Consider the following 144179-nt stretch of genomic DNA (forward strand, 5'->3'; position numbering starts at 1 on the left):
TCAGGATTCTGTGGTGTAGAATAGCTGGGGGATGCCAGGACAAGCGGCATGGAAAGAGGGATGACCCGGAGGATCACCCCCGCGGTACCCTGCAAAACCAGCTGTTGCTGCACCTTTTGGGGGAGCGGGGGAAAACCTGTTTTGGCAACTGGCCACAGGTGTTTTATGTGCAATGAGATGGGGCACATCAGTGTCGATTGCACCAAGAAGAAAAGATCAACACCCTCTCATGTGAATGAACTGGCAGGGACGCCTGTGCCAGCCATCCTGTGCTTGTAAGGGCCCCAAGGACACCCCCGGGACCATCTACAAGCAGTCCAGGTACGATACCAAGTTGCACTTGGGCTATTAGACTCTGGCTCAGACCTGATTCTCATCCACCCAGTCTTAGTGGGCCCCAAGGATATTATTCCAGGAAAGACTATTACTGTGCGGGGAGTGGTTGGGGTGCATCAAGAGGTGCCCATGGCTCGTGTGCATCTTGATTGGGGATTTGGGAGAGGTATCCGGGATGTTGGGGTGCTGGACAATTTACCTGCTACAGTACTGTTGGGGTGTGATTTGGGGAAAATGCAAACTAAATATGTATCAGAGAGTGAGGTTTTCAGTGATGCAACAGTACAATCTGACCCAGTTTTCCCCCAGGTGACCGCTGCTGACTGACCCAGCATGAGTACAAATGAATGTGATTGTATCAGTGATGTACAAAGTTCTGTTCTAGCAGATAACCCTTTGCAGTTCCACAGGCCGGAGTCTGGTCAGTCAGAAATGGGTCTAATGGTGTACCCTAATGAAAAACTGTGTAATGTACTGTTAACAGATGATATTGCAAATGTACCATCAGGGGTTGGAGTGAATACTGTAGGTAACAATGCCATCCCTGTATTAGCAGTAATGACCTGGAGAGCCACAGCCCAGAGTAACTGTGAGTTAACCCCTGCACCTGTGGAGAGTGTGTCACTAGAGATTCCTCCCCCTCAGCCCCCCTCCTCCTCTCCTGCTGAAGCTGTCAGCACAGAGTCTGGGATAGGGGAGGACAGAAATCCCATTTTGTCTCCTCACCCTGATCAGCTAATGAGAAGTGCTGCTTTCAAAGCAGAACAGCAGACAGACCCCAGTTTGGAAACTGTGAGGGGGAGAATCAGTGAGGCAGGTCTGGAGGGTGAATCAGAGAGAATTTTTATGGAAAATGGACTCTTATATAGAGAAAGGGTCACATTCTGACTGTAAAAATATATAATAGCTAAGGCGCCAGTGCGGGTGCACTGTGTACTATGGCCCTCATTCAGAGCCGTACGCTCTGAGCAGAGCGCACGCTCTGAATGAGGGCCGGGCTCCATTTTCATGGAGCGTCCTCCTGGACGCTCGTATAGCTGTGGGTCACCACCCACAGGCTATACGAGCGTGCTTTGTGATGGCCGCGATGGTCGAGACCATCGCGACCATCGAAATTGCGAGCCGGAGCCTGCGGTTGAGGTTTTCAACCGCAAGCTCCGGAGTGATTTTGGCTCTATCAGAGCCAAAATCACTCCCACTGACATCACTAGTGATGTCAGTGGGCCGGCTTCTGACTGGAGGCGTTCCCGTAGGAACGCCCCCGTCAGGGAGGCACGCCCCCGGCACGCCCACCAAAGGGGGCGTGCTGTCAATCAACATTGACAGCACGCCCCCTTTGATCGGACACAACGAGCGAAGGACTTTCCTTCGCTCGTCGCGTCTGGCGCATGCGCACGACGGAGCTCCCTCCGTCGTGCGCATGCTCAGTCCATAACATCGACCCACTTGCGAGCGGACAGCCGCTCGCGAGTGGGTCTGAATCAGGCCCAATATCTGCTGTATTCAAAAAGCTGCACACCTATCGGGGGTCTGCCAAGCCCCCAACAATCTGAACAATGCACAAAAATAGATAGACGGCGCTATTGTCATGCAGCAGATAAAAATAATGGAAACAATATATATCTTCAATAAGAATGTTTAAAAAAATAGTGATAAACACATATGAATAAATAATCCCAATAGGGATTCCTAAAAAGATGTAATCCTAAAAGACATATGTAAACAAAAATGGACAATAATGCATATAAATAAGTCTGATACAACTGCTGACAGTAACGGAGGCTGCATCTGATATCAGTGCAGCGGCTTGGACTAACAGAGGATCGTGAGTACTGTTGAGCTTTTATTCACACTATTGCTCCAGTACTGTTTGACTATCAGCATTTTCTCCATTTGAAGTCCAGCGCACTTGCACTGGTGTTTACACCAGTGTTGCCATCATTACCAGCTGTGGCTTGCTTGCAACATTGTATCTCTGGGAAATAGTAAACCAGTGACTAATTGTGCATAGCCCCATATCATTGGACCCAGATAGGGGCATTTTTGCACCCCGCATTACAGGGGATCGGAGATCACTCTTCACCATTTGTTTTAATTATATGCATTATTGTTCATTTTTGTTTACATATGTTTTTTAGGATTACATCTTTTTAGGAATCCCTTTTGGGATTATTTATTCATATGTGTTTATCAATGACTGGTTTGCGCATGCGCATTGCGAACCATACGCATGTGCAATTGTGCGTCCATTGATCAGAGCGAGCGTGCGGACTCTTACGAGTGGGTCTGAATCAAACCCTCTGTCAGAGGATGCAGGTGAATCATCTGATTACATCACCGTATCATCCAGCTACCAATGGATTGGCGAACGTTTCAATAGCACCCTGAAACAAATGTTGAGGACTTTTGTGGAGTCCCAGGGAAGAGATTGGGAGAGGTTCCTGCCACACCTCCTCTTTGCATATCGCGAGGTTCCACAGGAATCAACTGGATTCTCACCCTTTGAACTCCTATATGGGCCTCGCAGGTCAGGCCCTCTAGATTTGATCAAGGAAGAGTGGGAAGGTAAGCTGTTCACTCCTGAACAGTCTGTGGTACACTATGTAGTACAGTTCAGGGAGAAGATTCAGTCTTTAATGGGAATGGCACAGAGCAACCTGAAGGCTGCGCAGGCAAAACAAAAACTCTGGTATGACCGCAGCACTAAGGAACGCATATTTGAGGTGGGGGAAAAGGTCCGGGTTCTGATCCCTATGAGGCAGAACAAGCTACAGGCTGCCTGGGAAGGTCCCTACACTGTACTGCAGCACCTCCATGATGTTAATTATGTAATGGAAAAGGGGGATGGACATAAGAGACAGAATATGTACCACATCAATATGCTCAAAAAGTACCATGACAGAGGGACATGTGTGTTAGCTGTGTGTAGCTTGCCTGAGAGTGATCAGGAACCCGACCCCTTACTAGATCTGGCAGCTGCTGCAAAAGAGGGGGGGTCACTGGCAGATGCCCACTACAGTACTGAGCTGTCTGAGATGCAGATAGAACAGCTAGCTAACATCGTACAACTCTTTCAGTCCCATTTCACAGGAAAGCCTGGAAAGACACACTTGGTTACACATCATGTAAACACCGGTAATCAGACCCCCCCTCAGACAGCAAGCATATTGTACTTCCCAAGAAGTGCTGGAGGCAATGAAAAGGGAAATTGAAGAGATGCTGCAGCTAGGGGTGATACAAAGATATCACAGTTTATGGGCTGCCCCAGTGGTACTGGTCCCAAAGAAGTATGGAGGTACAAGATTTTGTGTGGATTACAGGAGGTTAAATGATGTCACTGTATTTGATGCCTATCCCATGCCCAGGATAGATGAACTACTAGATAAGCTTGCCCCGGCACATTACATCACTATCATGGATCTCAGTAGGGGGTACTCGCATATCTGGTCATGCCCTTTGGGATGAAGAATGCCCCTGCATCCTTTCAGCGCCTGGTTAATGACCTACTGGAAAGCCAGGAGGGATATGCAGTTGCCTACCTGGATGACATCGCAGTGTTCAGCCAGACCTGGGAGGAACACCTGATCCATCTGAATAGTGTGTTAGGCCGGATCACTGGGGCAGGTTTGACGATCAGACCCAAGAAGTGCCAGCTTGGCATGGGAGAGGTGCAATATCTAGGGCACCGTGTAGGGGGAGGTACTCTCCGCCCAGAACCAGAAAAAGTGGAGGCTATTGCTGCATGGCCTACCCCTAAGACTAAAAAACAGGTGATGTCCTTTCTAGGAACTGCAGGGTACTACCAAAAATTTGTACCCCACTACAGTACCCTAGCCAAGCCCTTAACAGATTTGACAAAAAAGAAGTTTCCACAGGTGGTCAATTGGAACGAGGACTGTGAGAGGGCCTTCCTAGCCCTAAAGTCTGCTTTAGCTCAGTCCCCTGTGCTGCAGGCCCCAGATTTCAAAAAAGAGGTTCACTGTACAGACTGATGCCTCTAATTATGGTTTAGGTGCTGTGCTCAGTCAGGTCAATGAGCAGGGGGAAGAGCATCCTGTCATTTTCATAAGTAAAAACTGCTGCCCTGTGAAGTGGCCTATGCCACCATTGAAAAAGAGTGTTTGGCGATTGTATGGTCTCTCCAAAAACTGCAGCCATATCTGTATGAGAGAGACTTTACCATTATAACAGACCACAACCCACTCATATGGCTTAATAGAGTATCTGGGGATAATGATAAACTTCTCCGATGGAGCCTTACCCTTCAACAATACACCTTCACCATCCAGCACAGTAAGGGTGCAGAGCACAGCAATGCTGAAGGACTCTCCCAGCAAAGTGAGGAGGCAGTCAGTGGTGCACAGGTAAGGCTGTGACATGTGTCTCAGTCCCATCTGTGCCCATCTTCAGGGGGAGGTGTGGCATTTATCTCAAGAATAATCACCAGGAATGATGTCATGTATATGTATATATATATATATATATATATGGTAAAATTATACTAATCCCAGCGCTCAAACAATAAGACGTTTCTGTTAAGCTAAAGGTAGTTCAGAAAATAGTTCTGCTATGATTCTGGTGTCCCAGTGGCAGCTTTAGTCTTCCCAAGTGGATCCTCGTTGTATGGGTCCCAAAGATTTATTAAAAACAAAAGGTGAAAGACAAGCACCTCATAGCGTATTATATTAACCACAAAGTGCACACATCATACGTATTTAGTATGCGTACCACAAAAATGCTCATCCAGTAGCTCATACAAGAAGATCTTTGTTTCTTGAGTCTTTAGAATAGTTCTCTTACTCCCCAAGTATGGATATGTACCAGGTGAAAAAATATATTCACATAGTGTATTACCATAGATAGTTTATTCACAAACAATAACACATGCTAAAAAATGCATAATTACATCAAAGGAGAACAAAAAAGGCTTATCTGAGAAAGTCACTATGTCGAGCGACAGAGGTCCCCACTTCCTCAACGCGTTTCGTCACTTATACCAATAAGGTTGGACTTCGTCAGGAGGATAGCATTATCAGAGGGATATCATACCACCTTATAAACCCATACTAATTATCCCATGTGCCCATAATGGTCTGTAACCGGATTTCCGATTTCGGGCGCCATTTTAGATACTATTGCGCATGCGTGGGATTCACCGCACATCGCGAGTGTATGCACCAGTGCCCGGTGGCAAACGACTACTTAAACACCATCGCGCATGCACGAGACTCACTGCGCATCGCGAGGTTTCACACAAATGTAGAATCATGGACACCATATTGACCTCCATCGCGCATGCGCGGGAGCCAGCACGCATCGTGAACCCTCCAATGTGAATCTACTAAGCCAAAATGAGTTCTATATAGGAGGCATATACACCCCTATCGTACCCAAGCATGTACCCCACTAACAGCTCGCTAAAGACTCATTATACTGCCGATATAACTCTCATTACTAGAGGGAGAGAAACGGCAGCGGCCATTTTGATGTAGTCTATAAAAATCAATGTGTTGGCGCCATTTTGTCGGAGTGTCTCTTTATACTCACTTCATATAACAGGCATAAGAGACCCAATTTCTATATCAATAATTATAGATCATCACAAAAACATATCAACACACAATACTATATAAAATACATTAAAAATATATTAAAATTATATTTTAAAATGTGCTAAAAAAGATAATATAAAAATCAGCTGCAGATATATATATATATATATATATATATAAAATCAAGAACCTAATAAATAAGTGAATAAATAACAATAAAAATACAGAGAGGGGAAGAATAAAATACAATCATATTACAATATCCCTATAAAAATGGTGCAATCTCATAAGACTCATTCAACCTATATGGTACTAGGGTGTTCAAAGTAAATATCCAAAACATCTCTCTTTGCGATAGTTTTTTCTCTCTATCGCCACCCCTATCAGATAATAGTACTAATTCAATAGCTTTAAATTTCAGCCCTAATGGATCGGCATTATGTTGTTTAGAAAAGTGCTTAGGTATGGAATGATTGTCGACTCTATTTCTAATGCCCCTCACATGCTCTTGTATATGTAATTTGAGGTTCCTTTTGGTTTATCCCACATATTTGAGTTTACAAGGGCATTCTAATACGTAAATCACCCATGTGGTGGTGCAATTCATTAAATGAATGATGTTATATGATATTGTATTATTAAAATTCCATACTTGATGATTCTTATTGTCCGCAAATTTACATATATTACAGTTATTACATTTAAAAAAACCTTTAGTTTTCTGGATCCATAACGTACTATTGTTAACTTTAGGTTTCAAAGTGCTAGGTGCAAGTTGGTTCTTTATATTCCTGGCTTTCCTAAAAGCTATATTAGGTCTCTCCGGTAGAATACCATTAAGTATTGTATCGGTCTTAAGAATATCCCAATGTTTATTCATAATTCTTTTAATATCCTTTTCTTTACTATTAAATTGGGTCACAAACATGATCTTATTGTCAATAGGATCCTTTGATTTATACTGCAAAAGGGTATTTCTATCTAATTCATTTGCTCTGATCTTAGCTTTATTAATAACTTCTTCAGGATATTTCTTCTCCCGAAAACTCTCGGAGAAAATATCAACCTGATTGTTGTAGACATCTGTGGAACTACAATTCCTACGTATCCGACAAAACTGGGAAAATGGTATGTTCGTTTTCCACTTGGTGAGGTGTCCACTATTGAAATGTACATAACTATTCGCATCTACCCCTTTAATATGGTTTCAACTCACAATTCCATTAGTGTCACTTCCAATAACCAAATCCAGATATTCAATCTCCACTTTGCTAAATTTATAAGTGAATGTGAGATTATATTCGTTCACTCTTAATTGGTCCATAAAATTTAGGAATTCATGTTCCGTCCCATTCCATATAATGAGAATGTCATCAATATATCTGGCATATAATATTAATTGGTCTTTAAATAAGTGTTCCCCATATATATATTTTCGTTCCCAGCTTCCCATGTGGAGATTGGCGAAGCTGGGTGCAAATACTGTGCCCATAGCTGTACCTTCTACTTGAATATAAAAAGAATCTAAAAATTTAAAATAGTTATGATGTAAAATAAATTCCATCAAGGAGCATATAAAATTCTTATGTTCCACACTAAGATCCTTATCCTCATCCAGAAATTCTCTACAACTTGAGATCCCTTTCTTGTGTGGAATAGACGTGTACAATGACTGTACTTCTATGGTCACCCAATTGTATGATTTGCTCCACTGGATGTCATGTAAAATTTGTAAAATGGAAGTAGTGTCTTTAACATAAGATTTTAAAACATATACATATTTATTAAGAAATCTTTCCACATATTTAGAACAACCTGAAGTGAGAGAGTCGATACCCGCCACTATAGGGCGGCCAGAGGGGTTCTCTAAATTTTTGTGGACCTTGGGCAGATAATAAAATATGGGGATAACAGGATTATTATTAATTAAAAATTGGTATTCACTATTAGTGACTAAATTATTATGTAGAGCTTCAACTAGTATAGTACGTAGATCATTCACAAAATCCACAGTGGGATCCTTCTCCAATTTCCTATACGATGCTGCATCACTCAGTAATCTTGTGGCTTCCTTAATGTAATCTTCACGATCAAGGAGGACCATGCCGCCCCTCTTGTCCGCTTGTTTAAATACTAGTTGATCATTCTTTTTAAAGTTCTTTAATGCTTGTTTCTCAAAATTAGTCAAATTGGATTTAATTGGTGAATCATCAATCATCTTTTGAATATCCTTCTTGACCAAGTCATAAAATGTTTTAATTTGTGAGCTTCTTGATTCCAAGGGGTAGAATTTAGACGTTGGTTTAAGTCCCGACTTAGACAATTCTTCATAATTCTTCATGATACCTGTGTCTTTTTTCATGAAGTGTCTTTTAAGAGTTAAATTCCTAGTGAATTTGTTCAAGTCAATGAACATTTGAAATTTATCAAGCTTGGTGGTAGGAGCAAATGAGAATCCTTTATTCAATAGTGATATTTCACTGCTGCTTAAAATGTGTTTAGATAGATTAAAAATACCCTGAGCCCTAAATTCCTCATTGGTAGCAACTATTTCAGGGTTCTTCTTTTTAGGTTCCTTCCTTCCTCCTCTAGTTCCTCTTCTTCTCTTATGCATCTTTTCAGCGGTGGGGCTCTTAGGGTTTCTTCTTTGAAAAAATATTTGCTGTACCGCTCCCGAGGGTGTGGAGTAAATATGGGAGTTTGACAGTCACTGTCGTCTTCAGATTCTAACCTATTTAATGTTGAAAATCTATTCTGTGTGCTGATTGATGGTATATGTGATGTCTGTCGTGCTGGTCTATGATTTCTATATTTCGAAAGAATGTGAACCCACTCCTTCATTCTATTGGTGGTTTGAAATTTTTTTGTAATAGGATTCCTGTTATTACGGGTGGCTAATCTTAGTCCGCCCCAATCTTGTATCCTATTTTCAAGATAATCAATCTTATCCCTTCTGAATTTCCTCTCTTTGGTTTGTGTGACCTCTGTTTCCAGTCTTGTCATTTTCTTATTTAACACTGTAAGATTGGATTGAAAATTTTCCTCAGTTTTCTTAAATTCTAAATGACTTTCTTTGACCTTAATCTCTCTCTCTAAAGTCTCTAAATCATTCTTTTTCTCTTTGATGATTAATTGTATAAGTTTAAGTGAACTATCATGTAGGATGTTATCCCATTCCTTTTGGAATTCTTCATTATTAATACCAAATGAGGTTTTTTTTATAATTCTTAAACCAACGTCTAAATTCTACCCCTTGGAATCAAGAAGCTCACAAATTGAAACATTTTATGACTTGGTCAAGAAGGATATTCAAAAGATGAATGATGATTCACCAATTAAATCCAATTTGACTAATTTTGAGAAACAAGCATTAAAGAACTTTAAAAAGAATGATCAACTAGTATTTAAACAAGCGGACAAGGGGGGCGGCATGGTCCTCCTTGATCGTGAAGATTACATTAAGGAAGCCACAAGATTACTGAGTGATGCAGCATCGTATAAGAAATTGGAGAAGGATCCCACTGTGGATTTTGTGGATGATCTACGTACTATACTAGTTGAAGCTCTACATAATAATATAGTCACTAATAGTGAATACCAATTTTTAATTAATAATAATCCTGTTATCCCCATATTTTATTATCTGCCCAAAGTCCACAAAAATTTAGAGAACCCCCCTGGCCGCCCTATAGTGGCGGGTATCGACTCTCTCACTTCAGGTTGTTCTAAATATGTGGAAAGATTTCTTAATAAATATGTATATGTTTTAAAATCTTATGTTAAAGACACTACTTCCATTTTACAAATTTTACATGACATCCAGTGGAGCGAATCATACAATTGCGTGACCATAGACGTACAGTCATTGTACACATCTATTCCACACAAGAAAGGGATCTCAAGTTGTAGAGAATTTCTGGATGAGGATAAGGATCTTAGTGTGGAACATAAGAATTTTATATGCTCCTTGATGGAATTTATTTTACATCATAACTATTTTAAATTTTTAGATTCTTTTTATATTCAAGTAGAAGGTACAGCTATGGGCACAGTATTTGCACCCAGCTTCGCCAATCTCCACATGGGAAGCTGGGAACGAAAATATATATATGGGGAACACTTATTTAAAGACCAATTAATATTATATGCCAGATATATTGATGACATTCTCATTATATGGAATGGGACGGAACATGAATTCCTAAATTTTATGGACCAATTAAGAGTGAACGAATATAATCTCACATTCACTTATAAATTTAGCAAAGTGGAGATTGAATATCTGGATTTGGTTATTGGAAGTGACACTAATGGAATTGTGAGTCGAAACCATATTAAAGGGGTAGATGCGAATAGTTATGTACATTTCAATAGTGGACACCTCACCAAGTGGAAAACGAACATACCATTTTCCCAGTTTTGTCGGATACGTAGGAATTGTAGTTCCACAGATGTCTACAACAATCAGGTTGATATTTTCTCCGAGAGATTTCGGGAGAGGAAATATCCTGAAGAAGTTATTAATAAAGCTAAGATCAGAGCAAATGAATTAGATAGAAATACCCTTTTGCAGTATAAATCAAAGGATCCTATTGACAATAAGATCATGTTTGTGACCCAATTTAATAGTAAAGAAAAGGATATTAAAAGAATTATGAATAAACATTGGGATATTCTTAAGACCGATACAATACTTAATGGTATTCTACCGGAGAGACCTAATATAGCTTTTAGGAAAGCCAGGAATATAAAGAACCAACTTGCACCTAGCACTTTGAAACCTAAAGTTAACAATAGTACGTTATGGATCCAGAAAACTAAAGGTTTTTTTAAATGTAATAACTGTAATATATGTAAATTTGCGGACAATAAGAATCATCAAGTATGGAATTTTAATAATACAATATCATATAACATCATTCATTTAATGAATTGCACCACCACATGGGTGATTTATGTATTAGAATGCCCTTGTCAACTCAAATATGTAGGAAAAACCAAAAGGAACCTCAAATTACGTATACAAGAGCATGTGAGGGGCATTAGAAATAGAGTCGACAATCATTCCATACCTAAGCACTTTTCTAAACAATATAATGCCGATCCATTAGGGCTGAAATTTAAAGCTATAGGGGTGGCGATAGAGAGAAAAAACTATCGCAAAGAGAGATGTTTTGGATATTTACTTTGAACACCCTAGTACCATATAGTTTGAATGAGTCATGGGATAATTAGTATGGGTTTATAAGGTGGTATGATATCCCTCTGATAATGCTATCCTCCTGACGAAGTCCAACCTTATTGGTATAAGTGACGAAACGCGTTGAGGAAGTGGGGACCTCTGTCGCTCGACATAGTGACTTTCTCAGATAAGCCTTTTTTGTTCTCCTTTGAAGTAATTATGCATTTTTTAGCATGTGTTATTGTTTGTGAATAAACTATCTATGGTAATACACTATGTGAATATATTTTTTCACCTGGTACATATCCATACTTGGGGAGTAAGAGAACTATTCTAAAGACTCAAGAAACAAAGATCTTCATGTATGAGCCACTGGATGAGCATTTTTGTGGTACACATACTAAATACGTATGATGTGTGCACTTTGTGGTTAATATAATATGCTATGAGGCGCTTGTCTTTCACCTTTTGTTTTTTATATATATATATATATATATATATATAAATGTGTGTATCAACTATCAACATGGTTTCTAGTCAGTGTCCTGTATTTGCCCTGTAGGAATACAAGGCTTGGAGGAGATTTGTCTTCCTGGAACCAGGCATGTAGATAAGGCAGTCCGAGAGGCTGAGGAGCGCCAGGCTGAGCAAGTGTTCCAGCTGGAGATGGCCAGACTCCACGGACAGAATGCCACCTGTGAACCAGGTAGGAAAAAGCCCCGGCACAATCAATTTCCTGTATTGGAGAAGGATTTCAACCTCAATACATTTCTGAGGGGGTTTGAAAAGACTTACCGACAATTTGCACTGGACCCCAGTGAATGAGCGAGTTATTTAACCCCTGGGCTGAGAGGAAAAGCTTTGGAAGCATTTGCATATCTTCCCCAGGAACTGGATGGTGATTATGCTGTGATTAAAAACCATCTCTTATCTGTACAGGCCATAAAGTTTGGGGAGAGATACATCCTTAATGCAGATGGTCAGACCTGGTCAAGCCAGGTCATGGGATATAAAATCCTATAGGAGGGAGATGACAGGAATGTAGGGTATGTTACCTGCTTATTGGTTTCTAAAGACCCCTCCACACTGTTTCAAGACCCCCTACTTCCTATAGACAATATGGAAGGGTATAGCCGATTTCTTAATGCCCAGTGTATAGCAATGAAAGAGTGAAAAACAGAAAGGTGGGGGCTAGTGCAGCTGTGAGGATATAACTATGCATCTCCCTCAGTGATAATTGTTCTTGTACCCAAGGAGAGTTCTAGACAACTGGCCTGAATACAATACTCCTGTGTATCCTTCACGACTGAGTCTAGATGTAAAGACTCCGGGTTCTTTTTCATTTTAATTCCTTTTATTTTCTGAGTACTTATTTGTGATATTTGTATTGTCCATATTTGTACTACCTTTTTCTGTAATAACCTTGGAAATATTTTTTGGATTAAATATTCTTAATCCAGTGTATTCTCTGTGTTATTGTCAAATTCACGAGCCTGTGAGGTCAAAGCTACTAAGCTATATAAGTGACTGTGCATTTTGAGATTTGAGGGGAGAACCTAATGACTCCCGTTAACTTTATTGGTGGTAGCAGTACCATGTTAGACTAACCGCATGTGCTAAGGTAACCATAAGTCACTGTTGGCTATTCTCAGATTGAGGTATCTGGAGAATCGGCCGGCTGGTCGTGACAGTAGGTGTCCTAAGTGGAACAATAGAAATAATCAAAGCAGTGATCCAATTGAAATTATTAGTATATATTTAATAAAGCAAATTACTTATAATATACATTAGTGACTCACAAAAAATAATAAAATAGATGAATAAAAAGCACAAAAAATGTTCGGTTTCAGACATGCATGTCAAAACTGTAAGCTCTTAAAACTGGAAAAAACACCCTTGTAGGCACAGTAGAATAGTGCACCAAACAGGGTTCAATAAATGGTTAAAGTTTCAGTGTAAAAGTTTTTTTAAATATTACCAGCTGGTAGTATTCTCCAGTGTGGATATGTAAAGTTGTGCATCTGATAGCTAGCAAGGAACCATAGACTGAAGTGGTTATTCTGTGGTGCCTTGGCCAGTATACTGGATACTTATATCCCACATGGACCTGTGGGTCTCCTCTGCTGACTGCTAGTGGCATTATCCCCAATGAATCATGGGTTAACTGGTGTGGAACCAGGTCTTTTTGATGAGGCTCTCTAGGTCCCAGGTTAATGAGGCTCTCCAGGTCCCAGGCAGAAGAAAAAAACTTCTAAAACAAGGACCATTGGCCATCTCCACACTCAGATAGTGCCAAACACAATGATGACAGCTCCACAGTGCTGCAGTAGGTAAGGTGCTAGTGCCAAAGTCAGGGTGTCACACCAACGCGTTTCCCTGCTGGATTGGCAGCTTTTTCAAGGTGACTGAGTACAACTCAATAGAGCTCTTAAATAGTGCTGTTCATCTACATTAATGTGAATCCAACTGTGTTCAATCAATCAATTGAAAAGTGAAATAATACAATGTAAACATACATTTGTAACAAATCCTTTGTTTTTAATACTGTTATTGATTTTAACAATCTATATAGCTTGGAATACAGTATATGTTGGCAGCAGAGAGCTTACATGGTGGCCCTGCTGAAAAGAATACAATTAAGGAGGGAATGCATGGATATAACTGGAAGACAGATGGGGTATATGGCAGTTAGATGATGGCACATGGCATCAGGTAATAGAGGGCTGGAGTAAACATGTAAGTTGGTAACACATACAGTAGGAAATGGATGTGCCAGTTAAGAAGTGGTGTCTGGTGTGAAAGCTATGGAATTGGATATGCCAGATTAGATTTCAGTGACGGATAAGAAGGGATAGCTTGGTGTACTAGCCTGAAGGGGGCAGAGTATGGGCATTATTTATGATGCAGCAGCTTTTGTAAGCTGCTGCTTTCCAGTTGGTTGCAGGCAAAAATTACACACAGCGGTATATTTACTAAAGTGAGAATTTTTAGGAATGGAGATGTTGCCCATAGCAACCAATCAGATTCTACTTAAAATTTAACAAGATACTTCAAGAAGATAATAGCTAGAATCTGATTGGTTACTATGGGCAACATCATTTCTAAAAACTCTCCCTTTAGTGACTGTGGTTGCTGTTTTAAATTTTCACCAGCAAACCGGTGAAATGCAAAAGCTTACATAAAATTATGCTTCATAAATAAAGCCCTGTACTAGCCTGCTTTAGGCTAGTACACCAAGGTATCCCTTCTTATCAGTCACTAAAATCTCATCTCATCATTGTTTTTGTTCCACTGTATGTTATGCATCTTATCGCTTATATCGTGGATGTCTTCATGGGTTTGAGTTTAGGAACATATCCTAGACCTGATTATGAGTCAGATGTAAGTATAATGCAGAGGTAGCTTGCTTTTCAGCATACTACGCTTGCGCCAAATCAGGAAACACACATTGATGGAATTTAGATACCTTTTTCTGACCGATCTTTTACATACAGCATGGGGTGGGTGATAGTTATGATGACTGCAGTGATGGCGGATTCTCATATTGGCATAAAGAAGGAAACAATACATCTGTGTGGCAATACTTCACTATGGGCCTGATTCACTATGTAACGCTATTGCGATTACAGCTGCAAAAATTTGTTAATGAATGCAATTGCAAAGCTAGCACAGAGACGCCCAAAGCCAGCACAGAGACGCCCACTACCACTTTTACACATCATAATACTTTGCAGTTCTGTGTATACATCAAGAACATCAAGTAAAATTGGCCCCTTAAGCACAATTATGGCAGGTCTGACCTTACTCAGAAAATGCTATTCTCATTGCATGCAGTGGGTACACAAGCTACATATGCTGTTGCAGTGGCCAGCACCATATCAGGATGGCAGGTGCCCTGTGCTGTACTGACATCCCTCTCACTCCCCCCTGCCCCCCTCCTCCCCCTGAGTGCATACCTTTTCCTCCAGGAGGTGGGTGGGGGGCACAGATCTACATCGGCATTGCTAGAGTGCTGCGCAGATCTGCAGGAGGTTTTTTCCTGCAGATTTCCAGAGACTGGCAGTCTGTGGCCGCTGACGCTGGAGGATTCCACCATGTGCAGAGGCACCAGCTGCACCACCCTCCCTACGGCTCTGGCAGTGGCTAATTTATACACTCACAAGCAACTGCGTTAAAATGGACAGGCTTGCCTGCATTTATCCAATCATTCCCCCATCACCACCCCCAAATGCTGATGTCCCATCTCTCCATCCCTCCACCTGTGATGGTTCTCTATCTGCATGCGTGATCGCAGAGCAATCATAATACGAACTCATGCAAGTGCACTGCAAAGCATGCGCAGTATGCACCATTGACCGATCTGCATACAATGTTGCAGTTGCCATCCATAATTAATCAGGCACTATGTTTCCATCTCTATATGTTATGAAAATTATCATTGTTACTAAGAGCATCTATTGGAAGTAAGAACAACAGACCATAAACTGAACTATTAAGGGAAGTAACTCTCCTATATTTATACTGATATATCACTACCTCATGTTGAGTGTTCAGCTGTGCGCTGATTTTTGATCACTTCATTTTTATACTGGCATGAAGAAGGAGTCTGCTGCTGATATACAAAAAATAGGCAGAGGATGCATCTGCTTGAGAATCAGGCCCTCTATCTGCAGTTGAAGCATGTTCTCAATCACAATAGGGTAAATGTGGTAATTTTATTATTAACACTGGATACACTTGACAGTAGATATCCATTTATGTATTCAGTATTTACATGTAGGTACTGTAGTACCATGGGATTTTAACTATTCCATTGGGTTTGCATACAAATCTGAAATAGACTGCCTCATATACATTGATCTTCTCAAGGACAAAGCTGGTATTATAATAATACCAAACATGGCACTGACACATTTCTAAGCCTTATTCTGTTTATCCCTGCGCTACTTAAATGCTTTTGTGAGCCTGAAGAGATGAGCTGCTGCCATGCCAGTTGCTCTGAAGGCTAGGTTAAGATAAGAATTCTCCAGTGTGAGAAGCCAATGGGGAGAACAAAGGGTTTGGGTGACAGAACCATCTGATGAGAGAACTGAGGAATGGAGATATTCGAGAGACCCATGTTGTGGAGGATGAGTGAGTCATAGAGTGAAAATGGAGATGACAAAGGGCAGAATTATTGTGGTGATGATGATGATGATTAAGAGGAGGACAGGATAATGATAAAGAGGACTTGTTGATAGGTGGATTATGAGTAAAAGATGCCCTGGACTGAGGTTAAAGAAACTGAGTTTGAACCCTGGTGACTTATCCAAGAGTTAAATGCCATTGATATAATGCACCCATATCACCAAAGAGTTAGATTCCATTGATGTAATGCACAAATATCACTAAAGAGTTAGATTCCATTGATTTAATGCACCCATATCACCAAAGAGTTAGATTCCATTGATGTAATGCACCAATATCACTAAAGAGTTAGATTCCATTGATGTAATGCACCCATATCACCAAAGAGTTAGATTCCATTGATGTAATGCACCAATATCACTAAAGAGTAAGATGCCATTGATATAATAAACCCATATCACCAAATAGTTAGATGCCATTGATATAATGCACCCATTTCACCAAAGAGTTAGATTCCATTGATGTAATGCACCAATATCACTAAAGAGTTAGATTCCATTGATTTAATGCACCCACATCACCAAAGAGTAAGATGCCATTGATATAATGCACCCATATCACCAAAGAGTTAGATTCCATTGATGTAATGCACAAATATCACCAAAGAGTTAGATTCCATTGATATAATGCACCCATATCACCAAAGAGTTAGATTCCATTGATGTAATGCACCAATATCACTAAGGAGTAAGATGCCATTGATATAATACACCCATATCACCAAATAGTTAGATGCCATTGATATAATGCACCCATATCACCAAAGACTTAGATGCCATTGATATAATGCACCATAATGACCAAATAGTTAGATGCCATTATTTTAATGCACCCATATAATCAAAGCGTTAGATGCCATTGATGTAATACACCCATATCACCAAAGAGTTAGATGCCATTGATGTAATGCACCAATATCACTAAAGAGTTTGATGGCATTGATGGAATATACCCATATCACCAAAGAGTTAGATTCCATTGATATAATGCACCAATATCACAAAAGAGATAGATTCAAATGATGTAATACAACAAAGAAATCTTTATATTTCACACTGCCTGACAACTTGTTTCAAATGGGCAGTGTTTAAGACTTTGGAATCTATTAGAGAAAGAGACCTTTTTATGATACTAAACAGACACCAGCAAAATATTATTTAGCCTATAGGGACATAAATCTATGGTGGGTTTTAGTTTTGCATTTACTTTCCTTCTGCCCATGCTGCCGGTCAGCCATGCCATTATTAAGGTAATTTCTTTGGAAATATGTCACTAGCACCATTCTTCTGAAGTAAACTGTAGATATATGGCACTGGTCTTATTTCAGAATATATGGCACATTGCCAGGGACTTTGTGATTTTGCTTTGGTGCTATTTATTTATCTATATATTTATTTATTTATTTTGTAGGTAGTCCATTGAAATCTGCATACAGCCCCCCTCCTACAGTTTTAAAACACCCCTGTCTAGTCTCTGTAATCCATACAGAGGAAGTTTGTTAGTAAGCCACAGGCTGAAAAGATAAGGGTAGTAGCCAACATGCATTCATTTGCGCTGAGTATGCTGATAACAAGTGCTCTAGACATGATAGTATTTTTTAGACTTATGGGAATTCATCTCTGGGTTAAAGATGAAATAGTCATGCTTCCATCTTGAAATATCATGGTCAACAGTGGCAATCAAAAAATAGAGCGATGCAAGATTCAAGCCTGATGCTCTGAGGGTCTCACTACTGTCATCATCTTTCTCACAGTAAAGTACTATAGTAGAGCAATTTAGTTATGGGTAAGCTACATATATTTGTTTTTTCCACCTGTATGCGGAATTAATATTAAATGTGATATATAAATCAGACAGGTTTTATTAAGAGTAAAGACAGTTGATAGGAACATTAAACTAAGATTTGTCTGCCAGTACACACAACTGTGCTCATGCCAAATAAACTACACATACATGGCTGTAAATGAAAAAACACTGGAATAAAAAATCTGAGCTGTGAACAAAATCTGCCTGGGGCTACAGCTCTTATTGCTCAATTTGGCAGTAATGAGATCCTGCACATTACAACCTATTCACAAGAAACTGAAGTCACTTGAGAACAGTGGCATATTATAATAAAGACAGTTTGGGCAACCTTTCCAGGCCCGGGGTAAAAAGGGGGTCTACAGAGACATCACTGAAGCCCTGTGCCCACTACAGAAACCTGTTTCTTATTTTTTTGTATTTATTGAAGCATCATATAAGTAGTACAGAGATAATACAACATTGATACAAAATCAATACAGTGAAAATATAGAATATATAATGGTTGCCACATACAGATAGCAGCTATAACCACAGATATATATACAGCATTCTTGGATCATTCACAAAGAGAAAGAAAAAAATAACATACATTCATAATGATATAATTAAATAAATAAATAATAAACAAAAACAAAGGCCCTCATTCAGAGCCGTACGCTCTGAGCAGAGCGCACGCTCTGAATGAGGGCCGGGCTCCATTTTCATGGAGCGTCCTCCTGGACGCTCGTATAGCTGTGAGTCACCACCCACAGGCTATACGAGCGTGCTTTGTGATGGTCGCGATGGTCGAGACCACCGCGACCATCGAATTTGCGAGCCGGAGCCTGCGGTAGAGGTTTTCAACCGCAAGCTCCGGAGTGATTTTGGCTCTATCAGAGCCAAAATCACTCCCACTGACATCACTAGTGATGTAAGTGGGCCGGCTTCTGATGGGAGGCGTTCCCGTGGGAACGCCCCCGTCAGGGAGGCACGCCCCCGGCACACCCACCAAAGGGGGCGTGCTGTCAATCAACATTGACAGCACACCCCCTTTGATCGGACACAACGAGCAAAGGACTTTCCTTCGCTCATCGCATCTGGCGCATGCGCACGACGGAGCTCCCTCCGTCGTGCGCATGCTCAGTCCATAACATCGACCCACTTGCGAGCGGACAGCCGCTCGCGAGTGGGTCTGAATCAGGCCCAAAGTCTCTCTTCCCCCCATGGAAAACTCCACACCCACCGCCCTTATACAACAATTGAATCAAGATCAACGGGCAGATCATTATCGATTATGTGTAACAGATACCAAGAGGTATTACAGAGACCATGATGAATTTGTCATCTCATTTCACTAGATAGTGTAGAAATATAGCTTTCCCACATATTGAAAAAACGTTCTACTTTATTCTTCAAATCCAGTGCTACTTCTACCCAATCCATGCGAAACAGATAAAAAAAACTTTGATCTAAACAGGGGCAATGATGGGGGAGAAGTGGAAATCCACTCTTGCAAAAATTGCCTTACGGCTAGCCGCACTAATACTTAGGAGCAATCGCCTTTCTCCTTTACTGATCCTAGCAGATAATTAAGTAAATTGTTTCAACATATCTCTTGACCTAAATCCAGAATCACCTAACTAGTGGGCAGAGCCAAAAACAATGAAACAAATCTGCATTATCCTGTCCACATCGATAACATGAGTGAGAGGAGGTATGTCCCATAAGGAAGCTCCTGCGTGGAGATAGATATGCTCAGTGGAAGATATTTAAAAACATTTCAGTATGCATAGCCCATGGTAATGTTTTATGGGAAACCGCAAGCACAGCTATCAAGTCATCAACCATAAGCAAGGGTAATTGTAGCAGCCACTGTACCATCCCTGTAGTAGAAATGGAGTAGTGTATGTCTTCACGAAAAAAGACATAGTAATGGTAGATAGCCTTTTTCAGAACAGAAGGGTGTGACAGTATCGAGTCTAGAGGATTGTTCCAATCCTTGACTGAGAAATGCCTATTCACAGTATGAATATAATGCTTGGCTTGGAGAAAAGCCAGGGGATGTCCAGTTAAAGTAGTGTACCTCTCCACAGCATCTGCATATGATAGTATTTGCTTTGTATCCTTAGCAATTGAACAGCCTATACTAGTAATGCCCCCAATCCACCATAAAGTAAATGGATACCCAGATAGACCTTCTTGGAAATCGAAAATTCAAACCAGCATGTTGCCGAATTAAATGCCATAACCTCCTTGTAGTCCACAATAAGGGGTTGTCTTTTAAATTTGGGGGCACCTCTTGGCCGTGGAGATGTAGGAAAGCAAGCAAACTGCCATCAGCCAGAAAACCTTTTTTAATGGAAGAATTTGCGTAGTTGTCACTGTTGTGAATCCACTCAGATAGGTATCTAAACATGGCTGCCCAATTATATCTTCGTATGTCTGGGAAACCTATTCCACCATTTGCCTTGGTTTGCTGCAGTCGTACTAAGCTAATTTTTGGTCTCTTTTCATGCCAGATGATCTTCCTAAACAATGCATTCAAACTTTGCAGATCTTTGACTGTAATACACAGGGGAAGAGATTGAATAAGGTTCATAAGTCTTGGAAAAGAGACCATTTTAACCAGACTAGATCGTCCCAAATATGACAAAGAAATATCTCTCCAACCCTCCAGCTCATCTGAAATCACCTTCATAATATAAGTGTAGTTTAAAGAATAAAGATTACCCAGGCAGCGGGGCACACAGACCCCAAGATATGTGAAATGATCTCTAGTCCACTTCTGTGGGGAGGCACCTGTCATGAAGGACTGTGCAGGATTTGGTCCCAGACAAAGTGCTATCGATTTCTCGACATTCACGGAGAACCCTGATACAGTCTCAAAGTGCCTCAATATCTGAAAAATAGGGGCTAAAATAGTTGGGTCATCCAAATATAACAAAACATTGTTAGCAAATGCTGTTAATTTAATTTCTTTAGAACCAATTGATATGCCTTTAAATTCTGTACATTTGTCTAATATACAAAATAATTGGTCTATGGCTAGGTTGAACAAAAGTGGCGAAATGGGACAGCCTTGCCTGGTTCCTCTAAGCATTTCTAAAGTAGCACCACAATAACCATTAATCAGTAAAGTAGTCAGTGAGCAACCTGTTTCTTTAGTTTTTTATGTTATTTTTATTAGCTGGCACAAGATGGAGGGGCCTACACTATGCTTTACAGCACAGATATGGACCTGTTACCTAGGGTCCCGCTGCTGACAGTAGGCAACTACCCAGACGGACTGAGCCCCATGTCTATCAGAATATACTGTTAAGTACTATATAGATAGATAGATATTAGCTCATACTTGCCTACAATTGAAAAAGCATTTCAGGGAGATTGTGAAAGCACCACCTATGAGCAGGCAGTAAAGAGGGCGTGTACTGCTACATCTGAGAGGTGTGTCATAACACTGACTTATATCCAAATGTAAATGAGCTTGAAAGCAGTTAGTAAGATCTATTTGTTAAAGAAAACACACTGATTCTCTACAGAAAATGCTTGTAGCCATAGGGATCATTGTGCCTTATAATCAATGAAGGGAAATTATACTAATGATCCCATTTGAATGTATATCTCTGGATTTTTTTATATATTGAAGTTTCATAATGGGGGTAAGGTGAAATGAGGGAGATGTTTTGACTTTTCAGGGAGACAGGTAGATTGCTACTATTTAAGGGTGTCTCCCTGACAATCAGGGAGAGTTGGCAAGTACTGTATGTATTAGCTTATGTACCCAGTTTCACCTGTGTAGACATTAGATATTTTCATTTCCTTCATATCATTTTAACATATCTTATACTGTATGCTTAGTTTATTTTATGCTTCTGGTGTAAAGGAGTGTGTTATTATCAATATTTCTTGCAAACATTTTTAACTGAAATTAAGAGCTAAAAAAACAAAACAGATTTGTACAGAGAATATTCTTGTGGTGAAATTCTGTTAGTCATAAGATCAGAGTCTATTGCCTGTTCCCCTTCATATTACACTGAACCTTCTTCAAGAACTTTTCAACTGCTGCCACCTGGACTGAGGGCAATGTTTCAGAATCCGGATCCCAAAAGATCCCAGATATTGCTGCCATTTTTGTCACTTCATCTGCTGCATTTTTACCCAAGATCAAGGAATCATTCCCTTTGTGCTGTACAGGCACTTTGATGATTGCTACATCATCAGGATGTATCTTACCAAATTCCCAAAGTTTTCTTTAGAACTGAAACATGTGCCAGAGGTTTACTTTGACTGTCCAAGAATCCACACCTCTGCCATGTATCCAGGTGCAGAGAAAAGGAAAAAACTACATATGCTCTGTCACTATATATAGTATGTGGTCCTTGAGTTTGAAGAATTGGTGCTTCCTTTACTGCCTCCAATTTAGCCCTTTGTGCTGACAGGTGGCCTGGTAGTTTAACAAGATTCTGAAGTCCTGTAGTCTCATACAAGACTGCTAAACCTGTCACATATGACCCATCATTGTGTAATCAGGACCCATCAATAAAGATGACTCTGTCATCTGCATATGTGGTCTGTCGGAAAAGGTGGGTATGTTCAGTGAGTGGATGTTGTCCACAGTCATGTTTTGTTCCTGCTGTGTTTAGCAATTGAGACAAAACATATTTGGCTTTGTGGCTTACAGTGAAGTTATGTCCACTCAATTCCATTATCCATCTCCCAAACCTCTGCTGGCAGACTCCAGGGAGTGTGTCCTAAAGTAGAAGGGTCAATGGAGAGTGAAGGGTATGCACCACCAATGGTCTGAAACAGCATAATACCCTAGTAGTTTACTCACAGATTCTACTTGTTGTAATAGGACTGCTTATATAAACTCTTTTCCAGCTTGAGCCTGAATGGCCATTTCACCTTCTGGGTGTGGAGTGCCTAGCACTGGGGCAGAGTAAAGATCTCCTTTCAGGGTAAAAATTGCCACTTACTGTGTTTCTACCCAGTCTTTTAATGAAGGTTCCTCACCTCTTAGCAGTTTATAAAAGGGCTTTGCTTTTGTTGCAAAATCCACTTTGAACTCACTCATGAAGTTTGCAACCCCCAAAAACTTGTGTAAGTCTTACAGAGTCCCAGGCCTGGGAAACTTGACAATCACTTCAATACGGGCAGCCATTATACCTTTTGTCCCATGAGAAATTTTAACCCCTAGGAATATGACCTCTGACCTAGCCAGGTTTGCTTATGTGGGCTCAATTTGAGACCTGCATGCAAAAGGAGGCCAAACAATTCCTGTAGAAGAGTTAAGTTTTCCTCCATAGTTTCTGTATGGAGGAATATATCATCCATGTTTTGCAACAGGCAATATGGTCATGAAAACACACTCAACACTTTTGCTAGTGCCTCATGAAAATATGTGGAACTGCTGTGTAATCCTTGGGAAAATGCACAAAACATGTATTGTGTATCTTGCTCAGGTTATGCAAATTTGTAACAGTAGTTTTTTGTCAATGATATTCAGAAGAAACCATTGGCTACATCAATGGTAGAGAATACTTGGCTTTTGCCATTTATTTTTGCCATTATGTCTAGTGTTTCTGCAACCACTTGTGCCAACATTGCTGTGTACTTATTCTAAACTCTGAGATCTATGGTAAGTCACCAGGTATTTGTCTCTTTCTTTTTAACAGGCCATAGAGGATTATTGCACTTGGAATTCCCCTTTATGACCACCCCCCTTGACTTTTAATCAGTCACAGCTTCTATAACCAATTCCATGGCTTCAGAGGGAAAACAATACTGATGTTGAGGTGGTGGGTCTGGACCTTGTATGTCCATTTGGACATCAACCATCTTTCCACAGTCATTTTGTCCTTGGGCCCTTAGTTTTGGGTATTGGAACACAATTGGTTCAAGGTGTCTATTGTGAGAGATCTCTGGCCATATGTGTACTACCATATTAGCAGTGTCATTAATTGTGTTTATGGGTGGTCCTAGGTGATTTTGCTTTATCACACAGACCTTTGAGTTTCTCAGGCCTCTCCATAACATGCAATTCACTAAATCTAAGATCCACCTATTCTGTGTCATTACATCAGTTCCAATGATGTTATCAGAACCAGAGTAATACCACATTGGGATTTTTAATGTGAGGTCATTGCTGATTTCTAAAGTGACTTTGTCAATTCTATGGGCTCTTACCCCCCCTTGGTGATCAAATCTAATCACCACACACTGAGGGCAGTCTGTCTGTAAACCATGTTCAACATTGGTGATTGAAATTTCTGCTCCAGTGTCAAGCATGAATTTCATTAATTCGTCTTTTATTCTGGCCATTATATGGGATCTCCTTGAGAAATCCAATATGAGATCACATATTGGAGTCAGAACCTTAGGGACCCCTAACCATCAATCTAGTTGCACCAGACTTCCAATAGGGACATCTGTTGTGCGAACTGCTATCGCTGTCTTTTGTACTGTGCAATTGTTCACATGCTCTAGGCATTTCTGTGTTTGTTTTTGTAGAGGTCCCGATGTATGTGGCTGCACATGGGTTGGTTCTTTTACTTGTCCAGTGTGTGTACCCACCAGTGCAATGCATTTTTGCATCTGGTCTATGGTGGCATCTGTATTTGGGTATGTGGGTTAACATAGGTTGGGTCTTCTACCTGTCTGTTATAATAAGACTTCCTTTTAAAACCATTATTATTGCCTAGGTTGTTTACATACTCTCTATGTGTCCCTTGTGGACAATTACATTGTATATGTCCATACTTTAAACATGTCCATACTTTAAACATGCATGGCAACAAACCTTACCCCATTTCTCATGTGGTGGAGCTTTAGGAGTAAGAAATGTTTGCCTGCATGCGTTACCATAAGTTGTATATCGGCCATCTTGTTATCTGCTGTTTACCACAACATGGTCCTTGATTTTCAGTGACCTTTTGTTTTCAATAAATCTTACCTGTATTCTTCTATAACCATCGCTGCATCTGCCGCACTTTAGCGAATTGCTGTGTCAATGTACATAAATCTCTCCACAAACATGTGTATCATGCCTCGTGGGACTTCCATATTGTGATCTTTTGTCACCATACAATACATGTCTTCAAACCTACCATATAGAGACAAAGGCTCATCATGTGTGGTGGGTTTAATTTTAGATATAATATCTGGAGTTACTTCCCAATTACCTGTTGCCTATTTCATGAGAACAGAAAGTCTTTCTTCTTTATCATGAAATTTTTTATTTTTGGGAGTAATCTTCCCAGCTGCAGCATACCTCTGGTTAAGGTGATTGGGTAACCATAATTTAAATAACTTCATGTGATCTTCTGGAGCAACGTTAAAGGAGCAGAGTGTACTGTTTCCGATTCATTGCTGAATCCAAAAACAAGGTCATCAACATATGCATGAACATTAGATCCACTCCCAATGGGTGATGGGGAATAATTTAATGTATGTGCTACAGGGTACCTGGGGTCAGCCACTAGGGGTGTTACACCTTCAGGGGTAAGTATAGTAGTATATTCCATGCTTCTCATCTCACCACCTCTATTTTAAGTTACACAGACTTGTTTTCTAGGCACCATATTAGATAAATCATTTATAGCTTTGTGCATATTTGTTATCATTTGGGTTTTCTTGATTAAATTATTCTTCAACTCTGTAATTAAAGCTTCATTGGATGCTGCTTTATTTTTGAATTAAGCTCTGTATATAGTACTGATATCTCTTTATCAACATCCGCATAATACCATATATACTCGAGTATAAGCCGAGTTTTTCAGCACATTTTTTGTGCTGAAATAGTCCCTCCTTGGCTTATACTCGAGTGATGCTCCAGGACCACAATGAAAAGTACCTGCTTGAGGTGGCTGGTGGTAGCAGTGTGAGATATCCCCGGGGTACACTTCCCTGTCTGATTCCACTGCGCTGGTGACCTGCTCTGCTCTGTATGCTTCAGGGGGAGCAGCGCCCGCAAACCTCCGACCTCCCCTGTGGAGCCATTTGCACTGTCTGCTTCCGGGTGAGCTAGGGGGGGGTTGCGGCACCCGCAAACCCCCCCGTGGACTGTGCGCTAGAGCAGTTAGCGGCGAGGGGTGCTGATGAGAAGCCGAGATACCCTCACTAGTTGCAATGCGAACATCCTGACAGTGGGGTCACTGTTATCCAGAGCAGCATAACTGCTGGTGCCGCTGCTTCTAATGAATGTGCTTCCACTGTAGTGGAAGCCTGGGGTCTCAGCTGAATGTATAAAAGTAAAGTAAAGTAATAAAAAAGGGATGAACATAATAAAGTGCAAAAAATACTAGATGTAACTTTCCCTCAGCTGCTGTTTTAGCTTGGTTGCTGATTGAGCTAAGGTTTTTGTACTTTTAAAGTTATTGTTGATACCATATTGTTTTTTTTTACTCTCTTTTCCACTTACAGAGCTAGTTTACTGTTTTTCTTTGAAATAAATATTCAAAAACATTTAACCTACTGATGCCTCAATTAATATAATTTTATTGTTATCTATTTTTATTTTTGAAATTTACCAGTAGCTGCTGCATTTCCCACCCTAGGCTTATTCTCGATTCAATAAGTTTTCCCAGTTTTTTTAAGTAAAATTAGGTACCTCGGCTTAATTCGGGTCGACTTATACTCGAGTATATACGGTATATCTCTTTTTTAGCAATTGAGATTCAAGCATTACAAATTTGCCTTCCTCTATCAATATTGCTCAAATCTTTCTCTTCTAATTGTGAATCTAGGGTATACACCTTTTTCACATTTTCAACACAACACTGGCAATGAGAACATCTCAACATGTTTTGGTCTCCAGACTGTATCCTCAAATGCAGGCACCAGTTTGGATAACATCTGTAAATGTTTGTGTTTTTTATTTAGCACACTGCACTCATTTATACATAAAGTATCATGTGTAAAAGCCAGATCAAACTGTGTGGCCCATAACATCTCAGCTGAGGTGTATTTTTTGGGACTTACAGGGTTTAATGTACTGTTTTTGCACAATTTCCCAATAGTAAAAAAAATTAATACAGTACTCATCTGTTCCTTTGTAAAACTCATTGTCTGTGTGTAATCTGTGTTATTTTTCACCATGGTAAATCTGACCCCCTTAAGTCACCAAGACATCCAGAAATCCTCTTTAATTTATCTCAATCCAGCAAGTTTCACAAGCTGCTCATGTGATTGTTGAGGGACCGTTCTCTGAACTCCTCCCATCAACTTTCCATCATCCCTGCTCTGTTCTGTATTGGTTCCTGCAGCTATTTCCTTCTGATGTGAATGCTGCTCCGATGCAGGTGATAGCATTTCACGTGTTTCCGGTTTGGTGTAGTCTCCTGCTATTCAGTCAAGTACCCAGTTCTCCTGTCTGCTATAGTTACCTGCTGTTTGTGTAATCTAGGTGGCATGGTCCACATATCTGATATTGTTACCTGCCATTTGTGTCATCTGGGAGGCAAAGACTGCCTCTATGATCTCCGGTATGGATGGCTTCATCTGAGCCTGAGGAGCCCATGCAACTGGGAGCATTTCATCTTCCGGCTGAAGAGAAACCTAGGAGATGTTCATTGGGGTTTTGCCTCTACTGTAGCAGTAAAGGACATTTGGCCCAACTTTTCCCAGTAAAGTCGGGAAACAGCAAGGTCTAGATGAACTAGGGGAGGTACATCTAGGCCTTGCATCCATCTCCCCTGAAAATTCTGTCCTTTACCGCAGTGATCGATTTAGCCAATGATCAAATTTCCATTCCTGCCTTTGTGGATAGCGGTGCTGTGGATAATTTTATGGGCCTTTCTTTTTTAGAATGTTGGGCCTGAATGCTAAGTCCTTATCTAGTCCTGTGTCAGTTATTGGTCTGGATGGTGAAAGTCTTTCTAAAGTTCCAGTTGCCTTTCAGACTCCACCTTTACAATAAGCCATTGGGGCTCTGCATCTGGAAGAGTTGTCTTTCCTCCTTCTCCAATGTCCACTGGCTCCAATTGTTTTCGAATTACCTTGGCTGAATAAGCATAACCCTGTGATCCAATAGCAAACCAGAGAAATTCTTAAGTGCGGATCAGCTTGTTTCTCACAGTGTCTTTCTCGACCAATTTGCATTGCTGCTGCTGTCTAATCTGCATTGTCATCTGTTCCTTCTACTTATAGTGACCTTGCTGAAGTATTTTCAAAGAAGAAAACTGACATTATTCCACCTCATTGATCCTTTCATTGTGCCATAGATCTGTTACTGGGTACAAGGCTTCCCAAGGGCAGGTTATATGCATTGCCCATCCAGGAGGATAAATCCATGCAGGAATATATTCATTCATCCTTCTAAATCAACATTGGGAGCAGGCTTCTTCTTTCTCCAAAAGAAGGATTGATCACTCCAACCCTTCATAAACTTCCGTGCATTGAATAAGATCACCGTCAAGAATGCATTTCCCTTGCCCCTCATCTCCATTCTGTTTGACCAACTGTGGAAAGCTTCCGTCTTTTCTTAAATCGACCTCAGAGGCGCATATAACCTCATTCACATCAAGAAGAGAGATGAGTGGAAGACTGCATTTAACACCCATTCAGGACATTTTGAGTATCTGGTCATGATGTTTGGTCTTTTCAATGCCCCAGCAGTCTTTCAGAATTTCATCAATGAGGTGTTATAGGAGTATCTGGGAGTCTTTGCAGTGGACTATTTTGATGACATCCTCATTTATTCAAAGTCAGTGGAAGAACATCATAAACATGTGAGGTAGGTCTTAAAGAGACTTTTGAATAATAACCTGTATGCCAAGCTTGAGAAGTGCGAGTTTGAGGTTAAAGAGGTCTCCTTCTTAGGCTACATAAAATACTCTCAAGGTTTCTCCATGGATCCTGGCAAGGTGAAGGCTATTTTGGATTGGGAACAACCCACTTCACTGAAGGACATCCAGCGTTTTTTGGGTTTTGCAAACTATTATCACAGTTTCATTAAGCTCTTCTCCTTCATTGTCTCGCCAATCATGGAGTTAACGAAAAAAGGAGCTGAGGTCACAAATTGGTCGTATAGTGCCCTTCTAGCTTTCAACACATTTAAAGTGGCTTTTGTGTCTGCACCTGTCCTTCGGCATCCTAACCCTTAAGTTCCATTTGATGTGGAAGTGGACGCTTTGGAGATTGGAGTGGGCGCTATCCTTTCCCAGAAAGATTTCAAAGATGGCAAGTTTCATCCTTGTGCTTTCTTTTCCCGGAAGTTTGACTTAGAGGGGGCTAATCATATTGTGACAGTTCTCATGGATCATAATAATCTGGCCTATATTGAAACAGCCAAGAGGTTGAATGCAAGGCAGGCTCACTGGGCTTTATTTTTCACCCAGTTTAATTATGTAATCTCCTTTTGACCTGGGTCCCTGAATATAAAGGCAGATGCTTTTTCTCTGGGTTTCTCAATCAATCATCCTCCAGTTATCTCAGAAGAAACCATTATTCCGGCTTCCAGGATTCATTTAGCTCTGACCAGAACCTTGACTGATTCTCTCAAGTCTTGTCAATCTGAGTTTTCCTCTAACACTTTGGAGCTTTTGTCTCGTTCTATTTGGTGGCAGTCTATGTCTCGAGACACTTGTGAGTTTATCTCGGCAAGTGATGTCTGTTCCAGAAATAAGACTCTCCGGACTACTCCTTCAGGTCTGCTGTGTCCTCTGCCTATGCCCTCTAAACTTGGACCCATATTGCTATGGCCTTTGTCATTGACCTTCCTGTATCTTCCCATTGTTCTGTCATCTGGACCATTGTTAACTGGTTTTCCAAAATGGTGCATTTCATTCCCCTAATCAAGTTACCATCAGCTAAAGAATTGTCAGCACTAATTTTACAGCATGTCTTCAGACTCCATGGGCTTCCATTAGATATCATCTGAGAATTGTGGGACTCAATATTTTGCCCAGTTTTGGAGATGTTTCTGTGCTGACTTGGGTATCAATGTGAGTTTTATCTTCGGGCTTTCACCCACAGTCCAACAGACAGACGTAGCAGGCCAATCAGTCCCTGGAACAGTACCTCCACTGTTTTGTTTCTAAGTGTCAAGACAACTGGGTTCCACTTTTGGCCTTTGTGGAATTTGCATATAACTACTCCTGCCATTCTGCTTCCTCCATCTCTCCTTTGTACAGCAATTTTAGGACGCATCTTAGGAGTAATTATTTTGCAACCTTGAATACCGGAACTCCTTCATCCTCATCTGTTTCTAGGCTATGGTCAGTCTGGAGGAAGGTGCACCATTCTCTCCTTCAGGCATCTGGTAGGTACAAGGTGTGGGCTGACAAAGGTTGCAGGCCCAGTAATTTCAAAGTGGGAGTCTTGGTCTGGCTGTCCTCCAGGAACAATATTCTGCGCCAGAGGTCACAGAAGTTGGCCCATTTAGAATCATTGCACAAGTTAATCCTGTGGCCTTTCGACTGAAATTACTGAGTATTCTTAGGATCAACAACACTTTCATTGGTCTCTCCTGAAGCTGGTGTTCTTTTCCTCCAAGTTTTCTCATAGGCGTTCAGTCAGACCTCCACCAGTCCTCATCCAGGGTCGCCAGGAGTTTGTGGTGGAGAAGATACTTGATTCCAGCCTTCAATTCTTAGTCCACTGGAAGGGCTATGGACCAGAGGAGCACTCCTGGCTTCCCATAAGAGTCTTACTTGCTCCTGTCCTGAGGAAGAAGTTTTTCTAAAACTTTCCTGGGAAACCAGTGTTTAGGAGTTCCTTAACCCTTTGTCAAGGGGGAGTTACTGTCACAAGCCACTCATGTTAACATCAGGGGACCATTTGCTGAACTCCTCCCATCACCTGTCCATCATCCCTGCTCTGTTCTGGATTGGTTCCTGCGGCTATTTGCTTCTGGTGTGAACACTGCTCTGATGCCAGTGATAGCGTTTCACATGTTTCTGGTTTGGTGTTGTCTCCTGCTATCCAGTCGAGTACCCAGTTCTCCTGTCTGCTATTGTTACTTGCCATTTGTGTCAGCTACAGGTAGGTGGCATGGTCCACATATCTGCTATTGTTACCTGCCGTTTGTGTCATCTAGGCGGCATGGTCTGCATATCCATGCTCTGCCATTTGTGTCATCCAGGCTACACAGACTGCACTCAGAGTCCAAAGTGCGCAGTTCAGGGTCCAGCTGCTTGTGTCAACCCAGCGGCACAGGCCACACTCCAGCATCCAGCTGCTTGTGTCAACCCGTGGCACAGGCCACACTCCAGCATCCAGCTGCCTGTGTCAACCCAGTAGCACAGGCTGCACTCCATCGTCCAGCTGCTTGTGTCAACTTGGTGGCACAGGTCGCACTCCAGTGTCCTAAGTATGCAAGCCAGCATACCACCACTTGTGTCAACCCGGCAGCACAGGCTGCAAACCAGCATCCTAAGTACGCAATCTTGCATACCACCACCTGTGTCAACCTGGCAGCACAGGTCATTCTTCATACCACCACAGCCTGCCTAGGCTGCTACATGGCCAAAGGCTGCATCTTGTTCTATGGCCCACAGGCCACAGCAAGCCAAGGCTGCTACATGGCCCAAAGACCGCATCTGGTTATACGGCCCACAGGCTACAGCCAGCCAAGGCTGCTACATGGCCCAAAAGCCTCATCTGGTTCTATGGCCCACAGGCCACAGCAAGCCGTGGCTGCTACATGGCCCAAAGGATATATCTCGGCCTATGGCCCACTGTCCACAGTCTGGCAAGGCTTCTACATGGCTCAAAAGCCACATCTTGTTCTACAGCCCAAAGGCTGCATATTGTCCTAAGGCCCACAGGCCTCAAGGCTGCTCCACGGCCACAGCTATCCAAGTGTTCCAACCCTCAAGGCTGTTGCTGGACTACACCAACAAAGGATAGGACCCATTCTTTAACAGCAAGTCTCTACTTCAATATAGCAATACTTCAAAAAACTGCATTCCAGTCCTTAGCATGCAGCAGCTTGTTATCTGTCCAAATTTCTATAAAAGACTTGCAGTAGTAACACACTAGCAGCACATCATTCTGTGTACTTGTAACCTGTCCCTGACTTTTCTACCAAATATTTAGCCTACAGATTAACCCTGATTCACCACAGTATCCTAGTATAAAATTATAATTAAAACAGTAGGGCCCTGGCTCACCGATATAAAGGATGGTTATATCCCCTTTATTTCCTTATAATGTTCCTTGTTCTATAAATCTTTTCCACATAGTGCTTTCACCACATGAAATAACATAAAACACCCACAGAGTTCTCTGTATAATATTAGTTTATCAAAATATGATTAAATACAGTACTAAATACAAATAACTACAAAACTATATATTCAATTACACATATAAGATACAGTTTACACATATATATTTAATGTAAGCAATGTAATATAATGTAAAACAATATAATATAATAATATGATACTTATGTTCTTGGAGATCACAGGTCTGGCTTAGATTATTCTCAGTCTACAGCAGGGTTGGCTGGTATAAACTACTTCGGTTTAAACCAAATGTTGTTTTTTTTTAAAACACTCTATTTTTTATTATGCTGTGACTACAGACACAACACTGTGTCTGTATCCCACATTACTGTTGCTTTTGGTCTTTATCTAAGTAAGCTGAACCAATGCAGTAAATCACACACATTACAAAGATATAGGGAGGATGATCCAGATAAGAGAGGTGCTAAATCTGCCTTATAACAATCTAAGACTTCTCCCCCATCAATCACATAGGGCAGGAAAAAAAACACAGCTAACATTCTCAATCTTAAAGAGTAAACACCAACACATAAAACAGAGAAACACCTCATGGTTTAATCTCCATGTTTAACTTTGGATTTCAATTCAAAACCTTCAGTCCTATTGAGATAAGTGCTAGAAAGAAAGACTTAGGAGCTCATTCAAACCCACTCACTAGATGGGTTCGCTTGCACCCAGTGCATGCAAATCCAGCGCACGCCCAGCAAGGCAGGCAATTGGACGGCAAGGCATTAGCATGCCCATTATGTCTTGCCTTGCGATCAGTTTGTATATGCAGATGCCCACCAACCATTCTTAAGACACCCACTTGCGCACGTCATCTCCTGGAAGTGCATGAAACCATCGGTACAGCGAGCACCATCAGATGTGATTGCAGCACTGAAGGTTGACTATACCCTGTCGCAAGCACTGCGATCACTTCAGTGTGATATACAACCAAGTGACATGTACTATGACGCTGCCTTTTAATTATGCATGCCTCAGAAACAGAGTTGGGACACTTAGGCATGCCTGCATTCACACCTCCACTCCCCTATTTCTAGTGGTCTGTCCCTGTTACCACCAACAAACAGCACTCCTGTCACTAATTCAGGTGGGCTGTCAATGCTGGGCGAGCGAACGCTTCCCGATCTTTTGCAGTGGTTTGAGCATGCACATTATGATGCATATGCATGCGCAGATTGCAAAAAATGGTCAGCTACGAGCGATCGCATCCTAGCGAGCGGGTCTGAATCAGCTCCTTAGTCTCTGTGGTGTCACAAGTATCATCTTATGAATGGTGGACGAGCCAAAAAAAGCGCAATTGAAAAAAGTTAACCCCAATGTATTTCCCATTATTTAACAACTTCTGACTGCTCAAGCATCTTCAGCTAGTGTATATGTTTTTCTTTTTTCAGTTTACAGTAGTTCATTCAAAGCTTCTAAGCAGACTGGGAACTGAAAAGCCCTGTAAACTAGTGTTTTTATTCAAAATGTTTAATGCCAGTGACAGTTCTAATGCTTAAGTCCTTTTTTTGTGTTTGCGTATTTCTCTGAAAAGTGCTTTTACATGTATTAATTATGTTTAGTCTAAAATTGGTTCTATTGAAAGATGTCAAATAAATCATTTCAAACGTGATTGATCAAGGTTTCTAATACATAGCAAGATTATTATTTTTTAATTTAAACATTAATGCAAAAAAACTGGTTTAAACTAAAACAACATGTTTTTTTGTTTTGTTTTTTTAAATGTTTTATTTTCCAACCCTGGTCTACAGTCTCAACACATGTGTCCAGCCCTGTTCCTAACTCTCTCACATAAGATCTTGGCTGTAACCTGACACAGGAAGTGGGGGAAGTAATCTCTATACAAAAGCTGATCTTGATCAAGTGTGTGAAAGTGGCTAGGTCTTTTTATATGTTAAATGGAAACAAGTAAAACTAGTATATATTCACGAAATGACCGATATCTGTGAGTCCTAAATGGTGAATAATAGATTTCTTCTTTAACAGGCCCCCACAAAACAAGCTACCAATGTGCAGCTGACATTGCTAGCGGTGATTGCCACGTGCACAAACTGACTTTACAGAGGCAAGATGTTGTCACCATCATTGTCCAATTCCTAACCCTCATCAGAGTGTACATCACCTTTACACAATATTAATTTGTCCCCTCTGGAATCCACTATCACAGGTGTATCTGTAATTTTTGGATGTAATTGGCATAGAATTTGCAGTTCAATTTGATGGACATCATATATTCCACATTTTGAGGAAATAGCCTCCTACGCCGATCGCTGACAAGGTTCCCGACTGTGCTGAAAACTCTTTATGAGTACACAATGGAGGGTGGGCAGCTCAAGTAAAGCAAAGCCAGTTTGTGCAAGAGCCTCCAAATAGCTTTTTTTCCTGCCAGTAGTCAAACAGACTATCTAACATGCCTATTTGGATTGATACTATTATTAAAAAATGTAAAATAGTCAACAACCATTATTTGAATGGTGACTGTATCATGGTAGGCAATTCTTTTAGACCCAACCAGATGTCAAAACTTGGTTGTGTTGACTCATCTGTATCACCAGTGGGATTTTTGGGAAAGTTTAGTTTTTTCTCGGCAGATGCACTTGCTGGAGAAACTGAAGGAGAAGAAATCGTTGCATCAGATGCCACTTGAGCTGACAATTTGCTTACCAACAGCTCTTTGCATCTCTACAGATCTGTGTATGTTGGGAAGAAAGACACAACATATTACTTAAACCTAGGATACATCATGGTTGCCAAAATGTATTGATCCAATTGTTAGATCATAACAACCCTTGGATCCTGATGAAGAAAATAAAGGACTTGATCTATAAGTCACTCATACTTAGTGGAATAGTTTTATTTCAGTTTATCCTTCAGTTTCTCAAGCTGCTTTTCCAACAGTCTAATTAGGGGAAGTACCTGACTCAAGCTGGCAGTGTCTGAACTCAGGGCCTGATTCAGACCCGGTCACAAGCACTGTGCACTTGCAACTGGGTCGATGGTGGGCCAGTGCACATGCGCACGATGGTGCCGGCTGTCGTGTGCATGCACGTGACACGGATATCGATGGGCAATCTGTCGCTCCGGGTCTTACAACAAAGGGGGTGAGCTGTTGATGTTGAGTGACAGCTCGCCCCCTTTGGTGGGCAGGCCAGGGGAGTGGCTGCCCAAATGGTGGCATTCCCATGTGAATGCCTCTGTTTTGGGGCAACCCATTGACATCGCGAGTGATGTCAGTAGGAGAGATTTCGGCTCTGTTAGAGCTGAAATCTCCCTGGGGCTTGCGGCAATGAGACCCTACCACAAGGGTCTCATCACAAGCCTGATGGTCATGATGGTCTTGACCATCATGACTATCTTCCTGGCCGCTCGCTATAGCTGTGGGTGGTCACCCACAGCTATGCAAGTGGCCAGGAGGCCGTTCTCAAAAAAAAAAAAAGACTGGCCCTGATTCAGAGTGAGTGCTCTGTCAGAGTGTCCAGCTCTGAATCAGGGCCTCGCTTCACAGGTGACTACTTCGAAGGGCTTCAGCACTTTGCATGACACAGAAAGTATTTTCCACTAAAAAGGGTGAAGATCCACCTTGTAACTACCTCTTGCTTTAGCTGGTGACAGGGAAAATTCAACATTTCCTGCAGGTGCTGCAAATGTCTACATGCACATACTGAATGGCGAAACCAGCATAGATGTTATATAGTCAGGGATCCACTGTGCAACTGGGTGACTGCTGTCATACTTGCTCCCTCTTGCAAAGGATTGTTTAACAGTCAATTGTTTTTTAAAGTACTACTAGTAGACTTCCTGGTACCCTTCTGGGATAAAAATCCACTCCCAGCAGCAGCAGCAGCAGCAGCAGCAGCAGGTATAGCGCTCAAATATTATTCTGGGGCAAGGACTGATGTGAATGATTTAAATATTTATGCAATGCCTACCCTCTTTCTCTTCCCTCCTCCCTCATAAGTTTGCTTCTGAATAAAAAAATTCTAATAAATTTACTACTAATCAAAACTTCCCCTCCCTGCATTCAACTACATACATACTCCAAGTCCATCAGGCCTATCCCTGCCTTCAACTACATACATACTCCAACTTCCTCAGGCCTATTGAATATTAAAAAAAAAAAACATTTGTTTCCTGATGTGCCATGTTTGAAGTTGAACTGCAATTTTTACATGTGGTTGATGAATGGCAAAACATGTCCAGAAATGTTTATGGCCACAGACAGCATCTCCTGCATGTCCCTTTAATTAAAAAAAATATTCTGATCAACCAAGTTGATTTTGTGGGCAAAACCTGGGACATATTGTTCAACCATGCTCTCCCCTCCTCCCTCATAAATTTGCTTTGGAATAAAAAAATAATAATTACATTTACTACCAATCAACCCTGTCCCTGCCTTCACCTACATACATGCTCTTTCTTCCTCAGGCTTCTTGATTAATGAAAACATATGTTTCCTTATGTTCCATATTGGAGTTGAACTGCCATGTGTTTGTTGGATGAAAACAAGATTGTGAGCTGTGAGGTGGTCAAAATTGACTGGAAATGAATGGACATTAATTTTATTGAGGTTAATAATACTATAGGAACAAAAATAGCCCAAATTATGTGATTTTAGCTGGGTTTTTTTTATCAATTTTTGAAAAAAAAATACAGATCCAAAACAAGCGAGGGCGTTTTTTGGCAAAACCTAATCCAGATCCAAAACACATACAAGATACAGATGCAAAACCAAAACACGGGGGAGGGGGAGGAGGAAGAGGAGGAAGAGGAAGAGAAAGAGGAAGAGGAGGAAGAGGAAGAGGAGGAAGAGCAGAAGGAGATTTTCTTTTTAAAGTTCTGCCATTTTGAAGTGCTGTAAATTGAGATGGTCAAAGCATTAAGAAATTTTGTATAACAACTAAAAAGAACAGAATCCAGGGAGGCCCTGCTTAATGAGTGGTGGATGCAGAAGCACACGCAGCAGTGTCTATTTGCAGTCACCCACCTGTGACTTTAAGCAAATGGTGCTACAAACTCCTTCCCTTGTGTATATCCATGCAGCAGTATGTGCAGAGTCTGAGATGCTCACTTCCAATTGGTCCATACTTTTAAACCTCCATCGATCCAAACTTGCAGCAGTCCTATGTTAGGTTTCTGTTTCTTTGTCTGACTATGGCCTCCTATGCCTGCAGCTGTGTGTCTGAGAATGCAGATGCTTGCTTTGACATGTACTTGACACTCACATATCATGCCCACTTAACGGACCACCACTATTCCATAATATTTCTGATATTGTCTGTTTCGAATGCAACAGCACCTTTTTGTACACTCTCATTTAAAGCATTCATCGTAGGAGTTTTTAGAACTTTTTGCGAATGCAAATAATCATTCAACTACATATACATTGGCTCAGTCTACCATGGTTCTGTGCAGAATACAGTCCAGCAGCTGACAACTGTAATTATAACAGCTAAGCCATCCTTGCCTACTTTTGAAAAAGCATTTCAGGGAGAATGTGAAAGCAACACCTATGAGGAATTCAGTAAATGGACGTGTACTGCTACATCTGAGAGGCATGTCATAAAATTGTCTTACATCCAAATTTAAATGAGCCCCAAAGCAGTTAGTAAGATCTGTTTGTTGATTAAAACACACTGATAATTTTCAGTAAAATCATGTAGCCATAGGGATATGTTTGGTATCCCGATGAATACATTACTAGCCACCGAATCCTGATACCGGTCAGAATCCCTGCGCTGGCATCATGACTACTGCGACACCAAATTTAAGTAGCTAGGTCGGGGAGAGGTTAATGTTAGGTTTAGGAGTTAGGGTTAGGCACTAGGGGGGTGGTTAGGTCATAAGGGGGGAGGGTTAGGTTTATGTTGCAGTGAGTTGGATATTAGGTTCAGCCACTTGGTGGGGGAGGTTAGGTTCTGGCACCAAATAGGAAGGGTTAGGGTTATGGTAGGAAGAGGGAGAGGGTTAGCATACCGACCAACGAGTGTTGGTATGTTAACCCCGTCAAGATACTGACCACTGAGATTCTGAAAGCCAGCATCCCATACCCAACCCATAGGGATCATTGTGCCATGTAACCAATGTAGGGAAATTATACTAATGATCCAATTTGAATGTATATACTGTAACTCTGTTTTTTTTATATAATAGCTTCAAAATAGGGGCAAAGGTACAATCAGGGAGATTGCTAGACTCTTCAGGGAGTCATGGAGATTACTACTATCTTTGGGAGTTTCCCTGACAATCAGGGAGAGTTGGCAAGTATAAGCTAAGCATATGACCAATTTAGTGATGGCCAAACTACTTACAATAGATTTTCCACTGCGAGGACGATACATTATTTTTAAATGTGATTTGTCAAAATGACAGCTTATATTAAAAAGTAAACACAGTTCATAAGAACATTAAACTAATCATCTGCCAGCACATAAAGTTTATACAGTTGGCAAATGTACATAAATGTAATAAATGAAAAATAATGGAACAGTAAATATGAACTTTATTCAATATCTGCCTGGACGTAAAGTTCCTATTTCTCAATGTAGGCAGTAATGGGAGCCAGTACTATTTAGTACTGTCATTATGAAAGATATATTTAATTACTTGATAATGCACATTCTGTATATTTATTATTTTTTTATATGTATGGTTTTTAAGTATTTGTCTGTGTTAACTTTATATGTATCATGCGTGTTTATACTATAGTATGCTCTATATGTTACAGAAAACAGTGGTCACATCACTTCCGGTGGTGTCCCACGTGGGAGGCATGGAGCATTGGATTGTTGGTATAAATTGTTCCCCAGGTGCATGCATTTAGCTTTTTGTATCTATGGCTATCTATGGCCTATTTAAGTTGTCTTGACAAAGGCTTCTGTGTGAGCCAAAACATTTAATATTTTTCTGTTCTATGTGAATTAATAAATCCTTTTGTAACTTTGGCATGCAAATTTTAGAAGGCTGGTGAGTGCTCTTCTTAAACCCACTGGCAGAAAGACTTGGGTGCAGTACTCATCAACAGGTTTATAGTCTGTGAAGTTACTCACCTCTGACTGTGATTTAAAGGTAATTTGTAACATTGTGATTTACCCCTGATGAAGTTCTGTCATAGGACAAAATGCATGTATTTGATTAAGGCACAGGTTCTCAAACTCGGTACTCAGGACCCCAAACAGTGCATGTTTTCCATGTCTCCTCACAGAATCGCAAGTAAAATAATTAGCTCCACCTGTGGATCTTTTAAAATGTGTCAGTGAGTAATGAGTACACCTGTGCACCTGCGGGGTGACCTGGAAAATGTGATCTGTGTGGGGTCCTGAGGACCGAGTTTGAGAACCTCTGGATTAAGGCCATAACAATTTGGTTCCCACTGTTGAGAGCTCACACTCATAGGGTGCAACAGATGCTGGTGACTTCTTCCTATTAAGGCCTGAACTCAACACCTAAAGTTACAAAATTGATATAATCCTAAGGAACATTAATACTATTTCCAATTAACTTGTCTGCTGACCAATTTCATGGTCTAACCCCTTTTGATGAATTGTTCAAGAAACATCTTGAAGAATTTAAGTTTTTTTTAGAATTTCTTCATTCAGCACCTACAAATTTCATTATTTGAATTTTGAACAGCATGGTTAATATTTTATGGTATAAATGTCAAATATTATAATTAACACCTTTCCTGCTTTCCTACTTAATTGTGTTTTTATGTATTTGGGTCCTACTAACAGGGGACATTTTGAGAGGTGCATCTGTTTCTATTAGGGGTGAGCGGGTTCGGATTTCTGAAATCCGAACCCCCCCGAGCCCCCCCGATCCGAGTCCGATCCGAATCAGGCTCGACTTTTCCCGCCTGACTCGGATCTGAAATCGAGGCAAAACGTCATCATCCCGCCTTCCGAGTCTCGCGGGTTTTGGATCCTATATAAGGTACCCACGTCGGCGCCATTTTCTCACTCGGCTGTGGACAGTGAAGAGGGAGGGTGGGAGTTAGGGCTGTGTAGTGTAGTGTAGTGTAGTGCTGCTGTTGTCCACTACTTCAAAGTCCATAGGGGCTGGCTGTGTTGTGCTGTGCTGCTGTTGTTAATAGGGGCTGTGTCCACTACTTCAAAGTCCATAGGGGCTGGCTGGACTGTGTTGTGCAGTCAGTTCTCCATAGGGGCTGTGTCCACTCCAAAGTCCTGTGCAGTGTCCCAGTCCTAAAGGAGTGCTGCAGTGTTGTCCAGGGGGTGCTCTGTCCATCAGGGGTGCTCCCCCCAAGTGCTAAAAAAATAATATATTTTCTGTGTTTGTGAATTGTGTGCGCAGTAGCCGCACGTGCATCAACAAAGTAGTGCCAAGCGTGCGCCTGTGTCATAAGTAAAGGGCCGGCTGGCTTGACCGTTAAGGGTGCTGTAACCCCCGAAAGTACACTCCAGTCCAAACCAAAAAAAAAATTATTTTCTGTGTTTGTGAATTGTGTGCGCAGTAGCCGCACGTGCATCAACAAAGTAGTGCCAAGCGTGCGCCTGTGTCATAAGTAAAGGGCCGGCTGGCTTGACCGTTAAGGGTGCTGTAACCCCCGAAAGTACACTCCAGTCCAAACCAAAAAAAAAATTATTTTCTGTGTTTGTGAATTGTGTGCGCAGTAGCCGCACGTGCATCAACAAAGTAGTGCCAAGCGTGCGCCTGTGTCATAAGTAAAGGGCCGGCTGGCTTGACCGTTAAGGGTGCTGTAACCCCCGAAAGTACACTCCAGTCCAAACCAAAAAAAAAATTATTTTCTGTGTTTGTGAATTGTGTGCGCAGTAGCCGCACGTGCATCAACAAAGTAGTGCCAAGCGTGCGCCTGTGTCATAAGTAAAGGGCCGGCTGGCTTGACCGTTAAGGGTGCTGTAACCCCTGAAAGTACACTCCAGTCCAAACCAAAAAAAAAATTATTTTCTGTGTTTGTGAATTGTGTGCGCAGTAGCCGCACGTGCATCAACAAAGTAGTGCCAAGCGTGCGCCTGTGTCATAAGTAAAGGGCCGGCTGGCTTGACCATTAAGGGTGCTGTAACCCCCGAAAGTACACTCCAGTCCAAACCAAAAAAAAAAATATTTTCTGTGTTTGTGAATTGTGTGCGCAGTAGGCGCACGTGCATCAACAAAGTAGTGCCAAGCGTGCGCCTGTGTCATAAGTAAAGAACTGGCTGGCTTGACCGTTAAGGGTGCTGTAACCCCCGAAAGTACACTCCAGTCCAAACCAAAAAAAAAATTATTTTCTGTGTTTGTGAATTGTGTACGCAGTAGCCGCACGTGCATCAACAAAGTAGTGCCAAGCGTGCGCCTGTGTCATAAGTAAAGGGCCGGCTGGCTTGACCGTTAAGGGTGCTGTAACCCCCGAAAGTACACTCCAGTCCAAACCAAAAAAAAAATTATTTTCTGTGTTTGTGAATTGTGTGCGCAGTAGCCGCACGTGCATCAACAAAGTAGTGCCAAGCGTGCGCCTGTGTCATAAGTAAAGGGCCGGCTGGCTTGACCGTTAAGGGTGCTGTAACCCCCGAAAGTACACTCCAGTCCAAACCAAAAAAAAAATTATTTTCTGTTTGTGAATTGTGTGCGCAGTAGCCGCACGTGCATCAACAAAGTAGTGCCAAGCGTGCGCCTGTGTCATAAGTAAAGGGCCGGCTGGCTTGACCGTTAAAGGGTGCTGTAACCCCCAAAGTACACTCCAGTCCAAACCAAAAAAAAAATTATTTTCTGTGTTTGTGAATTGTGTGCGCAGTAGCCGCACGTGCATCAACAAAGTAGTGCCAAGCGTGCGCCTGTGTCATAAGTAAAGGGCCGGCTGGCTTGACCGTTAAAGGGTGCTGTAACCCCCGAAAGTACACTCCAGTCCAAACCAAAAAAAAATTATTTTCTGTGTTTGTGAATTGTGTGCTCAGTAGCTGCACGTGCATCAACAAAGTAGTGCCAAGCGTGCGCCTGTGTCATAAGTAAAGGGCCGGCTGGCTTGACCATTAAAGGGTGCTGTAACCCCCGAAAGTACACTCCAGTCCAAACCAAAAAAAAATTATTTTCTGTGTTTGTGAATTGTGTGCGCAGTAGCCGCACGTGCATCAACAAAGTAGTGCCAAGCGTGCGCCTGTGTCATAAGTAAAGGGCCGGCTGGCTTGACCGTTAAAGGGTGCCGTAACCCCCGAAAGTACACTCCAGTCCAAACCAAAAAAAAATTATTTTCTGTGTTTGTGAATTGTGTGCGCAGTAGCCGCACGTGCATCAACAAAGTAGTGCCAAGCGTGCGCCTGTGTCATAAGTAAAGGGCCGGCTGGCTTGACCGTTAAAGGGTGCTGTAACCCACAAAGTACACTCCAGTCCAAACCAAAAAAAAAATTATTTTCTGTGTTTAGCCGCACGTATATATCAAATCGATATAACATAAATGGAGGACCAAACTTTCTCCGATAAAAATAAAATAGAGAAAGATCAAGAACCACTTCCTCCTAGTGCTGAAGCTGCTGCCACTAGTCATGACATAGACGATAACATGCCATCAACGTCGTCTGCCAAGGCCGATGCCCAATGTCATAGTAGAGGGCACATACAATCCCAAATGGCAAAGTTCAGGAAAATGACCTTGAAAAAGACATTTAAATCAGCTGAAGAGAAACGTAAACTTGCCAATATGCCATTTACGACACGGAGTGGCAAGGAACGGCTAAGGTCGATCCCTAGTATGTTCATGACTAGTGGTTCAGCTTCACATGACGATGGAAGCCCTCCTCCCACTAAAAAAATCAAAAGAGTTAAGCTGGCAAAAGCACAGCGAAGAACTGTGCTTTCTAAGAAGATATCACAAATCCCCAAGGAGAGTCCAAGTGTGGTGGTGGTTGCGATGCCTGACCTTCCCAGCACTGGACGGGAAGAGGTGGCTCTTTCCACCATTTGCACGCCCCCTGCAAGTGCTGAAAGGAGCACCCACAGTCCACTTGCTGATATGCAAATTGAAGATGTCACTGTTGAAGTACAACAGGATGAGGATACTGGTGTAGCTGGCGCTGAGGAGGAAGTTGGCGAGGAGGATTCTGATGGTGATGTGGTTTGTTTAAATCAGGCTCCAGGGGAGACAGTTGTTGTCCGTGGGATGAAAAAGCCCATCACGGTCATGCCTGGGCAGAAGACCAAACATTCCACCTCTTTGGTCTGGCAATATTTCTATCCAAATCCGGACAACAACTGTCTTGCCATATGTACCATATGTAAAGGTGAAATAAGTAGGGGTAGGGACGTCAACCACCTAGGAACATCCTCCCTTATACGGCACCTGCAGCGCGTTCATAAAAAGTTACTGTCAAGTTCAGAAACTTTGGCTAAGACCGTAAGCAGTCCAGGGACACCTAAATCCCGTTGTCCTGTTGTATCCAAGCGCCTGCAAACCACACCGTCAACTCCCTCCTCGTCAATTTCCTCCTTAGTCAGGATCGGAAGTAGTCCTGCAGGCCATGTCACTGGCATGACTGACTCTCCTATCCGGGATTCCTCTGGAGGATCCTGCATTGCTACGCCTACTGCTGCCGCTGCTGCTGTTGCTGCTGCTGGGAGTCGTTCATCATCCCAGAGAGGAAGTAGGAACACCACTACTTTTACTAAACAATTGACCCTCCAACAGTCCTTAGCGAGGAGGATGAAGTACGACAGCAGTCATCCTGAAGCAAAACGTATAACTGAGGCCTTGACTGCTATGTTGGTGTTAGACGTGCGTCCGGTATCCGCCATTAGTGCAGTGGGATTTAGACAATTGATGGAGGTAGTGTGTCCCCGGTTCCAAATCCCGTCTAGATTCCACTTCACTAGGCAGGCGATACCGAGACTGTACAGAAACGTCAGAAAAAGTGTCCTCAGTGTCCTGAAAAATGCCGTTGTACACAATGTCCACTTAACCACGGACATGTGGACAAGTGGAACAGGGCAGACTAAGGACTATATGACTGTGACAGCCCACTGGGTAGATGTATCACCTTACGCAGCAACAGCAGCAGCGTCACCAGTAGCAGCATCTCAGAAATGCCAGCTCGTTACAAGGCAGGCTACGCTGTGTATCACCGGTTTCAGTAAGAGGCACACCGCCGACAACCTCTTAGAGAAACTGAGGGAAATCATCGCCCAGTGGCTTACCCCACTTAGACTCTCCTGGGGATTTGTGATATCTGACAACGCCACCAATATTGTGCGGGCATTACATCTGGGCAAATTCCAGCACGTCCCATGTTTTGCTCACACAATAAACTTGGTGGTGCAGAATTTTCTGAAAAGCGACAGGGGCGTGCAGGAGACGCTTTGGGTGGCCCGAAAAATTTCTGGCCACTTTCGCCATTCAGCGACTGCGTGCCGAAGACTGGAGCGCCAGCAAACACTCTTGAACCTGCCCCGCCATCACCTGAAGCAAGAGGTTGTGACGCGGTGGAACTCAACCCTCTATATGCTTCAGAGGATGGAGGAGCAGCAAAAGGCCATACAAGCCTATACATCCACCTATGACATAGGCAAAGGAGGGGGTATGCACCTGACTCAAGCGCAGTGGAGAATGATTTCCGTGTTGTGCAAGGTTCTCCAGCCCTTCGAACTTGCCACACGTGAAGTCAGTTCAGACACTGCCAGCTTGAGTCAGGTCATTCCCCTCATCAGGCTTTTGCAGAAGCAGCTGGAGAAAGTGAAGGAGGAGCTAAGACGGAGCGATTCCGCTCGGCATGTGGGACTTGTGGATGAAGCCCTTCATTCGCTTTGCCAGGATTCCAGGGTGGTCAATCTGTTGAAATCAGACCACTACGTTTTGGCCACCATGCTCGATCCTAGGTTTAAAGCCTATGTGGTGTCTCTCTTTCCGGCCGACACAAGCCTGCAGAGGTGCAAAGACCTGCTGGTGAACACACTGTCAGCTGAAGCGGAACGTGACACGTCAACGGCTCCTTCTTCATTTTCTCCTGCAACTGGGGCTGCCAGGAAAAAACTTAGGTATCCTAAGCAACCCGCTGGCGGTGATGCAGGGCAGGCAGGACCAAGTTTGGACATCTGGTCCGGACTGAAGGACCTGGCAACAATTTCTGACATGTCTACTGTCACTGCATATGATACTGTCACCATTGACAGAATGGTGGAGGATTACATCGGTGACAGCATCCAAGTAGGCATGGCAGACAGTCCATACCTGTACTGGCAGGAAAAAGAGGCAATTTGGAGGCCCCTGTACAAGCTGGCTCTATTTTACCTGAGTTGCCCCCCCTCCAGTGTGTACTCCGAAAGAGTGTTTAGTGCAGCCGGGAACCTTGTCAGCGAAAGGCGTAGGAGGTTGCTTCCACAGAATGTGGAGAAGATGATGTTCATCAAAATGAATTATCAGCTCTTCCAGGGAGACCAGCCTCCAGAAGGTACAGAGGGACCTGTGGTGGTGGATTCAAGTGGGGACGAGTTAATACTTTGTGAGGATGAGGATGTACACACTGAAGAGGGTGAGGAATCGGTGGATGAGGAGGATGAGGATGACATCTTGCCTCCATAGAGCCAGTTTGTGCAGGGACACATTAATTGCCAGCTTGTTTTGTGGGGGCCCAAACGAACCAATCATTTCAGCCACAGTTGTGTGGCAGACCCTGGCGCTGAAATGATTGGTTTGTTAAAGTGTGCATGTCCTGTTTATACAACATAAGGGTGGGTGGGAGGGCCCAAGGACAATTCCATCTTGCACCTCTTTTTTTTCTTTGCATTATGTACAGTTTGGGGCCTAGTTTTTCAAACTGCCATCCTGTCTGCCACTGCAGTTTCACGCCTAGATGGGTCACGTGTTTGTGCCGCCCACTCGTGTCGCTTAGCATAGTCATCCAGCTACCTCGGTGCAACGTTTTGGACATAAAAACACTATTGTGAGGTGTGAGGTGTTCAGAATAGACTGGAAATGAGTGGAAATTAAGGTTATTGAGGTTAATAATAGCATAGGAGCAGAAAAACCTATAAATTCTGTGATTTTAGCTGTTTTTATGCTTTTTTAAAAAAAAATACAGATCCAAAACACAAAACCCAGAACCCAAAACACGGAAGGGTGGTTTTGGCAAAACCAATCCAGATCCAAAACACGAAGAAAGATCCAGATCCAAAACCAAAACACGAAAAGTGGCCGGTGCACACCCCTAGTTTCTATATAGTTTACATACTACAGCTGGCTTATATTGTGGGCAGCACAGACGGTGTAATGGTAGCATTACTGCCTCACAGCACTGAGGTCATGGGTTCAATTCCCACCACGGCCCTAACTGTGTGGAGTTTGTATATTCTCCCTGTGCCAACTATTCTCTGTAAAGCGCTGCGGAATATCTGTGCGCTATATAAATAACTGGTAATAAATAAATAAATAATAAATAAATATAAATTTCAGCACAGTTTAAGGGCATCTTTCTATGATACATGGTACGCATTTACTTGTAGTCCTGTCTCAGCACTCCTGTAAAACAAACTACACTATATCACCTTTTCTTTTCCTGGCTGGCACGAGCCTTTTTCAAAGGTGTTCCAGTAGATGACATCCCATTCACTCGTCCCTTTATGAACTACATCATTGGAAAGCAGATAAGCTTTAAAGTTTTTTTCTCTGGTACGCACATGATATCTGAGCACCAACTTTCTCCTTATTTAATTTACTACACTATCAGGCGCTTGTCTTTTTAAACCCCTTTTTCATATATAAATATATATATATATATATATATATATAAATAAATGTGTGTGTGTACAGTTTATACAACAAATAAAAAACCATTGTATGTGATATCGTAAGTGTACTCGGCTTAAGTCCACATTGGTATCCCAATAGTGGTCGCTAGTGCATCCCATACAATTTCGAAGTATAACCCTCCACTGAATCACCCAAAATAATGGGACATTAATTGATATAAAAAATATTTTATTCTTGATAAAATCATATGCAAAGTTTAAAATTTGCTTAATGTATAAAAGACAGTGACTGAGAATCAAATGTTGCTAATTAGGGAGAAAGTACTGATTACCACCAGCACCCTTATGGGTGTGAGCTCAAGGATGAATAAAGGATGTTAATCAGAGCCGCTGTTTACTTTTGTTTAATTGATAGTAATAATTATGTTTGTGAAGTCCTATCACAATGTTTATTCGAGCTACAGAATATACCTCTAGCTTTAAACTAACAATATTTGATGCTTATGATGTGGTTTTAACCCCTTTTGTTAGTTTGCATATAATGTGTTAACTTAATATGTATATCAAACTAGTTGAAGTACCCAGCATTGCCTGGATTTAAATCTTCAAGTTATTAAGTTTTATTATGTGATGTTGTCCAAATCCATCCAGTGGAAGGCCCAGAACAGACTCCCTGTGTCACTCTGCCTTGAGGTCTGACTGCAAAACCAACAACTTCATTAGGCATCCCAGACCCCCTCTGTGAAGTTTTCATCCAAATCCATCCAGTGGAAGGCCCAGGACATGCTCCCCAAATCAAAGTTCTGCCCTGTGTACAGAAACGGCAGGTCCAACAAAGGACCTTAACCACCTAGTATGTCTTCTGGGATCCAGTGTTACAACTTTATGAAGTTTTCAGCCAAATTATGTGGTGTCATCCAAATCCATCCAGTTAAAGGCCCAGAACAGGCTCCCTGGTTGAAAGTTCTGCCCAGCATCTCTGGGTCAATTTTTTGCCCAGAATACACCAATGGTAGGTCTGACCAGGACCTCAACCCCCTAATGTGTCTTCTGGGATCCAATGTTTCCACTCTGTGAAGTTTTTATCCAAACCCATCCAGTGAAAGGCTGGGGAAATGCTCCCCTGTTCAAAGTTCTTCCCAGCATACACCAATGGGATGTCTTACAGGGACCCTAACCCCTCTAAAACCTGGCCAGGATCTAACTGGGACACCTCTCATTGAACAGGTAGACAGTCAAGCAAACAAACAAACAGACCAATTAATTTTATATAAAAGATAAATTTGAGTTCAGTTTGCCAATTGGAGGGCATTATAGGCTCAGTGGTTAAAATGTCATATTGGCTTATTTGTTTTTTATGTGTATTAGATATTTTATATCTGTAAAGTGTTTTTTACCTTTGTATTTTTATTCAAATAAAATTTTCTTTCTTTATTGGTATTTTTAATAAACTTATAACTTATTATAAATGATCAGTGCCTCACTCTTTTGGTATATTGTTCCTATGTTTGATTGTCCATAATTTTATGAAAACAGCAATTAAGCTGATACCATGCTTGCTAACAGTTTAAAAACTCATAAAGCCTCCTTCACTATCTCAGCTATCACAGACACATCTAGCACTCTACAGTACAACATTGTCAAAATCAGTAATTTTTGTAACACCTACTTTGAACAATTGTGTATTAATCAAAAACAGGCTCCTGCAGACAAGGGCCCACTCCCCACAGTGAGAGATCCTTTCCTCCTGTGACCCATACCACATTGTGCCCTTCACTTCACTCAAGCTTGTGCTTTCTATTATGGTTAATGAAACCTGCCTAGTGCTCAAAACTCAAAAGCCCCATGCTGTGGCAGGTACCCCATGTCATACTACAGTATGATACCTTCCAAACTGCCCTGGTCATCAACTTGACTAAGACATACAGTATATACACATTCTTGCTGGTAAAGTTTTTCACCCAGACACTACCAAGGCTAAAGTAATAGTTATCCTCAAAACTTATAAGGTCCCTCTCTTTTGTCCTAGCTATCAACCAATTTCCTTGTTAAAGGCTGAATTAAAACATTTTGCCAAAATTTTTGTGGATAGGCTAAAAACCTATCTACACTAGCTTCATATTTCCTGATCAGGTAAACTTTGTCCCATCTTGGCAGGCACTTGATTATACAGTATGCTATAGATGATACAGGTAGCTATCATCATATCATCACTCACAAACTCCCCTCAGTAGCACTTGCCCTAAGAAAGCCTTTAATAGGGTTTCATGGCCATTCCTATTCTAAATGCTTCTAAAATTTATTTTGTGGCCAAATTTTTTTAAAACCCTCTACTTTAAATTCCTACACTCTCGTCCTTGCCAGGGATCTACTATCTTACCCTTTATATATCAACACTGGAACTTGACAAGGCTGTCCAATTTCCCCCATCATATTTGCCCTCATTATTGAATTGTTAACTTGTAATTTCAGAGCCAGTTTAGATATTGCTGGGTTCATTACTGCCAAATTCCCTTATAAAATATCTAAATTTGATGACAATGTCCTACTGATCAAGCCTCTTACATACTGACACATTCTGTTTAATGATTTTATACCCTATTTGGTGAAGTTTTAGGATTAAAAATTAACAACAATTAGTGTAAGGCTTTACCTCTAAGTCCACCTGAAAAAGCTCCTTTAGTTGAATTTTGATATTCAATCGTAGAAAACATCCTTAACCACTTGCCTGGCATGGTTATAATTTTCTGACCACACCAAGCAGTTATTTATATGCTCTGGATGTAAAATTTCAACCAGTCAGATTAGCATGAGGGCAGCTGTAGGAAGAGAATCTTCCATCAACTGCTGCTCTCAGAGGAACCTTCCAGTCCCTCTACTTGTCAGCAGCCTCTCCCCGTGTGTCTGCTGTGCTGTCAATCACTGCTGATCAGTCAGCAAAGCAGGACCCCCCCACCCAGCAGCTGCAAAGATTAGCAGCCGCTGGTAAAAAGTAAATTAACCTCCCCCTCGTGCCCCTGACATACCTGGTGCCTGTATCTGGTCTCAAATTGAACATCACGATGGTCACAATGTTTCTGATGTTCCGATGGTGGTTACGATTTTCTGATGTTTGAAAAAATTATTTTTTAAATAAATCTTAAAAAAATAAATCTTTTTTTTTTTCTTATGAAACCATTTTGGATAAGTTAAAATTGATGTTCCATAACAAATTTTGGAATCCATTTTTATACAATCTAAATTCTACATTAAAACTTAAATTATATAAGAATTCTGCTGCCCTTCTCTTTGCTGACTTTTTGGTATGGGAAATGGAATCCCCTTTAGACTTGTGGAAACCCTCCCTGATAGTTATGGTCACAGTGGCCAAACAACTAATTCTCAAATATTGGATCGTTAGATTAGCACCCACATTAAATGAATGAGAAAACTGCCTTATTTGGAGGTTCTTTATTGTGAGTGTTATATGGTTATCCTTAATATTGAAAAAGGAATTATGACTTTCTCAAAGAAATTGGAACCCTATATACAATGTTTAACAACCCAAACTCAGAATAACATATGGAAGGTCTTTGAACATACAGATTGGTTCTTATTACAACAGATCACCTATGACTCTCTCCTGTTTCTCTCAATATGTCTCTTTTTGATATGTTTTTGCTTTTCTTGATTATCCCATTTTAATCACCGGGATTACCAGTACCCTCCCCTATCATTCTATTAAAATTGATTCGATTTCTTTTTATATCATATTTTCTTTTCATGTTCTCTTCTTAATACTCTCCTGTAGCGATTCAGGTTATATGAAATTCAAATGTATGATATGGGATGTACAGTGCAATAAATAGCACATTACAGATTTCATGTTTAGATATATTATGTAGATAATTCTGTGTAGTATGTATAGTTTTAATTATTTCAAGATGTTTAGTAAATTCTCTGGCACTTATTCTTGTGCACTTTGAAGTATTTACAATGTATATTTGCTCTAATATATGAAAATGAAAAAAAAAAAATTCAGAAACAGTGACTTTGTATTTTGTTTATTTCAAGAAACATTGTAGTTTCTTATTCAAATGTTTTATTGTATTAAATTCTTGAATTGTACAATGTATAACAATTTTTCGCTGTTCAATAAACAGATTTAGAAAAAAAAAAAAAAAATGGATGTTCCACACCTAATTCACTCATAAAAAAAACAGACAATTTTGGAGCGATTTTTATAATAAAAAATTGTCAGTTAGGTGGTTAAAATATGTTGGGATCCATATTAGCAAGATATATACCCAACTTAATTGATGAAAAATTTACCCATTAGCAGAAACTTTACATCTCATGGATAGGATATATTTATGTAATATAAATTAATGTTCATTTATACCTCTTCCAAACACTCTCTGTTAGTGTACCCTCTCGCATTCTTCATTTCTTTAGTCTTTATTTTGCAAATTTATACAGAATGACAGAATGCCCCAAATTTGAAGGGATATTTTGTCCAGCACTACAACAGTAAAGGGTATGGGGCTCCCCTTAATCCTCAGATATTACAATGCTACATGTCTCAGCAAAATGATAGAATGGCACTCCCTATCCAATGCAAAGAGATGGTTGGACCTGGAGGGTAAATTGAGTTTGATTTCTTACCTTTCCTTGCTCAAATATCCAGGTCAAGCTCTATTTCTTCATTCTCTACAGTCATATTCCTTAAGGATACTGGATTACTACCTCTATACGCACCTACCTATACCTTCTAAAACCTGCCTATAAACCTGTAAAATTGATGCTATTTGCGTACGCAGTCATACAGTGAAATAAAGACTTTAGACCTTGAACATGTGTTTCCAAAGCACAAAGTATTATTAAAGTAAAGTACAGTCAGCTACACACTGTGATCGAAGTACAATTTAGCGCAAAGAATTATACAGACCCAAGATACAGTCATACATACGCATGCGCTCTGGACCAGATCCCGGCATCAGCAAGATAACATCCGTCAATCAGCAATCAGCAAGAAGACTCCCGACTGGGGTCACAACCCACACATTTATACCCTTCCCGAAATAGACAACACAATAGAGAAGTTTGTTGCTGATCCCATTGTTCCCCATCGTGGTGCTCATGTTACAGGGCATTTAACAGGTTGATTCAAATGGACACAGAACAGCCTCTAACAGCTTGCTGCCTCCATTTCCCGCCTCATGCAAATCTTGGCTGTTGGTTTTACAATGTACATTCTGGTGCTTTAAGTCTCTACAGTCCATAAGTTACGAATGCATGTTGCGATCTCCACACCGATGACACCAGGAAGCTGTTGAGAGAGTGCAGATCAGTATAATACCAAACACGGCTTACTTATCACGTATTAAACCTTAGATACCAAAATAGCCTTTATTTCACAGCATTTGTAATAAATGAATAAAACTTGGATCTTTTACTTTATAGCTATGGAACCTTTTGTGTAAGTGTGCATTATGTAAGTATTAGGGATATGGGTACAGACGCTAGTTAGCTTTGTGCAGAAGTGTGCGCACTAAGCTAATGGAAAGCGTTTGCATGCTGTGCCTTATGCTTTTGATAATGTGCGACATTTTAACAGCGCGACTCTGTGTATTAATGTGTGTATGAGGTATGGAAAAAGAAGCGATGCTTAATGTTAATAGTAGCATTGCCATATGTACTTAAGTGTGAGTTTAGCTAAAATGGTGCTAAGCGGCCAATCGCAAAATGGCGTCTTGCCGATCTCATTTCCAAAATGGTGTCTTGCGGACATTCGCAAGATGGCGTCGTTTCGATCTTACTTTGAGCTGATCTTGTCTCAGCCAATTATCCAGATTCAACAGTCCACCCTCTGATAGCGAACAACATGCTATCACATCCTGATGTTAAAATTAATTTTAGGCATACATACATATATTATTTAATGTTATTATGGGATGGCATTAGGTGGTTCTTAATCCATCAATAATGTGTCTCTGGGAGGGGACATAAAACTACCATTTTACACACACCGCGGGTCTTGGAAGATCATGGGAATGATGTGGGGATGTATCAATCCTATAAGGGAAGTCTTGAGGGGTATCAGGGACTTACATTACTTGAGATGTTTAAAAAAACATTGTAATAATAATACATTTCATGCACGTCTAAACATAATATACTATATGATGGTATTCCCAAGTTAAGGGTTGTAATGCAGTTCTATATTTACCTCAGTACTCAAATTGTCATTACTGACCACCATCATAATTTTGTTCTTTCATTTTACCTTATTATTACATTTTCCACACTTCAACACAATAGGAGCACACAGGCCACATATGCCAATTACTATGATGATCACCAGTATAAGGATCAGGAAGTTGCCTACGCTTGCGATCATTTCCTGGGCCCATTTCCCCAGGCCTGAGAACCATTTTACGAGGTTCAACCATGACACCCATTCCTCTACTTCAGCCACTGAAGCATTATGGTTTTTCCAAAATTCCCATTTCAGCTGCAGAATTTCATCCATCTTTCGATCTATTACCTCCTTGGGATCTCTGGTATCATTGGTGACATAGGTGCAACACCACTCCAAATTGGGTGGCCAAAGTTACGCAATATCCTCGAGTGACAGCAGTTAAATAATTTAACACTAGCCTGTGTTGCACCAGTTCTTTATTGTACGCTTGCAATTCTCTACCTGTATACCTGAAAGTGTCATCATACATAACGGTGATATTATCTATCAATTTAGCAAGATCCTGAATATATCTTAAATTTAGTGTACCCCTAGCGATCCTGGTGGGATCCAATGCTACTGAAACTTGAAAGCCAGTTGTCTCACTAAGTAACTGAGTGGCTTTATGCACATCACCAGGTATCATATTTCTTTTGCCTCTATGTTCTTACTGTGTGTGAAGATATGGTGATGGTGTGTTTTTATGAATACCGAGCATTTCAACATGTGTGAGGGTCATAACCTCTGTGATTACTCTTCCCAGGTAACACAAACCTTCAGAACTCGGGGAGAGCCACTTATACGTTTTTCTTCCACATATAAAATATACATTATCGGGGAGAACATAAGGAATAGAATGCATCATTATCATTAAACACATTTTCCTTGCAAACAGTCCTATCTCAGGCTCTTCCATCTGGTACATGCAAGTTTCTAGTTGTATTATCTTAGCACAATATCCATCTGGTACCTTACCAATAATTTCTTTGGTGGAACTCAATGTATAACGATACCTAAAGCTTCTCCCATTAGATTTAATTGAGCATAACAGATCATGATTTGTAGACTCATTATCAGCTCTGATTATTCCCCATCACTTACAATTCCCTGGTTTAATGGGGTTGGTTATGATCAAACACAAAAGTGATCTATCTACTTGGAATTGATATAATTTGAAATGAGGTGGTTTGGATGAGAGGAATTTTCATTCCAAGGTTTTCCCTTTTTGCAATTCTAAAATTTCAGTGGTATTCAGCGGAAATGGCACCAACCCTACATTCTGTTGACCCTGTGGCACATGTGAGCACACCCAACAATCAGTTTGGTTTAAAACTTTGCCTATCATGCTATGATAATCCTCTAAAGGATACCAACCCAATACGGGTTATATTTAGGTTGGCACCTTTGGATACAGTTCTCATGAACTAGGGACCCACAAAACTCACAAATACAGGAATCTTCAAATGATAAACCTCCACACCGTTTCCGAGTATCCGAAATAACAGCTCTTTTAATGATTACAGTACTAAAGATTGGTCAAACACTCCCCTGATTGGCATAGCACTCCTCCTGACTCCACTCCATCAGCGCTGCCATCAGCTCCCATCTCCTATATCGGTCCCCCAACACAGAAACCGGACATTCCCGAACCCACCAGGATGGTGAACACTCTAGAAGAGAATATGAAAATGAACACAGCAGGCCAGTCCATTGTCACAACAAAGACCTGCAAATTTCTTTTAGTTCAGGTATCTCACTACGACCTTTTCAATTCTCCCAGAACAAGCTTGTGATTGACAGGTCCATGTTATCAGCCTTGTCTCTGCCTTGTTTCTCCACTGGTTGGTTGACCTTTTTGCAGTGAGTGGAATGGATCCAGGTATCTCTCTCAGCCACCTTCAAAGATGTAGTACTTGACAGCAGAACCTGGTACGGACCTTCCCACCGATCAGTCAAACAACAGTTACCCCATTGTTACCCTTCAAGTCTTCCTGTGGACTTATAATCAAATGAGGTTGTCTACCAAACAGTGTTTCAAAGGGGACATATTTAGAGGGGGTCTAGGAGTGGTCCTTATGCTATGCAGGACCAATGTTAATGCTTCTTGCCATCCTAGTCCAGTCTCTGCCATGATTTTACTTAACTTATTTTTAATAGTCCCATTCATCCTCTCTACCTTGGTGCTGGCCTGTGGTCGGTAGGGGGTGTGAAGTCGACTATTGATACTCATAAGTTTACACATATTTTGAAAAACATCACCTGTGAAATGGGTACCCCTATCACTCTCAATAATTTTAGGGATACCATATCTGCATACAAACTCCTGTACTATTTTCTTGGCAGTAAACATAGCAGTATTAGTGGCCACTGGGTAGGCCTCAACCCAGTTGGAAAATACGTCAGTACACACTAAAACATACTTGAGATTCCTGCAGGGTGGTCATTGGATGAAATCAATTTGTATTACCTGGAAAGGTCCATTAGTTGGTGGAATGTGGTATGGTTTGGTAGGGATCGCTTTCCCTATGTTCTTCCTCAAGCAGGTCAGACAGGCCATTGCTCTCTTTTCTGCTTGTGAAGAAAAACCCAGTGTGCACCAGTATGCTCACAAATTTGCACATGCTTTCCCAGATGAGTCAGACCATGTGCTGCCTCAGCCAGGCTGGGGTAATATGCTTTGGGGGCTACTGGCTTACCTTGTCCATCCCTCCAGAGCCCGGAGGACTCCTGCCCACATCCCTTTGACTTCCAGATGCACTTTTCCTGGATTGAACACAAATTTTGCATCTCAATTAGTTTCAGCATATCAATTGTTTGGAAAGACATAATTTGTTCTGTTGGTAAAAACATTTTTAACCCTGCTGCCCATTTTGCAGCTTCATCGGCTCTGTTGTTGCCCAGTGACACCGGGTCACTCTCACATGTATGGGCTTTGCACTTAATTACTGCCTCTGTTTTGGGCAGTTGGATTGCTTTTAAAAGATGTTTTATGTGCCTGGAATGTGCAACTGGTGTGCCTGCTGCTGTCATAAAATTTCTCAGACGCAATAGAGCGCCAAAATTGTGCACGACTCCAAACGCATACCTAGAGTAAGTGTAAATGTTAGCAGATTTGCCTGCTGCCAGTTCAAATGCTCTTCTTAGTGCTACTAACTCTGCCACCTGGGCTGAGTGAGGAGGACCAAGAGGTTCAGCTTCTATGATGTGTGTGTCATTTACAACAGCATAACCTGTACATAATTCACCTTTCTCTGTTTGTCTATGACAACTCCCGTCCATGTAAAATGTCACATCCACATTCTCTAAAGGTGTGTCACGTATGTCAGGTCTAGCAGTAAAGGTCTGATTTAGATATTCCATACAATCGTGTGTATTGTTATGTCCGCTGAAATCACTTCCCAACAGCAACTCGTCTCCTTCCACCCTTTGTACATCATGTTGTACATATGGTAAATACGTTGCTGGATTCAGCATACTGCATCGTTTAACAGTGATGTTTGCAGGTGCACTTAGAGCTAGTTCCCATTTGGTAAACCTAGCTGAAGAAACATGTCTGGTTTGGGCAGAGTTCAGCAGAGCAGATACAGCGTGGGGAGTGTAGACAATCATATCATGGCCCAATACTACGTCCTCACTTTTACACACCAATAGAGCCATTGCTGCTACACTTCTTAAACACGTTGGGAGTGATCTTGCTACAGTGTCCAATTGGGCACTGTAGTATGCTACAGGCCTACTGGCATCACCATGTTTTTGTGTGAGGACACCTGCAGCACAACCATCGGCTTCTGTACAATACAATCAAAGAGTTTTTCATAATCAGGTATTCCCAATGCAGGTGCTATTGTCAGACTATCCTTAATATTAAGGAAAGCCTGCTCTGATTCCTCTGTGTGTATGACACGATCGGGCTTTGAGGAAGAGACTAAGGGTCTCATTCACACCCACTCATGAGCGCTATGCGCTCGCAAGCGGGTCGATGGTGCCCTAGTGCTCCCTAAATCGTGTGCATGCGCAAGACCCGGCAAGCGACGGGGAAGCCATTGCTCCAGGTCTCACACAAAAGGGGGCGTGTTGTCAATGGTGAGTGACAGCACGCCCCCTTTGGTGGGCATGCTGGAGGCATGGCTGCCCACATGGAGGCATTCCCATGGGAACACCTACAGTCTGGGTCCAGCCCAACTGACATCACTAGTGATGTCAGTGGGAGTGCTTTTGGCTCTGATAGAGCCAAAAGCACTCCTGGGCTTGCGGCAGCGAGGCCCTACCGCAGGGTCTCATCGCAAGCCCGATGGTCGCAATGGTCTTGACCATCGCGACCATCATCATGGATGCTCGCATAAGCTGTGGGTGGTAACCCACAGCTATGCGAGTGTCCAAGAAGCCGCACTATTAATAAAAAAACCTGATTCAGAGCGGGCGCTCGTTCAGAGCATCTGGCTCTGAATCAGGCCCTAAGTCCTGTAAAGGCAAGGCCAAAATAGAAAAACCTGGGATACACATTGTACAGTTTCCACACATTCCCAAGAAGGTACGAATTTGCTGTTGGTTCTGCGGCAGTGTCATGTTCTGTATAGCTTGAAATCTGTCATTTGTGAGATGTCATAACCCCTGGGTTAGGCAGTGTCCCAAATATTTTACTCTGGATTGGCATGGCTATATTTTGTCCTTAGCAACCTTGTGTCCTGTGTGCGAGAGGTGAAGCAACAAAAGTTTAGTATCATTTAAACATGACATGAACGAATCAGAACATAGGAATAAATCATCCACATATTGAATTAGAACAGATCCATTGGCAGATTGGAAAGATTGCAAACAGTCGTGCAAGGCCTGGAAGAAGATACTGTGGCTGTCTATGAAACCTTGGGGCAATTGTGTCCATGTGTATTGTACCCCCTGTATGTGAAAGCGAATAAGTACTGACAGTCAGGGTGAAGAGGCACAGAGAAGAAAGCAGAACAGAGGTCAATGACAGTGAAATGGGTTGCATTTGGTGGGATCTGCATTAGAATGACAGCTGGATTTGGCACTACGGGAAATTGGCTCTCTACTACCTTATTAACACCTCTAAGGTCTTGTACCAGCCTATAACCCCTCCCACCACTCTTCTTTACCAGAAAGATTGGACTGTTGGCTACACTAGCTGTACAAACTAAAATTCCCTGTGGTAATAATCGCTCAATTATTGGATAAACCCCTAATTCTACCTCCTGTTTTAGTGGGTACTGGGGAATTTTTGGAGCTTGCCTACCGCCTTATAAATTTACCATTACAGGGCTTACATTTGCCATTGATCAAGAGTCCTGTCCATCCTTGGTTCAAAGTGAATCTGGAATTTGGGACAAAATTTGATCTACCTGAGATGAATTTTCATTTACACTGGTAGAGTGACACATTATCCTTTGGAGAGTGTCCAATATATCCCTCACCTCGTGCGCAACTCTCTCTGGGATATCTAGAAATACACCATCAGGGATGCAATATATAACACATCCCATCTTACAAAACAAATCTCTTCCCAGTAGGTTAGTAGGAGCTGCTGCAGCCAGAAGGAAAGAATGCCTAGTATGCAGCGGCCAGATAGTAACCTCTGTGGATTTTGTTAAAGGAAAATGTTGCACTTTACCCATTACGCCCATTGCTGGTACTGTCTCCTTGGTTACCTGTAAATTAACGGGAGATTTTATCACTGACCTGGTCGCCCCTGTGTCTACAAGAATAGGATATTTAGTACCAGCTACATCAACCATCATGACTGGCTCTTCCCTAGCACCTCCCGTTAACCTGACTATCTGTAGACTACAGGTATGACCTGACCCCTAGCGTTGGCTCCCACTCTCCAATAAAGCATTAACAGCCACAATTGGAGCTGGTGCCGGTTGGACATTTGCTGGTCTCTGTTCATATCCCTTATGGGGATATCCAGGCTTTCCCTGATTTGGGGGTCCTACCCTTTTTGCTGTACAGTTCCTACTTACATGTCCTGGCTGGTTACAATTGAAGCATGTTCGTGGATTGGATGAAGAAAAGGGTTGTTGTGCGAGTTGAGCAGGAGGGGGAAGTGGCGGGTATGGGTAAGGATATTGAGGGTAAGGATATGGTGGGGATATGTAGTTTGTGAGTAGTATGGGACTTGTGGTTGTGCACGGTAAGTGGGATAGGGTTGTGTTTGCAGTGGTGTGGGACTAGTGAGGACATGTAACTGTTCAGGTGCAGGTGTGTGTGTGGGTGCAAGTGTGTCTGCTGGCTGTGATGTTACCGTCATTCCTTCCAGAGCTTGAATACTGACAGCCATTAGTTTCTCGCTCTGTGTCTCTCTCTTCTCTGAGATGTTTTTATCATGTTCTATGGCGCATTCTATGAGGGTATCTATTGCGACTCCCCTGCAGCCAGGCTGTGAGGTCTGAACCCGGATTTTTAGGTTCTCTTTAAGGCCATCCATGAGTATGGTGACAATCATTCCCCTGTGGTGAATGCCATCTTTAATATCCTCTAACCCAGTGTACTGGGTGATAGCCCACAGAGCACGGTCGCAATAATCTTCTGCAGATTCACTCTCCTTTTGCTTTATGGTGAAAATTTTGTTCCAGTTAACTTCTACTGGAAAATATACACCCAATTGAGTTATAATACGGGTAATGTTATCTTGGTTTACTTGGTCTGTTAAGGGATCGTCACCATCTAAAACACAATCTGTGATAAATTTTGTCACGTCGATATTGCGTAGTAGACAGGCCATTAACACCACCCGCCAATCTTTATTGGTGGGCTCATGAGAACTACCCAAATTTCTCAAAAATCTTTGACATTTGGCTAATTCCTTCTTGGGATCGGGGGAAATCATTTATGTTGGAATTTAGCTCTGCTCTTGTCAAAGGACAATGCATTACCACTTCCCTTGTAGGTACAACTCCGTTTGCGTCTGCATTCCCATTCGGAACAGTGATTGTCCGAATGGGATGCAGACCGGCCGACGTGCTACCTTTGACTTTATTACCTGGCTGGTGGTTTAGTCTGTTGCTGCAACGTATAGTTTTAACAACTTCCTCTACAGGCGCTGAGGATGATAACACTTCCCGTGCTGTTACTGATGGAGATGGCGGCACCACTTGGGCTTGTCGTGGTGCCACATCTAACATGTGTAGAGCATGAGAAACAGCAGACAAACAATAGGCTCATCATCTACATCATACACATTTTCTTTATGGTTACTTAAGAGAGGGTACAAATTGCTTGTTACATTTTTATGAGTTTTTTCAAAGACTGTACCTGCACACCATCCACGTAAGGTGGCGGTGGTGCACATGAACTACTGGCAATACCTTCCGCAACGCTACCTTGCAACACGTGCGCGCCATTTTCCGGCTTGCACGTATTGCAATCCAGCACCGCAGGTGAGTTTGCTGGCAATGCGTTCGCAACGCTAGTTTGCGTTTGTGTTGCTTGCACATTTTTAAGCCACGCATCCCCTTCATGCTGCCACAATTTTAAACATTCATAATATTTTACCTTTATCTCTCGAGAACGTATCAGACTGATGTGATCCCGGACATTATCCAATACATCTATATCAAAACTACCAATCCTGGGAAACTGGTCTAGCACTCTTCATCGTTATTTTAAACCATATGCCACAATAACTTATTGTATAAGTACCGTACTTAGTATGCATAATATGACGGGCCGATCCAAGCGGTGCTTCCATTAGCAGCACATCATTGTCTAACATTTCTATTGTGTGCGTGGCTCCCATCTTGGGACAACTCCTACATTTTTCAAAAAAAATTGAAACTGGTGAAAGACAATTAAGATACTCTCACTTACCTGCAGATGCCTTTGATAAAGGGTGTATCCAAAAAGCCTATGGAGGACTTCTAGATGCTTCCACTCACCTACGGAAGTAAAGGCCACTTACACTCAGCAATCCCTTTTTGACTACCTTTCAACTGCTAGGGGGCAGCAAAGTACCCTTTGTGTTCCAGTTGATTTCGTCCACCCTCTCACCAGCTCTCAATCACAATTTAACCAAAATTATGCGGTTCAATTATAGTGTTCAAATAAGCCTAAAAGATCACACACATTGATTACTGAATGCTATAATCATGCTGGGAGCCGAACCCTAACAATAATAACAACCCATACACCTGCTTTGTGTAAAGTAAATGGTAAGCTGCTACCGAGTCACTAGGCCAACTCCTGCGCCTAGCACTTAAGGGTCCTACGATACCCTTAACATTTTGGTCCCTTGTTACACCCTAATAAATACTCACAGTTATACACTTTTTTCCTGCGCAGAAAAATATACGTTAACCCAGTTATTGGAAATAATTGAAAGAATGTAAACTCAACAGCTTTGTTCAAACACGTGGCAGCACTACCGGAAGTACGTATAAGCTATTGTGCAACTAGTCACATACACAATAATGCGACCACTACACAACCGTATGACCTAACATTAGCTGCGTACGCAAAAGTGTGTCTCTATTGCCACGTGCGCAATACTGCGACTCCCTTTTTAGTGTAAAATACTATCAACAAAGGAATACAAACTTTTTCCTTTCTTGTCACTGGATTCTAGTCAGTGTCCCTTGCTCACACGATAACGGGTAGCAATCTCTCAGCACTGAGTGGTTGCAGGTAAAACTGCGTGTGGCCACTATCCACCCCCTTTGGTGAGATATCGATAACCGTAGGTATATCGTGTGAGTAGGTAAGTGACTTCACTCTACGAGCCCCCAACTAAGGATGCTGGATTACTACCTCTATATGCACCTACCTATACCTTCTAAAACCTGCCTAGAATCGTCTAATATTGACGCTATTTGCGTACGCAGTCATACAGTGAAATAAAGACTTTAGACCTTGAACATGTGTTTCCAAAGCACAAAGTATTATTCAAGTAAAGTACAGTCAGTTACACGCTGTGATCTAAGTACAATTTAGCGCAAAGAATTATACAGACCCAAGATACAGTCATACATACGCACGCGCTCTGGACCAGATCCCGACATCTGCAAGATAACATCCGTCAATCAGCAAGAAGACTCCCGACTGGGGTCACAACCAACACATTTATACCCTTCCCGAAATAGACAACACAATAGAGAAGTTTGTTGCTGATCCCATTGGTTCCCCATAGTGGTGCGCATGTTACAGGGCATTTAACAGGTTGATTCGAATGGACACAGAACAGCCTCTAACAGCTTGCTGCCTCCGTTTCCCGCCTCATGCAAATCTTGGCTGTTGGTTTTACAATGTACATTCGGGTGCTTTAAGTCTCTACAGTCCATAAGTTGCGAATGCATGTTGCGATCTCCACACTGATGATACCGGGAAGCTGTTGAGAGAGTGCAGATTAGTTTAATACCAAACACGGCTTACTTATCACGTATTAAACCTTAGATATCAAAATAGCCTTTATTTCACAGCATTTGTAATAAAGGAATAATACTTGGATCTTTTACTTTATAGCTATGGAACCTTTTGTGTAAGTGTGCATTATGTAAGTATTAGGGATATGGGTAAAGACGCTTGTTAGCTTTGTGCAGAAGTGTGTGTACTAAGCTAATGGAAAGCGTTCGCATGCTGGGCCTTATGCATTCGCTAATGTGTGACATTTTAACAGCGCAACTATGTGTATTAATGTGTGTATGAGGTATGGAAAAAGATGCGACCGCTTAATGCTAATAATAGCATCGCCATATGTACTTAAGTGTGAGTTTAGCTAAAATGGCGCTGAGCGGCCATTCACAAAATGGTGTATTGCCGATCTCATTTCCAAAATGGTGTCTAGCGGTCATTCGCAAGATGGCATCGTTTTGATCTTATTTTGAGCGGATCTTGTCTCAGCCAATTATCCAGCTTCGACATCCTATTCTCAACCTGGGATAGTCTCAATAAAAGACTTCTCTCAATATATCCATCCTCCCAAAAACCTATTTGTAATCATTTATTTTTTCCTCCAGGTCAGTCCCTATCTATTGTATCCATGTTTATTAACATTGGTATTTTGTGTTTTTGTCATACTGTATGGTGGGAAAATTTGCCCAATTGTCTTTTTTTAATATTCAAGAAAAACATTATATTTCCCAGTCCCATTTTTACCAGTATCCTCAAATTTTATTTTTTTTAAATCCTTGCTCTTGGCTACTCCAACCCACCTCCCATTACCACTCCAAATAGTATGTTGTAACTACAGACCCAATGATAAATGGAACATTTATTTCCTTTACCGCTCCATTCTGGATCAGCAGACCTGCAAATGTGCATTAGCATGGTAACCTGACTTGGGCTTCCACACAGATGAGGATACTTGGGAGTCAATATATCCAAATGCTCTATCGGTACTGTGGTTAATGAGCATTCTTATACAGTCTGTTCCACATGGTATTTGGTTCCAGTTTGGTTCCATAAAAACTACCCTAACATCTCTAATTTGTGTTTGAGAAAAATGTGGCCATCTTGGCACATTATTTTACATATTGTAGAACTGTCCAAAAATGTTCCCATTCTGGTGAATCAATGGGTCTCTTATATCCTCTATGATACCCCTGATTATTTCCCTTTCTTCTGCAGTTTTGACATAATTTTATGTAAAAAAACAGCTTGGCACCTAGGCCCCTACCTAACCTTATATTGTGACTGATCTGCAGTAACTCTGTATTTGGACATATTTCTCCACACTTTCAGGAGTTAATCTCACTCACTTGTTTAATTACCTGCACCTGTCTCACTGATTATGTTATTCTGTCCCTCAACATGCACCTTGCTGGTTATTGTTTTATCTGGATGTATTATTCTATGTTCAAGCCATTCTGTGTTCATGTTCTTATGCCTTGGACTTCATGACAACTAGTGCTGTTTTCCTTGGGCCAGACAGACTACCACAATTTCCAGCTCACGGTTTGATTGAATTTCCCAAAATTTAAGTTTACTTGTGTTTATGTATTTTATTGATTTATCTGGACTGTCTGCTTACTGCATCAGCTATCTAGCCACATGCAAAGTTTCCAGCTGGACTGAACTCCTATCTATGGAAGCAGATGCAGGCAGAAATGCCACCATTATCTGAGTTAGATTCCGTGAGAATGATGACTGGGATATCCTGAGAACTCTACCGCTCAAAGACTGAAAATTACCAGCAGTCAGAAATTTCAACACAGCCAGAAGCTTATGGAGACCTGAGACAGAGTTGGAATGTGTTGTTTCAGGGTCAAGGTCAAATTATACTTGGCCATACAGATGGAATACTGGGGGTCATTCAGACCCGCTCGCGAGCAAAGTTCGCTCGCTAGTGGGTCGATGTTGTGTGAATGCGCATGCGCACGATGGAGGGAGCTCCATCGTGCGCATGCACGAGACCCGGCAAGCGACGAGAAATACATCGCTCGGGGTCTCGCACCAAAGGGGGCGTGCTGTCGATGGTGACTGACATCACACCCCCTTTGGTGGGCGTGCCGGGGGTGTAGCAGCCAGACGGAGGCGTTCCCATGGGAACGCCTACCATCTGAGTCTGGCCCCACTGACATCAATAATGATGGTGGTAACCCACAGCTATGCGAGCGTCCATGAGGACGCTCCAAAAAAGGTAGGAGGGCCCTGATTCAGAGTGAGCGCTCTGGTCAGAGCGTACAGCTCTGAATCAGGCCCATAGTATGTTGTGATGGTCAGCCGGAACATCTGGATGACCTCGCAATATGCCAATACATTCAGATTCAAACACCTCCTAATAAACCATGGCCTGTGCAGACTTTGTGGTACTGCATTACCTCATGAGCCTGTTCAGTTTCATACTCCTGGGTCCTTCCAGCCTGTGGTAGAGCCTCTGAAATCCCATCCACATTGCAGTGAATAGCACTGGTAGTTTATTCAGCCATTTTTGCTTCACACAAATCAATGCAGCTGATTTAGCCCCTTTTATAGGCATCATCATTGTGTTCCCACTAACTGCAACTTGAAACACCTGTGAACACATGCAAACACTCACCTCAGGAGGTAGTCTATTTGAAAAGTCTGTTTTGGTGTGAGTTTGGTAATTTCCCATGCGAGTTTCAAAACTCGATTATTAGTAAATTTGTGTGTTTTATTGTTTCCTATGGAAGTTTCTTATGAGTTTCACCAGTAGTAAATTTGGTTGTGTTTTTTAAGTTTGTTCATGTATTGATGTTCATTCCCAGCAAGTTCGTATGTGTTTGCCTTTAATAAATTTGCAAGTCAGAAAAACAGACAAAACATGCACGAGAATGCAATCTCGCCCAAACACAATTCTTAGCAAATTTACTCCTGGTGTAAATAGACCACTCCAAGAGATTTTTCTTTAAATTTAGCATCTTATCTGCAGATGTATCAAAACACCACTGATTGTGTACTAGAGATGTTGGGCTGCAACTTTAACTGTACAAAAATTTGTTTTAAACACATACAAAATCTAAGATGAAGCACAACAGAACTTGGAGTGAGAAGGTGCTGTAGCAACAACATTATTGTACTTTGTATACAGATTTGGAATCATCACTGGGTGTGGTGACAGCAAGGACCTCATTCAGACCTGCTCGCGAGCACTATGCGCTCGCAAGCAGGTCAATGGTGGGGCACTGTGCACACGCCACGCATGTGGCGTGCGTGCGCGCGCCCCTTAGTGAGTGAGAAATTCGACAGCTCACCCCATTTTGTAGGCGGGGAGGGGTGGTGGCTAGTCAAACAGAGGTGTTCCTGAAAGAATGCCTGCCATTTGTGGGCGGCCCTACTGACATCACTCGTTTTGTGCAGGAAGCTCACTGGGGCTTGCAGCAGACGAGACCTTACTACAAGGGTCTCATCGCAAGCCCGATCATTGCGATAATCGCAACCATAACCGTGCCGTTCACAACAGCTGTGGGTGGTCCCCCATAGCTTAGCAAGCGGCCAGGAGGCCGGGTTAAAAAAAAATGGCCACCGTGATTCAGAGCGAGTGCTTGCTTTTTGCGGTACTCACCAGCCTCTTGCATGCTCTACAAGCACACTCAAAAGGGGGCATATTATTTTGCAGCCACAAGGCAATGCCCCCTTGTAACTTTCTTGGGGTTTAACCATGTGTCACACCTCATCTTCGATACACTTGGGCTTGCCCAGTACTCCGGGAGCTGCAGCGAAGCCCCCAGACGCTTTGTACACATCGAGGGGGGTTGAATAAAGCACGCATTATATATCACTGCTGCTGCAGTGCTGCCCAATGACACTATTCAAGGTGGTGACACCAAAATAGTAGAGTAGGTCTGTTATTTTTGTGTCAATCATTGTGGCCAGTTTCGAAACCGGATAATTGGCAGAGACAGAATTGGTTTAAAATTAAATCTGCGTGATGCCATTTTGCAAATGGCAATGAGATGCCATTTTGCCACTGGCCGCCCAGTGCCATTTTAGTGAATCTCGCCCATTATAAGTACCTACGGCGATGCTTTTATTTAGCATCGTGTGATTCCCACACAATAGAAAGAAGTTAAAAGTCCTCACCATATAAATACAGACAGTCACCAAAACATATAAAAGGATTAACCCTTCAACACACGTACCATGGTGTACTCCACAAACACGTAGTCGCACAACGCTAACTAGCGTCTTTTCCCAAATCCCAATACTTACACACTGCACACTTAAATGAAAGATTCCCTAGCATTAAAGTGTAATATTCTAGGTTTATTCAGTAATATTAATGTTGTGAAATAAATGTAATTTGATATCTAAGGTTTAGTACATGGTAAGCAGAACGTGTTTGGTGTAGTACTGATCCACTGTGTCTTTGCAGATTTCCGGTACCATCGGTGAGAAGATCGCAACATGTGTCTGAAAACTATGGACTATTGAGAGTTAAACATTAAAATGTACTCTATAATGTTACCAGCTTAGATTTAGTATGCAGCGGGAAAAAGGACACAAAGGGCTGTTGGAGGCTGGTTTGTGTCCAATCAAACTGACTTATGAACTATACTGTAACAGAAGAACCAGGAAGAAGAACCAATGCAATCATGACAAACTGTTCTATTGTATTGCCTATCCTTGTAAGAGTATATATGGGCTCTCTAAACTTGGATGCCAGTCTTCTTGCCCTGCTGATGATGGAGGTTTCTATATTGATGCCGGTATCTGGGTCCAGAGCGCGTAAGTATGTAACTACTGTACCTTGGGTCTGTATGATTTATTTGCGCTAATTGTATTTAGATCACAGCATGTTACCATCTGTTTTATATTGAGTAATAACTTTTTGTGCTTTGGAACCACACTAAAAGTCTAAAAGCATGTACTTCTTGTGCAAATCATTACACTAAATAGCGACAATTTAAGAAGGTATAAGTAGGTAGGAATCAATAGGTAGGAATCCATAGTTGGGGGCTCACAGTGTGAATCATGCTGCCAGTCACTTGATAACACTTGGTCAGCGATCTCTCAGCAAAAGGGTGGAGGCGCCATAGCAGGAGAATGCATTGTACCTTCAAAAAGCTGCTACCACTTTGTTGCTGAAAGTCCACTACCCATTATTGTGGCTTAAGGAGCGCTGATTAAGAATCTAGTGACAAGGAAGGAAAAAGTTTGTTTTCCTTCATTGATAGATTTTTATGTTTAAAAGGGGAAGTTGCACAATAGCATAAGGGTAATAATATGTTTTGTGTAGTAGTCGCATCATTGTGTATGCGACTAGTCACACAATAGCGTATACATATTTCATGTATTGCTGCCACATGTTTTAAACAAAGCTGAGTGCACTGTGATACTGAAAGATAGCATTGTTGTAAATACCTTGATCAGTGTTTCCATAGTCTGGGAAGACATGTATTTTTCTGAGCAGGAAAAGGATGTGTAACAGTAAATATTTGTTGGTAGGGGTAACATGTTCCCTAGTTAAGGGTATCATATGACCCTTAAGTGCTAGGCACCTGGTGTCGGCCTAGTGGCTCGGTAGTAGATACTGCTGTCTATACACATAAGCAGGTGTAATAGTTGTCTTTGTTGTAGTTTTGGCTCTCAGTGTGATTACAGTATTCAGTGATCAGTTAGGGTTATTTGAGCATTGTAATTGAACCGCTCTGTTTTGGCTAAATTGTGATTGTGAACTGAGCAGAGGGTGGACGAAATCACTGAAAAGGGTAGGTGTTATTGGAATACCTACATGCTAGCAGTTGAATATAGTCAAAAAGGGATTAGATGCGTGGAAGCAGCCTGGTTATTCTTCCATAGGTGTGTGGACGCATCCTGTTAATATTATCCGCATGTAAGTGAAAGTATCTTGACTGTCTTTCACCAGTTTAAATCTCTATTGAAAAACTTAGGGTTCTCCCAGAATGGTAGCTAAGCAAACAGTAAAGATGTTAGATGATGTGCTGCTGTTGGACGCGCTGCTTGGGTCGGCATGGCATATTATGCATACTAAGTACGGTGCTTATGCGATTAAGTACTGTGATGTATGGTTTAAAATGACAATGAAGAGTGTTAGACCTTTCCCCAGAATTGGCAGCTTTGATAAGGAGGTATTGAACAATGTCCGAGATAGCATCTGTATGGTGCGCTCTCGAATGAAAAAGGTAAAAATAACGAGTGTTTAAAATTATGGCAGCGTGAGGGGGATGCGTGGCTTTAAGGTGTGCACGAGATGCAAACTAGCATCGTGAGCACGTTACTGGAGAGTACATGCACCACCACGAAATAGCATGCACTTGCAGCAAGGTAGCATTGTGGAAGGTATTGCCAGTGGTTCACGTGCACCACCACTGCCCTATGCAGATGGGGGTGCAGGTACAGTCATTGTAAAAACCCATAAAAATGTAACAAGTAACTTGTACCCTCTCTTGAATAATCACAAAGAAAATGTTTATGATGCGGATGATGAACCTGTTGTTATGTCTGCCATTTCCCATGCTGTACACATGTTAGATGCTCCATCACAACAAGCACAAATGGTGCCGCCATCTTCATCAGTGATAGTACAGGAAGTGTTAACATCCAATGCACCCATAGAGGAAGTTGTTAATCACATATGTAGCAGTAATAGACTCAATTCCCAGCCTGGTAACAAGATCAAAAATAGCAGTGCGACCGGTCTGCATCCCATCTGGACAATAACTGTTCCAAATGGGAATGCAGATGCGAACGGTGTAGTGCCCACAAGGGAGGTAGCAATGCATTGTCCTTGGACAAGAGCTGAGCTAAATTCCATAATGAAAGATTTCCCTGATCCTAAAGAGGAATTAGCCAAATGCCAAACATTTTTGAAAAATTTGAGTAGTGTTCATGAGCCAACCAATAAGGATTGGTGAGTGGTGTTAAGGGCTTGTCTTCTGCACAATACCAACGTGAAAAAGTTTATCACGGATTGCGTATTGGATGGAGATGGTCCCGTAACAGACGAGAGTAACCAAGGTAACATTACCCGCATAATAACTCAATTGGGTGTATATTATCCTGTAGAAGTTAAAATTTTCACCATAAAACAAAAAGAGAGTGAATCTTCAGAAGATTATTGTAACCAAGCTCTGCAGGCTATTACCCAGTACACTGGGATAGAGGATATTAAAGATAGCACTCATAACAGGGGAATTATCATAACTGTACTTATGTATGGTCTAAAAGAGAACACAAAGACCCGAGTTCAGACCTCAGTACCTTCCTGGAGAGGAGTTGCTGTAGACACACTCATAGAATCCGCTATTGAACATGATAAAAACATCCTCAAAAAGAGAGAGACCCAGAGCGAGAAGTTAATGGCCGTTAGTATTCAAGCTCTAGAAGGAATGACTGTAACATCACAGCCACCAGACACACATGCACCTGCACAGCTACACATCCTCACCAATCCTGCACCACCACAAACACAATCCTACCCCACTTATCACACACAGCCTCAAAACCCATACTACCCACAACCACCATATTACCCTCAACATCCTTATCCACACCCACAATCTTTCCCTACCACTATAGTCTGGTACAAGACCTTAGAGGGGTTAATAAGGTGGTAGAGAGCCAGTTTCTTGTAGTGCCAAATCCAGCTGTCATTCTTATGCAGATCCCACCAAATGCAAACCATTTCACTATCATTGACCTTTGTTCTGCTTTCTTCTCTGTACCTCTTCATCCTGACTGTCAGTACCTATTGAGTTATTATATGTCGCTTTTACATACAGGGGTGTACAATACACATGGACATGATTGCCCCAGGGTTTCATAGACAGCCCCAGTATCTTCTCCCAGGCTTTACACGACTATTTACAATCTTTCCAACCTGCCAATAGATCTGTTCTAATACAATATGTGGATTTTATTGTTATGTTCTGATTCGTTCATGTCATGTTTAAATGATAAATTTTATTGCTTCATCTCTCGCAAACAGGACACAAGGTTGCTAAGGACAAACTACAGCCATGCCAGTCCAGGGTTAAAAACATGGGACATTGCCTAGCCCAGGGGTTATGACATCTGACAAATGACAGAATCCAAGCCATACAGAACATGACACTGCCGCAGAATCAATCAATCAAATTCGTACCTTCTTGGGAATGTGTGGATACTGCAGAATGTGTATCCCAGGTTTTTCTATTTTGGCCTTGCCATTATAGGACTTAGGGTCTCTTTCAGACCCGGTCGCTAGCACCGATGTGCTCGCAACTGGGTTGATAGTTAGACCTGTGCATGCACAGTGGTCGCACTGCACGTGCGCAAACCCCAGAGCGAGAGAGAAACTCTCTTGCTCCAGAGCTCTCTAGAAATGTTAATCAACAGCTTGCTCTATTTTGTAGGCGGGCTGGGGGGGTGGTTTCCAAAATGGAGGCGTTCCTTAAGGAATGCCTACCGTTTGGTGGGCGGCTGCACTGACATCATCAGTGATGTCAGTGGGGAGTTTCCTGCTCGATCAGAGCAGGAAGCTCCCTGGGGCTTGTGGCTGCCGAGACCCAACCTTAGGGTCTTGTCGCAAGCTTCGATGGTCGCGATGGTGTTCACCATCGGGGCCAGCAACCTGGTTGGTCGTTTAGCTGTGGGTGGTAACCCACAGCTTACCTAATGACCAGGAGGCTGCACTTCAAACATGAAGCGGCCGCCCTCATTCAGAGAGAGCGGTCACTTCTTGCGACCACCTCTGAATGAGGGCCTTAGTCTCTTCCTCAAAGCCCGATCATGTCATACACACAGAGGAATCAGAGCAGGCTTTCCTTAATCTTAATGATAGTCTGACAAGAGCACCTGCATTAGGAATACCTGATTATGAAAAACCTTTTGATTTATAGTGTACGGAAGCTGATGGTTGTGCATCAGGAGTCCTCACACAAAAACATGGTGATGCCAGTAGGCCCGTAGCATACTACAGTGCACAATTGGACACTGTGGCAAGATCTCTCCCAACGTGTTTAAGAAGTGTAGCAGCAACTGCTCTATTGGTCAGTAAGAGTGAGGATGTGGTACCAGACCATGATATGATTGTCTATACTCCCCATGCTGTATCTGCTTTGCTAAACTCTGCTCAAACCAGACATGTCTCCTCAGCTAGATTCACAAAATAGGAACTAGCCTTAATAGCACCTGAAAACATCACCATCAAAAGGTGCAGTACGTTAAACCCAGCTACATATTTACCATATGTACAACATGATGCACAAAGGGTGGAGAGAGGTGAGTCGCTGGCAAAAGGTGAGTTCTGCAGGTATATTGATGCACATGATTGCATGGAATATCTGAATCAAACCTTTACTGCAAGACCTGACATACGGGATATACCTTTAGAAAATGTAGATGTGACATTTTACACAGATGGGAGTTGTCATAGACAAACTGACACTGGAGAGTTATGTACAGGTTATGCTGTGGCAAATGACGAGGTCGTTATAGAGGCCGAACATTTATGCCCACCACACTCGGCCCAAGTGGTGGAACTGGTGGCACTAAAGAGGGCATGTGAATTAGCAGAAGGTAAATCTGCTAATTTCTACACTGACTCTAGGTACGCCTTTGGGGTAGTACATGATTTCGGCACTTTATGGCATTTGAGAAAGTTTATGACAGCAGCAGGCACACCAATTGCACTTTCCAGACATATAAAAGGACTATTGACAGCAATCCAATTGCCTAAGACAGTGGCGGTAATTAAGTGTAAAGCCCACGTATGTGAGGATGATCCGGTTTCACTGGGCAATAACAGGGCAGACAAAGCTGCAAAATGATATATAAAAAGATAAAGACAAAAAGAACTCCTTGTGTGAGGCACAGTCCTGATAATACAGAAAAAAGACAAAAGAAAACAAAAGGATATCAAATATGTAGACAAGGAATTACATTAAAATATAACCTTTATTGATTCAATTCTAAAACCTAACATAGACCAATAGGCAATAGTCAATCAGCAACCAAACAATACTGAGACAGTATTAAACCTGCAGATTTATCTGCCCATTAAATCTTTTTGTACATGTACCAAAACCAGCCCATATCATAATATTCCCTGAGCCAATATTCTAGCTACAGCGGCCGGTTAATGAGGCATGAATTGTAAGCATACATAGTATTGAGTTGATAACATTCAATTGTTCATAGAGGTATACATCCTCTTATACCTTGGCAAAAATATGACAAAACAAATATGACAATACAGTGTAGACACAACACATAATTAAAAAGCTGTACACCATATATCACAATTAGTTTCACTGGCTTCCTTGAGAAAGCCCGTTTCCGGCGAAATGCACATCGGCTTGTCAGCTGGGGGATCCCAGTGCGCACTGAGGACTCCTTCAGCGTATACCCATTTGGAGAATATTCTTGTCAGGTACTGTTCTTTAATCTTCTTTCCCTGATCTCTCATTAGGTGTCTATGCTGTGAGTTCCTGCCCTGCTAGGAGCAACAGGTTTCTCACAGTAAGTTTGACACTAACAGTAGAAGCAGGCTGCACTGTTTCCATGTGTGTCAGGTGCCAGTGAAACTCATTCCACATCCTCTATTTTAATATGACGTGGAACAGCAGAATCTGTCCCAAAAGTACACACACTTTACCTTTCACATCTATATAGATATTATTGTATATTCTCCATAGTTTCCAAAAAGAGGGACGCCTCTCATTATTCGATACCATTGAATTGATATAAGGTGATATATGGGTTTGGTGTACAGCTTTTTAATTATGTGTTGTGTCTACACTGTATTGTCATATTTGTTTTGTCATATTTTCGCCAAGGTATAAGAGGATGCATACCTCTATGAACAATTGAATGTTATCAACTCAATACTATGTATGCTTACAATCCATGCCTCAGTAACCGGCCGCTGTAGCTAGAATATTGGCTCAGGGAATATTATGATATGGGCTGGTTTTGGTACATGTACAAAAAGATTTAATGTGCAGATAAATCTGAAAGTTTAATACTGTTGTAGTATTGTTTGGTTGCTGATTGACTATTGCCTATTGGTCTAACTTAGGTTTTAGAATTTAATCAATAAAGGTTATATTTTAATGTAAGTCCTTGTCTACATATTTGATATCCTTTTGTTTTCTTTTGTCTTTTTTCTGTATTATCAGGACTGTGCCTCATACAAGGAGTTCTTTTTGTCTTTATCTTTTTATATATCATTATATATACTCCAGGTAGTACCCCCTGATTTTCTTGATCCCTATCCTGGAGACACTATGTGGTATTTATTACTCCTGTGCAACTGTGTTTTCCCATTTCCCATTTCCCTTGTTTGTATAAAGCTGCAAAATGGGCAGCAGGGTTAAAAATGAATGTACCAACTGAAAAAATTATGACTTTTCAAACTATTGACATGCTGAAATTAATTGAGATATAAAATTTGTGTTCCATTCAGGAAAAGGCAGTCTGGAAGTCCATTGGATGTGGGCAAGAGTCTTCTGGACTCTGGAGAGACGGACAAGGTAAGCCAGTGGCTCCCAAGCTGTACTAGCCTAGCCTGGCTGAGGCAGTGCACGGACTGACTCATTTGGGAAATCAAGGTACTGTATGTGCAAATTGGTAAGAGCATACAGGTGCGCTCCATGTTTTTCTTCTCAAGCGGAAAAGAGAGCAATGTCCTGTCTGACCTGCTTAAGGAAAAACATTAGGAAAACGGTCCCTGCCAAACCATCCCACATTCCTCTGACTGATGGACCTTTGCAGGTAATACATATTGATTTAATCCAATTACCACCCTGCAGGAATCTCATGTATGTATTAGTGTGCATTGATGTGTTTTCTAATTGGGTTGAGGCATATCCAGCTGCAACTAATACTGCTGCGTTCACTGCCAACAAAATTGTTCAGGAGCTTGTATGCAGATACGGTATCCCTAAAATTATTGAGAGTGATAGGGGTACTCATTTCACAGGTGATGTTTTCCAAAATATGTGTAAACTGATGTCTATTAATAGTCGACTTCAAACCCCCTACCGACCGCAAGCCAGTGCCAAGGTGGAGAGGATGAACGGTACTATTAAAAACAAATGAAGAAAACTGGACAAGGTTGGCCAGAAGCACTACCACTTGTCCTTCATAGTATCAGGACAACTCCTAGGAATCCTCTTAATCTGTCGCCCTTTGAAATACTGTTTGGTAGACAACCTCATTTGAATATAAGTCCGCAGGAAGATTTGAAAGGTAACAACGAGGTAACTGCAAGGTATCTTATAACAATGAGTAAACAGTTCAAACAGCAACAGCAGAAACTGAAATTGTTGTCACATGATATGCCTGAAACAAACTGTCATGATGTTGAACCTGGAGAATTTGCTATGATCAGAAATTTCTTGTGTTCAGGTTGTTTGACTGATCAGGTGTTGCTGATGAGTACAACCTCATTGAAGGTGGCAGAGAGAGATACCTGGGTCCATTCCACTCACTGTAAGATGGTCACCCAACTGGTGGAGATACAAGGTGGAGACAAGGCAGATTACGTGGACCTGTCGATCACAAGCTTATTCTGGGAGGGTTGAAAGGTTGCAGTGAGATATCTGAACTAAAGAAATTTGTAGATCCTTGCTACGACAATGGACTGGTTAATTTTTGTATTCTCTTCCAGAGTTTCCATCATCCTGGTTTGTTCGGGGATTTCTGGTTTCTGTGATGGGGGAGATGAGAGCTAATGGCAGTATTGATGGAGTGGAGTCGAGAGGAGTGCTATGCCAATCAGGGCAGTGTCTGACCAATCTTAGTACAGTAATTGTTAAGAGATCAGCTATTCTGGATACTCGGAGACAGTGTGAAGGTTTATCATCTGAGGATTATTGTATGTGTGAGTTCTGTGGGTCCATAGTCAATGAGAGATGCATCCAACAGTGCCAACCAAAGTATAACCAGTATTGGGGTGGGTATCCTTTAGAGGATTATCACACCATGGTGGGCAAAATTTTGAACCAAACTGACTGTTGGGTGTGCTCTCATGTGCCCCAAGGACAACATAATGTAGGATTAGTGCCATTCCCATTAAATATCTCTGAAAATTTAGAATTGCAAAAAGGGAAGACACTGGATGGAAAATATCTTAACAACAAACTACCCCATTTTAAACTCCACCAGTACCAAGTAGATAATACACTTTTATGTTTGAACATTACCAACTCCAATGAACCAGGAAGTTGTGAGGTCACTGGGAATAACCTGGCGATGACCTTCTCACAAAGAGCTGATCATGAGCCTTTGAATTATGAACTGTTACGCACAATTAGGTCAGGTGGAAGACACTTCCAGTATATATATATATACACTAAGTAACACCAAGGAAATGGTTGGCAGAATACCAGAAGGGTACTGTGCTAGGGTTATATAACCAGAAACATGTATTAGCCAGATGGGAGAACCTGAGATAAGATAATTTGTGAGGGAAATGTGTTGCATGATCATGATGCATTATATTGTTTATGTTCTTCCCGATGATGTATATTTTATATGTGGAAGGAAAGTGTATAAGTGGCTCTCTCCGAGTTCTGAGGTTTGTGTTACTTGGGAAGAGTAGTTCTAGAAGTTATGACCCTTACACATGGTGAAATGCTTGGTATTCATAAAAACACACCATCACCATATCTTCACACACAGTATTAACAAAGAGACAAAAGAAATATGATATCTGGTGATGTGCATAAAACCACACAGTTAATTAGTGAGACAACTGGCTTTCAAGTTTTGGTAGGATTGGATCCCACCAGGATCACTCGGGGTAAACTAAATTTTAGAAATATCCAAGATCTTGCTAAGTTAATAGATAATATCACCGAGATGTATGATGACACATTCAGGTATACATGTAGGGAGTTGCAAGCTTACAAGAAAGAGGCTCGTGCAACATAGACTAGTGTTAAATTATTTAACAGCTGTCACTGGAGGGTATTGCATAACTTTGGCCACCCAACGTTTGGCACTGGTTTTGTCAATTACACATTGATACTTAGGCTTCTTGTGTTTTCTTGATACAAAATTATGAATGTCCACCTTGTGGTCACTTCTGGCTTCAACTCATATGAGATAGGTTTCACAATATAAAAAGAAAACAAGACAAAATGGAACTAAAAAACAGGGTCTTCTCTGAACCAATAATATTAATCAGTATAAAGGTCACAAAAGTCCATTTAAGATAGTTGTTAGAGCGTACCCCACTCACATATAGCAAGAGTTATAAATGCATATAAAGGTATCTTTTCCAAATATTTCCCCAGCGAGTACTTCAAAATTGGATAGGATGATTATGCGTACCGCAACTCACAATTATTTTAAATTCTATGTTCCCATCATGGTTTATTTATCTATTCCAAAAATACTTGTTGTATTTTCACCATCAAAAAGGTCCTCCTCCCCTCACATGGATATTAAACATGAAAAGAAGAGCTAACGGACCATATATCCGAATAAAAGTATATATTCATTATACAGATATATGCTTAAAAAGAAATAATATAAAAACAAAGGATGATTGTTCTTGCAAAAATAACACTGGACAAAAAGATGGCATATATGGACTCAAGTACAGTATAGTAGAATATCCAAATTATCCACCAAAACTGACTCAAATCAGGTGATTCCAGAACAAAAATTATATGCAAGAATAAATCTGTCCATACCGTGTTCAAAAAGGTCCCTCCACCAACGTGTTTCGATAATCTAAACATGATCTTTTTCAAGGTGCATGGGACCCTACTAACATAATGGGCTCTAAATACCCTCCCCAATAAAGCTGATCATTCCCAGCTGTGAAAGGAAAGAAAAACCCTATAACATGTATAGCTCATCTCTATAGTTATCGCCACTGTGTCCGCATATAATCCATCCAGATCGCAACCACAGTTCTCCGCGTGGCTCCAGCACTAACAACTTCTGGGTTCGTTTCCAGAAATGATGTTTCCGACATCTGAATGCACGGCATTCTTTTCATCAGTGCCATCCCTTGTTCTCCTCCTGTGTGTGGTCACGTAGTACTTCCCAGGTAGTTAGATAGGCAGACCTCATCGGTCTCATACGTGCGGTCACGTGGTGTTTCCCCTCTGATCGGATAGACAGTCCTCAGTGGCAATAGAAAAGATAGAATCGCTGGCCACAATGTTCAAGTAATATATTAGTTCCTCTATAAAACATTCCAAAAAGGCAATAAATAGCCATCAATTAAATGTTAGAGGTGTTTAAATTCCTGATGTTAAAATATGATAATCTAAACATAAAAATGACATGAGTAGCCATGCATATAAAAAATTATTACTTATGGTGATATAACAAATTAATAAAGAACATGATAATAAATGTTTTAAATGAAAAAAAACATCCCATAAGCTAAATCTAAAACAAAATATAACATTAAAATAGAGAATACAAAAAAATAAAATGTAAAAACATTTCTAAAATTAATAGTAGCAATAATCAGTAGTGACACATAAACCTATAAAAACACATTGGAAATATATTAACATGAAATGTTAATAAATAACACTAATTGCATTATTAAAGTGCAAAGTGTATTAAAATGCATAAGTAAAAATAAAAATATGCGCAGAGCTAACATAATGATGAATGAAATAGTATAATATGGGTGCAGTATAAAGTCTAAAATAATTCAAAGGAATAATTTTACCTCAAAATCTTCACTGAGACCCAAAGGTGAAAGTGTTTGGCAATTAAATATATATTTAATTTCCTCTTTTGCCAAAAGAGACTTGATGTACTTAATTCTTTTTGAATTGTTTACCGTTTTCATCTCATAAAATTTTTTTATACCTTCCGTAGAGCACTGATATTATTTTTAAAGTGCATAGGCAGGGAGTGAGATTCGAGGCCCTTTCATATATTTTGCAAATGTTCACCAATTCTTATTTTTAACTGTCTGGATGTTCGTCCAATATAGAATTTTTCACATTTGCATTCGATGGCATATATTACATTTTAAGTATTACAGGTAATAAAATCTTTTACTTGATTTTTTATGCCATTAGTCTCAATTTCTAAGATTTTTTTAATCTTCTTATGACTTCTTTATATTTCTACAACCTATGCATAAACAATATCTGTTGAAACCTATTGATTTTATTTGTGTACTAGTGATCTCTTTTCCTAAGTGTGCACTGTTCACCAATTTACTTTTTAAATTAGGAGCTTTCCTATATATATGTACAGGTTTTAATGGAACATGTGTGCCTATAATTGGGTCTTTTATTATAATTGACCAATGTTTTTCCAAATTTTTTTCAATTTCTTTATATTGGGAAGTATAATTGGTAATAAAAGGCCATTGGTATTTATTGTCTTTCTGAGTTTTAGGTTTGGAAATCAAAAGATCATTCCTTTCTATGATTTCAGCAGCTTCCAAAACTTTCATAATTATATTGTCTTTATAGCCACTCCTTCTAAAAGAATCTTTCATTTTAGTAGCCTGTTCCTCAAACACCTTTGTATCAGTACAATTGCATTTTAGCCTTTTGAACTCTCCCCCAGGAATTGATGTCAACCACTGACTGTGATGACAACTGTTTGCATTATAAGTCATAGAATCCATCAATTTCCTAAAGGTTTTAGTATGAATTATACCGTTCTCAATATATACTGTAACGTCTAAAAAATTGATCAGTTCAGCTTGGACATCAAAGGTTAAAATTATGTATTTATCGTTATTATTTAAAAATTCGCCAAAAAATTTTAAAATGGATTTTTCTCCTTTCCATATAAAAAATATGTTGTCTATGTAGCGAGACCAGGACACCAGGTTTGCACTGTATGGGTTATTATTCCACACCATATTCTCCTTCCATACGCCCATAAATATGATTGGCGTAACTGGGTGCAAACCTGGTGCCCATAGCGGTCCCAACCTGTTGTACATAGACGTCATCCTTAAATAAAAAATAATTATTGTGTAAGATAAAATCAATCCCCTTTAATAGCAATTCCTGTAAATTTATTTCTAAAATAGTCCTATTTAATAGGGTTAAAACTCCTTCTATACCGTGTTCATGTCTAATAAAAGTATATAGTAAGCTCACATCCGTGCTCACCATTATATAATTATTTTTCCATTTTACTTCTTTTAATTTATTTAAAAAGGCACCAGTATCTTCAAGATGTGACTTATTATATGATGCTAAAGTTTGTAAATAAAAATCAATAAATTCTGAAAGGTTGGCCATAATAGAATTTATTCCCAATACAATAGGTCGACCAGGGGGTTTAATAGGATTTTTGTGAACCTTTGGGAGAATGTATAGTACCGCCACTGTTGGTGTCTCATTATATAAAAATTTTGATTCTACAACTTTTATGGTGCCATTATACACATATATATCTATTAGGTCCTTTAATTCTTTTTGGAAACAAACTGTAGGATCTTTTCGTAACTTTTTATAGGTATTTGAATCATTTAAAAGTTTCAAAACCTCTAATTAATAATCCTCTATATTCAGAAACACTATTGCCCCCCCCCCCTTATCTGCTGGCTTAATAATTAGATCTTTAGCATTTTTTAGATCTTTAATGGCCAACCTTTCTTCAAAATTTTAATAAAAATTATTTTTTGGGGTTTTTAGGCCCTTTATGTCCTCCAGACCTTGAGTTTCAAACATCTTTAAAAAGTTTCCCTTCATGTGGGTTGGGAAAAAAACTGACTTAGGTCTGAATGTGGATGTGGTTCCGTCCTCAACCTGTCCTATAGTCTCCTCACCTTCTTTGTCGAGAAAAAATTTCTTCACCGTTAACTTACGGATGAACTTTTGTACATCTACAAATAACTCAAACTCATTTATTTTGGTTGAAGGAGCATAATTTAAGCCTTTACTTAATAGTGATATTTCATGGCTACTTAAAATATGTGAACTTAGATTAAAAATGTAACTGTTTCATTATTATCTCCTCTTTCTTTTGGTTTGTCTATATCCCTAAATGAGGTGATAGGTTTATCCCTTGTTTTCTTTTTTGTTTGAGATTTTCCCAAGGTTTCTTTTTTCCTCCTCTTCTTCCTCTCGGTTTTTTCTTACTATTCACTCTTGATAACTGTGATTTGGTCTCATCTCTAAAAAATGATCTCTAGGAGTGGATATAGACAAATCCAAAAGTGGGTCAAATCTATTTTCTAAAGAAGACCTAAAGCTATAGTATTTATTGTCATTTCTGGCACTTCTTTGGTTATGTTATTTTTGAAGTTGGAGTGGTCATCTCTTCTTTTCCCCACTCTTTCCAAACTGTAATCTTGATCATATCTATTCTTCCATCTCCTATCTCTTTCATAAAGTGTTCTCTCATCATTTCTTTGAGGGGTATACTGACTTTTTGTGGATTAGTAGGAAAATCCCTATTCGGGGTGTATGTTGAGCATTCTCCTCTATTTCTATTCATCACCTGGGGCTTCTGATATAACCCTCTAGATGAAAATGAGTGTTTTTTGTGATTGTTCAGCATATTTTGTTTTTCATATGGACTATGTATAATATTATCCTTATCTCAATTTAATTTTTTAAATTTCCTTTCCTTAAGGCTGTTTTCCAATATCATAATTTTAGACTCGATCTCTTCTTCCCTTTCACTACATTCTGGTTGGTTCTTAAATGGTAGATCCAACGATTTGTTTATCTCTATATTGTTCTCTAATTTTTTGAGGTCTTTCCTCCTTTCCTCTACAATTAAGTTCATAAGGGAAAATGAACACTCTTTGATGACTCTATCCCATTTTCCCTGAATTGTTCTGTTGCAGTTGTGAATGAGGATTTTTTCTCTATTTTTAGACCTTTAGGTATTATCTGGTGGGCTATATATTTCTCCAAAACTGCTACCCACCAGATTTTACTTTCCTTTAAAAGGTCCCTTTCCAAGCTATCCAAAATATTACCCAAATCACTATCTTGCAAATCCTCATTCTCTTTTGACTGAAATTCATTTTCTAACCTTTTCAGTCTGATCACTCTAAATGTAAAAATTGTTGCAGCAAAACCTCAAAGTGATCAAATAGTGACAAGATAAAACTATAAACAAAAGATTCTGATTCCTTAACAAGTGCGCATAAAAAACCTGCAGCCTTGTTCACAGTTCTAAAAAAGAGCATCACCACACTTTCAAAGACTAACATACAATAAAATTTTTTTTTATAACAAACATTTGGTTCTGGTTTTGTCAATTACACATTGATACTTAGGCTTCTTGTGTTTTCTTGATACAATAGTATGAATGTCCACCTTGTGGTCACTTCTGGCTTCAACTCATATGAGATAGGTTTAACAATATAAAAAGAAAACAAGATAAAATAGAACAAAAAAACAGGGTCTTTTCTAAATCATAATATTAATCAGTATAAAGGTCACAAAAGTCCGTTTAAGATATAGTTGTTATTGCGTACCCCACTCACATATAGCAAGAGTTATAAATGCATATAAAGGTATCTTTTCCAAATATTTCCCCAGCGAGTACTTCAAAATTGGATAGGATGATTATGCGTACCTCTACTCACAATTAATTTAAATTCTATGTTCCATCATGGTTTCTTTATCCATTCCAAAAATACTTGTTGTATTTTCACCATCAAAAGGTCCTCCACCCCTCACATGGATATTAAACATGAAAAGAAGAGGGAACAGACCATGTATCAGAATAAAAGTATATATTCATCATACAGATATATGCTTAAAAAGAAATAATATAAAAACAAAGGATGATTGTTCTTGCAAAATTAAAGCAGGACAAAAAGATGGTATATATGGACTCAAGTACAGTATAGTGGAATATCCGGATTCTCCACCAAAACTGACTCAAATCAGGTGATTCCAGAACAAAAATTTAATGCAAGGATAAATCAGTCCATACAGTATTGAAAAAGGTCCCTCCACCATCACGTTTTGATCATCTAAACGTGATCTTTTTCAAGGTGCATGGGACCCTACTAACATAATGGGCTCTAAATACCCTCCCCAATAAAGCTGATCATTCCCAGCTGTGAAAGGAAAGAAAACCCCTATAACATGTGTAGCTCATCTCTCTAGTTATCCCGCTGTGTCCGCATATAATCCATCCAGAACGCGACCATAGTTCTCCGCTTGGCTCCAGCACTAATAACTTCTGGGTTCACTTTTGGAAATGACATTGCCGGCATATGAATTCATGGCATTCTTTTCATAAGCGCCGTCCCTTGTTCTGCTCCTGTGTGCGGTCACGTGGTACTTCCCCGGTAGTTAGATAGGCAGACCTTATTGGCCTCATATGTGGGGTCACATGGTGTTTCCCCTCTGATTGGATAGACAGTCCTCTGTGGCTCGAATCTCACTCCCTGTCGATGCACTTTAAAAAAGAACATCAGTGCTCTATGGAGGGTATAAAACATTTTTATGGAATGAAAGCGGTAAAAAACTAAAAAAGATTTTAGGACACCAAGTCTCTTTTGGCAAAAGAGGAAATGAAATATATGTTTAATTGCCAAACACTTTCACCTTTGGGTCTCAATGAAGATTTTGAGGTAAAATGGTTCCGTTGAAATATTTTAGACTTTATACTGCACCCATATTATACTATTTCATTCATCATTATGTTAGCTCTGTGCATATTTTTATTTTTACTTCTGCATTTTAATACACTTTGCACTTTAATGATGCAATTAGTGTTATTTATTAACACTTCATGTTAATATTTTTCCAGTGTGTTTTTAAAGGTTTATGTGTCACTACTGATTATTGCTTCTATTCATTTTAGAAATGTTTTTACATTTTCTTTTTTTTGTATTCTCTATTTTATTGTGATACTTTGTTTTAGAATTATCTTATGGGATGTTTTTTTCATGTAAAACATTTATTATCATATTCTTTATTAATTTATTACATCACCATAGGTAATAAATTTTATATGCATGGCTACTCGTGTCATTTTTATGTTTAGATTATAATATTTTAACATCAGGAATTTAAACACCTCTAACAATTAATTGATGGCTAATTATTGCCATTTTGGACTGTGTTATAGAAGAACTAATATATTATTTGAACATTTCAGCCAGCGATTCTAAGTTTTCTATAGCCACTGAGGACTGTCTATCCGATCAGAGGGGGAACACCACGTGACCGCACGTATGAGGTCGATGAGGTCTGCCTTTCTAACCACTGGGGAAGTACCACGTGACCGCACACAGGAGAAGAACAAGGGACGGCACTGATGAAAAGAATGGCTTGCATTCATATGCCGGCAATGTCATTTCTGGAAGTGAACCTGGAATTTGTTAGTGCTGGAGCCACGCAGAGAACTGTGGTCATGATAAGGATGGATTATATGCGGACACAGTGGCGATAACTATAGAGATGATCTAAACATGTTATAGGGTTTTTCTTTCCTTTCACAGCTGGGTATGATCAGCTTAATTGGGGAGAGTATTTAGAGTCCATTATGTTAGTAGGGTCCCATGCAGCTTTAAAAAGTTCATGTTTAGATGATCGAAACGCGTTGGTGGAGGGACCTTTTTGAACATGGTATGGACTGATTAATCCTTGAATTTAATTTTTTTTCTTGAATCACCTGATTTGAGTCAGTTTTGGTGGATAATCCGGATATTCCACTATAGTGTACTTGAGTCCATATATACCATCTTTTTGTCCAGCGTTATTTTTGCAAGAACAATCATCCTTTGTTTTTATATTATTTCTTTTTAAGAATATATCTGTATAATAAATATATACTTTTATTCTAATATATGGTCCATTCCATCTTCTTTTCATGTTTAATATCCATGTGAGGGGAGGAGGACCTTTTTGATGGTGAAAATACAACAAGTATTTTTGGAATAGATAAATAAACCATGATGGGAACATAGAATTTAAATTAATTGTGATTGGAGGCACGCATTATCATTCTATCCAATTTTGAAGTACTCGCTGGGGAAATATTTGGAAAAGATACCTTTATATGCATTTATAACTCTTGCTAAATGTGATTGGGGTATGCTCTGACAACTATATCTTAAATGGACTTTTGTGACCTTTATACTGATTAATATTATTGGTTCAGAGAAGACCCTGATTTTTTGTTCCATTTTGTCTTGTTTTCTTTTTATATTGTAAAACCTATCTCATATGATTTGAAGCCAGATTTGACCACAAGGTGGACATTCTTACTTTTGTATCAAGAAAACACAAGAAGCCTAAGCATCAATGTGTAATTGACAAAACCAGCCCTAAACGTTTGTTCTAAAAAAAAATTTGATCATAATGCTTCAGTGGCTGAAGAAGAGGAGAAGGTAGAGGAATGGGTTTCTTGGTTGAACCCAGTGAAATGGTTTTCAGGCCTAGGAGAGTGGGTCCAGGAAATGATTGCTAGTATAGGTAAACTCCTGTTCCTCATACTGGTTGTCATCATATTAATTGGCTTATGTGTCAGGTGTGTTCCTACTGTGTTGAAATGTGGAAAATGTAAAGATAAGGTAAACCGGAAGAATGAAATTATGACGGTTGTCAGTATTAACAATATGAATACTGAGGTAAATGTAGGACTGCATTACAACCCTTAACTAGAAGGTACCATCATATGATGTATAAGATTAGACATGCATGAAATGTGTTATTCAAAAATTATTTTAAAACATCTTAAATAATGTGAGTCCCTTTTTCCCCTCAAGACTTCCTTTATAGGATTGGTGCATCCCCACATCTATCCCATGATCTTCCAAGATCCGCGGTGTGCGTATAAGGGTAGTTTTATGTCCCCTCCTTGAGACACATTATTGTTGGACTAAGATCCACCTTGTGGCATCCCATAAATTAACATTAAATAATAGGTCATAATGTAAGCCTAAATTAATTTTAAAATCAGAGTATGATAGCATGTTGTTTGCTGTCATAGGGTGGACTGTCGAAGCTGGATAATTGGCTGAGACAGGATCGGTTTAAAATTAAAACTGTGCAACACCATTTTGCGAATGGCAATGAGACACCATTTTGCCACTGGCCGCCCAGTGCCATTTTAGTGAATCTCGCCCATTATAAGTACATACGACGATGCTATTATTTAGCATCGTGCGATTCCCATACAATAGACAGAAGTTAAAAGTCCTCACCATATAAATACAGACAGTCACCAAAACATAAAATGATTAACCCTGCAAAACACGTGCCATGGTGTACTCCACAAACACGTAGTCGCACAACGCTAACTAGTGTCTTTTCCCAAAACCCCAATACTTACACACTGCACACTTACATGAAAGATTCCCTAGCATTAAAGTGTAATATTCAAGGTTTATTCAGTAATATTAATGTTGTGAAATAAATGTAATTTGATATCTAAGGTTTAGTACATGGGACTTGTGGATGAAGCCCTTCATTCGCTTTGCCTGGATTCCAGGGTGGTCAATCTGTTGAAATCAGACCACTACATTTTTGGCCACTGTGCTCAAGCCTAGGTTTAAAGCCTATGTGGTGTCTCTCTTTCAGGCTGACACAAGCCTGCAGAGGTTCAAAGACCTGCTGGTGAAAACACTGTCAGCTTCATTTTCTCCCACAACTGGGGCTGCCAGGAAAAAACTTAGGTGTCCTAAGCAACCCACTGGTGGTGATGCAGGGCAGGCAGGTCCAAGTTTGGACATCTGGTCTGGACTGAAGGACCTGGCAACAATTTCTGACATGTCTACTGTCACTGCATATGATACTGTCACCATTGACACCATTGACAGAATGGTGAAGGATTACATCGGTGACAGCATCCAAGTAGGCATGTAAGACAGTCTGTACCTGTACTGGCAGGAAAAAGAGGAAATTTGGAGGCCCCTGTATAAACTGGCTCTATTTAACCTGAGTTGCCCCCCCTCCAGTGTGTACTCCGAAAGAGTGTTTAGTTCAGCCGGGAACCTTGTCATTGAAAGGCGTAGGAGGTTGCTTCCACAAAATGTGGAGAAGATGATGTTTATAAAAATGAATTATAAACTCTTCCAGAAGAGACCAGAATGTATAGAGGGACCTGTGGTGGTGGATTCCAGCGGGGATGAATTAATACTCTGTGAGGATGAGGATGTACACAACACTGAAGAGGGTGAGGAATCAGTTTATGAGGAGGATGAGGATGACATCTTGCCTCCGTAGAGCCAGTTTGTGCAGGGACAGATTCATTGCCAGCTCGTTTTGTGGGGGCCCAAACAAACCAATCATTTCAGCCACAGTTGTGTGGCATACCCTGGCACTGAAATGATTGGTTTGTTAAAGTGTACATGTCCTGTTTATATGACATAAGGGTGGGTGGGAGGGCCCAAGGACAATTCCATCTTGCACCTCTTTTTTTCTTTGCATTATGTACTATTTGGTGCCTAGTTTTTCAAACTGCCATCCTGTCTGCCACTGCAGTGTCACTCCTAGATGGGCAACGTGTTTGTGCCGCCCACTCGTGTCGCTTAGCATAGTCATCCAGCTACCTCGGTGCAACCTTTTGGACATAAAAACACTATTGTGAGGTGTGAGGTGTTCAGAATAGACTGGAAATGAGTGGAAATTAAGGTTATTGAGGTTAATAATAGCAGAGGAGCAGAAAAACCCACAAATTCTGTCATTTTAGCTGTTTTTATGCTTTTTTAAAAAAAACTACAGATCCAAAACACAAAACCCAGAACCCAAAACACGGAAGGGTGGTTTTGGCAAAACCAATCCAGATCCAAAGCACGAAGAAAGATCCAGATCCAAAACCAAAACACAAAACACGAAAAGTGGCCGGTGCACACCCCTACTATAAAGCAGTGTGCCAGGTTCCTCTCTTTATCCAGTGTGCACATTGGGCCTGATTCAGCAAGGATTGCAATTGCAAAGCTGCATGCAGGCTATAGATATATGATGTATGCACGCAGGCAGCTTTGCAATTGCGATCCTTGCAATAATGCAGTAATTTAATCTTCCTGTATACCTTTCTTCAGCTTACTGACTGTGATCCATTATCAAAAGCTTGTATATACAAACAATTTTTTCCTTTGTTATGTGCTTTTCCATACTGTACATACAGTATATACCAGCGGTCGCCAAACCCGTCGCTAGCGAGCCACCGGTAGCTCGCGACCATAAGGACTGTAGCTCAAGTCTTGCTATTACTATACCCTTGTTGTGACAGGCCCGGGGGCCCACTTCTACCCCCCATGGCTGCACAATAGAAGTGACAGGCAAGGGCCTGCCCTCCCACTCCGTCCTGTCCTCCCTCTCCGCCTTCTCCCTAGGCTGCCGCAACTGGCCCATGCAATAGAGTTTTTACTAGTGCGCGTGATGTCATGAAGTCATGCCTCATCACTGAAAGAGGAGTCGCATCATGTGAGGACTGGACTGAGGCTAGTAACAACCCTGGATGAAGGAGCAGCCAGAACAGTAGGAGGTAAGGTAAGTATCTTATTCTTCTTACATTATTGCTGTCCCTGCTCTGTGGGGGAATGGGGGGGTCGGGCACTTTGAAAGGGGGTGTGGGGCCTGTTCATCCACTGTTCCACCTGCACAAACCCCCGCCACAATCCCCCCCCTTACCTCACAACCCGCAGCCCCCTGCTTCCCGCTGACAGCTGTCCACATATTTTTTTTAAACTAAAATCTGGCTAATAACCAAATTATTCATACAATAACAACAATGCATTTATTAATACAGTGATATTTATCACTGTATTAATACATTCATCGTTTTTCTATGAAAAATTGGGTTATTAGCCAGATTTTAGCTTTCAAAAATAAAATGTGGCTCTTCAAGACGTCTCATTTTTCTGAAGTAGCAAACCCAAATTAAGGTTGGAGACCACTGATATATACAGTAGCTTCCTTATTAGGAAGTCCTAAAATGTGGGAGATAGACTTGATCAGAATTGATCATATCAGTTTTCATGACAATGTTTTTGATATGTTTATCCCTAGAGTAGCAGGCCATCAATCATATATAGTTGAAGGAGGGCAATTTGAAATCAGTATTAATTTTACTACTCTAGGGGTATGAATACAAAAAAAATTTGCACATCGTTAGATGCCGCAGTTAGCATTTCCCTGCATGTATATAGTATATAGGGAAGTACTAATTTAATACAAAAACATATCATAAAAAAATATCCACCATATTTGGTGTTGTACTGCGTACCAGAGATAAAGGTGTAATCAGTACATATTAAAACATATATTAATCCAGACTTAAAACCTGCATCAGCGCACACCAATGCAGATTGTTCTTCTAGATGTTCTTCCCTGGATTTAGTCAGCTCCCACCTTCCACCAACGTGTTTCAACTTTGTCAAGGTGTCTTGGTGGAAGGTGGGAGCTGACTAAATCCAGGGAAGAAAATCTAGAGGAACAATCTGTACTGGTGTGCGCTGAAGCAGGTTTTAAGTCTGGATTGAAATCTGTTTTAATGTACACATGCTGTTGTACTGATTACACCCTTGTCTTTGGTACGCAGTACAGCACCACTTATGGTGGATATGTTTTTATGATATATTTTTTAACTAAAATAGTACTTCACTATACACAAGTTTATTCTTTGCCCTATGTGCTGAGTGTTGGGATTGATAAAAGACTTAAGGAAGCAGCACAGACTGATTATTATTGATGAAGATCCTTTTGAATTGATACCAAATGCATGAAAGGAGACTGGACTGGATCGTTGAACCAGTGGACTCTACAAATGTGATCTGGGAGTTACCCATTTGAGAGCGCCTGACCCATTGTTTAAGATTGGTATTATGTATAGGAGTGAGAGACATCCCTTTAGGGATAATTGGCAGTACTTACTGTGAAGCGTAAATTTTTCTTTTTTTATTGTATCATCTGTGTGAGACTCATAACCAAAGAATCAAATGAACCCAGCTTCACAACAATATCCAAATGTATAAAATATATCTAATATACTGGTACCATCCAAATCTCTTAGCAATTAAGAAAAACATTGGGTACACTGAAGGAAGTTGAGCTTGCTAAGTTACTGTAATATAAATAAACCCCTAACAAAATACAAACTATATTACTGTAAGATAATTGTATTATTCACATGTTAAGAAGCACTATTCTCAAAAACTCTGTAAAGAACAATCTAAGGTTCACTCCATACTTGCTTATTCTCTGGGAATTCTGAATTATTGGAAGGCTTCCGAAATTCAGGTTGCTCTTCCAGCAGCCCTGAAGAATGAGCAAGTCTCCTGAGCCAGCCCCCATCCACCCACAAGCTGCCCACTCACATGATGAAAGTTGGTGATCCGGGTGACCACAGATGCGATTTGCACTGAATCACGTCATCATGGCCTCATCCCCAGTTTCACAATGCCTGTAATCATGCCATTGTGTAACATGCAGATGGGGCTATGATGATGCAATCACATCATCACACTCTGTGGCCCACCCATTTTCCTGCCACATGCACCCCTGCTGATCCAACCTGGAGGGGTCAGCCATGAAGTCAGCAATTATGGTTCTCTCACAGCAAACACTATGTTTCCAAGGGAGTATTCATAATGGGTGCAAGTAGTGTGGTCCACATGGCACCCATACTTTTTTATACTAACCTTTTCAAAGTCCATCAGCCAGAGTAGTGCTACACAAAACTCCTGGAATTTTCCTAGCATTTTGCACATGCGCAGTATGGAAATAGCCAGGAAAATGGCTGCTGTGCCAATTTCTGAGTGTCCTGCACATGCGCAGTAGACTCCAGGCACAGACTAGTGCCCAGAGTCTACTGCAGCTCAGTTTGCTGGCAGCTGCAGGGAGGAGAGGAGGAGGCCCTGGATGTGGAATGCACACTGTCCCATCCTCTCTTAAGACATCCCTGTGTAATCTCATTGCATCATTTAACCCTCCTGAGTGTGATGGTTCCTAATACATAAATCCACCAGCTTCCCAATCTCAGTATAAATTGAGATTGGTTACCACCCATAGAAAGATGGTGTATGTGGTCAATGATTTATATTTTACACATATCTATCTATCTATCTATCTATCTATCTATCTATCTACGCTCGCCACAAGATTATATTCCCCCTCTATGACCACATGGATGGTACAGAATGATGTTGGACAGTAGCTGATGATGTCAGGGTCCTGTCCGCGAAGGGTATCTAGACACTACCATTTAGGAGTAGAAATTCACAGGAATTGAATTATAATCTTGGCCAGTGCATAGGTTTAAACAAACTACTGTAGGTGGTGCTAGACATTATTTATTCTTATTAACCAGTGCAGTTATTAAAACATTAAAAAGTGGAAAATGGGTAAATAAAAAAATCTACAATGGAAAGTTTGTGCTTTACCAAGAAATAATTACATAAACTCTTCTATCATTCATGCACCAATAAATATGTGAGTACCAAAATAACTAAATATATTTTTCTCAGTGATAATGAACATAATAATGGATTGAGCATATTGTCACCAAAATTGCCACCAAGGGAAAGTGGTGGAAGCAAACCTGAATTTTCCTTTAGTACTTCCATCTGATAATCAACTGCTGTGATTTTAGTCAATGGAAAAGGTGATCAAAATTTGCAATTGACACATTGGCTTTTGAAGTAATTGTTCAAATTTGGAATCATTAAGTGGAAGCTACAGTGTCACTTGTGCTTCTAGAATATTGTAATTGCTCATTTATAAAAATGGTTTAACAGGAAGTATTCATTTTTACAGTAAGTAATAACTGTAGCTTAAACTGGTGAAACAAAGTGTTATACAGTGTACAGTAATCATGTGCAACACTCTAAAGTGTTGTTTATGTAAATTAGTATGTTGTTTAAATCTATACTATACTGTAGTATACTTATATAGTATGTAGTATACTTCCCACCATGGCCCTACCTGTGCAGAGTTTGTATATTCTCCCTGTGCTTGCGTGGGTTTAATCTGGGTACTCCGGTTTCCTCCCACACTACAAAAATTTACTGGTAGGTTAATTGGCTCCCAACACAAATTAACCCTGGTGTGTATGTGTGTGCGCATGTGATAGGGAATATAGATTGTAAGCTCCACTGGGGCAGAGACTGATGTGAATGGCCAAATATTATCTGTAAAGTGCTGCGGAATATATGTGCACTATATAAATAACTGGTAATAAGTAATAAATAAATACTGTAAAGTAACTTAAATAGAAGCTATCAGGAGCTATACATCTAACCATTATATACAGTAGAGAGAAGGGGGGAAATGTTACCTTACTGCAGCACACTGAATAATCCTTTCAGTTGTATGCAACCTACTAAAGCCATTTGAAAGTGTAACTAAGGACCTCATTCAGAGCCGGACGCTATTTGCGGACGCTCATTCAGAAAAAGGGGCTGGCTATTTAAATTGAGCGCTCGCTCTTTGCGGTCTGTTGACGCCTCTATGTCTGAACGAGCGAACGAAACATGCGCCCACTATTTTGAAAAAAACGCCCCCTGGCCACTCCAATCATATGTCATCTCCGCTATTTATTAGATTAATCAAGTACATCGAACGGCGTATGAACTGCTCGCTATTCTTGTGGTAGCATTTTCCTACCGCAATCATGCAAGCAGTTCAGGCTAAAAAACAACCAAGTGACGTGGTCGATGACGCTGCTTTGTTAATTATGCACACCCTTAAAATGCCCGTTTTGACCATTTGGCACGCCTGCGTTTGGACCTCCACTCCCCGTTTTCAAGCACCTTCCCCTGTTACCATCCACAAACGCCTCACTCTGTCACTCAAATTAGCAGGCATTCGCTATTTTGCGAGCACACGTATTCCGACCGCACTGACTGGTTCGCGCATGCGTATTACAACCCATACGCATGCACAGATGTGCAAACATCGCTCGGAATGAACGAGTGGCAGCTTTCGAGCGGCTCTGAATCAGGTCCTGAGTGGTGACACTGCCAGCCTGAGTCAAGTCATACCTCTAATTAAACTACTCAAAAAGCATTTGTTGGCCATGTATATCAATGTCTTCATATATTTCCCAGTGACCAAGGGTGGAAAAATCTTCAAAATGATGATGACATTTTGTCAACCATACTTGATGCTGGGTTGACGTCCTTTGTCATCTCTTTTTTTCCAAATGACCCAGATCTTAAGATATGTATTTCTCATAAGAAATCCTTTTGAGAAAGATAATGGACCAAGTCTCAAGTGTTACATCCTATTAATCTTCTACTAGTTCTGCTATTAGTAGTAGTATTAACAGTAATAATAATGCCAGATGAAAACTTTTTTCACAGAGACATTGAAGTGAAAGGTTGTCATTATAACATCTGGGCAGACTTAAATGAAATGCCCAATTATGACACTGTACTACATCTCATTGTGATGCAGTGTTACTTTGTAGAATGGTGGAGGAATAGTGTACTTTAATGACAATACACAGATTAACAGTCCAGAGAATCCACTGGAATTTTTGGAAAGGAACAAAAGGAAATTTGTAGCAGCAGTCTCCACTCTTTCAGTGCCCAATGTGTGGCCTGAGCTGTGCTGCTATACAGAAACGGCCAGAGGTAGTTGGCAGAGCAGTAGGGATAATCAGTAACCCGGGCCCCTGCCAGTACCTTGCAACCAACACAGTTCTGGGTAAGAAGTACTCACCCCCTCTTCACTTCATTACACACAAGTGTTTCTTTTCCTCCAAAAAAAAGTTTTATTTTGAAATAAAATACAAAATTTGCTACAAACCCTAATTTAAAAATATACAAAATACAATATACATACAAAATTGTGAAACTGACTTAAAACCAAATATGTTGCTGACATAAAGCTATTGTGCTAGTGGAAGGAGGCTGCAAACACAGATTAGCTTTTTGTGCTGCTATTTCATTTGCAATATGTTATGGCATGTTTAGTATAAACATCAATTGTAATTAATACAGTGATAAAACATAAAAACTGTTTATAGTAAAAGGCAATTTCAAACAGTACAGCAAGATGCATGATCACAATTGAATAAACAGTGTTTTCATACTATATCTTTTGCGGCATAAATCTAGTGTGCAAGTGGAAGAAGGCCGCAAGCACAGATCAGCTTATTGCACTGCTATTTAATTTACAATATAGTCTGGTGTAGGGATGAGTGGTTCGGATTCTGTGGAATCTGAACTACTCCGAATACCGGGGATCCGAGTCTGAGCCATGGCTTGGGTGTTCCTGCCTGACTTGGATCCCACTTCGAGGCTGAACATCATCATTCCTGACATTGGATTCTCATGAGAGTTGTTTTCTACATGAGACCCCACAACCGGGACTTGGCGCCATTTTACTCACATGCTTACACGCTGCACACTGCTCTGCTGAAACTGTCTGTATAATGGGCACTGACTGCATGCTGATTTATGCTGTCCTATACTCTGCTGATTAAGTAGCTATGTCCAGAGACTCACAAGTGGCTGTTCTGGTAAAGTGACTGTAAGGGGGCACCGACTGCATGCTGATGTATGCTGCGCTATACTCTGCTGATTAAATTGGTTGTGTCCAGACACACAAGTGGCTGTGTCCAGATTCACAAGTTGATGCATGTACAAATAAAAGTTAAAAGTTTAAAAAGTTAAAAAAAAAAAATTTTTTTTGGTGATGTACCACACTGTGTTACAAGCACCATAACTCCTTGGGCTGTACCCCTAGGGCTGTCATCAAAAACTGTGAGGCCCAGGACTGACAAAATAGGCAGGGCCCCCCTTGCCCCCCCTCAACCGCACCCCCCTTGATGTCATGCCATGATGGCTCACAAGAAAAACTTTACTGCGGTGTATGAAGAAGGTTGAGTGGGAGGGCGGCTTTGGGCATCTATGTGAGAAGTGACTTGACTCTTGTGCTGCAGAAGGGGGGGCATAATGAGGGACTAGCTGGCAACTTTCAGATTGGGAGGCAAACAGAAGCAAATGGCCCTGGCTTTGCTATGTGCACCTGCATGCCCAGGGAAAAAGGCCAGACACCCTGGTGGTCTAGGGTGATAATGAGGTAGGATTGTCCCACTGGGACCTTACCTGCTCTGCTGACCTTGGCGGGAACAGAGGGGTACCCCCAGCTTGCCAAGCGCTGGAACCTCACATGTCTTTGGGCGGTAGCTTGACTTCACCGTCTGCTTGACTCCCGGCAGACTTAACTTGAACAGCAAAGAAGCAGTTATAAAATATATGCCACCATAAACAAATATTGTCTTGTCCTTTCATATATCTGTATGTATGTGTTTCCCCCTATATGTTCTGCATTGTGCCCCCTATATGTTCTGTATTGTGCCCCCTACAAGTTCTGCCTCCCCTTCTCTGTATCCAACTGTGCTCCACATCCTGCATTGTGCTTCCATTCCCTATCCTGCACTGTGCTCATTTGTCCCTCATCTCACCCACAATATGCCCCCTCATGTTACCCACACTGTGATCCCTCTTCCCTCATCTCACCTACAATGTACCCCCTCATGTCTCCCACACTGTGCTCCCCTTTCCTCATCTCACTCACAATGTACCCCCTCATCTCACCCACACTGTGCCCCCTCTTCTCACCCACACTATGCCACCCTCCTCTCACCCACACTGTACCTGCTCCTCTCACACACTGTGTCCCCTGATGTCACCCACAATGTGCCCCCTTTACTTCATCTCACCCACACTATGCCTCCTCATCTCACCCACACTGTGCCCCCCCTCCAGCACTTAACTGTAACAACGCTGGCCAGTCCTGCTCCCTGGCAGTTTGCTCCTCTGCTGTTCTAGTATCATCATGCCTGACACTGGTTGGGGTTCCTGGTGAAGATGAACACACTGCACTGACTGGGGTGGGGGCGGAGCTTCCGGATGACTCATCTGCTCTTACAGCCAGTGATCACAGGAGACTGAAGCAGACAGCAGCACAGAGTGACTCCTCAGATCACTGGCTTTCATATCCAAGGAGTCATCACAGGCAGCTGGGCCCTGCCCCCACCCCAGTGCTGCTCACAGTGCTCAGGCTCTACTCTGACTCTATGCTAATGCCGGCCCAATGCCAGGTCCTGCACATGCGTGCAGCATCTGGCTGCAGACTGTTGGTGGCACCTTGTCCTCTGGCCCAGCCAGGCAGCCTCTGGGGGTAATGGTGGGTGGCCACAGTGTGTTGTCAGATCCTGTACCAGCCGTGCCTGCAACACTTTTTTTCAAAGGGATGTGTGTGCCGGCCACGGGGTGAGTAGGCGGAGCAGGAGGGCGACCAGTGCACATTTTTACAGTGTGGTAGCAGAGGGGTAGGATAGGGCCCCCCAAGTGTCTGGGCCCAGGACTCCAGTCCCAGTAGTCCCCCATGGTGGCGGCCCTGCATACCCCACTGTGTATACAAGCACTGTTACTACTTGGTCCATACCCACCTGCATATTCAAGTACTTTGACTATGTTGGCTGTAGCCCACAGTGTATACAAGCACTGTGACTCCTTGGGCTGTAGCCCACTGCGTGTTCATAGCACACAAGTATAGTGACAAGTTAACGCAAGAAAAGTTTAAAACAGTTAAAAAAAATTAATAAAAGTAAAAAAAAACCTATATATTTGTGCTGTACCCCACTGTGTACTGTAAACAAGTACTGTGACTCTGCAGGCCGTAGCCCACTGTGTATGTAAACACTGTGACTCTGTTTGCTGTACCCCACTGTGTATATAAGTACTGTGACTCCTTGGTCCAAAGCCCATTGTGTATACAAACACTGTGACTCCTTGGGCTGTAGCCCACTGTGTATACAAGCACTGTGACTTGGGCCATAGCCCACTTTGTATACAAGTAAAGTACTGTGACTCTGCTTACCATACCAAGCTGATTCTCAAGGGTATAGCGGCTTTAAAAAAATCAGGGTACAGTATCTGAAATAAAAAACTCAGATTATACAGGGTAAAGACGCAAACACTTCTAAAGGTCAGTCCAGTAAAACAGAAAATTGGCAATATACCATTCACCACATGCAGTGGCAAGGAAAGGCTAAGGCCTTGGCCTTTATTTCTGAGTGGTGGTTCTGCAACTGTCAGTGAGGCATCTTCTCCCTTTTGAAGCTGATGCTGCAACTAATGAGGATATTGAGGATGAGGATGTTGTTTGTGTAAGTCAGGCACCAATGGAAGCAGCTCTTTCCCATGGTAAGAAGAAGGCCATTGTCATGCCTGTGCATAGAACCAACAAATCCACCTCTTATGTATGGATTTATTTTTACACAAATCCTGACAACATTTGTCAAGCCATCTTTAGCCATTGTGGAACCAAAGTAAGAAGAGATAGGAACTTGAAGCATCTAGGAATCTTCACGCTATTACATCATCTGCAGCAAGCTCATGAAAGTATTTGATAACATCAGAAACTGGTGCTAAAAAAATAACAACAAGCAGTCTAGCATCAGCTAGCTCCCTTATCTCTTTTAGATCCCAGCACCGGCTATCTCCACTGCCAACACCTCCATCCTCAATAATGATCAGATGTAGTCAGGCATTCAATTTGTTATTGCTAGGTGATTCCTTCCCTTTCCAGGGCTCTTCAGAAGAATCCTTGAGTGCTAAGCCTGCTGCTGTTGCTGGAAATGGACCATGAAGACTACTAGTAGTAGTTTAACAAAACAATTGACTGTTAAAAACAATGCCTTGCAAGGGGAAGCAAATATGACAGCTCTCACCCATTCGCACAGCGGATCACTGATGCCATGACGTCTATGCTAGTATTAGATCTGCATCCAATATTCACAATTAATTCAGTGGGTTTTACAGTTACTTGAGGTCCTGTGTTCTCATTACCAAATTCCATCTAGGCTTAATTTTACCCGAAAAGCCATTCCTCGGCTGAACCAGGGCGTAAAACAAATCTTAATTATAGGCCTACAAATACCATTGTACTCACTGTTCACTTAACCACAGATATGTGGACAAGTGGAAGTGGGCAAACTAAAGATTACATGACTGTGACAGCCCACTAGGTGGGTGAATCACCTTCAGCAGCAGCAGAAGCAGTATCTAACAAACAATGCCAGCTCATTCAGAGGCAGGCTACTCTGTGTATCACCGGATTCAATAAGAGGCATACTGCTAACAACCTCTTAGAAAAAGAGATGTCATAGAAACATGGCTTACCCCACTTAGGCTGTCCTCAGGATTTGTGATTTCTGATAATGACACAAATATTATGAAAGCATTACAGCTGGATCAATTTCAACACATCCCTGTCGAATCCAGGTGATTGGCCAAGACCAATCTTAGCAATTAATATCTGATGATGCTATTTTGCATTGTCTGCATGATTCCATCTAGACTGTGTACGGCGCCATGTTTAGTTATTAGCACCGTGCGGGTAGCATTTTGCTGCCTCACTGCTGCTTATTGTTTAAAAGTCCAAACATAATAAATACACACAACGCATACTGCCCACATAACCCATATTAACTAACACATATAAAGTGCACATTCGCACAATGCATACTTACGTTGTGTACAAAATATAGTCATTCGCACAATGCACACCATTCGCACAATGCATACTAGCAAATCTATATAATCATTTCACACTCACTCATGCACGCATTTATAACAAGGTTCCCTAGCATTAAGCTTAATGTTAGAGGTTATATTAGCTAATAATTACGTGTATATGATATTCAAGGTTTAGTACATAGTGGACATGTCAAGTTTGGTAACATTCTAAATCCCTATTGCGTTACCATCGGTGAAGGAGTCGCATGTTGCATCCGCTAACTATGGATTATAGAGACTTTCATTAGAAGTACTGACAACTGGCTGTATAAGAACATCCTGCCTAAAGTTATTGCTAACCCAGGCTCCCATATATTTCAAGGACATTAGACTTTGTTATAAGAACGCCCACCCTACAGTATAATAGGTGGATTACACCAGGACTTACATTTATCATTCAGCCAATTTCACATATGCCCTAGTGCAAGATAATTAATAATCTAAACATCTAGATGTTCATTAGATCCCAGTTTTATCTCAAAGTGCTAGCACTTACTCTTGTTATAATTTATCTATATGAGGTTGGGATACCTCCTTTGTGTATAGCAGCTAGAGGTAGAACTATAATCCTATAGCGTGGACCAATATAGAGCAGTTTGAACCTATATCCCATACAGGTAGGCAGCTTAAGGATATATATTTGAACACGCATGGGCCTTCTAGATTCCAGAGGATCCAGGGTAGATAGGGCTAACACATTATTCTTACATTTAGATAGTCAGATACCATTAGACATATCCAATGACACGTTTTGCCAAACATTTATAAAATTAGAAAAATTACTAGAGAAAGAAACAAAAATATGGTGGGACAAACATACTCTACAATGGTACAGATCACAAGATATTATACCTAAAGAACTAAAAATTAAGAAAAGACCCACTCATAACAAGGATAACATGGAGTTTATTAAGAATTGGGATAAAGTGTTACATGATTGCTCTATTAGATTGATGGAACTAATCATTAAAGAGAGAGAATCTGAAATGGACAAAATAAAAAAGGAGATTGACACATTAGACACTAGCCTGGAACCATATAAAGCAGAAAAGAAATATCAAACCTTAGAACAACTTATAAAACAAAAATTAGATAGAGTAGAGGAACAAATAATAAAAACAAAAAAGTCCAAAATACTTAGGGACATATTTGGGACTACAAGCACACGCAGGTATAAGTCAAAGGACCCACTAAAGAAATTAAAGAAACAAACCAAGAAGCACAATAGGAAACCAATACTTAATACAAGTCGTCAAGACATATCAAGTATCACCAATCAAAAGATAGTAAAGACCACCGCAAATCTTAAATATGACAAGTATGACACTCTAGGTACCCCTATATATAAAAAATTTAACCTAACCTATCAACAGTTTATGACCCATTTACATACAAAACCGATAGTAAACAATGAAGTGATTGATCTTCTTAATTGAGCACCTATAGTGAGGAGGATACGAACAGCTTTTCCATTCATTCCATCAAGGATTTAAGCCCAAATAAGGACTATTACACTAATAGTGTAAGGCAGTCATTTGAAAGAGGGTGGAGGGATTCATTAGCCCCTAAAGAGACCGTTCCAGAAGGGAACACCTCAACTGCATTACCTAATATAAACACATCAGAGGCATTAATAAGTGCTGTGCAGGAGGACCTCACATCAGCAAAAAAATGGGGGGACAGAATTTTAGACTTAGGGACTCAAATACCCATTTTAAAAAACTGGAACCCATTATCACAAAAAAGGAAACTAAACACGGTAGAAGAGGCTGTAGGGGAGGGAAAAAAATGCAATAAAGATCAAGATCCAAATCCAATGTTGAACACCCAATAGGAATCTTTAACTTGAGTAGCAAAATATTAACACCAACTCAAACCTCAGTGCTCAGTAAAGGATTAAAATTTGCCCCAAGTAATAAGATTAATAAATTTTCAACATACGAAATTTTACCAGAAAACTTAGTTTAAAGAAATATTTTTTGGAGAAACCAGTTGGTCTGAATAACAACTTGATTAGTGACAGATACAGGCACACTACATTGAAACCACAGTCAAATGTTCAATCCAAGTCATTTAAAGGGCCCTTATGTCCACACCTTTGAGTAGGCAGTTATGAATGATGTCGATAAAATCAACACAAAATCGAGACGCACTACATGCAATCTAACTAAAGTAGAGATTAAAGCGCTCAATGATTTAAAGAAAGACACAAAAATTATCATCAAGCCGGCAGATAAGGGGGGGGGGGGGAATTGTCATTCTCAATCAGGAGGACTATCAGAAAGAAGCCATGAGAATCCTAGGCGATACAAACACCTATACCAAACTAAAAGGGGACCCCACCAAAAATTATCATGAGGAGTTAACATCACTTTTGAAGGAAGGTTTGAGGATAGGGATCCTCAAAAAACAGGAATTTGAATTCCTAAACACCCCCCACCTCATGATCCCTGTGTTCTATTATCTCCCGAAATTACATAAGGATCTTATAAACCCACCGGGAAGGCCGATTACGTCTGGGATTAATTCCCTAACTGCACCATTGTCCCAATACATAGATCAATTTTTACAGATATATGTGAAACAACAAAGATCACATTTGAGGGATATGACCCAGGTACTCAATATATTGCAAGACATTATCTGGACCGAGGAGTTGTGGCTAGCTACAAGCTACATTACGTCACTGTATATGGTCATCAACCACACTCAGGGCCTGGACAGTATAAAATACTTACTGGATGGAGATACAAAATTGGACCAACAGCAGGCCACATTCATTCTGCAAGGTATAGAGTTCATCCTCAGCCATAATTATATGTGGTTTGGGGATGAGTTCTGCCTGCAGCGGTGTAGGACAGCCAAGGGAACCAAGTTTGCCCCGAGCTACGTGAATCTCTTCATGAGTCATTGGGAGGACAATAACATCTGGTCCTCCGGTGAGCTTGGGGCAAACTTGGTCTTATGGCGATGGTACATAGATGATTTACTATTCATCTGGTGAGGCAATAAGACATCATTAGACAATTATCTGACATACATCAATGCGAATGACCGCAATTTGGTTTTTACTCCCAAATACAGCAAGGAACAGGTCCAATTTTTGGACCTGGATATTTTCATCCAGGAGAAAAAGATCCACACTAGAACACACCACAAGCAGGTGGATGTTAATAGTTATATCAGGGCTGATAGCAATCACCATCCCAATTGCTTAAACAGCATTCCCATGAGCCAATTCACTCGGATAAGGATAAGCACTTACTCTTGTTATAACATCAAAGCATGTACATTTCTTTTTATTGCAATAATATACATTTTTGTGCTTTGGAACCACAATCAGATTTAAAAGCAATTATTTCTGTTTAGCAATATTGGGATATCGATAGATGGGGGCTCGCAGTTGAGGTCACGTATCCATAGAGTTCACATGGTAACACATGGATCTCGATTTCTCAACAAAGGGTGGAAGGCGCCATATGCAGGAAAGAATGCACTGTGTTCAAAACCTGCTACCATTCAGTGTTGTGAAACTGATATCCGTTATTCTGTGATTTCAAGGAGCGCTGGCTAGGATCTGGGAAAAAGAGAGAAATGTTCATTTCTTTCATTGTTAGGTTTGGTGCTAAAGTGCAATTTGCACAATAGCGTAAATGCATTTCCTGTATTGCTGCCACATGTTCAAACATTCGGTAAGGTAATATTGTTGTATTGATAGTGGGATTACTTATTTAAAACCTCCGCATTGTATTGTATTGCCATACTTGGAAAAGGTATTTTTCTGCGCAGAAAAGAAAAAGGTGTATGAAAGTGAACGGATTTTTGTGATGTGAATAGGTTACTGTGTGTTTCCTATACTAGGTAACTGTGTGTTTAAATCCTAGGCAGACTCGGTAGGTGGCTGACGAGACACAACTACTACCAAGTGGGTGCACATGGCAAGTGTTCTTGCAGCGTGGACAGGGATATTTGTACCTTGACGCAAACAAGGGGTTTTTGGTTCGGCCCTCAATACTAATCGCAAAGTCCATTGAACAGATAGGTTCTCTGGGCACTGCGATCGGACCGCACAGTTGAGTAAACTGTGACTAAGACTTGAGGGTGGTGGAGGAAACCACTGGCAAGGGTAAGTGTTATTGGAACACTTAGATGCTACCAGGTGAGAGTAACTCAAGGTAGACAGCATGCGGTCGAAGCTGGTAAAATTTTGACCGCAGGTAGGATAATTGCATAGGTGCTATTCTGCTCATCATTGTGCATGCTGTCTATCATGCTTAGCGGGCCAGTTGTGCACAACGGTAAGGAGTGAGTGGACGCTACTTGTAAGATTCATCCACCAGTTGAAGTCTTTAGTGATAAGTTGGTAAGCATTTTCCAAGATGGGTGCTAAGCAAATGCCAGAGATGGTCGACAATGCACTGCTTGTGGAAGGGCTGACAGGTTCGGCAAGGCATATAATGCATACAAAGTATGGTGCGTATGCTACTGTGTACTGTGATGTATGGATTAAAATGACCAAGGGATGTGTGAAACCTTTTACTAAGATTGGCAGTTTTGATTTAGAGGTGTTGAATAATGTTAGAGATAGCATCTGTGTGAAGAAATGAGGAAAGTATAATGATTGCTTGAAATTGTGGCAGCACGAGGGGAACATGTGGCTAAGTGGCATGCATGACGCAAAACTGCATCGTGTGCGCGCCGCATGGGAATGTGCACGCACTGCAAGGTAGCATTGCCAAAGGTACAGGTATAAGCGCATGCGCACCTCCGCCGCCATATGCGGCTGAAAGTGAAGGTACTGCCGATACCAAAAATGATAAAAATGTAACAAGTAATTTGTACCCTATCCTGAGCAATCAAAAGGAAAATGTGTATGTAGATGATGAACCTGTTGTAGTGTCAGCCATTGCACATGCAGTTAATCTATTAACATCAGCACTAAAACAAGCCAGTGAAGTCACCTCACCAATTGTAGTGATCCCACCAACTGTAGCAGCAGTGGAGGTTGGTGAGAGCAGTGCAGTGTGGTGTAGTAACAGACTGAAGCCCTTGAGTACCAAGAACAAAGTTAATAGTGGTGTGGTAGGTATCCATCCTGTCCAGACAATAACTGTTCCCAATGGGGTTAAAGACAGAGAAGGTGAAGTGCCCAAGAGGGAAGTAATGATGCATTGTCCATGGATGAGGGCAGAGTTCCAGTCCATAATGTCTGAATTCCCCAACCCTAAGAAAGAATTAGCTAAGTGCCAGATATTTGTCAAGGATTTAGGTAACGCTCACGAGCCAACTAACAAAGATTGGCAAGTGGTGTTACGGGCATGTCTGCCATCCAATAACAACGTGAAAAAGTTTATCACGGCTTGTGTATTGGATGGAGATGTCCCCTTAACTGATGAGGACAATTAGGCAAACAATACATGTGTAGTAACACAATTGACTGCATATTTTCCAGTGGTAGTAAACTGGAGTAAAATTTTCATGATCAGACAGAAAGGATAGTGAGTCTGCAGCAGAGATATTTCACTCGAGCGCTGCAAACAATCAACTAGTACACTGGGATAGAAGACATTAAAGATAACTCACATCACAGGGAAGTAGCTATCATGGTACTTATGCATGGTCTCAAGGATAGCCTAAAGACCAGGGTTCAAACCTCTTAGCCTAACTAGAGAGGGGTTACTGTAGATGTTCTCAGGGAATAAGCTATAGAACATGATAAAAACATCCTCAGGAAGAGAGAAACACAGAGTGAGAAGCTAATGGCAGTGAGCATTCAGGCTCTAGAGGGAATGTACACTCAGCCACAACACACATACCACACTCAGCCACAAAACACATATCAAACACAGCCACAAACTTTTCATGCATACCAACCAACACAGCCACAACCCTTCAACACATACCAATAACAAAGGTGTTATAATTGTAACCAGAAAGGACACCTAAGTAGAGACTGTAAAGAGAAAAGTGTGGGACCACCTAGGAAGGGAGCACCTAGATATACACCAAAAAGGCACCCACAGAATGCAGGAAATTTCCAGCAATCACCTGCTGAAATAGTGGCAGTGAATTCTTTACTGGAGAATGATAGTCAGCTCTAGGGGTCAGGTCATACCTGTAATCTACAGCCAGTCAGGTTAACTGAGAATACTAGGGAAGAACCTACAATAACAGTTGATATAGCTGGTACTAAACATACTTTTCTTGTAGATACAGGGGTGACCAGATCCATGATTAATTCTCCATCCAATTTACAGGTCACCGGCAAGACAATATCAGCAATGGGGGTAAGGGGAGAGTGAAGCATTACCCTTTAACCAAATATACAGAGGCTACTATTGGACCACTGCAAACCAAACATTCCTTTCTCCTGGCAGGGGCGGCTCCTACTAACTTGCTGGGAAGGGATTTGTTGTGTAAAATGGGATGTCATCTATTGTACCCCTGATGGTATATTCCTAGATATCCCAGAGAAAGTTGCGCATGAGGTATGGGATATCTTGGACACCCCACAAAGGTTAATGCTACACTCTACCGTTTTAGAGCAAAGTCCATCTCTGGTAAAAGAGTTGTTATGTCAAATACCGGGTTCCCTCTTTACCAAAGATGGACAGGACACTGGATTGATGGCAAATGTAGCTCCTATAATGGTTAACTTAAAAGGTGGTAGACAGGCTCTGAAAATCCCTCAGTACCCATTAAAGACAGAGGTGGAGCTAGGGGTGTATCCCATAATTGAGAGGTTGTTACAGCAGGGGATTTTAATTCAGACAGACAGTGTAGCCAACAGCCCCATTTTTCCAGTGAAGAAGTGTGGTGGGAGGGGGTGTAGGTTAGTACAGGACCTTAGAGGGGTTAACAAAGTAGTTGAGAGCCAATTCCCCATGTTGCCCAATCCAGCTGTCATCCTCATGCAGATTCCACCCTCTGCAACCCATTATACCTGATTACGAAAAACCATTTTAGTTATATTGTACAGAAGCTGATGGTTGTGCTGCAGGTGTACTCACACAAAAACATGGTGATGCCAGCAGACCTGTAGCATACTACAGTGCCGAATTGGACATTGTAGCAAGATCACTCCCAATGTGTTTAAGAAGTGTAGCTGCAACCGCTCTTTTGGTAGATAAGAGTGAGGACGTAGTGTTAGGGCATGATACAACTGTCTATACAATGCATGCAGTATCTGCTTTGTTAAATTCAGCCCAAACCAGACATGTGTCTTCAGCTAGGTTCACTAAATGGGAACTAGCCCTGATAGCACCTGCAAACATCACCATTAAGTGGTGCAACATGTTAAATCCAGCAACGTACTTACCATATGTGTCTCGGGGTGCACAAAGGGTGGAATCTCTGGTTGAAGGTGAGTTTTGCAGGGATACTGACACACATGACTGTATGGAGTATTTGAATCAGACCTTTACAGCAAGATCAGACATACATGATACACCACTAGAAATTGCAGATTTGATGTTTTACACTGATGGGAGTTGTCATAGACAAACTGACACAGGAGAATTATGCACCGATTATGCTGATATAAATGACAAAGACATTATAGAAGCCAAACCCCTTGGTCCACCTCACTCAGACCAGATGGTGGAGCTAGTGGCACTAAGGAGAGTGTGAGTTAACAGAAGGTAAATCAGCTAACATATACACTGACTCTAGGTACGCCTTTGGGGTAGTACATGATTTTGGGGCTCTATGGTGTCTTAGAAATTTTATGACCACAGCAGGCACACCAGTAACACACTTACAGCACACAAAAGGACTGTTGACAGCAATCCAGCAACCAAAAGCAGTAGCTGTCATTAAATGCAAAGCCCACACATGAGAGGAAGATCCAGTGTCACTGGGCAATAATAGGGCCGATGAAGCTGCCAAATGAGCAGCAGGGTTAAAAGTAAACATGCCAGCAAACAGAATGATGGTTTTTCAAATGATTTACATCCAGAAACTAATTGAGATGCAAAATTTGTGTTCCGTTCAGGAAAAGGCAGTCTGGAGATCAAAGGGATGTGGGCAAGAGTCCTCTGGACTCTTGAGAGATGGACAAGGTAAGCCAGTGTCTCCCAAGGCATACTACCAAAACCTGGCTGAGGCAGCACATGTTCTGACTCACCTGGGAAAACAAGGTATGTGCAAGTTGGTCAGAGCATATTGGTGTGCATCGGGGTTTTCTTTTCAAGCTGAAAAGAGGCCAATGTGCTGTCTGACTTGCTTGAGGAAAAACGTTGGAAAGACAATACCAACAGAGCCATCCCACATCCCTCTGACAGACGGACATTTTCAGGTAATAAAAACTGATTTCATCCAATTACTACCTTGCAGAAATCTCAAGTATGTATTAATTTGTACTGATGTATTTTCTAATTGGGTAGGAATGCCCAGCTGCCACTAATACTGCTGTGTTTACTGCTAAAAAGATTGTTCAGGAATTTGTATGCAGATACGGTATCCGTAGAATCCTAGAAAGTGATAGGGGTTCTCATTTCACTGGTGTAAGATCATGGTTGAAACTGGCTTGGGGTGTCCAGAGGCTTTACCACTAGTACTTCATAGTATCAGGACCACCCCCAGACCAACTCTTAATCTGTTCCCCTTTGATATACTGTTTGGCAGGCAGCCTCATTTGATAGTAAGTCCACAGGACTTAATGAGAGTAATAATGAGGTTACTGTGCAGTATCTTATAAAAATGAGTAGACAGCTGAAACAACAGCAACAAAAATTAAAAATGTTGTTACCAGAAATGCCTGAAACAAATTGTCATGACATTGAACCTGGAGAATATGTTATAATCCGAAATGTCTTATGCTCAGTTTGCTTGACAGACCTGTGGGAAAGACCATATCACGTGTTGATGACAAGCACTACATCCTTGAAAGTCAGAGAGAGAGATACCTGGGTCCATTCCACTCACTGCAGGAAAGTCAACCATCTGAAGGAGATACAAGGCGGAGTTGAGACAGATAACAAGGACCTGTCAATTGAGAGCCTGTTCCAGGAGAGATAGAGATTGCAGTGGCAACACCTGAGCCAAAGACAAGTTCAGATTTCCATTCCAGAAATGGAGTGGTTAGCTGTTTTTTTGTCTTCTTCTCTTTCCTTGATTCTTCTCATACTCATTTGTTTCAGGATTTCTAATTTCTGTCTCGGAGGACAGATGATGGAGAGGGAGGCTGATAGTGATATCGACAGAACAGAGTCGGAGGAGAGAGCAATTCAAATATCAGGGCAAACTATGGTTGAACTTGGTTCAGGGGTTGTTAAAGGAGCTGTTAGCCTTGAAACTCAGAGACAGTGTGGGGGGTTATTGTCTGAGCAATATTGTATTTGTGAGTATTGTGGGTCCCTAGTTGATGAGAGATGCATCCAACGGTGCCAGCCTAAGTATAACCACTACTGGGGTGGGCATCCTTTAGAGGATTATCATACTTTGGTGGGCAAAGTCTTAAATCAGACTGAATGTTGGGTGTGCTCTCACATGCCTCAGGGACAACATAATATAGGCTTAGTACCATTCCCATTAAATGTCTCTGAGGTTTGTGAATTACAAAAAGGGAAAACACTGGACGGGAAATTTGGTATGTCCAACCTCTTAATTTTAAGCTCCATCAGTATCAGGTATATAGATCCCTGTTATGTTTAAACATCACCAATTTCAATAAACCAGGAAATTGGGAGGTGACCGGGAATAACCAGACAATGACCATTTCACTCAGAGCTGATAGTGAGCCTATCGATTCTGAACTTGTACACAAAATTAAAGCAAGAGGAAGATACTTCCGGTATAGGTACACACGTAGTTCAAACAGGGTAATGGTTGGTAGAGTATCAGTAGGGTACTGTGCAGAGATTATACAACCAGAAACATGTACCAGTAAAATGGGAGAACCTGGGGTAGGATCCTTTGTCAGAGAAATGTGTTTAATGGTAATGATGCATTCTATTCCTTATGTACTCCCAGATGATGTGTATTTTATATCTGGAAGGAAAGCGTACAAGTGACTCTCTCTGAGTTCAGAAGGTTTATGTTATCTGGGAAGAGTACTTCCAGAGGTCATGGTGAAATGCTTGGTATCCATAAAAACACACCATCTCCATATCTTCATACACAGTATGAACACTGGGACAAAAAAAATGTTATTCCTGGTGCAGAGCATGTAGCCATTCAGATGATTAGTGAGACGACTGGCTTCCAAATTTTAGCAGCTTTAGATCCCATCAGGATTGTTTGGGGTATGTTAAATTTTAGATATATACAAGACTATGCTAAATTAATAGATAACATCACCAAGATGTGCTGTATGATGACACGTTCAGGTACACAGGTAAGGAGCTACAGGCTTATAAGAAAGAACTTGTGCAACATAGATTAGTGTTAAATTATTTATCAGCTGTTAATGGTGGATACTGCTTGACTTTGGCCACCCAATTTGGTGTCAAGTGTTGCACCAACATCACCAATAATACTAGTGACCCCAAGGAGGTGATAGACCGGAAATTGGATGAAATTCTGAAGCTGAAATGGGAATTTTGGAAGAACCATAATGCTTCTCTGGATGAGGCAGAGGAGAAGGTAGTGGAATGGTTCTCTTGGTTGAACCTAGTGAAATGGTTCTCTGGTGTAGGAGAGTGGGTCCAGGAAATGGTTGCTAGCATAGGTAAGCTCCTTATCCTTATTCTTATTGTCATCTTAGTAATTGGCTTATGTGTCAGGTGTGTTACTACTGTACTGAAGTGTGGAAAATGTACTACTAAGACAAACAGGGAGAGTGAGATCGTGATGGTTGTGAGTCATAATAGTATGGATACCAAGGTAAATGAAGAACTGTATTACAATCCTTAACTAGAATGTACCCTCAGGTGATGAAAGGTGGATAGGTTTAGACATGTATAAATGTATTGTTAAATGTTACTTTAAATATCTTAAATAATGTAGTCTCAATCCCCTTCAAGACTTCCTTTATAGGTTAGGTGCATTCCCACATCTATCCAATGATCTCTTATAGATCCGTGGTGTGCGTATAAAGGTAATTTTATGTCCCTCCCAGATGCCCATTATTGATGGATCAAAGACAAAGTTGTGCCATACCAATTAACATTAAATAATTTTTTAGAATGTATGACTAAATAGATTAATGCAGTGTGATAGCGTTTTGTTTGCTATCAAAGGGTGGACTGTCAAATCCAGATGATTGGTAAGGATTTTAAATTAAAACCTCTATACGCTCCTGCTTATACCTTCTAAAAGCTGCCTGTACCTTCTAGAGTTGATGCTATTTGCGTACACAGTCATACAGTGAATAAATACTTTAGACCTTGAACATGTGTTTCCAATGCACAAAGTATTGTTCAAGCAAAGTACAGATAGTTACACGCTTTAATCTAAGTACAATTTAGTGCAAAGAAATTATACAGACCCAAGATACAGTTATACATATGCACGCGCTTCTGGGACCATATTCCGGCATCAACAAGAAACCTCCATCAACAGCATCAGCATGAAGACTGAAGACTGAGGTCAGAACCCACATATTTAAACCCTTACAGAAATAAATGATACAATAGAGAGGTTTGTTGCAATCCCATTGGTTCTCCTTCACAGTGCTTCTGTTACAGGACATTTAACAGGTTGATTCAAATGGACACAGACCAGCCTCCAACAGCCTTTGTCTCTGTTTTCCCACCTCATGCACATACATAAGTTGAGAATGCATGTTGCCATCATCACACCGATGATACCGGGAAGCTGTTGAGAAAGTGCAGATCAGTATAACACCTAACATGGTTTACTTATCATGTATTAAACCTAAGATACCAAATAACCTTTATTTCACAGCGTTAATACTAAATGGATAAAACTTGAATCTTATACCTTTAAACTATAGAATCTTTTACGTGAATGAGCAGTGTATGGGTGTTAGGGGTTTGGTAAAAGATGCTAGTTAACTTGGGGCAGATACGTATGCATGAAACTAATAAACAGCGTTCGCATGCGGGGTATTATGCATTCGCAAATGTGCGACATGTTAACAGCGCAACTGTGCATAATGTGCAGTGTTTATGCATGTGATTCTATTTATGATTGATTTAATATATATATATATATATATATATGTACACACCTTACTAACTTTTTTAAACTGCAATGCAATGTGTTATGTGCCATGAGCATCACTCCCAAACAGGGTGGAGACCCCCTGCTGATTGGTAGTGCCATCCTGTCTGAGAGTAAGTTTAAAAGCTTTATTAGGATACCTGTGTCAGTTCTTTTCAAGCAGATTTCTTACCATTGTTCATTCAGTCAAATTCAAGTGTCTGGGCCATATTACAATTGCCACAGCTACACCTGTCCACATGTGTGGTCTCTCCCTTTACATGCAAAAACACCCACAGTTCTTTGTATAGATTTTTCGAATTACTTTTCTCAGGAAGCTGTTTTTCTAGACTCTGCGTGAAAACTGTGTTTGTTATGGTATTTTTTATGCAAGGTCGTCATAAGATACATCAGGGTATGGTTTATGAAAGGATTATTAAAACATTGCCATATGTACTGAGCTCGTGAATTGCAACTTAAAATGGTGCTGGGCGGCCATTTGTAAAATGGCGTCATGCAGATTCTAATTTTAAGCTGATCTTGTCTCAGCCAATTATCCAGCTTTGACAGTCCACCTTTTGATAGCGAACAACATGCTATCACACTCTGATTTAAAAAATATTTAGGCTTACAATTTGATACATTATATATCTATATATATATATTATATGGAATGGCACAAGGTGGTTCTTAATCCATCAATAATGGGCGGGGACATAAGACTGCCATTATACGCACACCATGGATCTTGGAAGATCATGGGAGTGATGTGGGGATGCATCAATCCTATAAAGGCAGTCTTGAAGGGGATATAGGGACTTACATTATTTGAGATGTTTTTTTTTGTAAATAACATTTAATAATACATTTTGTGCACGTCTAAATATAATACATTATATGATGGTATTACCTAGTTCAGGGTTGTAATGCAGTTCTATGTTTACCTCAGTATTCTTATTGTCATTGCTGACCACCATCATAATTTCGTTCTTTCGTTTTACCTTATCTTTATATTTTCCACACTTCACCACAGTAGGACCACACCAGACACATATGCCAATTACTATGATGACAACCAGTATGAGGATCAGGAGTTTACCTATGCTTGCGATCATTTCCTGGACCCATTTCCCTAGGCCTGAGAACCATTTTGCTGGGTTCAACCATGACACCCATTCCCCTACCTTGTCCTCTACTTCAGCCACTGAAGTGTTATGGTTCTTCTGAAATTCCCATTTTAGCTTCAGAATTTCATCCATCTTTTGGTCTATCACTTCCTTGGGGTTGCTGGTATCATTGCTGACATAAGTGCAACACTTCACTCCAAATTGGGTGGCCAAAGTTATGCAGTATCCTCCAGTGACAGTGGTTAAATAATTTAACACTAGTCTGTATTGCACCAGTTCGTTCTTGTACGCTTGCAATTCCCTACCTGTATACCTGAAGGTGTCATCATACATCTCGGTGATATTGTCTATCAATTAAGCAAGATCCTGAATATCTCTAAAATGTAATGTTCCCCGAGTGATCCTGGTGGGATCCAGTGCTAATAAAACTTGAAAGCCAGTGGTCTCACTAATTAACTGATTTGCTTTATGCACATCACCAGGTATCATATTTCTTTTGCCTCTGTATTCATACTGCGTGTGAAGATATGGTGATGGTGTGTTTTTATGAATACCAAGCATTTCAACATGTGTGAGGGTCATAACCTCTGGATGTATTCTTCCGAAATAACATAACAATTACGGTACTAAGATTGGTCAGACACTCCCCTGATTTGACATAGTACTCCTCCTCTCGACTCCACTTCATTGATATCACTATCAGCTCCCCTCTTCGTCCTCTGTCCTCCATCACATAAACTGGATATCCCCAAACAGATCATCACGACACAAACTCTGGAAGAAAGAACTAGGATGACCACAGCAGACCACTCTATTGCTGGAAGCACTGATCTACACATTTCTTTAGCTCAGGTATCTCACCGCACCTTTTAACCATCCTGGAACAGGCTCACAATCGACAGGTTCACATTATCTGCCTCGACTCCACCCCATATCTCCACTGGTTGGTTGACCTTTCTACAGTGAGTGGAATGGACCCAGGTATCTCTCTCGGCCACCTTCAGCAACACCTGATAAGGACCTTCCTACCGATCTATCAGACAACCTGAGCGTAAAAAAATTTGGATCATAACAAATTCTCCAGATTTACCATTATGACAGTTTGCTTCAGACATGTTAGTTAATAACACTTTCAATTTCTGTTATTCTTACTCATCTTCGTGAGACCCTGCACAGTAACCTCATTATCATATTTTCACATGAGGCTGCCTGTTAAACAGTATCTCAAAGGGGGACAGATAAAAAGACAGTCTGGGATGATCTTGAAATTAATACCCATCACCTTACACATGTTCTGGAAGACATCACCTGTGAAATGAGTACCCATATCACTTTTAATAATTCTAGGGATATCGTACCTGTATACAAATTCCTGCAATTAAATCCTGTTATCAATAGCTACTGCTCTAAATATTGCCTTGGCCCCTGGGTTGGACAGTATTCCAAGTATTTGACCTTAACCTGGCATGGCTGCTGTTTGTCCTTAGCAACCTTGTGTCCTGTGTGTGAGAGATAAAGCACAACAGTTTAATATCATTTAAACGTGACATAAATACAACAATAAATCGTCCACATTTTACATTAGAACAGATCCATTGGCAGGTTGAAAAGTTTGGAAAGATTGAGGTTGTGCATGAGGATATGAGTGGATGTTGTGTGGGGTGTGTATTTTGACTGTGTGTGGTAAGTGCATTGTGGTGTTATTTGCATTACTTCTAGAGCTTAAATACTAACGGCGAGTAGTTTCTCACTCTGGGTCTCTCTCTTTTTAGAGATGTTACTTAAGAGAGGGTACAAATTACTTGTTACATTTTTATGGGTTTTTTTCAATAACTGTACCTGCATCCCCATCCACATAAGGTGGTGGTGGTGTGCATGAACCACTGGCAATACTTTCCACAACACTACCTTGCTGCATGTGCATGCTATTTCGCGGCTCGCACGCATTGCAATTTAGCGCTGCGGGTGTACTTTCTGGTAATGTGTTCGCAATGCTAGTTTGCGTCGCTTGCACATTTTTAAACCATGCATCCACTTCATGCTGCCACAATTTTAAACATTCATAATATTTTACCTTTTTCCCTCGAGAACGCACCAGACTGATGTGATCCAAGACATTATTCAATACATCTTTATCAAAACTACCAATTCTGGGAAACAGTCTAACACTCTTCATCGTTATCTTAAACCATACGTCACAATACCTTATTGCATAAGCACTGTACTTAGTATGTTTAATACGACAGGCCGATCCAAGTGGCGCTTCCATTAGCAGCACATCATTGTCTAACATCTCTATAGTTTGCATGGCTCCGATCTTGAGACAACTCCTCTGTTTTTCAATAAAAATTTAAAGTGGTGAAAAGACAGTCAAGATACTTTCACTTAACTGTGGACGCCTTTGAAAAAGGGTGTATACGCGAACCCTATAGAGGACCTCTAGACGCCTCCACTCACCTATGGTAGTAAAGGCCGCTTCCACTCAGCAATCCCTTTTTGACTATGTTTCAACTGCTAGGGGACAGCAAAGTACCCTTTGTTTTTCAATTGATTTCATCCACTCTCTCACCAGTTCACAATCGTAGTCTAACCAAAACTATGCGGTTCAATTATAGTGTTCAAATAAGCCTAACAGATCACACACATTAGTAGAATGAGGGTAAGGCGCGCTCTCTGAAGGAAGTGGGAGTGTGTGATGTGAGTGGGTATTGACGATATATGTAACAGAGAGACTAAGACGGTGGTGTTGGGTCAAAGGCTTTATTGAAGTAGACACAGTGCTGCTTGAAAACAATTGACCCAGGTGTATAAGGGGGTAAAGAAGGATGGTTGCACGGGGGGGAAGGTGGGTGGACCCTTTTAGGGGGCTCCTTGCCGTGCAGTTCTGGACCAGCACATTGTCCCTGCTGGACCTTTGGTCAACAGTCTTAACTCCCGGCAGTGTGGTGGTGCAAGTCTGTCTGGGGAGAGTAATGTGGCAGTGTCCCGCACAATGTACAACTTACCTACCGGTAGGTGCCTGGGTAGGCGTTGCAATAAGGGGATGGTGATCGGCAGTCTCTGGTGGTGTGCAGCGCTGGATAAGCTGGCTGCTCTCTGTGTACTGTGGCTCCTGGTGCGGCTGTGCCACGTGCTGCTGTTGTCGGTGGTAGCGCTTTTGATGGCAGACTAAAGGTGTCTGTGTCAGCGCGGTGGCTGCACCCGGGCTGGATGGGCGGACTGCAATGGGCTGGCAGCTCCGGGGTGCGGGATGCACCTTTGTGCCTTGTGCACGTGCCGCGTGGACCCGCAGGACGACCGGGGTTGGGTATCTGGTGTTGGATGCCGCTTGTGTGTGGTGTCTGGTGGCTCCTCGTGGCTCCTGTTGATGATGTCACCGGGTGTTTCAACGGAGCTGGCGCCGGAAGTGGTGTGCGCACAAGGCGGGGGTGCCACTCGCCGGAGGTGCTGGCAGCTCCTTGTGACACACAATCACTGCGTTCAGCTGGGGGGATCTCTGACGATCAGAGTAGGGTGTAGGACGTGGATCCTTGACGGTGGCTGGTGTGATTCTCCACACACATTGATTACTGAAAACTATAATCACACTGGGAGCCGAACCCTAACAAAAATAACAACTCATACACCTGCCTTGTGTAAAGTAAACGGTAAGCTGCTACCGAATCACTAGGCCGTTCGTTACGCCTAGCACTTAAGGGTCCTACGATACCCTTAACATTTAGGTCCCGTGTTACACCCTAAACAAGTACTCACAGTTACACACTTTTTCCTGCGCAGAAAAATACATGTTAACCCAGTTATTGGCAACAATTTATAATGTAAATGGCTTTGTTTAAGCACGTGGCAGCACAACCGGATATACGTATATGCTATTGTGCGACTAGTCACATACACAATAATGCGACTACTACACAACCATATGACTTACACTTAGCTGTGTACGCAAAAATGCTTCTCTACTGTGTACGCAAAAATGCAACTCAGCCGTTTGCGCAATACTGTGTCACACTTTTTAGCGTGTGAACAAAGGAAAACAAACTTTTTCCATTCTTGTCCCTGGATTCTAGTCAGCATACCCTTACTCATACGATAGCGATTTCTCACCATCGAGTGGTTGCAGGTAAACTGCGTGTGGTCACTATCCACCCTTTGGTGAGATATCGATAACCGTATGTTTATCGTGTGAATAGGTAAGTGACCTCACTCTATGAGCCTCCAACTAAGGATTTTAAATTAAAACCTCTATACGCTCCTGCCTATACCTTCTAGAGTTGACGCTATTTGCATAAGCAGTCATACAGTGAACAAATACTTTAGACCTTGAACATGTGTTTCCAAAGCACAAAGTATTATTCAAGCAAAGTAGAGATAGTTACACGCTGTGATCTAAGTAAAATTTAGTGCAAAGACATTCTACAGACCCAAGATATAGTTATGCATACACACGCGCTTCAGGGACCAGATTCCGGCATCAACAGGAAACCTCCATCAACAGCATCAGCATGAAGACTGAAGACTGAAGTCAGAACCCACATATTTATACCCTTACAGAAATAAACGATACAATAGAGAGGTTTGTTGCGATCCCATTGGTTCTCCTTCACGGTGCTTCTGTTACAAGACATTTAACAGGTAGATTCAAATGGACACAGACCAGCCTCCGACAGCCTTTGTTCTGTTTTCCCACCTCATGCATACCTAAGCTGTTAATTTTACAAAGTACATTTTGGTGCTTTAACTTTCTGTGGTCCATAAGTTGAGAATGCATGTTGCGATCTTCACACCGATGATACCGGGATGCTGTTGAGAAAGTGCAGATCAGTATAACACCAAACATGGTTTACTTATCATGTATTAAACCTAAGATACCAAATAACCTTTATTTCACAGCATTAATACTAAATGGATAAAACTTGAATCTCTAACCTTTTAACTATAGAATCTTTTACGTGAATGTGCAGTGTGTGGGTGGTAGGGGTTTGGGAAAAGATGCTAGTTAACTTGGGGCAGATGCGTATGCATGAAGCTAATAAACAGCGTTCGCATGCGGGGTATTATGCATTTGCTAATGTGCAACATGTTAACAGCGCAACTGTGCATAATGTGTGGTATTTATGCATGGGATTCTATTTATGATGGATTTAATATATATATATATATATATATATTTATATATATATATATAAATATATATGTACACTCCTTACTAACTTTTTTAAACTTTAATGCAATGTGTTAGGGGCAGTGAGCTTTACTCTCAAAAAGGGTGGAGACCCCCCGCTGATTGCTGGTGCCATACTGTCTGAGAGTGAGTTTAAAAGCTTTTTTAGGATACCTGTGTCAGTTCTTTTCAAGCTGATTTCTTACCATTGTTCATTCAGTCAAATTCATGTGTCTGGGCCATATTACAATTGCCACAGTTACACCTGTCCACATGTGTGGTCTCTCCCATTACATGCAAAAACACCCACAGTTCCTGTGTATTGTCTTTTCTAATTACTTTTCTCAGGAAGCTGTTTTTCTAGACTCTGCGTGAATACTATGTTTGTTATGGTATTTTTTATGCAAGGTTGTCCTAATATACATCAGGGTATGACTTCAAAAAGGATTATTAAAACATTGCCATATGTACTGAGCTTGTGAATTGTAACTTAAAATGGCGCTGGGTGGCCATTCGCAAAATGGCGTAGTGCAGATTCTAATTTTAAGCTGATCTAGTCTCAGCCAATTATCCAGCTTCGACATTGGCCAAGACCAATCATAGCAATTAATATCTGACGACGCTATTTTGCATTGTCTGCACGATTCCATGTAGACTGTGTATGATGCCAAGTTTAGTTATTAGCGTCCTGCGGCAAGCGTGCTGCTGCCTCGCTGCTGCTTATTGTTTAAAAGTCCAAACATAATAAATACGCATAACACATACAGCCCGCATAACCCATATTAACAAATACATATAAAGTGCACATACGCACAATGCATACTTGCGTTGTGTACAAAACAGTCATTCGCATAATGCATACCATTCGCACAATGCATACTAGCGAATCTATATAATCATCTCACACTCACTCATGCACGCAATTATAACAATGTTCCCTAGCTTTAAGCTTAATATTAGAGGTTATATTAGCTAATAATTATGTTTATATGATATTCAAGGTTTAGTACATAGTGGACATGTCATGTTTGGTACCATTCTAAATCTCTCTTTATTTGCAGACCTCCGTTACCATCGGTGAAGGAGTCGCATGCTGCATCCGCTAACTATGGATTATAGAGAGTTATTGGATAGAATGTAACATCTTGTATGTAGTGTCATAGTCGGTTTAAACCAGTTCTCCAGCGGGAAAGAGTCACAAAGGAGTCGTTTAAGGGATGACCCATACCCCTGATGTCACCACATGAAATGACCTATGACCTGTATCATACCAGAATGACCAGGAGCAAGAACCAATGGAATTATGCCAGCTCATATATATTGTTGTGTCCACTCTCTGTAAGATATATAAATTAGAACTCTCGATCCTATAGTTAGTCATATCTTTCTTTCTTGTGATGGAAGCTTCAGGATTGATGCTGAGAATCTGGATCCAGAGAGCTAGCGCATGTATCGGCTGTACCTTTGTATTTACCTATTATTTGTGCTGCTTGTATTAGATCAAAGAGTGTACCTTTCTTTTTATTGCAATAATATACATTTTTGTGCTTTGGAACCACAATCAGATTGGAAAGCAATTATTTCTGTTTAGCAATATTGGAGTATTGATATCCCCTTTTTTGCTCACACAATCAACTTAGTGGTGCAGGGTTTAAAAAAAAAAGACAGGGGCGTCAGGAGATGCTGTCTGTGGCCCAAAATATTTGGAGACATTTTCGGCATTCAGCAACAGCATGCAGGAGATTGCAGCACCTGCAAGAACAGTTTCATTTGCCCTGCCATCAACTGAAGCAAGAAATGGTAACAGGGTGGAACTCCACTCTTTATATGCTTCAGCAGATGGAGGAACAGCAAAAAGCCATCCATAGCTATACAACAAGCCATGACATTGGGAGAGTAGGGGGAATGTACCTTAGCCCAGCACAGTGGAGAGTACTTTCTATCTTGTGCAAGGTGCTCAAACCATTTGAAGTAGCCACATGTGAAGTGAGTGCTGACACTGCTAGCTTGAGTAAGATGATTCCCTAATTATCCTTTTGTAAAATCAGTTGGAGAAATTGAAGGAAGAGAAACAAAGTAAATCTGCAAAGTATGCCGGACTTGTAAATCAAGTCCTTTATTCGCCAGGATCCACGTGTGGTCAATATCTTGAAATCTGATCACTAAATTTTAGCAACCGTGCTTGTTCCTACATTTAAGTTGTATGCTGTGTATTTCTTTCCAACTGACTCAGATCAAAAGATGCAAGGAGCTCCTGGTAAGCAAGTTGGCAGCTAAAGTGACACATGGCACTATGACGTCTACTCATTCAGTTTCTTCAGCAGCAGCTAGAAAAAAAAATCAGCTTTCTCAAAAAACCCAGTGGTGATGCAGATAAGTCAACCCAACCTTTTGACATCTGCTCTGGTCTAAAAATATTGACCAACATTAGTGACACCTCTGCATTAACTCCATCTGATATAGTCACCATCTAAAGATTATTTTCATGACACCATACAAATAGACATGTCACAGAGTCCCTTTGATAACTGGAAGGAAAAAAAGGCAATTTGGAGGCCCTTAGAAAAACTGGATTTGCATTAGTTAAGCTGCGCAGTCTACAGTATGTACTAGGAGTGAGCTTTCAGCACAGCCGGTAACCTTGTGAGTGAATGGCATAGGAGGCTACTTACTCAAAATGTGGAAAAGATGATGTTCATCAAAAGGAACTGGAAATTCCATGAGGAAGACTACAGACTTCTGTTGTGGTGGATTCCAGCAGTTATGAATTATTGATGTGTGAGGATGATGTACACACTGAGGGTGAGGATGGCAATGACAGTGACATCTTGCCACTGTAGAGCTGTTTCCTTAAGCCAATTGTTATTATTTTTTGTTGGGCCCAAACAAACCAAACACTACAGCCACAGAAGTGGCAGTCCCTGTTGCTGAAGTCCTTGGTTTGTTAAATTGTGCATCTCCATTTTGATATCCAACATTAAGGTGGGTGGGAGGGACCAAGGACAATTCCATCTTGCACTACCTTTCATTTCTGCCACTGCTGTGTGGCAATGCTTCATAGATGTGCTTTAAACTGTGGTGTCTGTGCTGCTGCTCTAACGCTTAGTAACCAGCCAGCTCATTGCAGCCTTCTGGCCAAAAATGGTGAAATCAATATTGTGAGCTGTGAGGTGGTCTAAATTGACTGTAAATTACTGGAAATTAATGTTATTGAGGTTAATAATACTCTAGGGACAAAAAAAGCCCAAATTATATGATTTTAGCATTTTTTTTGACAATTTTTATAAAAAAATCCAAATCCAAAACCAGTCACCATGGTTTGGCAAATCCAAATCCAAATTCAAAGCTAGATGATGGATCATAGCTAAATCCAAATCCAGCAAAAGTGGTTAGTTGCACATCTCTAGTCTGGTGTTGTTAGGAGACTTGAGGCTTGATTCAGCAATGCACACAAATGCACTGCTGAATGCAGATTATCAGGAATCTCTCTGTGTGTGAGGGCCCCTGGATGGGAGGTCATCCAGGGACCCTCACACACAGAGGGGCCCTTAAACAGGGTCGATGTGACCTTGCCGAGAACATGTGTCCAGTGACTCCTATTCCTGGGTGGAGGAGCAGCGCCACTGTTCTATTGAATGCAGCAGCACAGTCAGTGGAGAGGGACTGGCTTCACACTAGTGTCTAACGGATGCAGTGGGGTTCTGAGTACCTAAAACCCCCTCCCCCACCGGAAAGCAACACCGCCTCCCTCCTACACTGGCCGGATTAGCAGTGAAGCCAATACGGCAAGCCCCACCCCCATATCCCCCCGCAAATTGATGCATTACATAGCGGAAGTTGGAGCCTAATGAATTAAGGTGCCTGGCTCCTGGGAATCTATATTTAATGATAGCAGCTGAATAGCCACCAGATGAAATACTGATAGCGGATACCCAACAAAGCTAATTCCCAACTAGGGCTGGTAAGTATCCTAACCATCCCCTCTCCCCCACTAAGCCTCTCTTAGTGGTGCCTAACATTAACCTGCACCACTAGTGCCTAACCCTAAACCTCTCCCCATTAGTGCCTAAACCTAATCCCCCTTCCTGCACCCTAAACCTTACCCTCCCAGGTGGGGTGTCTAACCCAAACCCCCACTTTCCCTTCCCTAACCTAACCCTCCTGGAGGGGTGCCTAACCCTAATTCTCCCCAGGGGTCACTAAAATTAACCCTCCCTCCCCCACATGGCTATCCGTTAAGACACCCATCTTACCTTCATTTGGTATGCCAGGTGTTGGGATTTTGAAGTGGGGCTAAAGATAAGTGTCAGGAAGTTGATGACTATCTTTAGTCCTCTCTCAAACTGGCTGTGTCAGGATATTGGTGGGCGGGGTAGCGCCAGTTGGTATCCTGAAAGCTTCACGACTCCTGTAGCAACCTATACTGGTCCTGCAGCAGCTGCTGCATCAAGTGACAGTATGTGTACTGTTTCAGTGTGTGTGTGTGTGTTATTCTGTGTGTATATGTTTTATAGGTCATAGGCATGCATAACTTTGGCACATCCCTCTCCACTGGGTCATGGACAACCCCATCCACAAGTCCCAACGGAACACAGACTACTCACCTGGGTGGCCAGGTGAGTCTATGTAAGAAGTGTATGTCATGGAGCGAAGGGGGATGGAGTAGTCCATGACCTGGCAAAGGAGAAAGTGCAGAATGGGCAATCCCTGCACAAGCACCAGCGCACGCCTATGGTTATGGTGTATATGTGTTAATGTGTATACTGTATATGTGTTTATGTGTAAATGTGCATATATGTGTTGGTGTGTATGTGTTAATGTGCATATGTGTTAGTATGTGTATACTGTTTATTTGTGAGTGCATGTTATATATATATATATATATATCATAGTTGCCTACATTATCTGTCTCTTCCACGGGAGAAGCCCTGGGAGGAGAGGCAGGTGGGTGGTGATGGCGACGGGGCCTGACAGTTTGCATCATTAAGCCCCACCCCCTCATGGTAAAATGCCCGCGATTGGCTTACATTTAAATAGGGGGCAGAGCCAAATGACGCAAATCGCTTCATTAAGCCCCGCCCCGATCGCCACGGAAATTCTCCTAATTCTGCCCGCTTCACTAGGAAGTGGGTAGAATGCAGGAGAACTGCCTACCCTTCTGGGGGTGCATGTATGATATATATACATACACTATATACAAATATGTTCTCCTATATTGCGCAAAATTGTAAAGTGCAAATGAAAGTCCAAGTATTGTCCTTTTTTGTGGTGCAGCACAATGGTGAAGTACATTTAATACTAAATACTTTGCTAAAAAAATTAAGAACCACTCACATATAAAATTGTGATATATGGAAATATCACAAACAGCACATAAAGAAAAATGACCTCCTGTCATCCCACTTCAGCTGTCACCCCAGGTGTCCTCTCCAATCCACCAGTGCTTCCTGAACTGATGACGACACAGCATCTCCGGCATAAACCAAGCTCAAACATGTTTCATCCCGAAATAACTTTCTCAGTGGGTGTTTCAGAAGGAGTCATTGGCCCTCATTCAGAGCCGCTCGTTAGCGGCAGTACGCTCGTTCCGAGCGATGTTTGCACATCTGCGCATGCGTACGGTTTTTAGTACGCATGCGCGAACCAGTCAGTGCGGCCGAAAATCGTTGGTACGCAATATAGCGAGGGCCTGCTATTTTGAGTGACAGAATGAGGCGTATGTGGGTGGTAACAGGGGAAGGTGCTTGAAAATGGGGAGTGGAGATCCGAACGCAGGCGTGCTTAAAGGTCAAAACGGGCGTTTTATGGGTGTGTATATTTAAAACAGCAGCGTCATTGACCACGTCACTGGGTTATTTTATAGCCAGAACTGCTCGCAAATTTGTGGTAGCAAACACCAACCACAAGAATAGCGAGCAGTTCATACGCTGGTCGATGTACTCGATTAATCTAATAAATAGCGGACATGACGTATGGTGCGAGCGGCCAGGGGGCGTTTTTAACAAATAAACGAGCGTATGTTTTGCTCGTTCGTTCAGACTTAGAGGTGTGAACAGACTGCAATGTGCGTACGGATCATTTGAATAGCCACCCCTTGTTTTTAAACGAACGACCGCAAATAGCGAACGGCTCTGAATGAGGGCCATTGTTTTCTATGTTAGAAAACAATCTTCCTGCAGTCTATATCCCTCAAAATCCGTATTGCTATATTTACAGCTGTAGAATTGTATTATTACTACACAGATGGTTTTTGGAAGCATTGCTAACCATTACACCAACTATGCTGCTAAACTCCATCTTTGCAGTCATATTAAATTTCTACACCTACAAATAATACTATATTCAACTGGAAAATCACATGCCTGGGACTGGACAGAATAAAAAATGTAGTATCTGAATATACTTTAGCTATCAGATATAGGCATCATATATGTCTAGAACAGTCAGGCATGTTGCTTTTCCTCTGCAATCTTAAAAATATCCAAATTGGCCAGCACACGGGCATCATGGGCATGACCTGGCAAGCCAAAGAAGACAATGGTAAAGCTGAAAAATTTTGATATTATCTTGATTAATAAATACATACACAGCATGCTCACGGCATGAAACTCGCAGTATAAATACAATTAAAATAATGAGTATTACCAATATTTATGGTCAACAACCGCCTGTAGAATGATCAAATGCCAGCCCTTCTGATTACAGTAGTCCCAAGGGCTGTCAGATGGAGCAATTATAGGGATGTGGTTACCATGCATGGCCTCAGGGCCTGATTCAGAGCCGGACGCTCTGACCAGAGCGCTCGCTCTGAATCAGGGACCTCCTACCTAAACTTGGAGCGGCCTCTTTGACGCTCGCATAGCTGTGGTTTACCACCCACAGCTTATGCGAGCGTCCATGATGATGGTTGCGATGGTCAAGACCATCGTGACTATCAGGATTGCGACGAGACCCTGCAGTAGGGTCTCGCTGGCGCAAGCCCTGGAGTGATTTTGGCTCTAGTGATGTCAGTGGGGCCGGCTCCAGACGGTAGACGTTCCCATGGAACGCCTCCATTTGGCAGCCATGCCCCCGGCACACCCACCAAAGGGGGCGTGCTGTCACTCACCATCGACAGCATGTCCCATTTGGTGCGAGACAGCTACCCCGTCGCTCGCCGGGTCTCTCGCATGCGCATTTTGATACCATCGACCCGCTTGCGAGCGTCCTGCGCTCGCAAGCGGGTCTGAATGAGACCCTCAGCACACACTGCACATATCCATGATTCAGAAAGCCTACCACTGTCTCATCTAGTCATTGCCCTTGGGGTAGGGATAAACCACTGTTAAAAAGGCATCACCTGTGTCACTTCTCACAGCAGACCACACACTTACTAGGGATGGCATACCACCACAAGACAATCGCTAGTCTATTATCAGCAATGGGTCTTCTCCAGTGGGTGGTCTGTCTGGTAAGTGCTAAGGTGAGGAGTTCCATTTATAGTCAGACCCCATCTTTGCATGACAAGTCTCCCAGACTTCACATCCAAGTCTCCCAGACCTGGCATATGCCTGAAAGGGTAAGTCACACACTTTGATCTGCACTGGTGAACTACTTCTTAAACCAAAGTTAATATTTTGTGGGGCATTTTTTTTTCCATTATACAGTATCTGGTATGGCAGATTAATAGTTCTTAAAAATGTTTTTATGAACTATAAGATCTTAATTGGGTATTTGAACATGATTATGGGGTCTCATTTGAAGTATTGGAGGTCGTTTTAAATAATTTTGGTGTTTTATTTATATATTTTGTTGTACCATAGTAATTAAATAAGTAAAGCAGATCAATTTATATTAGAATTTAAATAATGTTTAAAAAAATATTTGAAAACACTAATTTAAATGTTAACCCAAAAAGAGAATCTAGAAGGGTATAAGCAAATTGAAATACTGAAAGTCACGAGCTACTGTACAAATTTCAGACTAAAAATGGATCAATTGATGGCTTTACCAAAACAGAAAATGTTTGTGCGCATCAAATTTGGTCCAGTTAGAAATTTTCAACCATCTCTAAGGAGAATTCTATATTTACATTTTAATATAAAGTATATACTTCATATTTGTATATATATATATATATATATATATATATATATATGTATATTGTGCATGTATATATATATATATATATATATATATATAGAAGTTGCCTTTGAAAAGCAAACAAATGATTAAGAAAAGATAGGGCAATGGAGTGACCATGGGTATCCACACCACATTTAAATATGACTGAGAACTGTGTTTAAAAAATATATGACATCCAAAAAATTTGTTTTATATATATAAAGTGATTTGGAGCAAGCACTCCTGTGCTTTAAGAAATTTTACTTGCAGTCGGTGCACTCCAATTACTTTGACCAAAAACAAGGTCCAAGGAAAAATCTAACAAGTCTTGCAGGTGGCACTCTGACCAGCTTCAATAAAGGACAATAGGATCCCAGGTGTAGATATCAACGTTTCAAAACTTTAATCATTCTTTCGTCAGGATAACCAATATCACAATAACAATCATCCGACATAACTGTTATATGGGTTGATTTTTTTGTACATTGCAGTCTATGATGTAACTTTAGGAATGTTTTAATGATTTTTTATGTTTGAGGACCTTTATGTTCATTACATCAGGCTTATACCGCATGTCGGATGATTGCTATTGTGATATTTCTCTCTACTGCCATCTTGTGGATTTGGGTCTAATTGCACTGGGTGATTCTTTTCACATTCTTTTCAGTCTAGCCACCGCAGGGATTCCTGGGTACTGCGGGAGGTGCGCGTCACGCTTGTCGTGATGTCACCAGGACCTGGCTGGTGTCAAATGGGGCAGGACAGCTGTCTAATCACTGGGGACCTTTTTCCTGTATAAAGGTAAGCATGATGCACTGTATTTTTGACCTGAAGAAATTTCGAAATAAAATGAAACGTTGACTACAGATGGAGACTGGTTGGTGATAATGTGTCAATACACCATCAATACTATTTCTATGAAGTCCTGTGAGTGCCACTGAATTTATTTATATATATATATATATCTATATATATATATATATATATGGTATTTAGCTAGGTAGATCGTGGATTGGTGCAGTATTTAGGTGCTTTAATAAGGGTCCACACACAGCTTACAGGTAAATAAATGGAATGGAGCTTTACTTTCCAGCATAACTCAGGTACAACAAAAAATGAACACAAAATAATAAATGCCTAGCCCCAATTTAGGGCATCTAACTCACTTATTGACCCCTGACTGTAGTGGTACAGCTAGTGCAAATAAAGTATCTGCCTGCTTCTCTGCAGGTCTATTGCTGGCTCCAGTCTGGCTTGGTTTGGCTGCCACAGCTACACAAATGCAAAATGTCTAGGTAACCTTCCCTGTATCTACTGGTTTAGGCTCTGGCTTCCTTAGCCTGCAGCTTAGCTGCATTAATATCCTTCAACATACAGTCTGAGTTTTTGGTCCTCCCTGTCTCCTGCAAGTCCAGACAGGCCCCATGGCCCCCAATGGCCCCCAAGCACACTGGTCTATGTAGCGACCAGTCCTCCTTGGACTGCTTCCACATGCACCCTGACTGTAGGTCTGCCTCATTAGCCCTCAACTGATCTATCTCCACAAGACAGCCCAAAGGTGTGGCCAAACCCCACACATAATCTGTTGCTCACCAGTGTCCTCTCTGGTGATACTGCCACATATCCCCCCCCGAGGTTGAAACCCCTGGGTTTAGCGAGATGGGACGAGGCATTCTCATGGCAAAGTCCCTCTTAATTCTTCTTATCAGGACCTTTCACCACATTCCCACACATCATTGAGACTTGCCTGTCATCTGGCGGTCTCATCCTCCATATTCCAGAGTTTATTTTCCTCTTAACTTGTTTTTCTACCTTTATGGTACTTTGGCCTGATTCAGACTTGGGAATAGAGTGAGATATCTCTCTCAATTGATCATCTTGGTAAAACCATGTTGCACTGCAGGTGGGGCAGATTTAAAATGTGCAGAGAGAATTAGATTTGGGAGGAGTGTGTCCAAACTGAAATCTAAATTGTAGAGTAATAATAAAACTGTGCAGTATTTGTGGGCTACATGCAAAAGCAGCCAGTATTTACCCCACATGTAAAAAAATTTATGTATTTACACCTCTTGCATTACAACATGGTTAGTTCAGGTTCACATTTGAGAGAGATATCTCACTCTATTCCCAAGTCTGAATTAGGCACTATGTCCCAAAGAGACATACTTTATCATCATATTTATAAGCTGCCTCAGAATCCCGCAAGTCATTTTCCTCAGAATCTTCTGATTAAGACCAAGAACAGCTTTTTCTTTGTTTATTTTTCATAGAACAAAGGTTTCTTTTGCTTAAACCTCTTATAGGCACACCCTTTGGCCAACTTCTTTTTGTCACTTATTTAACCTTCAGCCTTGAAGCCTTGTATTGGCTATTGGCATACTTCACTGGCAAATTATTTTCTTTCAAAGAGCCACCCTCATCCTGAGAGTCACCAGCATCACAAATTCTGGACCTTGGTGTTATGTCAACAGACCATGTACTAACACTGACACCCTTAGATTCCGGACTCTTGTGTCCATGTAAGATACTTGAATCTTTGCTCCATTGATCCACAGACTTTATCTCACAGTCTATCTGACACTTCATTAAGGCATACACAACTTGCATTTTCTTCTGCTCCTGCTTTTTGAGCATTTAACATATGATGAACACCCAAATGTTCCACCAGCACAGGTTGAAGTTCACCTTCCACAGAGGTGTTTATTTTAAAATACTGTCTAGCTGGACTACTTGCTTTATTATGTTAGACCACTCCAGTTCCCCACAAACAAATTCAGCAGCAGTGCAAGTTCCATCCTGCTTGCATGAAGGCATTGTTTAACATACATGAGAATTACTTTTCACAAGACTCTCAGAATTAACTTCCTTTAAGGTTCTGCTTTGCACTGCAAAACTGTTTGTCACATTCATAATACTCTGAACCAGTGGTGTCCCTCCCCGCGGTGTCACCCGGTGTGGGGAGGGATATTTGTGGGGAGGGTGTGTGGCCTCTAGTGAAGGGGTGTGGCCTCACGGGATGGGGGCATTGCCTTGTGGCCCGATCCCGATCTCCCCGTGGTCCCATTCTTAATATTACTGGGGGGGGGGCTGACTGCTTGTGTTGCAGTGCCGGCTCCCTCACAGTGTCAGGAGCTGGGTTTTGCACTAAATACTACAGTGCAGCACCCGGCTCCTGTCACTGTAGGGGGGTGTCAGTCTGCACCTTGGTGTCACCTCTCAGCGTGTGACACCCGGGTTCGGCCTGCACCCCCTTTGAGACACCACTGCTCTGAATGCACAGCAACAAGAGAGTCTCATCCTTTGAAGCCATCACTATCTCTGTAAACTTCTGTACATCCTGCACCTTTGCTTTACAGGTCATGCAATCACCATCTGTATACGTAAGTTATTTAACATCAACTTTGGACACAGTTTTGCAACCTGGGCCTGTGCCCCTTTGAGAGGACTTAACACCCTCAGCTTTCACTGTAAGCTGAAAGACACTGCAAGGAACCAGAAAAAATACATCATGATCAAGTCCTATAAGATATCATAAATAAAGTGTGTGGCTAATAAGTAAGGAATCAGGTAACAACTAACCCAAAAAGCAACCAAAAAAATGAAAAAAAAATAGAATAGAATGGGGTATCATAGAAGAGATTTGCAAAGTTTTTTTTTTAAAAAAAGGAAAAAAAAACAAAAAAAATAAAATAGCATAACACAAGAAAAAAATATCTGTTCAATGGTCTTGGATATCCAAAATCAATCTTGTAGGAACATACTGAGAAAATTGTATTAATTGAGACCCCTCGTAGTCGGTGAATCCATCTTGCCTACGTCTTCAGTAAAATAGTGTCCTGCTCACCACCTCTCCTTTGAGGTGGTACCCAATCAATGATCATACATATTAGGGTAGTGATTTGATGTTCCTCTCACAAAAAGTGTGCAGCACCTGGTTTATTGGTGGTACCAGAATTGTATGCCAACCTGATTTAGGACCAATGTTGATTCATCCGCTCCCAAAATGTTCTACTTGTCTACCTGTCAACATACATGAGTCCACATGGGCAACTGAAGTAGTAGACCATGTGGTTCATCTGATAGGTTACACAATGGTTTTCTTTCACTGTGAAAATGACAAAAATAGGTACCTTGTACCATAGCCTGACAGGTCGTGCAGCCAAGGCACTTTTAATTTCCATTTTTCTTGGACAGCCAGTTGACAGTGGAGCCTGTAGTTGGCCTCATATGAGGTCTGAATAGTAGATCCTTAAGGTTTGGGCCCCTCTTGATGCTCAGAAGTGGAGGTTTATTTTTCAGACTGTTAAACAATGGATCCATACTTAGGAGGCCTGAATTCTTCTGTTCTTGTTCATCAATATCCTCTGGAGGGTTTTGCGCTCTGTGAATAATTTCCTTGCCTGGGTGAGGCATCTGTTCATAACCAATAATTTATATTCACATGAAGTGAATCATGTGACGCATTTCTGAAGTTGCAGTTTGACCGATCTTCCATCAGAGTTGTTCCTAAGGACTCACAGGAACTGGGACACAGGTAAATTAATTTTACGAGTGTCTGGCTGGTGGCTTGTGTTCCACAGGAGCGTGTGTTACTTTTTCCCATTTTCCGATAAAGTGTATATCCAAGTTGAGAACCATCCCTGTGCTCTGTAACATCCAAAAATCGGCATGATCAGTATTTGTTGTCACTGTGAAATGAATTGGAATTTCCAGAGTGTTTAAATGTTCAACCATCTCAAAAAATGTCTCTGATCCCTCTTCAGATTAAAAAGACATCATTGATAAATAGTTTACGATGATTACATTGTCAGGAAATACACTCAAAATTTTGTCATGTTCAAACTGATCCATATAAATATTAGCATAGGCTGGTGCCAGTTTCGATCCCATTGCTGTACCAGCCTTCTGCATATATTATTGATTCTGGTATGAAAAATAAATTACAGCACCTTCTGTAGTAGTAAAAGCTGGAATTCAACTAGTGGGCCATCTTTAGAATGTACCTGCGCCATCCCATATTCTGAATCAATTATATTTACATGGTCTAATAAAATGTATCCCTTTGGTAATTAAGTAACCTGATTTTACTTGTACACACTATACATATATGCATATGTCCATATAATGGACAATGAAAAGGACAATTTTTTTTATTCCACATGTGATTTTGGAGATCAATATATATTAATATAATTATATTTAGAATCCTTGCATCTTCTTCATTACTTTTGAAAAAAATCAATAACTAACTCCAATAAATATGCATACTATGAAAATGAATTATGGAAATACACCCATGAGGTTTGTGCATCAGTATATAACTAGAACTATATTAATTAAGCCTTTTGTGATTCAAACTTGGAAAAGGAACTCATAGGGTTATATAAGTAGACCACATTTTGTAGAAATTGTCACAAGAAGGTTAAGTACTTGCGGAGATGAAGCCGGGGTGGATTCAGGGGAGATTATAGGAGCAGACGACTGATATTGAAATGACACTGGTCTGATATGTGTGTTGCTCATGAATGGCTCACTGATGAAGAATAGATGCTGGAGACGAGATACACCCAGAGCGGACTGCGGATACACCCAACAAGTAACTGGGACATCCAGGAGGATCACAGACTATAAGGATAGCTTAAGCAGGGCTACCACCTGGGGGTGGTAGTAGGGAGTAGCATCGCTGGCATGCAGATTGTCTGGGAAGCTGGAACCTGGAGCTGTATACTTAATGTGAGACTCAGCCAGAGCAAGAAATGCAGGGAGCTCAGAGAACTAGCACCCAGCTAGGCTGGGAACAATGTTGCACTGGCAATGAAAGGACTGCAGATCATCCCTTAAATACCCAGAGGAAGTGCAGGATTGGTTGCTAGGACTCCCAGAATGCTCTGCCTCCGATTGGTCGAGAAGAATCACCTGACCAAAACCAAGATGGAGGTGCCCATGTTGCACTGCAGCACTGCCAAGGTGTGCAATCCTCACAGTAGCAGCCATGACACTATGCATCCAGACCCCTGTAGCATGCAGCATGGACCTCCATGTGCCTGCACCCCCACCAGAAGGACCCTGCTAGAGCATCGCAGGGTCAGACAATCCTACGCTGCTGGCACTGCACCCGCATCAAGGGCGACTGCACACAGCCAACAGGACAATCTCCTGCTCTGCACCCATGGGTACGTGGAAGACTCACATCATCCAAACAGGCAATACTGGCACTAACTGGACTTTGAGAGAGCCGCTCCCTGCCATGGACATCTGGCACCTACCAGTAGTTAAGCATCACCTCTCCTCACCAATGTGGGATGCCATCAACTGGAGACTACTCCTGACCAGCACATACAAGGGCATCCCAGTTTTCAAGTCTGTAGACCATAGGTCCAGCAGGGGAACATGCAGTAGTAAGGACCGCATGTCAAGGACCCCCCTGAAAGGGTCTACCACTTCCCAAACTGTGGACTACACCTGTTCATCCCCTCCACCACCATATTGGGCAACCATACGGCCCCACGAACAATCCAGGGACACCAGAGTCCCACCCGCCACACGTATCGACAACCGAGGAGCACTGTGCCTCCAACCAAAAGAAGAAATAATTAACACATTCAATTACAAACAAAAATAAATTTTGTTGCCTTCTACTCACCCACCCAGCCTGTTGTGTGTTCTTTATCCCTCGCTATAACACATTTACCACAACACACACTCACTACCCCCTCCATCCAACTCCCCCCTCTCTCCCCCCCTCCCTGACCATATACACACCACCAAGGAGTGCAAATAATCCCCTATCTTTATCACATTAATCCACAAGTAGGATCAGGTACCCCTACTTTATGTTGCAGCACCACTCCCACTTTCCCTTCCTTCCCCCCATCTGACCATACTTACACATCCCCAATACCACCACACCCCGAAGTGTGTCCTGACCAAAATCTACCCCAATAATATGTACTAATTGATAACAATAATGAGGTCACAATGGCTAACGGACTTCTGATATGAGCGATAAGGAACTCCGTGATATCAGTATATTCAAATACAGTGGAGGAATCACTAACCTATCAGAACTGAAGCAGGACATAGGGATTTGAACTGACAAATGTGAGCTAAGAGAATGAAATAAGAACTAGACACTGGAGACATTTGGGTTGCACTGCCTTGAGAAAGCAGCCCACTGGCGAAATGTGCATCGGTGTTCCTTATGTAGCCACCAGTCACCGCACTATTATATGTGGCACATGTTGAATGCTATAAGATTTGTATAATAAGTAAACACTGAGTGATATCTAGTGGAGCACTAAAGATGGTGTTATAAGGGAGATTGGGAGTGGCAGGATTTATTAAACCTGCCGGAGGTGAAAGTACAAGACCTTGTAATACAAGTATCAGAATTTTACTGATGGTATTATAAATAAATGGACACTAGAAGCGGCAGTGATCTTTAGCCACAGAGCAGGGAATATATACAGTAGCACCCGCTGATACTATTACCAGAACCGTATCAGTTACTAAATGATTGACACATTATTATATATTTCTAAAACAAGGTATCAAATTGCTGCTCCTTACTGTAAATTACCATGTTTAAGTGAGCATAAAAGTGACTGTATAAGTAATTCTTTACACTTATTATCACTGAGATCAATATGAATGTGGGGCTTAAAAATATACGGACATACGGGTGGAAATAAAGCATATATAAGCAGTATGATTATAAATCCGTGATTGAAAACAGAAACTACAAACGTATCAATCAACATATACTAGCTCTCCATTTAATTGTATAAAAGATACACAGTGAATGATAAATGTCACTGTTTTATGTGTTGCACTTTGAGAGTTAAGTATCCCGATGCCATTAGGAAGATACATAGTAATAGATAACTATAACTGTCTTGCAGGTCATACCCTTAAAGCCAGAGTATTGTACAATCATTTATAACAGCACTGTCACAAAGGAAGCTTAGTAATATAAAAGCCTAAGTTATCTCAGACTGACTCAGAACATATGGCAAAATAATTAAATATATCGATCACTATTACTCGGATGCACACAATCAAATAAGTGACGTGATATGGCCGACGGTGGAAGGAAATTTTAATCACCTTTTCTATATATCTAAACACATTCTGTCTATGAATACTATACTTTGATTTTAATCAACATTTTGCCTCATAATATCTGAACACAAGATTTTAATAAGCAAATAGTAAAATTTTACTTTTAGTATTTTCCAGAGAACAAGATATAAATGATTATTTTGACCTATTAAGTCCACTGGATTAAAGTCTTGTTTTCTTTTTGTTAACTGAAAAGCCCTTTGAATCCCTGCAGTGTGAACTGAGCTGCAAATTGAAAAATGACCCTTTGAGGAAACTACCACAAGACGGAGAAACGCGTTAGTGAAAAAATTATACCACTACACCCAGTATCCAGCTGTCATATACTGGAATTCTTTTATTATCCTCCATCTAAATCAGAGGTTCCCAAACACAGTCCTCAAGGCTCCCAAACAGTTTATGTTTTAGAGATATCCATGGTTGAACACAGGTAACTTAATTAGTACTGCAGTCAATTTGATTTAATCACCTGTGCTCATCCATGGTTATCTCTAAAACCTGAACTGTTGGGGAGCCTTGAGGACTGCAATTGGGAACCATTGATCTAAGTCATTGCTAGAAAAGCCTTGTACCAGCAGTGTACAGTAAACTATACCTGCAGCATTGTCACCCTGAATAACGGTCAATACAGGGAAGAATCATTGGATGTTTAAACAGCACAGCAGAGTCTGTTTCCAGGTCTGGCATTACTCCCAAGGCATTACTCCCAAGGCATTACTCCCAAGGATTAGCGGGGAGAAGATAACTGGCTAATTATTCTGGGACTGTCTATGTATATACTATCCTTACAAGCTGCTGCAGTTGTCAATATGCTGGAGAGCAGGTTCATTACTTTGTATTGGATTTGACATTCCATCATTATCTGCTACCACTGCACAGAGACTCATTAACATAGTTACATACACATGCTGGAATCAATACTAACAGCAATAAATGGAGGCTAAGTGACTGCTTTTTAGTTATATACAGTAGACTGCTTGGGAGGAGCAGATCTTTTTTCTGAATTCAAGTGAACTTTTGGATGCTCATATGTTATAAGCTTTGGATAATATAATCAAAGGGTGTATATATTGTCATTGTATGTGTACAATGCTATGGTTGTTTTTTATTATACTTTTTAATAAATATATATTTTATATGGTTCATGAGGTCTAAAATAAGTGCACCCAAAGGTAAAAAAATTACAAATTTTAAGTTTACCTTACTGTTTTTGTACTAATTGCTAATTATTAACTTCAGAATAATTAATTGGCAGCAATTTTTATGCCTTGTATAGACAACTTGATCTATATGCAGTGATTTCAATATTGCACCTAGTTAGTGTTTTTATTTATGTGTTGAATTGAAAAATGGATAACAATCAGTTTAGAAGAGAAGAGGAGCAACAACAAAATAAATTTGATTCAGCTGCAGCCACCAGTCATGATGATAATAGTCCTTCAATGTCATCTGAAGCCAATGCCCAAGGGCATAAAGGGTTTAAGTCAGGGCATCTAAAGTCATAGAACCAACATTTTACAGTGGTAAAGAAAAAAACTTCAAAGGGAAAGTTGGCTGCAGAAAAACATAAAATTGCCATGATGAAATTCAACACATGAAGTGGCAAGGAAAGATTAAAGCCTTCGCATTTTATATGAGTGGTGGTTCTGCAACTGTCAGTGAGGCAAGTTCTTCTGCCTCTTATGACAATGTAAGCCCTTCTCACTCTAGAAGAGGTATCAAAAAAGTAAAATCACTAAGGCACAGGAACCAACTGTGTGCTTAGAAACATCACAAATCCCTGTGTAGAGTATAAATGTGTCCGTGGGTGCAATGTGTGAAGATGACCTTTCCAGTACTATTCTCAAAGAGGAGCCTCCTTTCACCATTTGTGCACCCTCTGCAAATGTGAGGATGAGCAGCACAAGTTATCACGTTCACAAACAAACCAAGCACTTCAGCCACAAAAGTGTCAGTCCTTGCTGCTAAAGTGCTTGGTTTGTTGAACTGTGCATGTCTTTTATAATATCCAGCATAACAGTTGGTGGGAGGGCCCAAGGACAATTCAGTACGGATCACAATTGCACAGAACACAGTGGCGAAAATGTGCTAATGCTTTCCAAAGCTCAGCCGGCATAAAGACACCCAATACTGCTTTCTCGACATCCATCCAAAACCAATAACAATTTTCTGAGTAAACATTGACCATTGACGCACATCGTACAGGTACGCTGAATTTACACCAAGTCTGACCAGCTGCAGAAACTGCTCTTAAGTTGCGTATGCAATCACAGTGGCTAATTTATGCACGCCAAAGCAACAACGTTCGAACGGACAGGCCCACCCAACCACTCATCCATCACCACCCCTAAATACTCAGTCTGTCACTCACTCTGCGATGGATTCCTCTGTGCATGCGTAATCACAGTGCAATCACAGCACACGTGCAGTGTGGCTATCTATATTCTTATGGCCAGGGCTGTCTTAACAACAGTGTGGGCCCTGGGCAAAGCAATGCACTGGGGCCCCTACTCACCCATTCACAGGAAAAAAATGTAAATGGTCATATATGCTGCCCAAAACAATGATATGACACAGCCACCATATAGTACACGAGAGCCTGCTGCCGATATTGGGAATCAGTATGAATGACCGCAGACCCTAAGGGACCATTGCTGCAGTGTCCTATCCCCCTGGGCCCCACTCCCAATGAATGACCATAGACCCTAAGGGACCATTGCTGGTGAGTCCCTTATTATCAATATTGATGATGGAGTCCACCTGAGCAGTGTCCTATCCCCCTGGGTCCCACGACCAATATCTCTCCCCCTTTCCCCTCAAGCAGTGTCATAAACACCCTGAGCCCCCACCTCCCATGTGTTTCTGCCTTCTGCCCTCCCCCAATAGCAGTATCATCAGCTCTCTGAGTCCCTACTTCCCATGTCTTTGTCTCACCCTCCAATAGCAGTGCCATTAGTCCCCACTCCCCATATGAATCTGCCTTCCCCTCCCCCACAGCAGTATCATCAGCTCCCTGAGTCCCTACTCCCCATATGTCTTTGTCTCCTCCTCCCATAGTAGTGCCATCAGTCCACACCCCAAATGTATCTGCCTCCTCTATTCCAGCTCTTACCTTTATCCTGTGTGGTGGAGCCAGGTCTGTCAACAGCTCCATGGGTGTTACCTGGCTTCTCCTCTGCACTCTGCAGTAGCTCGCATCAGCCTCACAGGCAGAAAGTAAAAGTGAAACTAAAAACACTTCTTACCTGTGTGAGTGTCCTGCTGCTGCAGCCACCTGATCTCTCCTGCTGGTTGGGCCCCTTGAAGCTTCGGGCCCTTGGGCAACTGCCCAAAAAGCCCAATGGAAGAGATGGCCCTGCTTACAGCAACAGCCCAGAACTATTTATTTATTTTTATATTTTCACTCTGCATTTATCTGGTGGAGTCTCAAATAGCCATCAACGGGAGGACCGCTCCCTGCAGACTCCGAGGACATTCGGATGGAGGGTCAGAACTATTAAAGGGTACAGAAGCGTGAGTAGGAACATGGCAAACACAGAATGTGTGCACGGATTGCTTTTCCATTGTGGCCCTTCATTGGAAGTGGCTATTTACATTAAACGGTATACCATGGACGGGACAATTCATATTCATGCTGGAATATTTATATCGGATACATAAATCCTTCACTACCTATTAGTTGGATACTCCCGTATTCAATTCAGTAAGCTCCATATACACAGTCAATTCTTTGTTGGCTTAATGCATGTTTTCAGGAATTCCCTGGCCACCCTCTATGACTATTTAATATACTGTACTGTAATGACTGCAAGTTGAAACAGTGAATCTTTCTCTATGGGACTATAATTTTTGCAATAGGAGAATTTTTTATCCTGGAATTTTTTGCAACACTATTGTTTCTTTGCATCGCTACAATAAATTCTCATTATGCAAATATTGATTTTTTTGAAAGGTTTTTATTCTGATTTCTTGTGGCCAAAATTTACATTGTTGTCTTTATTATTTATGTGTCTTCCCTTTTACCCCTGCCCCCCTTCCTCTTGTAATAGAACAATAATATTCTATTGTTGGTATTGTGTATAGTATTATATGTTATATATTTGATTCAAATTTATGTGACCTCCGTATCTATGTATTCATAATAGGGGTGTGCACCGGCCACTTTTCGTGTTTTGTGTTTTGGTTTTGGATCTGGATCTTTCTTCGTGTTTTGGATCTGGATTGGTTTTGCCAAAACCACCCTTCCGTGTTTTGGGTTCTGGGTTTTGTGTTTTGGATCTGTATTTTTTTGAAAAAAAGCATAAAAACAGCTAAAATCACAGAATTTGTAGGTTTTTCTGCTCCTGTGCTATTATTAACCTCAATAACCTTAATTTCCACTCATTTCCAGTCTATTCTGAACACCTCACACCTCACAATAGTGTTTTTATGTCCAAAAGGTTGCACCGAGGTAGCTGGATGACTATGCTAAGCGACACGAGTGGGCGGCACAAACACGTGACCCATCTAGGAGTGACACTGCAGTGGCAGACAGGATGGCAGTTAGAAAAACTAGGCCCCAAACTGTACATAATGCAAAGAAAAAAAAGAGGTGCAAGATGGAATTGTCCTTGGGCCCTCCCACCCACCCTTATGTTGTATAAACAGGACATGCACACTTTAACAAATCAATCATTTCAGCGCCAGGGTCTGCCACACAACTGTGGCTGAAATGAATGGTTCGTTTGGGCCCCCACAAAACAAGCTGGCAATTAATGTGTCCATGCACAAACTGGCTCTACGGAGGCAAGATGTCATCCTCATCCTCCTCATCCACTGATTCCTCACCCTCTTCAGTGTGTACATCCTCATTCTCACAAAGTATTAACTCGTCCCCACTTGAATCCACCACCACAGGTCCCTCTGTACCTTCTGGAGGCTGGTCTCCCTGGAAGAGCTGATAATTCATTTTGATGAACATCATCTTCTCCACATTCTGTGGAAGCAACCTCCTACGCCTTTCGCTGACAAGGTTCCCGGCTGCACTAAACACTCTTTCGGAGTACACACTGGAGGGGGGGCAACTCAGGTAAAATAGAGCCAGTTTGTACAGGGGCCTCCAAATTGCCTCTTTTTCCTTGCCAGTACAGGTATGGACTGTCTGACATGCCTACTTGGATGCTGTCACCGATGTAATCCTCCACCATTCTGTCAATGGTGACAGTATCATATGCAGTGACAGTAGACATGTCAGAAATTGTTGCCAGGTCCTTCAGTCCGGACCAGATGTCCAAACTTGGTCCTGCCTGCCCTGCATCACCACCAGCGGGTTGCTTAGGATACCTAAGTTTTTTCCTGGCAGCCCCATTTGCGGGAGAAAATGAAGAAGGAGCCGTTGACGTGTCACGTTCCACTTCAGCTGACAGTGTGTTCACCAGCAGGTCTTTGCACCTCTGCAGGCTTGTGTCGGCCGGAAAGAGAGACACCACATAGGCTTTAAACCTAGGATCGAGCACGGTGGCCAAAATGTAGTGGTCTGATTTCAACAGATTGACCACCCTGGAATCCTGGCAAAGTGAATGAAGGGCTTCATCCACAAGTCCCACATGCCGAGCGGAATCGCTCCGTCTTAGCTCCTCCTTCACTTTCTCCAGCTGCTTCTGCAAAAGCCTGATGAGGGGAATGACCTGACTCAAGCTGGCAGTGTCTGAACTGACTTCACGTGTGGCAAGTTCGAAGGGCTGGAGAACCTTGCACAACACGGAAATCATTCTCCACTGCGCTTGAGTCAGGTGCATACCCCCTCCTTTGCCTATGTCATAGGTGGATGTATAGGCTTGTATGGCCTTTTGCTGCTCCTCCATCCTCTGAAGCATATAGAGGGTTGAGTTCCACCGCGTCACAACCTCTTGCTTCAGGTGATGGCGGGGCAGGTTCAAGAGTGTTTGCTGGCGCTCCAGTCTTCGGCACGCAGTCGCTGAATGGCGAAAGTGGCCAGAAATTTTTCGGGCCACCCAAAGCGTCTCCTGCACGCCCCTGTCGCTTTTCAGAAAATTCTGCACCACCAAGTTTATTGTGTGAGCAAAACATTGGACGTGCTGGAATTTGCCCAGATGTAATGCCCGCACAATATTGGTGGCGTTGTCAGATATCACAAATCCCCAGGAGAGTCTAAGTGGGGTAAGCCACTGGGCAATGATTTCCCTCAGTTTCTCTAAGAGGTTGTCGGCGGTGTGCCTCTTACTGAAACCGGTGATACACAGCGTAGCCTGCCTTGTAACGAGCTGGCGTTTCTGAGATGCTGCTACTGGTGACGCTGCTGCTGTTGCTGCGTAAGGTGATACATCTACCCAGTGGGCTGTCACAGTCATATAGTCCTTAGTCTGCCCTGTTCCACTTGTCCACATGTCCGTGGTTAAGTGGACATTGTGTACAACGGCATTTTTCAGGACACTGAGGACACTTTTTCTGACGTTTCTGTACAGTCTCGGTATCGCCTGCCTAGTGAAGTGGAATCTAGACGGGATTTGGAACCGGGGACACACTACCTCCATCAATTGTCTAAATCCCACTGCACTAATGGCGGATACCGGACGCACGTCTAACACCAACATAGCAGTCAAGGCCTTAGTTATACGTTTTGCTTCAGGATGACTGCTGTCGTACTTCATCCTCCTTGCTAAGGACTGTTGGATGGTCAATTGTTTAGTAAAAGTAGTGTTGTTCCTACTTCCTCTCTGGGATGATGAATGACTCCCAGCAGCAGCAACAGCAGCAGCGGCAGCAGTAGGCGTAGCAATGCAGGATCCTCCAGAGGAATCCCGGATAGGAGAGTCAGTCATGCCAGTGACATGGCCTGCAGGACTACTTCCGATCCTGACTAAGGAGGAAATTGACGAGGAGGGAGTTGACGGTGTGGTTTGCAGGCTCTTGGATACAACAGGACAACGGGATTTAGGTGTCCCTGGACTGCTTACGGTCTTAGCCAAAGTTTCTGAACTTGACAGTAACTTTTTATGAACGCGCTGCAGGTGCCGTATAAGGGAGGATGTTCCTAGGTGGTTGACGTCCCTACCCCTACTTATTTCACCTTTACATATGGTACATATGGCAAGACAGTTGTTGTCCGGATTTGGATAGAAATATTGCCAGACCAAAGAGGTGGAATGTTTGGTCTTCTGCCCAGGCATGACCGTGATGGGCTTTTTCATCCCACGGACAACAACTGTCTCCCCCGGAGCCTGATTTAAACAAACCACATCACCATCAGAATCCTCCTCGCCAACTTCCTCCTCAGCGCCAGCTACACCAGTATCCTCATCCTGTTGTACTTCAACAGTGACATCTTCAATTTGCATATCAGCAAGTGGACTGTGGGTGCTCCTTTCAGCACTTGCAGGGGGCGTGCAAATGGTGGAAAGAGCCACCTCTTCCCGTCCAGTGCTGGGAAGGTCAGGCATCGCAACCACCACCACACTTGGACTCTCCTTGGGGATTTGTGATATCTTCTTAGAAAGCACAGTTCTTCGCTGTGCTTTTGCCAGCTTAACTCTTTTGATTTTTTTAGTGGGAGGAGGGCTTCCATCGTCATGTGAAGCTGAACCACTAGTCATGAACATACTAGGGATCGACCTTAGCCGTTCCTTGCCACTCCGTGTCGTAAATGGCATATTGGCAAGTTTACGTTTCTCTTCAGCTGATTTAAATGTCTTTTTCAAGGTCATTTTCCTGAACTTTGCCATTTGGGATTGTATGTGCCCTCTACTATGACATTGGGCATCGGCCTTGGCAGACGACGTTGATGGCATGTTATCGTCTATGTCATGACTAGTGGCAGCAGCTTCAGCACTAGGAGGAAGTGGTTCTTGATCTTTCTCTATTTTATTTTTATCGGAGAAAGTTTGGTCCTCCATTTATGTTATATCGATTTGATATATACGTGCGGCTAAACACAGAAAATCATTTTTTTTTTGGTTTGGACTGGAGTGTACTTTCGGGGGTTACAGCACCCTTAACTGTCAAGCCAGCCGGCCCTTTACTTATGACACAGGCGCACGCTTGGCACTACTTTGTTGATGCACGTGCGGCTACTGCGCACACAATTCACAAACACAGAAAATAATTTTTTTTTTGGTTTGGACTGGAGTGTACTTTCGGGGGTTACAGCACCCTTAACGGTCAAGCCAGCCGGCCCTTTACTTATGACACAGGCGCACGCTTGGCACTACTTTGTTGATGCACGTGCGGCTACTGCGCACACAATTCACAAACACAGAAAATATTTTTTTTTTTGGTTTGGACTGGAGTGTACTTTCGGGGGTTACAGCACCCTTTAACGGTCAAGCCAGCCGGCCCTTTACTTACGACACAGGCGCACGCTTGGCACTACTTTGTTGATGCACGTGCGGCTACTGCGCACACAATTCACAAACACAGAAAATAATTTTTTTTTTGGTTTGGACTGGAGTGTACTTTGGGGGTTACAGCACCCTTAATGGTCAAGCCAGCCGGCCCTTTACTTATGACACAGGTGCACGCTTGGCACTACTTTGTTGATGCACGTGCGGCTACTGCGCACACAATTCACAAGCACAGAAAATCATTTTTTTTTTGGTTTGGACTGGAGTGTACTTTCGGGGGTTACAGCACCCTTTAACGGTCAAGCCAGCCGGCCCTTTACTTATGACACAGGCGCACGCTTGGCACTACTTTGTTGATGCACGTGCGGCTACTGCGCACACAATTCACAAACACAGAAAATAATTTTTTTTTTGGTTTGGACTGGAGTGTACTTTTCAGGGGTTACAGCACCCTTAACGGTCAAGCCAGCTGGCCCTTTACTTATGACACAGGCGCACGCTTGGCACTACTTTGTTGATGCACGTGCGGCTACTGCGCACGCAATTCACAAACACAGAAAATAATTTTTTTTTTGGTTTGGACTGGAGTGTACTTTCGGGGGTTACAGCACCCTTAACGGTCAAGCCAGCCGGCCCTTTACTTATGACACAGGCGCACGCTTGGCACTACTTTGTTGATGCACGTGCGGCTACTGCGCACACAATTCACAAACACAGAAAATAATTTTTTTTTTGGTTTGGACTGGAGTGTACTTTCAGGGGTTACAGCACCCTTAACGGTCAAGCCAGCCGGCCCTTTACTTATGACACAGGCGCACGCTTGGCACTACTTTGTTGATGCACGTGCGGCTACTGCGCACACAATTCACAAACACAGAAAATATTTTTTTTTTTGGTTTGGACTGGAGTGTACTTTCGGGGGTTACAGCACCCTTTAACGGTCAAGCCAGCCGGCCCTTTACTTATGACACAGGCGCACGCTTGGCACTACTTTGTTGATGCACGTGCGGCTACTGCGCACGCAATTCACAAACACAGAAAATAATTTTTTTTTTGGTTTGGACTGGAGTGTACTTTCGGGGGTTACAGCACCCTTAACGGTCAAGCCAGCCGGCCCTTTACTTATGACACAGGCGCACGCTTGGCACTACTTTGTTGATGCACGTGCGGCTACTGCGCACACAATTCACAAACACAGAAAATAATTTTTTTTTGGTTTGGACTGGAGTGTACTTTGGGGGTTACAGCACCCTTTAACGGTCAAGCCAGCCGGCCCTTTACTTATGACACAGGCGCATGCTTGGCACTACTTTGTTGATGCACGTGCGGCTACTGCGCACACCATTCACAAACACAGAAAATAATTTTTTTTTTGGTTTGGACTGGAGTGTACTTTCGGGGGTTACAGCACCCTTAACGGTCAAGCCAGCCGGCCCTTTACTTATGACACAGGCGCACGCTTGGCACTACTTTGTTGATGCACGTGCGGCTACTGCGCACGCAATTCACAAACACAGAAAATAATTTTTTTTTTGGTTTGGACTGGAGTGTACTTTCGGGGGTTACAGCACCCTTAACGGTCAAGCCAGCCGGCCCTTTACTTATGACACAGGCGCACGCTTGGCACTACTTTGTTGATGCACGTGCGGCTACTGCGCACACAATTCACAAACACAGAAAATATATTATTTTTTTAGCACTTGGGGGGAGCACCCCTGATGGACAGAGCACCCCCTGGACAACACTACAGCACTCCTTTAGGACTGGGACACTGCACAGGACTTTGGAGTGGACACAGCCCCTATGGAGAACTGACTGCACAACACAGTCCAGCCAGCCCCTATGGACTTTGAAGTAGTGGACACAGCCCCTATTAACAACAGCAGCACAGCACAACACAGCCAGCCCCTATGGACTTTGAAGTAGTGGACAACAGCAGCACTACACTACACTACACTACACTACACAGCCCTAACTCCCACCCTCCCTCTTCACTGTCCACAGCCGAGTGAGAAAATGGCGCCGACGTGGGTACCTTATATAGGATCCAAAACCCGCGAGACTCGGAAGGCGGGAAGATGACGTTTTGCCTCGATTTCAGAATCCGAGTCAGGCGGGAAAAGTCGAGCCTGACTCGGATCGGACTCGGATCGGGGGGGCTCGGGGGGGTTCGGATTTCAGAAATCCGAACCCGCTCACCCCTAGTATCAACCCGCTGGTACTGTAAGTACGGTAGCTTGCTATGTTATGGTTCACGGTCATATTGCAGTTTGCTGTGTTAGACACTGATTTGCGTAGCGAGGTTTCAATGCATACAGTACTGTTTTGTTTTGCTCGGCGGCCATTTCAGTTTCAGTCGCAATATTGCTGTGTTTATCATCCCGCTGCCTCGGTATGCCCCGTCCTTCCCCATCCCCGTAGACACTTATTTGTGTATCGAGTAACTATCACACACACACCGATCATTTCCTAGCCTCCCGCTGCCCCTCATAGTCTCCCGTGAGTGACCGTCCTGTTCCCGCCGCCATCTTGTTTTGCTCGGTGGCCATTTTAGTTTCAGTTGTAAAATTGCTGTGTTTATCGACCCGCTGCCTCGGTATGCCCCATCCTTCACCCATCCCCGTAGATGCTTATTTGTGTATCGAGTAGCTATCACACACACCGATCATTTCCTAGCCTTCCGCTGCCTCTCATAGTCTCCCGTGACTGACCGTCCTGTCCCCGCCGCCATCTTGTTTTGCTCGGCGGCCATTTTAGTTTCAGTCGCAATATTGCTGTGTTTATCGTCCGCTGCCTCGTTATGCCCCGTCCTTCACCCATCCCCGTAGATGCTTATTTGTGTATCGAGTAACATCCCCGTAGATGCTTATTTGTGTATCGAGTAACTATCACACACACACCGATCATTTCCTAGCCTCCTGATGCCTCTCATAGTCTCCGTTGAGTGACCGTCCTGTCCCCGCCACCATCTTGTTTTGCTCGGCGGCCATTTTAGTTTCAGTCGCAATATTGCTGTGTTTATCGTCCTGCTGTCTCGGTATGCCCTGTCCTTCACCCATCCCCGTAGATGGTTATTTGTGTATCAACTAACTATCACACACACACCGATGGTTTCCTAGCCTCCCGCTGCCCCTCATAGTCTCCCGTGATTGACCGTCCTGTCCCCGCCACCATCTTGTTTTGATCGGTGGCCATTTTAGTTTCAGTCGCAATATTGCTGTGTT

The sequence above is a fragment of the Taudactylus pleione genome, unplaced genomic scaffold, assembly GCF_031769625.1.
Source record: "Taudactylus pleione unplaced genomic scaffold, aTauple2 ptg000151l, whole genome shotgun sequence".
In the NCBI taxonomy this organism is placed as follows: Eukaryota; Metazoa; Chordata; class Amphibia; order Anura; family Myobatrachidae; genus Taudactylus; species Taudactylus pleione.